General features: G+C 44.3%; 1 pseudogene; it reads left to right on the top strand.

Annotated features, from left to right (window-relative positions):
* The first annotated feature begins 60987 nt into the window (after positions 1–60987).
* On the top strand, positions 60988–140048 carry LOC142912365 (uncharacterized; annotated as a pseudogene).
* Positions 140049–144179: the final 4131 nt, after the last annotated feature.

The raw sequence follows: 144179 nt of genomic DNA, 5'->3' as shown, positions 1-144179 counted from the left end.
ACTCGCGCATCGGTGGCGATCGTGCGGACCGGCGGTAAACTCCCCTAGGTCGGCTCAGACTTAAACGAGCACCTGGGGTAGCGATCTGTGAACAACATCATCAGCAGCAGCATTCGTGGGAGAGACAAAAATGGCCGCTGAGGAAGCTGCCACCTCACCCATCCCCCTCGTGCGTCGTCACGACCTTGGTAGCACTTGCCCCAAGGGTCTGTGCGAGTTATACGGGAACCTTTGTCTTTGTGTGTGCTGCTACGTGAGATTAAAGTTATTATTATAATGAGATGTCTGTGTGTGTGTGTGACTATAACCTTTGTGTGTGCTGCTACGTGAGATGAAAGTATTATAATGAGATGTCTGTGTGTCTGTGACTATAACCTTTGTATTTGTGTGTGCTGCTACGTGAGATGAAAGTATTATTATTATAATGAGATGTCTGTGTGTGTGTGTGACTATAACCATTGTCTTTGTGTGTGCTGCTACGTGAGATGAAAGTATTATTATAATGAGATGTCTGTGTCTGTCTGTGACTATAACCTTTGTCTTTGTGTGTGCTGCTACGTGAGATGTATTATTATTATGAGATGTCTATGTCTGTGTGTCTGTGACTATAACCTTTGTCTTTGTGTGTGCTGCTACGTGAGATGTATTATTATAATGAGATGTCTGTGTGTGTGTGTGACTGTAACCTTTGTCTTTGTGTGTGCTGCTACGTGAGATGTATTATTATTATAATGAGATGTCTGTGTGTGTGTGACTGTAACGAACCAGGAGGCAGGTTCCATGATGAGATGCGTCTCACTGAAAAGGAGCCACTTGTGTCCACCAGGTTCGTAGCGCGGTGTGCTAACCACTGCGCCACCGCTCCCCACCAGCGGATGTTCGCTGTCGATTGCGTTCCGTGCATTGCCTCGTCCCCACCACGGCAGCAGCAGCAGCAACAACAAAGGAAAAGATCTCCCGGATAGCCGATACAGACACTTGGGGCAATATCAAAGCATTTTTGTTTCCAAGTGTGGTTAATGCAGAGTTGATGCCTTGTGATGGGGTGTCTGTTGTTTGAACAACGTAACACCGGTATTCTTGCCGGAAAGGGTAAAACCTCTCATTTTTTTGCATAGTGTCGTGCAGAGGGAAACCAGAAAACAAAAACCCACATCATGATGAACACGGATTCCCAATAGAAAGAAATGTGTCGCCATTTCCTGAAGGAGTGCATTATGGTTATCTTGTCTTCGATCACCACCGAAGACAAATGTGACATTCCGAAAGCAGAAGTGATGCAGCTGTTGTCAATTGGTCATTTTTATTTGCATGGCGTGCAATGGCCGTGTGCTGTTTACAACACATTTCTGCCTTTTCCAGCCTGCATTGTTATTCTTTTATGTTTTCATTGTTATTGTTAAAAAAAAAATATTGAAGCATTATTTTTGCCTGCACCTCTTGGCACATTCCTATTTCCCGTTACGGATCTTCTTGTTCTGTGCTCGTGCAACACGAATCTCAACTGCATACTAGCTGGGTAACTGGCTAAACAGGACTTTCTGTGTAACAAACATTGATATTTCCAATTATTAACAGGTTTGTATGTATGTATGTTGAACTTCTTTGGTACCGTACGTAGCCAACCATGCTAATGGTCGGTGCAGGGGATGGACAACAAACTAAACACAACAAGTAGTTTTATTAAAGGTTTTAATGAGTGGAAAGACACGATATAGAATGCTGACATTTTAGCCAATCCCCAGCCATCATTAGAACAGAGATATTTGATTACTTACAGTTGCAAGTCGTCATCTGGACGTGCATTGAGCATCCCCGACGTCATCTCGGCATTAAATAAGCACCTGATAGAATTTCGATTTGAAGCTTTCGTGACTGCAAGGATTCATCTTCTTTGGTTCTTTCGGTAAAGTCACCACGTAGAATGAGAATAAAATAATAAATTGATAAAATAAAATAACACAATAATATTCTCACGACGTTTCGGGCCACAACACAAGCGGCCTTCATCAGGTGAAGGGACGAGACTGTCTGGAGGACAGCGCTGGAGTGAAAAAGCCACGCTCAGACAGCGACCTTTAAGCTGTGTGAGAAGAAACAAAGCGCCTTGACAAAGGAATTAGCATAGAATTTAGCATTGAAATGGCTGAGTGATTAGCTTGCGACTGGTCACAGAAATGGCTATGTTAAAGTTAAAGCATACACATCCGCAGAGGTACCCCTTGACAAAGGAATTAGCATAGAATAGAATTTAGCATTGAAATAGCTGAGTGATTAGCTTGTAACTGGTCACAGAAATAGCTATGTTAAAATCAGAGCATACACATTCACAGAGGCATCTAGTACAAATCAAACAGGAGAATTTAGCATTGAAATAACTAGGAGAATTTAGCATTGAAATAACTGAGTGATTAGCTTGTGACTGGTCACAGAAATGGCTATGTTGAAGTCAAGGCCTACACATCTGAGCTATCCACAGCAACTGGGTATACACTACAATATATAATGAATACTATATAGTGAATTTTGATTTAAAGCTTTCGTGACTGCAGTAATTCATATCCTTAGTTATTTCGGTAAAGTCACGTTGAAGGGAAACAATAAAATAATAAAATATATATAAAACAATAAAAATTATTACGACGTTTCGACCATAACACAAACGATCGTCATCAGGTGTGTCGGTTTGCATAAATTTATGTATTTTTAAACGGTTTATTTATTTATAAAAAACGTTAGCGCCACGCGCAGCGATTTGGCAGTTTATTTAGAAGGACGAGTCCATCTATGTTCTGAAAAGAGGAGGGGGGAGACGAAAAATTTAATGTATGCTGTCTAAAAGCCACTGTAAGCGTGAACAATCAATTAAGACCTGAAATGGTTTATCAAATCTTTCCAATGATTGCTAAGCCAGAATCCATCTTCTCGGTTGAAATTGTCTCTGTGCTTGTATATGTGTATAGCCTCATGAACGAATCTCTCATGGTAGCCAGATGGCTTACAAAGAACCTCTGTCTTGGAAAAGTCAATGGCATGTGAGCCTACTGAATTATAATGATCTGTCACGGCCGAGGTGTTGGTCCTACCGTGTTTAAGGTCTGCTTTGTGTTCACGAATGCGGTCCGAGACATGGCGTTTGGTTTCTCCAATGTAACTACTACCACAGAGGCAACTTAGTTTGTAGACACCAGGGGTATTGTATGTCCGGAATCACATATTTTACAGACGGAACCAGATCAGGGATTTTATGTAATGTGTTGAAACGGACCTGGATCTTGTGTTTATTTATTATGCATATCCGACCAGGAACACATAGGCAGTGAACTCAAGCACGTACACCAAGCTCTTAAGGCTAATGGTTACTCCGACTACAATCCGCAAAGCTATCACTCAAACCATGAAGAAGGACCCTCTTGAGGAGCCTTTCAAAACCATCACTTTACCCTACATTGTGGGGATCACAAAAAAGATCTCCAAAATCTTGAATAAACACAAGATCCAGGTCCGTTTCAACACATTACATAAAATACGTGATCTGATTCCGTCTGTAAAAGATGTGATTCCAGACATACAGTACCCTGGTGTGCGGGGCATACAATACATGATATGATACATAACAGAATAGTACATGGGGGAATAGTGCACCACATTAGTACATCACGTATAGGATTCTTGGTATTCAGCATTTATTTCCAAAGCTCATCGAGGCAGACACACGCGGGAATTGCGAATCATGAGGTTCAGTGTTAGCATCAGAGAAATGGTTTCAAGGGTAGCGTAGCAGTGGGTGATCACGTGTGATAAATTATATTGTCCATTATTTAGGGACGCAGCTCATGTCCCTCATGCTCATTTAACAGCAGACGCTGGGCATGTGCACGCCTAATATAAGCACAGTTCTAACGTAAGCACATTTCGCTTATAAGCAACGCGTGCCGTATATTACACAGGTGGGCGGAGGCAAAGGGTAACGTCTGATACAGACACACTCTGTTGGATATAAGCAGAACTGGCCGTGCTCCCAAGTGCTGTGCCTGTATCCAGATTCTACGGTGTAAAGGCCACCTTCGTTTTTCAGCAAGAAATACACGTTGCACGCAGTTCTCTTGTTCATTTGGAATTGCAGCTTAACAGTTCAGTTTAGAGCCGCTGTCTTAATGTTAAACTTAACAACGCGGTGAAACTCATCGACGTCAGCGGCTCTAAACCGACGGCTTTAATTGCATATTCCCATGATGGAGCCATTCTCTTCAGAGGACAAACAATGATTTAAAGCCTTCGTGACTGCAGGGATTCATATTCTTGGTTCTTTCGGTAAAGTCACCACCACGTAGAAGGGAAACAATAAAATAATAAAAATATAAAACAAGTGGTACCTGTTTAACCTGAGTTGATCCGAATCTAAGATTTGACATCTTTCTGATTGTAAGCCGTGCGCCTGAACCAGTAATATCCGTTGATATCATCAGCGGTCATGAACAGTTCATTGCTGAATGAAGACCTTCGAAATCTGTCCTTTAGCTGCCAATCCGTCACTAGCCTTGACCACCAGCCATCGTCAATTCTCACATCAAGCCCACTCACTTTTTTTTTACCAGTCATTTTGACATCTCTAACGTCTGGGTGTTCTCTTATCCATAAGAGGTGTCCAATTGTGATATATTCCACTGCACTTTTTCAGTCTCCTAGCACTGAAAGACGATCTTCACATACACACGAACTCGCCCATTACTGTACAAAATAACATACATATCACATTTAAATCACCTGCCTTGTATTCCGTGCAGTCAATATCAAAGGCCAAGTCACACAATTTATCATATTTTAAGTAGATTGGTATTATTTATAAGCTAATCTATGACCTTTCTTTTAATGAAAGTAAGTCTTTATTGATTATCACCATTTTGATAGTAACCCATGCCAGAGGAATACATCACTGTTACGATTATTGATCGTAACACGGAATATGCCCATTCAGCTGTATGACTTAGTGATCTGCTCTTTTGGTAGAATTATACATGCATTGGGTCTGGAATGCTCAGCAGCGCATGAATCTCTGGGCCATATCTTGTTAGCAGGAGACATTTAGAGCTGTCTACCTGCCCCAGCAAAATGGAACCCTTGCGTTTGAATTGCATATTCAGGGGCAACGCTCTGGATAACAACCTTCACCTGGTCAGAAGCCACTACCTACAGCAGACGAAGGCATGAGTTAAACCCCTGGCCGGGGGTCGACTCAAAGCCCATCATCCCTGCAGGGTCGATCACATTACTCGTGCCGCTGTAGTGGGAAGTCACGTGTTGTTGATGAGCCAATGGAAATGCGGCGTTATCACCGGTTGCGCAGGGCCTTCAGCAGAGACGAGCGCTCATTTGAGCGAGGGAGACGCGGTGCGTTGGCATAGCGGTGGTGTGCTCTCTCGAGCGGTGGTCAAGAGCTCGCTCTCGTCGTACGGCCCCTACAGGCCATACCCCTGACCGCCATATGGCATTGAGATTTTAACAGCGCGGCTTTTAAATTTCGATTTAAAGCTTTCGTGACTGCAGAGATTCGTACACCTACCCGCGGAGATCATTGATAGAGCATCAGGTTTTTCAAAATCTACATAAATATTCTCCACACGCAGACGGAAGAATGTGCATTTACACATTAATATTCCCCACATGCGGGGGCTGCGTTTCAGCAACTGTGCATACAAAGTGTTGTGCTGTACTATGCTCCTGCGTCTATGCGCCCTGCCTTCACCAACATTCACTGAACAGCGTTGAAGTCAAGTGAAATAAGGCCCCACGACCTGAATGCCGTGAGGAGACCCTCATCCATCATTGGATTGAAACAAGGCGGAACATGCGCATGCTGAGCCTGCCCACGTACGTAATCGGCGTTTCAGGTCCGTGGACAACTAGATGACAATATTGTTTTAGGCTGGGAACTTCGTATACTGTATATTATATTTTATAAGTGATTTTAAGTTCATTCCAATCAGGCCGAGAGATTCTAAAAGAAATATCAGCTTCAATATTATTCATAATAAAGGTTGTTTTTGGGTTAGATCAACGTTTATTTATAAATGTGTCGTAACCCTCCACCACCCGACACGGCCAATCAGCAAAAAAAGTGTCACGTTGACAAAAGACAAATAATTCACTACTTTAGCCCACCGGTGTGTTGAAGAGTGAATCCACATTTACAGTTTGAGTACGGCGTTTCGCTGGTAAATACATCCAGCATCATCGGGCAATTCGCCAGAATGGTAAAGCCCTCGCGAAACGTCGTACTCAAACTGTAAATGTGGATTCACTCTTCAACACACCGGTGGGCTAAAGTAGTGAATTATTTGTCTTTTGTCAACGTGACACTTTTTTTTGCTGATTGGCCGTGTCGGGTGGTGGAGGGTTACGACACATTTATAAATAAACGCGATCTAACCCAAAAACCTTTATTATGAATAATATTGGTCGCGAAAGCCTACGTGTTAAACTGACTAACCTCTATGGGGAGGATACTTTTCTTAAAACCAGAAAATAGGAGAAGCTTCGCATTAAGCGGATGAGAATTGATATCTTCACTGGCGTTCCTCAAAAGGTGCAGAGATTCAATGGTAATACCAAACGCAGTTAAAATAACACATCACATAAAGTCTTCTAAAGCTAACCAAATACTGCACAAAGCTAGCGAATTATTATTAATAGAGAGAATACAGCACAATAGGAGTGAATTATCTTACATTTCGGAATCGCTAAAGCAGTTACACTTAGATATAAGCAATAGTGTATCTATGCATTATTGGAATATAATCGATAACATAACACAACAACCGGCTGATAATGTGTTTAAACTAACAAAAACTAACCAAATTAATAAATTTTCTAGACTACATAATAAACAAATCCCTACTGAAAACCAAAAATTTAAAAACAAAACTGTACTGAACTTGACTAACACTGTATTAACCGGTGACATGGTCTCTATCCTTTCTAAAGGCCTTAACTTTGCCGTTACCCCACGCACAATTCCATTGGATGAGATCATTGCTGAGGTAGAATCAGCAGTTAGACTCCTTCCACATAATGAGGCAGAGATGACTAGACATGAGGTTGCTAAAATAATTGAGAATAGCAAAGTTCCAAAAGTAAATATTAGCTCTAACGAGGCAAAAGCCTTAAGAGAGCTGCGTGTAAATAAGGATATCCAAATCCTAGCAGCTGATAAAGGCCGCACTACTGTAGTGATGTCACGAGCCGATTATGATAATAAAATTAGAAATTTACTAGAGGAAAGTACCTACATTAAAATTAAACGAGATCCAACTAATACTTTAGAACGTAAGACCACTGCAATAATTGCAAATTCATTAATCCCTAAAAATGAGCAATACCTAATTAAGCCAAGGGCCTCAAAACCACCTAGACTCTATGGGCTACCAAAGATTCATAAAATCGGCATCCCATTACGACCCATAGTCAGTACAATTGGCTCTGCCACATATCAATTAGCAAAATATATAACCAAACAAATACAGCCCTACATCGGTAAGACATCTTCATTCATAAAAAAATTCAGAACATCTTGTGAATGTGATTAAAGATATTAAACTTACTCCTGATGATATTATGGTAAGTTTTGATGTGATTTCTCTATTCACTAAGGTTCCAGTGGACGAATCGCTTAAATTACTTGATACACTAGTAAAGAATACCGGTTTACCAAAAGATATTCCAAAACTTGCTGGCCATTGTTTAAATAACACTTACTTCTTATGGAGAGGGGATTTCTTTAAACAAAAGGAAGGAGCAGCAATGGGTTCTCCTTTATCCCCTGCTATAGCAAATTTGTACATGGAAAACTTTGAAATAAGAGCACTTGCCTCGAGCACATTAAACCCATCCTTTTGGTTTAGGTATGTGGATGACACTTTGGTTGTCTGGCCACATGGTAAAGATACACTTAATGATTTTCTAAATCATCTCAATGCACAAAACCCGGCCATCCAGTTCACCATGGAAATGGAGGTGAATAACACACTCCCATTCCTAGATATTTTGCTTGGACATGGCCTAAACGGTAAAATAACACACAGCGTTTACAGAAAGCAAACGCACACTGATGCCTATCTGAATGCAGAATCACATCATCATCCAGCTCAGAAATCCTCTCTTATCAAGACGCTCATACATCGGGCTAAAACAGTGTCAGATGGTGAGAGTCTAGTGAGAGAGATTAAACACGTTAAAGACGCACTACGACAGAATGGCTACAATAATGCTCAAATTAACAGAGCACTGAATGCCAAATCACGATCGCAAAGCAATACTGCTGAAAGCAACCAGATTGTTAAAACAATCAAAATTCCATATATCTCAGGAGTAACTGACAAATTAGCCCGTGTTTTGCAAAAGCAAAACATTACAGTAAGATTTGGTACAGTACACAATTCAAAAACTAGTATCTTGCACTAAAGACGCATTACCTAAACTATCAACAGAAGGTGTATATCGGATTAATTGTTCATGTGGCAGCTGCTACAATTGGGCAGACAGGACGTAACATCAGCGTAAGACTAAAAAAACATCAGAGAAATATTAAATGATCTCAAACACAACTGTCGGCAGTGGCAGAACATGCTTGTCAACAAGGACACTCAATTGATTTTGACAATGTTGCAGTGGTGTGTAAAACTAATTATTACTGGCAAAGACTAATTAGAGAATCCATTGAAATTGAGAGGAACAAGAATAACTTTAATCGCTCTGACAGCTACCGGCTTAGTGCGGCCTGGAAGCGTATTATTAAATAATACACATTACATTTTGATTTAAAAAATTACTAACCTACAACTCATTACTAATCATAACCAATGACTAATCGATTATATAATTACAATACCCCCCCCTCCGCCTCTAATCACTGCACCTGATATGAGTTAAGTGATGACGTCACCCTGCTGCTCTATATAAAACCGGGAGCAAGCGAGGGCTTTACCATTCTGGCGAATTGCCCGATGATGCTGGATGTATTTACCAGCGAAACGCCGTACTCAAACTGTAAATGTGGATTCACTCTTCAACACACCGGTGGGCTAAAGTAGTGAATTATTTGTCTTTTGTCAATGTGACACTTTTTTTGCTGATTGGCCGTGTCGGGTGGTGGAGGGTTACGACACATTTATAAATAAACGCGATCTAACCCAAAAACCTTTATTATGAATAATATTGGTCGCGAAAGCCTACGTGTTAAAATAATATTAATAATAACGTGTTAACCTTACACGACATTCCATTATAGAACCTTACAGAACCAAGGGATATGGATTCCAACAATCAAGAAACGGACCTCTTAAACTCAGGATGATAATCATTTTTCTTTTTAATAAATCCATTATAACAATTCGAACCTCGGTAAAACCGAGAGGTGTCGGGAGGACGTAGTTACAAACACAAGTCTTGGCGAACATGGGACCAAATGGTATTTGAGAAATATATGTCGAAAGTATAAAGAGGTGCTCCCGACCACCTTTGTCTCTCCTGAAGAGCGCGAGAGAGGAATTTCACGCCAGGGCAAACAGATCGTTATTGCGGGGACCATCTGCCACACACGAAACTTAGTAGTGGCTCCCACCCCACCCTGCACACGGGCAGCAAAAGAGCGAGCGAGCTTTAAGTTAAACTGTCACACATTTACAAACACACAAAGTGACGAAAATTAATAAACTAAGTAAAAGCCAAGGTAACGGGGTGGATTAGGCTGGTAGAATGTGGAGTCGAAATGATATTTGCAAAGAATAGAGAGATGGGAAGATCCCGGCCACCTTTGTATTTCCCTGCAGCACGTGATAAAATGCATACGCTCGGAAGAGCATCTTCACTTGGAAATAGATCAAATACTATGAATCACAAGCAGGATCATAACTGTGTATGATAAGATACCAACTGTGATGTGAAATGTTAAACTTAAAAAAATCTTAACCATTTCTTTGTGCGTCGAAAACGTGTACGAAAAGGGGGGGGGGGGGGGGGGAACCCGCCCCTCTCTCTGGGTGGATGGAGTAGACAACCAGACGCCACCAAGATGAATCGAGGTGTCTGTTGTCTTGATGTTCATGGCTTGAGGAAAGACCCGAACAGAACCGTGTCATAAATGACACACACACAAACATACACACTGACACACAAACCCCCCCCACCGACATACGATCAGATCAAAGATAGCTCCGCCTCGTGAGGGGGAGCCGAGAAGGAGAGAGATTTTTGGCATAAAAAGGAGCCATTTCAGCATTGAAATCAACTCATCAGCCCTCGGGGGCAGCTCAACAGAAGAAGACTCATCTCAACTCAGCTCAACAGAAGAAGACTCATCTCTACTCATCTCAGCAGAAGACCCACTCAACTCATCTCAGCAGAAGACCAGCCATCACCGACGCCGGAGACGCCTCTACAACTCGCCGAATTGGCGAGTGTCGCCGATTGGCGACCCGCTGCCGCTGTTAGCGGCCAGCGCCACCACGAGCGAATCGTGAGCCTGCAATCTACAACCGCCGACGACGGAGCACCAGCGTGCCAGCTGCTCGCAGACGCACTGCGCGCATTACCTACCGTCCGCGTACAACCGCGCCGCTGCAGGCGTGCTTCTATCGCCATCTACCAGACGGTCATCTCAGCTACAACAACGTATCTACTCGTTCACCAACGTCCGTCGAGTCCGAACCAACTACTGAAAGAAGAATCAACTGATATGTATGATACACTGCCTCCCACTACACGACAAACCAGACGTCTGCTTGACGCAAAGAATCGATTCCGAACATTGGCCTACTCTTTTCACCACTCATACCATTCAACACACACACACGGGTCATTAACAAAGCCTAAAACCTCAAGCCATTGAACCATCCGTGATTGTGGAAACATCGCAACGACCGAGTGAATAATCCATCGTTTTTAAGAGTGTTCATAATTTTCCTCTGTAATATTGTGCTGGGGCTGTACTTCTAACCGCATAAATTACCAACTGACCCATTAACAAGGATTAATTCTTGGCACCTCACCACGGAGCGCCGCTCGCGGGGGTGAAGAGCGGGTTCAACCGGTTCCCTGTCAAGGGTCTGGCCACAATTAATTAAAATATTTGCCCGAGATAAGGATCTCAAAAGGAAACATCGCCACCCATTGAGTTGTGTTGAGAAGTCGATTAGAAATACTTGAGTCGTTCGTTAATATTTTTCTTTCTACATAATCTTGCTGGTATCCACGAATGAAATAACGAATTCAAACGCATATTTGTGCCTCCAAGAATAATTCTGGTTGGAGTGCCCTTTCAACGAGTAGCGTTGCATAATAATCAGTCATCCTATTGTTAACAACGTGACAATAATTGCATTAAGGGCCGCGCATGATCAATGACCGAATGCTGTGTTGTGTGACAATTCAAGTAACGAAGCATTGAGTGGTGTTGATAAGGCAATTAGAAGTATTTCAGTCGAACGCTTTAAATTCATAATCGTTATGAATCAATGAACGAACATCAACGTGGTACTGTGCTGACGATTTCAAGCATAATAACTTTGCATATCAGAATGTATTAAGGATTGGATACGAATCAAAGACCAAGTGCCGTGTTGTGTAACAATTCAAGCATACGAGTTTGCATATTATAAAGTTAAGGTTTGATAGAATAGTTCGCATGTTTTTAATCTCTCTCTCAACAACCGATCGATTGCGTTACGCGTCGGGAATTAACCACAGGTGCCGCTATCGAGGTGAAACAACGCAATTGTGATGGTATCATGTTAACGCTGTGTTGAAATTCCAAAATCCCGAGATTGAGTTTTCATATTATCCAAAAATTAAAGTTAGCTAGAAATAAAATTGATTAAAGCAGAAGGTTTGTGTGTGATTCTTCCTGAAATTCTGCATATTGTTCTGCGTATGAGATCTGAATCCTGGGGACCTATCATAAGCACACTATCACCACACATAATCCATAACACACATAATTCATAATGTTCAATCGAGAGCAATCATATCCTTATCGATAATATGGAATTAAAGAGCAGAGTCGAATAGACTCTCTCTCATTCACGATCACAACGCCTGCGTCACTGCATACGATTAATTGCGTCATTCCAATTCATAACACAATCCTAGTCACCGAGGCTCGACCTGATAATCCATAACGACCTGCATTATCCTAACCACGCCCATTCGCATAAATTAATACGATTATCTCTGGAATCAGCATAATTTATGCACATAATTACACTAATTAACATAATTCCGGATAAATTATGCAAATCCCAAATTTCATTTAATTTTCATTATTTTCATCAATTTTCATAACACCTATATATACAACACCCCCCCCCCCCACCCCCACCAACGCATGGATCGGGCGAATCGACCAGGACACCGGAACTAGCGGCAGCCACAGCGTTTGGACGTATTGGCGGCACGCCGCTGCAGCGTGCCACACCGGTCCTCACAAAGCAGTCCGATGATGTCGCTATTGCCCCTTGAGGGAGCCGCAGGGCTCTCGGTCAGAAGCTGCACTCAGATTCAGCAGCCGCTTTCCCCGATCGAACGTGACACCACAATTTCAAGCTTTCGCGACTGCGGTGATTCATATTGTTGGTTCTTTTGGTAAAGTCACGTTGAAGGGAAAACAATAAAATAATAAAATATATAAAACAGTAAAATTCTCACGACGTTTCGACTGCAGAAGAAGCAGTCATCGTCAGGTGTGAAAACCAACGGCAAGAACACCTGACGATGACTGCTTGTGTTGCAGTCGAAACGTCGTGAGAATTTTATTGTTCAATATATATTTTATTATGTTATTGTTTTCCCCTCAACGTGACTTTACCGAAAGAACCAAGAATATGTGACACCACGAGTGGCAATCTTTTTGATTCCGTAAACGAGTCGAGGAACCGTCCGACCAAGTCTCGGGCACAAGGAGTCAAAATCTGCCATTTGGAACGTGAAGCAGTCAATCATCATCATCATCATCAGGCCGGGTGCTGTACGGCAACAGACTGTGAAGCTTCGTGTTCAGCTGCTCACGTAAACATTCGTCTTCCGACCGCTTCGACATCACGAGAACTGATTTTGAGGCACCCGCAATACTTTACGACCGGGTGTTTAATGAATAATTATTGCAAAACTTTAGCTTTTTCTTATACCGCACACGACCGATGTACCGCCAATGCTTTCATTTGCTGCTATTCCGGCCGTTGTAGTGGACGCTCTCCTCACCAACCCGTTGAGACAGGTAAGGGTACCAGTCCGTTTACTCCGCCTCCATCACACACAGCTCCCTCCTTCATCCACAGCTCTCTCCTCTCGTCCCTCCTCTGACGTGCCCTCTTATCCCCGCGCTCCCTCTCCCATATCCCTCTCCTTCCCTGTCACATCATTCCCAGCCACCAATCACATCTCGTCACACTTCATCTCCAGCCACCAATCCGCTTGCTCCACACCGCGGGGTTCCTCCGCCGTCAACTCGGCGCAGGGATTGACGTCGGCGTGTCGGGGCTAGGGACTTCCGATGCTGTGGGGACCGCCTTTGTCTCCCCAGTGACGATGTTTACACACCACACCAGGTACGCATTTGAGGCTGAGTCAACCTAGGGGAGGCCCAGGACCGGTTAAGATCACCCTCACTGGTGTTGGCCGCGGACTTAATACCTTGCAATAAGTGTCCATTAGGTGTTTGAACGGTTTAACGCCTGCATTTGTGCCATTCTATACCTTATTCACCTTCGATTAGCATGTTTGGCTACGTACGGTTTGAAAGAAATGTTAGTCAAACAGAATGTGTATTTGCGTGCGCGTGTTTAAACGTATCTTTGTATGAGCGATAGGGCAGCGGTTAGCGCTACGCTGCGCTACGAACCCGGAGACCCGGGTTCGTTTCCCGCTCACGGCCAACACCGCCAGTGACGATTATCTGAACCGGTCCTGGGCTTTCCTAGGTCGACTCAGCCTAAAAATGAGTACCCAGTGTGATGTGAGCATCGCCACTCAGGATACAAAGGCGGCCGGGCGCGGTGCTGGCTACCCACCCCCTCGTGTGCCGTGCCAGCCTTCATAGGTGCTCGCTAACAGCACTTGCCCCTAGCGTCTGTTAATGCTCTACCAGGGATCTTTGTCTTTGTGTGAGTGCAATAAGATCAGGCAACATGACTGGCAGAGAAAATTGCTTGAGATGATTTTAAAAGCATGGGTTTAGAAAAGTGAACAAAGCATGTCTCTATTATGTGCATTACCATTGAAGGGTGCATTGGGTTCAAAGCCATCCGCATAGCCTCAAATCTGCATTAATGCCAATTTGTCTCCGTATCTGGTAAGATAATAGTATTACAGGAGGTCCTCTCACGCGCTAACCCAGAGTGATGTGAGTGCACGATCTCTGTATTACAATTGTTTTTTATTGTCCTTAACTCCAATCAAACAATATGCAGTTCAGGTCAAATAAGACATTCCTTTTTAACGCTTTCCAACCAAGGTTGAGATGTTAATGCATTAGCTCTGTTCGTTCATATCTGCCCATCTGTCTGTAGCATGGCATTTCGACAACCCTCTTAAAGATGTATGGACTGATGCTGTACAGAAGGATGTGGAGCTGAGTGGACTTGCCGATGACCGGTACCAGCGGTTTCAAGATTGGCCTCTGTGGAGGAGGCTCGTGAAGCATGCTGCTGGGCAGTTGGAGGCAGTCGCCCTCCAGTAACAACGGAGGGCGGATGAGCGACGCTCACGACAACGAGCGGAGAGTCAGCCACACCAAGTCGGTGCAGTGGTGCCTCTGTCAGTCATCTTATTGAGCACATGGCAACTTGGGTCTGTCCTGTGAGCTGGCAGAGAGCCGTCGACACATCACGTGGCCTCAACACGTAAGACAAAACTACAATTCGTGTTGTAGAGAATGTACCTCCTCCTATACGTGTAACTTTTAAGTGGTATGCCTTGTAACTGATGAATGATCCGAGTGTGCTTCCTATTTCAAAGACAATGAGTTGCTCCAGATGCTTCGTGGAAAACAAAAATACCATTTGACCTGTATCACAAGAACAACGGGTCTCACCCGAGTTCTCTGTACAGGTTACATTCAAACACACACACACACTTTGTCCTAACATCACTTATTCAATGTTTGACCCTTATAGATCATATGTTACAAGTATGCACAAAACCAGACAAGTATACATTCTAAATTATTGACAGGCATATTAACAAAATTGGATTACTGCAGTGAAATATAATGCATCACGTTACATCGTATTAATAAGAAGCTTTTAAAAAAAGTTGCAGTCTGCTTCACAGTGTATGTAAAACATACTATTGTGTCATTCAAAACGAGTAGGCCATTCTCTTTGGTTCTATTCGGTAAAGTCACGTAGGTAAAAAATAAAACAAAAATCAAGACGTTTCTGCCACAACACAAGTGGCCTTCATCAGGTGAAGGGACCAGACTGTCTCGAGGACAGCGCTGGAGTGAACACAGCCAAGCTCAGACCGCGACCTTAAGGTGTCTTGACAAAGTAATTAGCATAAAAAATTAGCATTTAATTGGCGGACTTAGCATGATGAACGGTGTAGAGGGGGTGAACATGTGCAGGCCGGCGAGGGGGGGAGGGGGAGTTTACATATTGATGGTGTGAAAAGGGAATTTTAAGAAGCTGCGAAAGTTTAGGGTACCACTTGAAAAAATATACTGTACCATTGAAAATTAGTTTAATGTTTAGTTCGATTTAGAACATCTTTCCAATGGTTGCTTAATTTGAAACCATCTTCTCGGTTGAAATTGTTTGTGTTTGTAAATCTGAATTGCCTCGTGAACAAATCTCTGATAAACACCCGTGGGTTTGCAAAGAACCTTGGTATCGGAGAAAATTATATCGTGATCACCCACAGCGTTGTAACAGTGATCAGCTACGGCAGAAGAATTCGCTTTGCCGTGTTTCAAATCTAATTTGTGCTCATGAATTCGGTCAGAGACATGTCGCTTCGTCTCCCCGATATAGCAATCACCGCAGATACAACTCAATTTGTAGTAGGCCATTGCATGTTGGCGTCTGAGTGAAAATGTAGCAAATTCTAAACATTACCTACAAACTACACAACTGAGATGACGCATCAATCATCGCCCCCTACTGACAGGCTCCGGTCCACATGCAGGCCGGTGCAGGGCCACCACCTTGTGCCACACAGGGGCAGCTGCTACTTGGGGATGCTCTTCGAGTGTTTCAGACGAGATACGACACAAAACTCCGAGTTGCTGAGGCGATTAACCAAGCACCATGTAAAAGCAATTATTATGATAACATAGTGAATGCTTGGGAGCTTATTGTCTCTCGCTCCTGGTTAGAGATCGACCCAACCCACGGGCCCACAAAGTGTTCAACTTCACATTCTTGTCATTAAAGGCCTGTGACAAAGGTGCATCTATTGTAGCGACATCGTCTCTGGCTTACACATCTACCGGGTCTCCACTTAGGAGCAAGTCCACCCACACCTCCACTTCCACAAACTGCTGGGAGTTGCCTCGCTCTGCCTCAGTCAGAATTCTCCTCCTGCTTCACGATGTGAAGGTCCCATTTTGGAGTTGAATCATCTTCACTTTTTACTTTCACTTCATCGCTCATCACTTCTTCACATTTCACCTTCACCTCTTCATATTTCACCTCGATACCTCTAAAAGTGTCCAAGCTGGGATTTTTGTCCGGTTCTTGTTTCATGAGGGATGGGCACATGGCGGCACTTTGACTTTCACAAGCTGATTTCAGACTCCGACTCAGCTCCTTGTGGATCTTCTGATGCTTTTGTGTTCTCTGGTGTTTTCGAAGATTTGATGAATCTGCAAACGGCTTCCCGCACAGAGTACACTTGAAGGGTTTCTCTCCTGTGTGTGTTCTCTGGTGTTTTACAAGATCAGATGAATGTGCAAACGCCTTCACGCACACACTGCACTTGAAGGGTTTCTCTCCTGTGTGTGTTCTATGGTGTTTTACCAGATCAGATGAATGTGCAAACGCCTTCACGCACACACTGCACTTGAAGGGTTTCTCTCCTGTGTGTGTTCTCTGGTGTTTTACAAGAGCAGATGACTGTGCAAACGCCTGCATGCACACACTGCACTTGAAGGGTTTCTCTCTGTGTGTTCTCTGGTGTAATACGAGATGATATGACTGTCTAAACACCATCCCGCACATCGTGCACCTGAAGGGTTTTTCTCCCGTGTGTGTTCTCTGGTGTGTTACAAGATTACATGAATCTGAAAATGTCTTCCCACACACACTGCACTTGAAGGGTTTCTCTCCCGTGTGTGTTCTCTGGTGTACTTTAAGATGTGGTGACTGTGCAAACGCGATCCCGCACAGAATGCACCTGAAGGGTTTCTCTCCCGTGTGTGTTCTCTGGTGTGTTACAAGATGCCATGAATCTGAAAACGCCTTCCCGCACAGAGTACACTTGAAGGGTTTCTCTCCTGTGTGTGTTCTCTGGTGGGTCTCAAGAACTGATGGCCATGCAAATGCCTTGTCACACACAGTGCACTTGAAGGGTTTCTCTCCTGTGTGAGTTCTCTGGTGCTGTGTCAAGTTTCCAGTCCGGTCCGTGCTGTATGCACGCTGGTCGCATTGTTGACTTGTCGTACCGAGCTGCTGCCTTTGCTCCATGAAACCAATTCTGCAGAGGAAGCGTCAAAGGAAGCGTCAGCTGCAGACAGAAAATAAGAATATCCACGCCATTTACAAGTCAGTTTCGAGGCACAGAGGAATGCATATATACACAGTAACACGTGACTTACACGTCTATACTTATTACTATATTCATGATGTAGTGAAAACGTTTCCCAAATTCATCACGAGAGGGCAAATGTCATAAATATGCCTGGAAGCCCTCATATCTTCAAAATGAATGTTAACCCCAAATTCCGAGCACACAATTTCTGCTGTCTGACTACAAAAATAATATTTATGAAAGCTAAATTCGACTGACATAGCAAAGGGTGTTGAAAACAATACTATTTGTGTTATGCAGAAATGCATGAATTAATGTTCAATCGCAACTTAGAGGTGTGAATCCAGGCTCAGATGTCCTTGAATGCTGGGGATGAACAGATCCCACTTCAGCTGCATGTGTGTGCTGTGTTCACCTCCTGTTTCCATTCTTATAAAAAGTTCCAGAGGAAAACAAAAATAAACTATTGTTTTGATATAACCTCCGTGTTCAACAGAGTTAATAGACTTTACTTCAAACACAAACTTGACACTGTCACACACTGCCATGAGTAAACAGGTGGTGGTGTGACCAGAACCATGCCTGGCCACCTTCATCTTCTCAGCATTAATTCTTCCTCACTCCACCAAGTAATGAATCGAGGATCAATCAACATAGCCGAGGCTATCCGTGTCTCTGTCTCTCTCTCCCCGTGGTGAAGGTGTTCCCCTCCACACATTCAGAGTCAACAGCGGCACGCGCTTAACGTCTTTGACCGATAGATGCATTGACGCACGTATTGTTGGTTCTTTCAGTAAAGTCACGTAGATAGAAAATAAAAATAACAGATTAAATTTAATAAGATAAAGACCACTTGTGTTGCGATCGAAACGTCGTGGGTTTTTTGCTTTATTTTCAATTTTTTTTATTTTTCATTTAATTTATAATCTGTTATTTTCATTTAATTTTCTATCTATGTGACTTTACCGAAAGAACCAAGAATATTAATTCCTGCAGTCACCAAAGTTTTAAGTCAAAACATTCACACACGTTGACAAAGCCTCACCTTGTGTTGTTGTGGGCAGGTCACTTCTGATAACAAGAGCGGTATAGCAGCTCAAGCGGGCTTGGCCTGGTGAAAAAAATAACGAAAATAAAAACTGCGTGAATATTTACAATAAAACAAAGTTACAAAGTGGCGAGCCGGGTGAAGACAAATTAAACTTAAGCGAGATAATTAAAGTGAATGCAATCAGGCGAGGGCAGGAGGCTAGGCCCCGCGTTGTAAAGTTCCAACCTGGACATCGATTCCCATGCTCGCTGCTACTCAACTGACATCCCTACGAGAGAGAGGCTCTACCTTGGTAAACAACAACAACAACCACCACCACCACAACCACCACCACCATGAGAATTTCTCACCTCGGATTTCAGTGCAAGCGCGGATCGGCAGCCTCCTGTTACCTCGCGACATCACGCGGGTAAGCAGGTAACATGACGTCACTTCCGTGGTAATAGACACGACCCTCCCACAAAGAGCGGCGCTGTAACTGAATAAATTATATTTTGGATTCCCACCACCATCCATCACAGAAGAATTCTCTCATCAAGACTCTGTATCATAGAGCCCAATGCATATCCGACCAGGAACACATAAGCAGTGAACTCAAGCACGTACACCAAGCTCTTAGGGCTAATGGTTACTCCGACTATACAATCCGCAAAGCTATCACTCAAACCATGAAGAAGAACCCTCTTGAGGAGCCTTTCAAAACCATCACTTTACCCTACATTGCTGGGATCACAAAAAAGATCTCCAAAATCTTGAATAAACACAAGATCCAGGTCCGTTTCAACACATTACATAAAATCCGTGATCTGGTTCCGTCTGTAAAAGATGTGATTCCGGACATACAATACCCTGGTGTCTACAAACTAAGTTGCCTCTGTGGTAGTAGTTACATTGGAGAAACCAAACGCCATATCTCGGACCGCATTCGTGAACATAAAGCAGACCTTAAACACGGTAGGACCAACACCTCGGCCGTAGCAGATCATTGTTCTAATTCAGTAGGCTCACATGCCATTGACTTTTCCAAGACGGAGGTTCTTTGTAAGCCATCTGGCTTCCATGAGAGATTCGTTCATGAGGCTATCCACATATACAAGCACAGAGACAATTTCAACCGAGAAGATGGATTCTATCTTAGCAATCATTGGAAAGATTTGATAAATCATTTCAGTTCTTGATTGATTGTTCACGCTTACAGTGGCTTTCAGACAGCATACATAAAAACAAATTTCGTCTCCCCCCTCCTCTTTTCAAAAAATAGATGGACTAGTCCTGGGCAAACTGCCAATCGTTGCGCGTGACGTAAACGTTATTTTTTTATATATAAATAAATAAATATGCCGTTTTCAAAATAAATTTATGCAAACCGACACACCTGATGATGACCGTTTGAGTTATGGTCGAAACGTCGTGAGAATTTTTTATTGTTTTATATATATTTTGTTATTTTGTTGTTTCTCTTCAACGTGACTTTACCGAAAAAACTAAGAATATGAATTACTGCAGTCACGAAAGCTTTAAATCAAAATTTAATCGCCTCTACGGGGAGGGTTTTCACATAACTTTAAGATCCTTCAACAAACTCCGGGATAAGAAAGCTCAGCTGATCGAGTCTCTCACCTTCCTGAAGAGATGCCGCGACTCTGGGGTAATACCAATCGCATTTACACTCACCTCTGCTACTGTAACTTCTTCTAATGCGAAACGAATTCTTTTCAAAACTAGCTTAGCTCTTATCTCAGAAAAAATCAGACTTATACGCACAGAACTAGATCAGTTAGACAAGACACTCTACAAATCACACTTATCATTGACGGCAATAATGTCCACATCGGATTGGGAACATGTAGACAATATGACTGCCTCTTCAGCTGCTACTATGTCGACCAAATGTAAGGAAAACCTGATTTCCAAATTTAACCTCCTCTTCAACAAAAGACCGGACCCACACACCAAAAAGTTAGACGTTAATAAAGTCGTAATTAATCGCAGTAACAGTTCTATTTCCGATGGTCTGAAATCCGTTTTAGCTAAAGGTCTAAACTTTGCAGTCACACCTAAACACATACCAGTTAATGAAATAATTGCCCAAGTAGACGTTGCTCTCAGGGGCCTGGGTCACATCGCTGCAGACGTAGCAAGATCTGAAATCGCTGCAACCCTCAAAAACGCTAAGATGCCAGCTAGCAACCTCAGCAAAGATGAGCGTTTTGAATTATATAAATTAAAAAAGAGGAATGATATTGTAGTTCTCTCAGCTGACAAAGGCAATGCTACTGTCATCATGGATAAAATAGAATACAACAACAAAATTAAAGAATTACTCGACGATGGTAGTTATACAAAAATAAAAAGAGATCCCACCAACAGCCTCGTCACACAAACCAACAAAATAATTTCTGATTCAACCGCATTAATTGATCAATCTAAACAGTTTTCGTTGAAACCTTCTGCTGCCAGGCCACCAAGATTATACGGCTTACCAAAAATACATAAAGTTGATACACCTCTTCGTCCCATAGTCTCTACTATCAGCTCCCCCACCTACAAACTAGCTCGTTTTTTGTCTGAAATCCTGCGTCCTTTCACTGGAAAGACCACCTCTGCGGTACAAAATTCTACTCACCTGGTATCAACAATCAAGGGTATTTCCCTGTCCCCAGACGACCTGCTTGTCAGTTTTGATGTAGTTTCCTTATTCACCAAGGTTCCTGTACCTGACACCATTGCAATCATTGAAGACTTGGTTCATCAAGGACTAAACACTGAGGTACCCCCCCTGGTGAGACACTGTTTAACCAATACATACTTCACTTGGAATGGAACTTTCTACAAACAAACTGAGGGCACCCCAATGGGCTCCCCCCTTTCTCCAGTTATAGCTAACATTTTCATGGAGAAATTTGAGACTGACGCCATCCAGACTGCCACTCTGCGCCCAACCTTATGGAAGAGGTACGTGGATGACACTTTTGTCATCTGGCCACATGGCCGGCCTGCTCTAGACCAATTCTTCGACCACATCAATTCCATACACCCAGCCATCAGATTTACCATGGAAGTCGAAATAGATGGCAAGATACCTTTTTTGGATGTCCTAATTAAAAAGAGACCTGATGGTTCAATGATCCACTCTGTCTACAGGAAAGCTACCCATACGGATGCTTATCTGAAACCGGATTCCCACCACCATCCATCACAGAAGAATTCTCTCATCAAGACTCTGTATCATAGAGCCCAATGCATATCCGACCAGGAACACATAAGCAGTGAACTCAAGCACGTACACCAAGCTCTTAGGGCTAATGGTTACTCCGACTATACAATCCGCAAAGCTATCACTCAAACCATGAAGAAGAACCCTCTTGAGGAGCCTTTCAAAACCATCACTTTACCCTACATTGCTGGGATCACAAAAAAGATCTCCAAAATCTTGAATAAACACAAGATCCAGGTCCGTTTCAACACATTACATAAAATCCGTGATCTGGTTCCATCTGTAAAAGATGTGATTTCGGACATACAATACCCTGGTGTCTACAAACTAAGTTGCCTCTGTGGTAGTAGTTACATTGGAGAAACCAAACGCCATATCTCGGACCGCATTCGTGAACATAAAGCAGACCTTAAACACGGTAGGACCAACACCTCGGCCGTAGCAGATCATTGTTCTAATTCAGTAGGCTCACATGCCATTGACTTTTCCAAGACGGAGGTTCTTTGTAAGCCATCTGGCTTCCATGAGAGATTCGTTCATGAGGCTATCCACATATACAAGCACAGAGACAATTTCAACCGAGAAGATGGATTCTATCTTAGCAATCATTGGAAAGATTTGATAAATCATTTCAGTTCTTGATTGATTGTTCACACTTACAGTGGCTTTCAGACAGCATACATAAAAACAAATTTCGTCTCCCCCCTCCTCTTTTCAAAAAATAGATGGACTAGTCCTGGGCAAACTGCCAATCGTTGCGCGTGACGCAAACGTTATTTTTTTAATATATATAAATAAATATGCCGTTTTCAAAATAAATTTATGCAAACCGACACACCTGATGATGACCGTTTGAGTTATGGTCGAAACGTCGTGAGAATGTTTTATTGTTTTATATATATTTTGTTATTTTGTTGTTTCTCTTCAACGTGACTTTACCGAAAAAACTAAGAATATGAATAAATTATGTTAATGAGGCCGGCCCATATGTCGAGGGATGGAGCGTGGCTGCTGAACCCATCGCAATAAACTCGCGACGGCTTTAACGGACACATTATGTTAATGAGCCACCAGTCACTGGGCGTACCTTTGCCCAAATAAGGATTGGCACTGGACATCGGCAGTGACCCAAGCGGAGGTGACGTCACGCTCAAGAGCGCCGTGGACGGGGATGGGGGAGTGTGAATACCTTGGTGACATGATGTCACTAGCGAGTTACACCTCCCGCTGGCACTTCATGCCGATGAGGTCATGCTGAGTGGTGACGTCACAGAGCGGGGATGGAGTTTAAGTTGATTTAGATTCATTTTCCATTGCCCCCTCCCTTGGGTGCGTGAACTCAGCAAAAACAACGTGGACATTATTGTGTATACACTGTGTGTGTGTACACACTGTGTGTGTGTACGTACACACTGTGTACGTGTACGTACACACACACAGTGTGTACACACACTGTGTGTAAATACTTTGTGTGTGTACACGTACACAGTGTGTACGTGTGTACACAGTGTGTGTGTAGTGGGGGGCAAAGGCGGTGCATTGGCCAGTCATCTGAGTCAGTCGACCCATGGCATCTTATCATCAATTTATTTTTTTAAATGTATTATTTTTATTTGTTATTTGTATTAATATTTTTTATTTTTTAATCTTTTATTATGTTTATTTTTTGTTTTCTATCTACGTGACTTTACCGAAAGAACCAGGAATATGGTAGCGCATTCTCTATTTGTTGCAGAGGTTCAAAGTTCAAATCCGACAGGCACACCTGGCTACCCCAGTAACATTCACCACAATATGCGCTGTTCTGCTTCACGGCGGATGTAAAACAGAGTATTGTGTCACTCACAACGCACAGGTCACTGCATGTTGGTGTCACGGTCAAAATTCTGGTAATTCCAAACATTATCCAGAAACTCCACAAGGGAGATGACGCGTCAATGATCGCCCCCTACCGACAGACTCATGCCCCGTGCAGGCCGGTGCAGGGCCACCTTGTGCCACACAGGGTCAGCTGCCACTAGGGGGCGCCCTTCGATTGTTTGAGATGAGATTCGATACGAAACACCGAGTTGCTGAAGCAATTAGGCAAGCGACTTATGAGTGCAAATATGTTGTTTATAACGTAGTGAATGCTTGGGAGCTTAATTGTCTCTCGTTCCTGCTCACAGATTTACCCAGCACACAGATCTTACATATGAAAAGCTAATGGTCAGTGAGGTCAGCAGCACTGTAGGTTCTGGTGTCAAGGACATGGGCCTGCATTCGCTGGTCCACTGCTCTATAGTCCAGCGGATGTTCTTGCTTGGACCCGGCGTGAATCCATGATGTTGTCTGGATGCACAGATGCCAGAACAGCGTGTTGGCAATGACAAGCCCACAGGCTGCGCAGAAGTCTAACAGCCTCCTACCGTTGTTATTGAGTTGATCTGGCCCATGCCTTCCAATCGCTCCAGACCAGGTGCCAGCATCATCACCAACTCGGGCATTAAAGTTACCCAACAGTATGACTCTATCCCGAGGGGCTACTTTTAGCTAACACCTGTGACAGGATGTCATAGAAGGAATCTGAATCCACGGGCTTGCCTGCATCCCTCCACTGATGTTCATCTTCGGTGGGGGCGTAAGCAGCCACCACCACCACCACCACCAGTTTCTGCCTCCTGTTGATGGGGAGGCGAGACCAAAGTAGCCTGGGGCTTACAGCTTCTCACACCTCGCCGCCATCTTCCCACGCCGCCTTCATTCTTTTTTTCAGAATAAGAGCCACTCATTGTTGTTTGGCAGTCTCCTGCCCCGAGTGGAGGACTCTGCACCCCTCATGATGATTGGAGTCAGAGCCGGTCCACTGGATCTCCTGAATGCCACAGAGATCCAGGTGGTACCAGTCCAGCTCTGTACAGAGTAGCAGCCTCTCCTCCACGTGGCCATTCTCAGTGGCTTTTTGCCATTTCTAGAGGAACCCCAAGGGTAAGGATTCAGGCATTGCTCCTCACAATGTTATCGTCTGGCATCACAACCACCAACAACACACCTGTATTTGAATTGCAAGTAACTTTAATGAACACAACGCAACCCAAACAACCGTTCGTTTGAAAAACATATCCTAAAGAATCGTCACTGGGTGTTGGCTGTGAGCGGGAATCAAACTCGGGTCGTCATGTTTGTAGAGCAGCGCACTAACCGCTAGACTACCACCACACACGTTACACACACACACGGTACACACACACACAGTGTACACACACACGGTACACACACACACAATACACACACACGCACAGTACACACACACGCACAGTACACACACTCGCACAGTACACACACACTCACGGTACACACACACACAGTACACACACGTACGCACGGCACGCCCACACTCCTTCAGTCACGTGACTAAGGTTGACGCGCCGCCCCGTCTCCCGAGGTGACCTCTTGGCTCTCTCGTCTCTCCTCGACACGTAGATTCATTTCTTACTCTTACCTAGAAACCTCATTGTCTGTCTGTCTCTGTGGACGCAACTTGCGAGGAATTGTGCTCACAAACTGTGGGGTTTACGTTTCAAATAAAGTGCCCAGATACCACGCGATAAGCCCCGTGGTGAGACAGTGCTATTCCTATTTCCAATCCGTCAACTTGAAAGTAGTTAAATTAACAATTTATTACTAATCTCCATATATACCAAAGCCAAAGTTGTGAATGTGTGCGTCTGTTCAAAATGTTTAGCGTACTTCCCGACACGCACCAAGCTTGAAATTTGCCATGTGGGTAATTTCCAGACTGTACACCGTGCAAACATTATAAAAATAGACTTTTGTATATTTTTTGGGGGGGGCGCGCAATAATGTATAAGCTTGAAAACACCACGATACATAGGACTTACTTTGATTAGAATCTTGGAATTGATTGTGTACATGTTGAAATTGTTAAATGAACATTTTGAGTACACTGCTGTTTTAATAAATGTTCATGATTCTGAGAATATAAGTGTAATTCTGAGCATCATAATGACCATATTGGAATTGTCATCATGAATGGGGGTAAAATGATTTTTTATAACAATAGGAATGCATTTCGATTTAAAGCTTTCGTGACTGCAATGATTCATCTTCTTTGGTTCTTTCGGTAAAGTCACGTAGAATGAGAATAAAATAATAAATTGATAAAATAAAATAACACAATAATATTCTCACGACGTTTCGGCCACAACACAAGCGGCCTTCATCAGGTGAAGGGACGAGACTGTCTGGTAGGACAGCGCTGGAGTGAAAGAGCCACGTTCAGATCACGGCCTTTAAGCTGTGTGAGAGGAACAAAGCGCCTTGACAAAGGAATTAGCATATAATTTAGCATTGAAATGGCTGAATGATTAGCTTGTGACTGGTCACAGAAATAGTTATGTTAAAAGTTAAAGCATACACATCCGCAGAGGCACCCCTTGACAATGGAATTAGCATAGAATTTAGCATTGAAATAGCTAAGTTAAAGCATACACATCCGCAGAGGCACCCCTTGACAATGGAATTAGCATAGAATTTAGCATTGAAATAGATGAGTGATTAGCTTGTAACTGCTCACAGAAATAGCTACGTTAAAGTCAGACCATACACATTCACCGAGGCACTTAGTACAAATCAAACAGGAGAATTTAGCATTGAAATAACTAGGCGAATTTAGCATTGAAATAACTGAGTGATTAGCTAGTGACTGGTCACAGAAATGACTATGTTGAAGTCAAGGCCTACACATCTGAGCTATTCACAGTACTATATAGTGAACCAATAAAAACTAAAATATAAATTACCTTAATGTTATCAATAAACTCTATATTCTCCAATCAGCTAAGCTACCAACAATAAGTCGTTATATATCACAATCCTATATGGCGAAAAAATGGGTGGATTCTTACCCTCAACTTTAGCACCACGGATAGCTACGGGCCCCGTTCAGACGGACGAGTTCGTCCATGGTCGGAACAGAGGAGGGGGAGAGAGACAGCTGCGAGGCCCTAGTATACTCCATGTTGTAAAACCATACCATTAACCGTGGTGTGAGAGGTATTAAGAGGCAATGCTGGCGAAAGAGCTGCGGTCTGAAGGTCATCGTAAAAATACAATTAATTAAGAACAGAAATGATTTAAAACATCTTTCCAGTGGTTACTAAGCCAGAATCCATCTTCTCGGTTGAAATTGTCTCTGTGCTTGTATATGTGAATGGCCTCATGAACGAATCTCTCATGGTAGCCGGTTGGTTTGCAAAGAACCTCCGTCTTGGAGAAGTCAATGTCATGTGAGCCCACTGAATTATAACAGTGATCTGCCACAGCAGAGGAGTTCGTCCTACCGTGTTTCAAGTCTGCTTTATGTTCGCGGATGCGGTCCGAGATATGTCTTTTGGTTTCTCCAATGTAGCTACTACCACAGAGGCACTTTAGTTTGTAAATGCCCGGGCACTGTATGTCTGGAACAGCATCTTTTACAGATGGAACTAAATCACGGATTTTATGTACTGTGTTGAATCGGACCTGGATCTTGTGTTTATTCAGGATTTTGGAGATCTTTTTAGTGACCCCTGCAATGTAGGGTAAGGTGATGGTTTTGAGTGGCTCCACAAGAGGATCCTTCTTCATGACTGGAGTGATGGCTTTGCGGATTGTGTAGTCGGAGTAGCCATTAGCCCTGAGAGCCTGGTGTACGTGCTTGAGTTCACTGGTAATGTGTTCCTGGTCGGAAATGCATTGGGCTCTATGGTATAGAGTCTTGATGAGGGAGTTCTTCTGGGATGGATGGTGGTGGGAATCCAGTTTCAAGTAAGCATCTGTATGGGTAGCTTTCCTGTAGACAGAGTGGCTCATTGAACCATCATGTCTCCTTTTAATTAAGACATCCAAAAAGGGTAGTTTGCCATCTTTTTCGACCTCCATGGTAAATCTGATGGCTGGGTGTATGGAATTGATGTGGTCGCGGAATTGGTCTAGAGCAGGCTGGCCATGTGGCCAGATGACAAAGGTGTCATCAACGTACCTCTTCCATAAGGTCGGGCGTAGAGTGGCAGTCTGAATGGTGTCAGTTTCAAATTTTTCCATGAATACGTTGGCTACAACCGGAGATAGGGGGGAGCCCATTGGGGTGCCCTCAGTTTGTTTGTAGAAAGTTCTATTCCAGGTGAAGTATGTGTTCGTTAAGCAATGTCTCATCAGGGGGGGTACATCAGTATGCAGTCCTTGATGAACCAGGTCTTCAATGATAGCGATGGTGTCAGGTACCGGGACTTTGGTGAACAAGGACACCACATCAAAACTGACAAGCAGGTCGTTTGGGGACAGGGAAATGCCTTTGATTGTCGATACAAGGTGAGAAGAATTTAGTACCGCAGAGGTGGTTTTTCCAGTGAAAGGTCGCAGTATATCAGCAAGAAAACGTGCCAGTTTGTAGGTGGGGGAGCTGATAGTAGAGACGATGGGACGAAGGGGTGTATCTTGTTTGTGTATCTTTGGAAGGCCATATAATCTTGGTGGTCTGGCAGCAGAGGGTTTCAACGAGAACTGTTTGATCTCATCAATTAATGCTGTTGAATCAGAGATGATTTTGTTCGTTTTGGTGACCAGGCTGTTGGTGGGATCTTTTTTTATTTTTGTATAGCTGCCATCGTTGAGTAGTTCTTGAATTTTGTTGTTATATTCTGTTTTGTCCATGATGACAGTGGCATTGCCTTTGTCGGCTGAGAGGACGACAATATCATCCCTCTTTTTTAATTGAGATAATTCAAAACGTTTGTCTTTGCTGATGTTGCTGGGTGGCAACTTAGCGTTTTTGAGGGTTGCTCTAGACCAATTCCGCGACCACATCAATTCCATACACCCAGCCATCAGATTTACCATGGAGGTCGAAAAAGATGGCAAACTACCCTTTTTGGATGTCTTAATTAAAAGGAGACATGATGGTTCAATGAGCCACTCTGTCTACAGGAAAGCTACCCATACAGATGCTTACTTGAAACCGTATTCCCACCACCATCCATCCCAGAAGAACTCCCTCATCAAGACTCTATACCATAGAGCCCAATGCATTTCCGACCAGGAACACATTACCAGTGAACTCAAGCACGTACACCAGGCTCTCAGGGCTAATGGCTACTCCGACTACACAATCCGCAAAGCCATCACTCCAGTCATGAAGAAGGATCCTCTTGTGGAGCCACTCAAAACCATCACCTTACCCTACATTGCAGGGGTCACTAAAAAGATCTCCAAAATCCTGAATAAACACAAGATCCAGGTCCGATTCAACACAGTACATAAAATCCGTGATTTAGTTCCATCTGTAAAAGATGATGTTCCAGACATACAGTACCCGGGCATTTACAAACTAAAGTGCCTCTGTGGTAGTAGCTACATTGGAGAAACCAAAAGACATATCTCGGACCGCATCCGCGAACATAAAGCAGACTTGAAACACGGTAGGACGAACTCCTCTGCCGTGGCAGATCACTGTTATAATTCAGTGGGCTCACATGACATTGACTTCTCCAAGACGGAGGTTCTTTGCAAACCAACCGGCTACCATGAGAGATTCGTTCATGAGGCCATTCACATATACAAGCACAGAGACAATTTCAACCGAGAAGATGGATTCTGGCTTAGTAACCACTGGAAAGATGTTTTAAATCATTTCTGTTCTTAATTAATTGTATTTTTACGATGACCTTCAGACCGCAGCTCTTTCGCCAGCATTGCCTCTTAATACCTCTCACACCACGGTTAATGGTATGGTTTTACAACATGGAGTATACTAGGGCCTCGCAGCTGTCTCTCTCCCCCTCCTCTGTTCCGACCATGGACGAACTCGTCCGTCTGAACGGGGCCCGTAGCAATCCGTGGTGCTAAAGTTGAGGGTAAGAATCCACCCATTTTTTCGCCATATAGGATTGTGATATATAACGACTTATTGTTGGTAGCTTAGCTGATTGGAGAATATAGAGTTTATTGATAACATTAAGGTAATTTATATTTTAGTTTTTATTGGTTCACTATATAGTACTGTGAATAGCTCAGATGTGTAGGCCTTGACTTCAACATAGTCATTTCTGTGACCAGTCACTAGCTAATCACTCAGTTATTTCAATGCTAAATTCGCCTAGTTATTTCAATGCTAAATTCTCCTGTTTGATTTGTACTAAGTGCCTCGGTGAATGTGTATGGTCTGACTTTAACGTAGCTATTTCTGTGAGCAGTTACAAGCTAATCACTCATCTATTTCAATGCTAAATTCTATGCTAATTCCATTGTCAAGGGGTGCCTCTGCGGATGTGTATGCTTTAACTTAGCTATTTCAATGCTAAATTCTATGCTAATTCCATTGTCAAGGGGTGCCTCTGCGGATGTGTATGCTTTAACTTTTAACATAACTATTTCTGTGACCAGTCACAAGCTAATCATTCAGCCATTTCAATGCTAAATTATATGCTAATTCCTTTGTCAAGGCGCTTTGTTCCTCTCACACAGCTTAAAGGCCGTGATCTGAACGTGGCTCTTTCACTCCAGCGCTGTCCTACCAGACAGTCTCGTCCCTTCACCTGATGAAGGCCGCTTGTGTTGTGGCCGAAACGTCATGAGAATATTATTGTGTTATTTTATTTTATCAATTTATTATTTTATTCTCATTCTACGTGACTTTACCGAAAGAACCAAAGAAGATGAATAGGAATGCAGTTTTGAGCATGACTATTCATATTTCAGACTCATTTATGACAATAGATTCACGATTAAATTGCGATTTTGTTTTGCTCATCAATCAAGATACTGTTAATGATGCGCATGCCCATAAATTGTTGAAATTACTAGAAATGCAAGTTGTGTATACTCTCAGAAAGGGTTTTATTATTCGCCATGTAAGTTCACACCGACACGGAATTTACTTTGGCAGGATGGTGCATACATTCAACATATAGGAATCTAAAATCTTAAATAAGTTTTAAACAAGTCTTACTATAATAAGGGTTAAAAGTCTAACACTAAGGGGCTGAAGTATATAAAATTAAATAAATATCGAATATAAAATAGCTTTAAGATATAATTTAAAAATACAAATAGGGAAACATAGTTAATATCAGCAACGTGTCGTTATGTAGATCAAATGTTAAAAACAGTGTTAGCCCTTGGCCTTGTTTAACAGGCCAGCAGCAGATGGGAAGAAACTGTTTTTATGGCGTGAGGTTTTGGTCCTGATGGACCGAAGCCTTCTGCCGGAGGGGAGTAGCTGAAACAGAGAGTGTCCAGGGTGGGAGAAATCGGCCATAATCTTCCTCGCTCGCCTCATAGACCTTGTCGTGTGCAGGTCCTCGAGGGTCGGTAGATTGCAGGCAATTACCTTCTCAGCAGTGTGGATGATACGCTGCAGTCTGCTCTTGTCCTTGGCAGTGGCAGCAGCGTACCAGACGGTTATGGAGGAGGTGAGGATGGATTCAATGATCGCTGTATAGAATTGCACCATCATTGTCTTTGGCAGGTTGAATTTCTTCAGCTGCCGTAGAAAGTACATCCTCTGTTGAGCTTTCTTGGTGAGGGAGCTGATGTTCAATTCCCACTTGAGGTCCCGGGAGAGAATAGTGCCCAGGAAGCGGAAGGACTCTACAATTTTTACTGGGGAGTCTAACAGGGTGATGGGGGTGAGTGGTGCTGTATTCTTCCTGAAGTCCACAACCATCTCAACTGTCTTTAGAGCATTTAGCTCTAAGTTGTTCTGGCTACACCAGGTCACCAGATTGTCAGCTTCCCACCTATAGTCAGACTCATCCCCACCAGAGATCAGCCCAATGAGGGTGGTGTCATCCGCAAACTTCAATAGTTTGACGGACAGATGATTGGAGGTGCAGCTGTTGGTATACAGGGAGAAGAGCAGAGGGGAAAGGACGCAGCCCTGAGGAGTTCCGGTGCTGATGGACCTGGAGCCAGAGACTTGTGTTCCCAGCTTAACGCACTGCTTCCTGTCAGACAGGAAGTCTGTGATCCATTTACAGGTGGTGTATGGCACGTTCAGCTGGAAGAGCTTGTCCTGAAGCAGGGCAGGGATGATGGTGTTGAAGGCAGAGCTGAAGTCCACAAACATTCCTTGACGGGCTCCGTGCCCACTTAAACCCATGACGATGGCGGTGATGATTCCACCTCTCGCTGTAACAATCAAAGCACCTCCAACTTCTGAATGCAAAGGTGCTGGGTTGGTGCAACGCCAAAACACATCGTCAACGCCGCTCCCAAGCCCGCCCTACGTTAGTTACATCGTGAGAATCAACAAAATAAAAAGTTCCACAGAGGAAACTAAAATGACATTACGCAATCCCCAAAGTCGCACGCGGTAGGCTACACGACTCGGAGAACAACGTCAGACTTCAAGACTTGCATCGCCATCATCATCATCATCATTTTTCGATTTAAAGCTTTCGTGACTGCAATGATTCATCTTCTTTGGTCTTTCGGTAAAGTCACGTAGAATGAGAATAAAATAATAAATTGATAAAATAAAATAACAATTTATTATTTTATTCTCATTCTACCTGACTTTACCGAAAGAACCAAAGAAGATCATCATCATTCTTCCTCTCCACAAGTCATCGCACGTCAATATTCAACAAGCTGCACACACGTGCAAGTCACCTCTCGACCCGCCAACTGCACAGTTAACGCGATCAGACCCGGGGGTCAAATTAAAATTGTGTCGTCTTTGGTGACGTATTACAATCGGTGTAATTTGATGTACGTACAGCAACTGCTGTACGTACATCAAATTATATCATTGACAACGGGGTTCACTTTTGCGATATCTGCATGCGGTCTTTAATTGTATAGATACGTAGTCAGTTCATTAGTATGGGGTTCCTCTATAAGGAATTGTAAAATGTATTACTTAATAATACGCTTCCAGGCCGCACTTAGCTTGTAGCAGTCAGAGCAGTTAAAATGACTGTACATGTGTAGGTATGAAATAAAAGAAATAGTTATTAAAACATTTAATTTAACGTAGGTATAAAATATATTTAAATAAAATATATTTAATTTACTAAAAAATGTTATTTAGTTTAACGTAGATATAAAATAAAATAAATTTAATTTAAATAAATTAAATGTATTAAAAAATTAAATTAAATTTAACGTATGTATGAAATAAAATTTTATTTATTATAAATTTAAATTAAATTTAACGTAGGTATAAAATAAAATGTAATTAAATAAAAAAAATTGTTTTCTACCTCCGTGACTTTACCGAAAGACGCAAAGAGTGTGGACCCACGTGACATCAAGGCTGTCCTAGTCTAGGCAAGGCCTCAGGGTGTACCGGGCCTTTCACAACAACAGCCGCAGCAGCAACAACGGTTCTCTTGAGAAAATGCTTTAAAAAATAAAGTCAACGTAGCTTACCTTGACACTCGCGAACTTTAAAGATTAAAATAATTAAAACAAAACTAAACACTCACACGCACATGGGCGCGCGGTGGTCAGCGTGTAGGGCATTAAAAATGGTAGCGTCCTCCCGCGATCTGATTGGTCGCCGCGTGCCAAAGTGGGGAGGGGGGGGAGGGCCAGCGATCCGATTGGTCGAGAGACAAACCTGGGAGCGTCTCCGGTGCGCAGCGATTGGTCAACGGTTGTCCTATGCTAATTTTGGTATGCTAATTAATTTTAATCTGTATGCTAATGCAGTATATTTGCTCGTTTAGTTAACATTCTATGATAGTATCGTTACATTTTTTTATGCTATGATTACAGCAGGCATACTGGCTGTGGTGGTACCTGATATGATTACAGCAGGCATACTGACTAGTGGTACCTGCTATAATTACAGCAGTACATACTGACTGTGGTGGGACCTGCTAAGGTGACAGCAGTGCATACTGCTTATATGCTTTATCACATGTCGTAAATGTGATAGTTTCATCCCATAAATGGTGTCCTTGACCGGCCCAGAGCAGACATTTCACCTTGCCTTAGAACCTGAGGTTGGGATAGCATTAGCAATTCCAAGTTCTTTAGGTGACCAATAGCAACGAATTATGTGGCAAAACATTTGAAATGAGTGGGTTATGACGTACTGTACTTCACTCTTATCGACCATTAACATAAGTCTGTGTTACTGGCGTTGTGCTGCCTTGGCTGGTACCAACTTCCTCTTTGACCACGTGGACCACGCGGATGAATGGTCTACGCGAGTCAAGCGACCGATGGAGACTCTCAGGCGAAATCGTGGAAGTCGTGTGACAGAAGCCACGCGTGGAGGATAGATGCATGCTGGCGAGACGTCGTCTTCAGTTTAATTTAAGTTTCATGTGTCAGGTGTAGAGCCCTGTGAGCCGTGCGGCCCTTGACTCGGGTGCAACCGCAACAAAACAAAAACGTGAACATATTCATGTTGTGGGTCACTGTTGACGATGTGGGTCCCTACTGACGAGGTGAGTGTCCATATTCATGTTGTGGGTCACTGTTGACGATGTGGGTCCCTACTGACGAGGTGAGTGTCCATATTCATGTTGTGGGTCACTTTTGACGATGTGGGTCCCTACTGACGAGGTGAGTGTCCATATTCATGTTGTGGGTCACTGTTGATGATATGGGTCCCGATTGAAGATATGGGTCCGGATTAAAGAGGTGAGCGTCCCTTTTGATGTGGGTCTCTATTGACGAGGCGAGCATCCCTGTTGACGATGTTGGTCCCTGATGACGATTTGGGTCCGTGTTAACGATGTTAGCACTCAATTGGTCCTCGTCTAATAGCCTATATGTTCTACCATATGTAAACCCATACGACAATAAATGTTACAATACATAGCATGTATGAGAATTCAAATTCATGTCAACCACCACTCACCCTCCCCTCGACTCACTCCCACGCTCAGCCCTCCACTAGGGTACCCCCCCCCCCCGCCCACACCGGTGGCAGAGGGCCTTGTTGGACCCAAGACACCTCTCCTTCTTTCCACAGAGCTACAAGACAATCAGAGTCTAGTCGTCCTACACATCGTCAGCAAGACGGATGAGGTGAGCTACGTCTGGCTGTGTGTGGCGCCGAGCGTAAAGATTTTCTTCTCTTCTGCAGCGTGCGTCCACGTCAACTTTCACCACCAAGCGCGCCCAGACTCCTCCACGGCTCCGCTGCCTCTCCTGCCCTCGTCCTCCTGCTTCCGCTCCGTCCGATCGCCCCCCTCTCCTCCCGCCCCTTGCCGTCTCTCTTCACACGCGCACTCCGACCTCCCTCGCTTTCCACGTCAGGAGGTACGCCCGAGATCATTCGTCCTGCCCACACCAACGGCTCACCCATTGTCTGACTGTGTCTCCGTTCATGCAGGTAAGGGCACCATCACGGCGTAGCGGTTAGCGGCGCTGCGCCATTCTCGCTCACGGCCAATACCAGCGACAATTAGGGGCCGTCCGTGAATGACGTCACGCACCTAGAGGGGGGCGGGGTCAGACGTTTGTGACGATGTGTGACAAGGTGGGGGGTTTGAGAAATGTGACGTCACATCAAATTGCGCAACATTAAATAGACAACACGTTCTACTTAAATTTTGATTGAAAGCTTTCGTGACTCCAGTAATTCATATTCTTAGCTCTTTCGGTAAGGTCACATTGAAGGGAAACAATAAAATCATATATATTATTTGTTTCCCTTCAACGTGACTTTACTGAAAGAACTAATACGTTCTACTTAATTAAAGACTTTTTAATGTTTTCTCCTACATCAGAGTGCAGCGCCACATTAACAACGCACTACAATGACAATAGTTTAAAGCGATTTGAAGCATGTTTTATTTTTTTTTGGGGGGGGGGGGCAGAGCTTTGTGACGTCATATTTGAGGGGGAGGGGTCTGACTTTGTGACGTCGTGTGACAATGGGGGCGGGGGGGGGGGTCAAAAATCCTCTAAAATCACGTGACGTCATTTAAGGTCGGCCCCTTACCTGAAGCAGTCCTGAGCGTCACTTAGGTGGACTCAGCCATAATTAAGGAGGTGGTGAGGTGGGTGGGGGTGCTAACATCAGAATTTGAGAGCGGCCAGCCGTGGTTCTGTCCACACCAGCCCCTGGTGTTGTTCCATTGCGACCCTCACCGGTGCTCGCTAACAGCGCACGCCCAGTGGGAGTCGATGAGTCCGTGGGTTTCTGTGCGAGTCCGTGGGTCCATGTGTGGGTCTGTGGATGCGTCAGTCTACATTGGGGAGCCTTTGTCTTTGCAGTTTGGGGACTAGTGCAGCACTAGTGTGCAGTAGTGTATAGTGTAGTGTAGTGTGTAGTGTATAGTAGTACATATTGTAGTGTATAGTAGTGTATAGTGTAGTGTATAGTAGTGTATAGTGTAGTGTATAGTAGTGTATTGTGTAGTGTATAGTAGTGTATAGTGTAGTGTATAGTGTAGTGTATAGAAGTGTGTATAGTAGTGTACAGTGTAGTGTATAGTGTAGTGTATAATAGTGTTTAATGTATATTGTAGTGTATAGTGTAGTGTATATTGTAGTTTATAGTAGTGTCTAGTGTAGTGTATAGTAGTGTATAATGTAGTGTATAGTAGTGTATAGAAGTGTGTATAGTAGTGTATAGTGTAGTGTATAATAGTGTTTAATGTATATTGTAGTGTATAGTGTAGTGTATATTGTAGTGTATAGTAGTGTAGTGTATAGAGTGTATAGTGTAGTGTATAGTAGTGTATAGTGTAGTGTATAGTAGTGTGTAGTGCATATTGTAGTGTATATTGTAGTGTATAAGTGTAGAGTGTAGAGTATAGTAGTGTAGTGTATTGTATAGTAGTGTATAGTGTAGTGTATAGTAGTGTATATTGTAGTGTATAAGTGTATAGTGTAGTGTATAGTGTATTGTATAGTAGTGTATAGTGTAGTGTATAATAGAGTAGTGTATAGTGTAGTGTATAATAGTGTATTGTATAGTAGTGTATAGTGTAGTGTATAGTAGTGTATAAGTGTATAGTGTATAGTACTGTAGTGTATAGTGTAGTGTATAATAGTGTTTATTGTAGTGTATAGTGTAGTGTATAGTGTAGTGTATAGTGTGTAGTGTATAGTGTAGTGTATATAGTAGTGTATAGTGTAGTGTATAGTGTAGTGTATAGTAGTGTATAGCAGTGTAGTGTATAGTAGTGTATAGTGTAGTGTATAGTTTAGTATACTAGTTATCACGTGACTAGTGTAGCTAGCCAGGTGGTGACCACACCCGTGCGTGCATCTCCACTCGTCCGTGTTTGCAAGTAAGCGCTCGTGTGTGTATGTGCACCCGCGTGTTTGTTCGTGTCTGTATGTACGCACACTGTTGCACGTGGTTCGCTCGTGTGGGTGTGTAGTGGAACGCACTGCTCATGAAAACATTGCCTCGTTACGCGGTAAAAGATGCGGCACAACGCGAGGGAACTGCAGGGATGAGGCTCTCCGCTCTTGGTGCTGTGAATTAAAACAGCGTCAGAGTGGAGAGTCCCGTCCCTACAGCTGGTAGCTGTGACGGAGTGAGACAGCCACCATGGTTGCCAGGTAAGGGGAGACTTCACCCGGAACTCTCCTCCACACGTGTTCCCCGTGAACATTGTCGCATTAAACGTACGATCAGGAATCTTTAAAATATCAGACCTTTGTTGTTCCGCAAGAATATTAACGCTCAAACTGGTATCGAACTCTTCATGAATTCACTTGGTCAAACAGTTCAGGTACTCGGCAAAGCATTTCACCACCCGGTATGCAACAGTTAAACAATCTACTCCAAATCAATACCGAAATGTCAAATTATCATCCAACATTGACTTCCACATCGATGGAAGCCATTTGCCATGACGTCCAAGCCATTAAACACCGGAACAACGAATGTGCCATTCAAGTACATCTTGAAACCCATTATCTGAAGTAGTTTGTATTAAACAATAACGAAATAATAGAAACACGTTTACAATATTGAGCGAAGTTATAGTCACAGACTTTTTCCAACTTTAGCTCAACAGGACCACAAAAGCTCAGATATGTGGTGCATAATAAATGAATCAATCTGATTGAAATCATCAACTGGCCAAACACTTTTCGATTTCAACATCACCTTATAAAAGAATAACATTTTAAATATAAGCGCACAACTATATCTGTGATGAGCGCTGCACTTTCCGTTGTTTTCATGCAGGGGGCGCTGCAAACCTACGCACCCCTGCATGGACGACGGAGGCGCAGGGACAGACGTTCGATTACGTTGGAATCGATCTGCGGACGGCGGTCTTCTCGCACGGCCAGCAGCTCGATGTCGCCTTATCTCGATCCCGCAATCCCAAACAGGTGAAAGTCCGCATCGAACCGAACCCCCGGCAAGGCCGTCTACTTAACGACGAGAGAAAATTCACACGAAATGTCCTTTTCAATGAAGTCTTCCAGATGTAAATTGATACAAGCTTTTAATGAAGAAATAAAATCATCTAATTCAAAACACAACACAATTCAAAGACGCTTCATTTTAAAACTTCAAAACGGAGCATGGGCTACTTGCGTGAATGCGTCCTTCGTGTGCACATGTTGTGACTTTCCTGGCCTGAAGGCCGTCAATGTGTTGGACCATTAAATGGTGCACAGCGTCTCAACAACAGCAGTGGGGTTTGCTTCAACCGATAGGTAACGAACATCCAGACGTGAATCAGCAAGGAGCATTTCTAGTCCCAGTTAGACAAAATCTACGTCAACACGTAAGACAAAACTACAATTCGTGTTGTAGAGAATGTACCTCCTCCTATACGTGTAACCTTTAAGTGGTATGCCTTGTAACTGATGAATGATCCGAGCGTACTACCTATTTCAAAGACAATGAGTTGCTCCAGATGCTTCGTGGAACACAAAAACACCGTTTGACCTGTATCACAAGAACAACGGGTCTCACCTGAGTTCTCTGTACAGGTTACTTTCAAACACACACACACACTTTGTCCTAACATCACTTGTTCAATGTTTGACCCTTATAGATCAAATGTTACAAGTATGCACAAAACCAGACAAGTATACATTCTAAATTATTGACAGGCATATTAACAAAATTGGATTACTGCAGTGAAATATACTGCATCACGTTACATCGTATTAACAAGCTTTTTAAAAAAGTGGCACAGTCTGCTTCACAGTGTATGTAAAACATACTATTGTGTCATTCAAAACGAGTAGGCCATTGCATGCTGGCGTCTGAGTGAAAATGTAGCAAATTCTAAACATTACCTACAAACTACACAACTGAGATGACACAACAATCATCGCCCCCTACTGACAGGCTCTTTTTTTCGATTTAACGCTTTCGTGACTGCAAGGATTCATCTTCTTTGGTTCTTTCGGTAAAGTCACGTAGAATCTTAGCAGCGTTCATTGTAGCTCTGTCGTCCCGACAGGTTTGTTCCTTTCACCTGAAGGCCACTTGTGTTGTGGCCGAAACGTCGTGAGAATTTTATTGTTTTATTTTATTATTTTATTCTCATTCTACGTGACTTTACCGAAAGAACCAAAGAAGATGACAGGCTCTTGTCGACATGCAGGCCGGTGCAGGGCCACCACCTTGTGCCACACAGGGGCAGCTGCTACTTGGGGATGCTCTTCGAGCGTTTGAGATGAGATACAAAACTCCGAGTTGCTGATGCGATTAAGCAAGCACCATGTAAAAGCAATAATTATGATAACATAGTGAATGCTTGGGAGCTTATTGGCTCTTGTTCCTGGTTAGAGATCTACCCAACAAACGGGCCCACAAAGACTGGCCGCTCTTACTCTGCAGGATGAACCTAGAAACTGAAGTTCAACTTCACGTTCTTGTCATTAAAGGCCTGTGACAAAGGTGTATCTATTGTAGCGACATCGTCTCTGGCTTACACATCTACCGGGTCTCCACTTTGTATTGTCTAGGAGCAAGTCCACCCACACCTCCACTTCCACAAACTGCTGGGAGTTGCCTCACTCTGCCTCAGTCAGAATTCTCCTCCTGCTTTACGATGTGAAGCTCCCATTTTGGAGTTGAATCTTCATCTTCACATTTTACCTTCCCTTCTTCGCTCATCACTTCTTCACATTTCACCATCACCTCTTCATATTTCATCTCGATACCTTTAAAAGTGTCCAAGCTGGGATTTTCGTCCGGTTCTTGTTTCATGAGGGATGCGCTCATTGCGGCACTTTGACTTTCACAAGCTGATTTCAGACTCCGACTCCGCTCCTTGTGGATATTCCGATGCTTTTGTGTTCTCTGGTGTCTTCGAAGAGTTGATGAATCTGCAAACGGCTTCCCGCACAGAGTACACTTGAAGGGTTTCTCTCCCGTGTGTGTTCTCTGGTGTACTTTAAGATGTGATGACTGTGCAAACGCCATCCCGCACATAGTGCACTTGAAGGGTTTCTCTCCCGTGTGTTTTCTCTGGTGTGTTACAAGATGCCATGAATCTGAAAACGCCTTGCCGCAGAGTACACTTGAAGGGTTTCTCTCCTGTGTGTGTTCTCTGGTGTTTTTTAAGAGCAGATAACCATGAAAATGCCTTCCCACAAACACTGCACTTGAAGGGTTCCTCTCCCGTGTGTGTTCTCTGGTGTTTTACAAGATTACATGACTGTGTAAACGCCATCCCGCACATCGTGCACCTGAAGGGTTTCTCTCCCGTGTGTGTTCTCTGGTGTTTTACAAGATCAGATGACTGTGCAAATGCCTTCACGCACACACTGCACTTGAAGGGTTTCTCTCCTGTGTGTGTTCTGTGGTGTTTTTTAAGAGTAGATAAATCTGAAAATGGCTTCCCACACACACTGCACCTGAAGGGTTTCTCTCCCGTGTGTGTTCTCTGGTGGTTCTGAAAAACTGATGGCCATGCAAAAGCCTTGTTACACACAGTACATTTGAAGGGTTTCTCTCCTGTGTGACTTCTCTGGTGCCGTGTCAGATTTCCAGTCCGATCCGTGCTGTATGCACGCTGGTCGCATTGTTGACTTGTCGTACCAAGCTGCGCTGAGTGCCTTTGCTCCATCAGAACAATTCTGCAGAGGAAGCATCAGCTGCAGACAGAAAAAAAGAATATCCACACCATCTACACGTCAGGCACAGAGGAATGCACATCTGACTTACACATCTATACTTATTAATATATTCATGATGTAATGAAAAGTTTCTCAAATTCATCAGATTTGATGAACGTGCAAACGCCTTCCCACACAGAGTGCACCTGAGGGGTTTCTCTCCACGGGCTGTTATGGCACACAATGAGAGGGAAAATGTCATTAATATGCCTGGAAGCCTTCATATCTTCCAGATGAATGTTAACTCAAAACTCTAAGCACACAATTTCGGCTGTCTGACTACAAAAGGAATATTTATGAAAGCTAAATTCAGCTGACATAGCAAAGGGTGTTGAAAACAATACTATTTGTGTTTTGCAGAAATGCATGAATTAATGTTCAATCGCAACTTAGAGGTGTGAATCCAGGCTCAGATGTCCTTGAATGCTGGGGATGAACAGTTCCGACTTCAGCTGAATGTGTGTGCTGTGTTCACCTGTTTCCATTCTTATAAAGAGTTCCAGAGTAAAACAAAAATAAACTATTGTTTTGATATAACCTCCGTGTTCAACAGAGTTAAGACTTTACTTCAAACACAAACTTGACACTGTCACACACTGCCATGAGTAAACAGGTGGCAGTGTGACCAGAACCATGCCTGGCAACCTTCATCTGCTCAGCATTAATTCTTCCTCACTCCACCAATGAATCGAGGATCATCAACATAGCCGAGGCTATCCGTGTCTCTGTCTCTCTCTCCCCGTGGTGAAGGTGTTCCCCTCCACACATTCAGAGTCAAAAGCGGCACGCGCTTAGCGTCTTTGACCGATAGACATTGACACACGTATTGTTGGTTCTTTCAGTAAAGTCACGTAGATAGAAAATAAAAATAACAGATTAAATTTAATAAGATAAAGACCACTTGTGTTGCGATCGAAACGTCGTGGGTTTATTACTTTATTTAAAAAAAAATATTTTTCATTTATTTTTATTATTTTATTTTCTATCTACGTGACTTTATCGAATAAACCATGAATATGAATTCCTGCAGTCACGACAGTTTTAAGTCAAAACATTCACACACGTTGACAAAGCCTCACCTTGTGCTGTTGTGGGCAGGTCGCTTCTGATAACAAGAGCGGTATAGCAGCTCAAGCGGGCTTGGCCTGGTAACAAAAGAACGAAAATAAAAACTGCGTGAATATTTACAATAAAACAAAGTTACAAAGTGGCGAGCCGGGTGAAGACAAATTAAACTTAAGCGAGATAATTAAAGTGAATGCAATCAGGCGAGGGCAGGAGGCAAGGCCCCGCGTGGCTAGGCCCCGCGTTGTAAAGTTCCAACCTGGACATCGATTCCCATGCTCGCTGCTACTCAACTGACATCCCTACGAGAGAGAGAGGCTCTACCTTGGTAAACACCAACAACCACCACCACCACAACAACGACCACCACCACCACCATGAGAATTTCTCACCTCGGATTTCAGTGCAAGCGTGGAACGGCAGCCTCCTGTTACCTTGCGACATCACGCGGGTAAGCAGGTAACATGACGTCACTTCCGGGGTAAGAGACGCCCCTCCCATAAGGAGCGGCTCTGTAACTGAATAAATTATGTTAATGTTAACTGGCCAATGTCGAGGGATGGGGCGTGGCTGCTGAACCCAACGGCTTCAACGAATTAATTATGTTAATGAACCTCAGTCACTGGGCGTAGCATTGCCCAAACAAGGATTGCCACTGGATATCGGCAGTGACCCAAGCGGAGGTGACGTCACGCTCAAGAGCGCTGTGGACGGGGTTGGGGGAGTGTTAATACCTTGGTGACATGACGTCACTAGCGAGGTACACCTCCCGCTGGCACTTCATGCCGATGAGGTCATGCTGAGTGGTGACGTCACAGAGCGGGGATAGAGTTTTAAGTTGATTTAGCTTCATTTTCCATTGCCCCCTCCCTTGGGTGTGTGAACTCAGCAACTACAACGTGGACATTATTGTGTGTACGTACATACTGTGTGTGTATACACTGTGTGTGTGTGTACGCACACACACACAGTGTGTACGTATACACTGTGTATGTACGTACACACTGTGTACGTACAGCCACTGTGTGTGTGTGTGTACGTACACACTGTGTGTGTGTGTAGTGGGGGGCAAAGGCGGTGCATTGGCCAGTCATCTGAGTCAGTCGACCCATGGCATCTTATCATCAATTATTTTTTTTAAATGTATTATTTTTATTTGTTATTTGTATTACATTTTTTTCATTTTTTATCTTTTATTTTGTTTATTTTTTGTTTTCTATCTACGTTAATCTTTACCGAAAGAACCAGGAATATGGTAGCGCATTCTCTATTTGTTGCAGAGGTTCAAAGTTCAAATCCGACAGGCACACCTGGCTACTCCAGTAACAGTCACCACATTATGTGCTGTTCTGCTTCACGGCGGATGTCAAACAGAGTATTGTGTCACTAACAACGCACAGGTCATTGCATGTTGGTGTCACGGTCAAAATTGTGGTAATTCCGAACATTATCCGGAAACTCCACAACGTAGATGACGCGTCAATGATCGCCCCCTACCGACAGACTCATGCCAGGTGCAGGCCGGTGGAGGGCCACCTTGTGCCACACAGGGGCAGCTGCCACTTAGGGGCACCCTTCGATTGTTTGAGATGAGATTCGATACGAAACACCGAGTTGCTGAGGCAATTAGGCAAGCGACTTATGAGTGCAAATATGTTGTTTATAATGTAGTGAATGCTTGGGAGCATAATTATCTCTCGCTCCTGCTCACAGATTTACCCAGCCCACAGATCTTACATATGAAAAGCTAATGGTCAGTGAGGTCAGCAGCACTGTAGGTTCTGGTGTCAAGCACATGGGCCTGCATTCGCTGGTCCACTGCTATATAGTCCAGCGGATGTTCTTGCTTGGACCCGGCGTGAATCCATGATGTTGTCTGGATGCACAGATGCCAGAACAGCGCATTGGCAATGACAAGCCCACAGGCTGCACAGAAGTCTAACAGCCTCCTACCGTTGTTATTGAGTTGATCTGGCCCATGCCTTCCAATCGCTCCAGACCAGGTGCCAGCATCATGACCAACTCGGGCATTGAAGTCACCCAACAGGATGACTCTATCCCGAGGGGCCACTTTTAGCTAACACCTGTCACAGGAGGTTATAGAAGGAATCTGAATCCACGGGCTTGCCTGCATCCCTCCACTGATGTACATCTTCGGTGGGGGAGTAAGCAGCCACCACCACCACCACCATTCTCTGCCTCCTGTTGATGGGGAGGCGAGCCCAAAGTAGCCTGGAGCTTACAGCTTCCCACACCTCACCTCATGCCAGGTGCAGGCCGGTGGAGGGCCACCTTGTGCCACACAGGGGCAGCTGCCACTTAGGGGCGCCCTTCGATTGTTTGAGATGAGATTCGATACGAAACACCGAGTTGCTGAGGCAATTAGGCAAGCGACTTATGAGTGCAAATATGTTGTTTATAATGTAGTGAATGCTTGGGAGCATAATTATCTCTCGCTCCTGCTCACAGATTTACCCAGCCCACAGATCTTACATATGAAAAGCTAATGGTCAGTGAGGTCAGCAGCACTGTAGGTTCTGGTGTCAAGCACATGGGCCTGCATTCGCTGGTCCACTGCTATATAGTCCAGCGGATGTTCTTGCTTGGACCCGGCATGAATCCATGATGTTGTCTGGATGCACAGATGCCAGAACAGCGCGTTGGCAATGACAAGCCCACAGGCTGCACAGAAGTCTAACAGCCTCCTACCGTTGTTATTGAGTTGATCTGGCCCATGCCTTCCAATCGCTCCAGACCAGGTGCCAGCATCATGACCAACTCGGGCATTGAAGTCACCCAACAGGATGACTCTATCCCGAGGGGCCACTTTTAGCTAACACCTGTCACAGGAGGTTATAGAAGGAATCTGAATCCACGGGCTTGCCTGCATCCCTCCACTGATGTACATCTTCGGTGGGGGAGTAAGCAGCCACCACCAACACCACCATTCTCTGCCTCCTGTTGATGGGGAGGCGAGCCCAAAGTAGCCTGGAGCTTACAGCTTCCCACACCTCGCCGCCACCTTCCCACGCCGCCTTCATTCTTTTATTCAGAATAAGAGCCACTCCTTGTTGTTTGGCAGTCTCCTGCCCCGAGTGGAGGACTCTGCACCCCTCATGATGATTGGAGCCAGAGCCAGTCCACTGGATCTCCTGAATGCCACAGAGATCCAGGCGGTACCGGTCCAGCTCTGTACAGAGTAGCAGCCTCTCCTCCACGTGGCCGCTCTCAGTGACTTTTTGCCATTACTAGAGGAACCCCAAGGGTAAGGATTCAGGCATTGCTCCTCACAATGTTATCGTCTGGCATCATAACCACCAACAACACACCTGTATTTGAATTGCAAGTAACTTTAATGAACACAACGCAACCCAAACAACCGTTCGTTTGAAAAACATATCCTAAAGAATCGTCACTGGGTGTTGGCTGTGAGCGGGAATCAAACTCGGGTCGTCATGTTTGTAGAGCAGCGCACTAACCGATAGACTACTGCCACACACGTTACACACACACACGGTACACACACACAGTACACACACACACAGTGTACACACACATGGTACACACACACACAATACACACACGCACAGTACACACACACACAGTACACACGCACGCACAGTACACACACACACACAGTACACACACACACACACGGTACACACACACACGCACGGTACACACACACATACACATGGTACACACACACGCACAGTACACACGCACAGTACACACACACGGTACACACACACACGCACAGTACACACACACACGCACAGTACACACACCAACACGGTACACACACACACGCACGGCACGCCCTCACTCCTTCAGTCACGTGACTAAGGTTGTCGTGCCGCCCCGTCTCCCGAGGTGACCTCTTGGCTCTCTCGTCTCTCCTCGACACGTAGATTCATTTCTTACTCTTACCTAGAAACGTCATTGTCTGTCTGTGTCTGTGGACGCAACTTGCGAGGAATTGTACTCACACACTGTGGGGTTTACGTTTCAAATAAAGTGCCCAGATACCACACGATAAGCCCCGTGGTGAGCCAGTGCTATTCGTAGTTCCAATCCGTCAACATGAAAGTAGTTAAATTAACAATTTATTACTAATCTCCATATGTATCAAAGGCAAAGTTGTGAATGTGTGTGTCTGTTCAAAATGTTTAGCGTACTTCCCGACACGCACCAAGCTTGAAATTTGCCATGTGGGTAATTTCCAGACTGTACACCGTGCAAACATTATAAAAATACACTTTTGTATATTTTTTGGGGGGGCGTGCAATAATGGATAAGCATTAAAACACCAAGATTCATAGGACTTACTTTGATTAGAATCTTGTAATTGATTGCGTACATGTTGAAATTGTGAAATGAGCATTTTGAGCACACTGCTGTTTTAATAAATGTTCATGATTCTGAGAATATAAGTGTAATTCTGAGCATCATAATGACCACATTGGAATTGTCATCATGAATGGGGGGTGCAATGATTTTTATAATAGGAATGCGGTTTTGAGCATGACTTGATATTTCGGACTCATTTATGACAATAGATTGATTATTAAATTGCGATTTTGTTTTGCTCATCAATCAGGACACTGTTAATGATGCGCATGCCCATAAATTGTTGAAATGACTAGAAATGCAAGTTGTGTATACTCTCCAACCCCATTCCTCTACCTACCCATTCCCTTGACGGGCTCCGTGCCCACTTAAACCCATGACGATGGTGGTGATGATTCCACCTCTCGCTACAATCAAAGCACCTCCAACTTTTCAATGCAAAGGTGCTGGTTGGTATAACTCCAAAACACATCGTCAACGCCACTCCCAAGCCCGCCCTACGTTATTGAAATCTTTAGAATCGACAAAATAAAAAGTTCCACAGAGGAAACTAAAATGACATTACGCAATCCCCAAAGTGGCACGCGGTAGGCTACACGACTCGGAGAACAACGTCAGACTTCAAGACTTGCATCGCCATCATCATCATTCTTCCTCTCCACAAGTCATCGCACGTCAATATTCAACAAGCTGCACACACGTGCAAGTAACCTCTCGACCCGCCACCTGCACAGTTAATGCGATCAGACCCGGGGGTCAAATTAAAATTGTGTCGTCTTTGGTGACGTATTGCAATCGGTGTAATTTTAATGATGTACGTACAGCAACTGCTGTACGTACATCGAATTATATCATTGACAACGGGGTCTGCTTTTGAGATATCTGCGTGCGGTCTTTTAATTATATAGATACTTAGTCAGTTCATTAGTAGGGGGTTCCTCTATAAGGAATTGTAATTGTAAAATGTATTACTTAATAATACGCTTCCAGGCCTCACTTAGCTTGTAGCAGTCAGAGCAGTTAAAATGACTGTACATGTGTAGGTATGAAATAAAATAAATTTAAATAAATTTAATTTAACGTAGGTATAAAATAAAATTAATTTAAATAAATGTAATTAATTTAAAAAATGTAATTAATTTTAAAAATTAAATTGAACGTAGGCATTAAATAAATTAAATGTAATTTGAATTAAATACATTTATTAAAAAATTCAATTTAATTTAACGTAGGTATGAAATAAAATTTAATTAAATTTAACGTAGGTATACAATAAAATAACTTTAATTTAAAGTAAATTTAAATTATTAAAAAATACTCATTCATTTAGAAAAAAAATACGTAAGTATAAAATACATTTCAATTAAATTAATTATAAATGTTAATTAAATGTAGGTATAAAATTAAATTAAATAAAATCATAAATTAAATTAATTTTATTTTCTACCGAAAGCAAAGAGTGTGGACCCACGTGACATCAAGGCTGCCCTAGTCTAGGCAAGGCCTCAGGGTGTACCGGGCCTTTCACAACAACAGCAGCAGCAACAACAACGGTTCTCTTGAGAAAATGCTTTAAAAAAAAAGTCAACGTAGCTTACCTTGACACACGCGAACTTTAATGATTAAAATAATTAAAACAAAACTAAACACTCACACGCACATGGGCGCGCGGCGTTCAGCGTGTCGGGCATTAAAAATGGTAGCGTCCTCCCGCGATCTGATTGGTCGCCGCGTGCCAAAGTGGGGAAGGGGGGAGGGCCAGCGATCCGATTGGTCGAGAGGCAAACCTGGGCGCGTTTCCGGCGATGGTGCACAGCGATTGGTCAACGGTTGTCCTATGCTAATTTTGGTATGCTAATTAATTTTAATCTGTATGCTAATGCAGAATATTTATCCATACTCATTAAGTTGAATGTTTATCCTAAATTAGTTAAAAATGTATGCTCGTTTAGTTAACATTCTATGATAGTATCGTTATATTTTTGTTATGCTATGATAACAGCAGTGCATAGTGGCTGTGGTGGTACCTGCTATGATTACAGCAGTACATACTGACCGTAATGGTATGTTGCACACTCGAAATGAAGGACATGGGTAAGTGCTCCAAATCGAGGGGAAGCACATTTATTGTGGTTAATCTGTAATCTTGTGAAGAACAGCACCGTCACTCTGTAAAATGCACCAACACGTATGTCACACACAGCATTTCTTCCGAGTCGCCATTAACCATGTGACGGGTTTACAAGCGTGGTTAATCATTAACAGTTTTCTCTTACACCCATTTCTACTACTGATAAACCATCTTTGTCTTTGACAATCACATTTGCACATCTTTGTTGTCGCTGCAAGTTTACTCATGCATGGGGTGACTTGGCTTCGCAGTCTCTTGGCGCCATGTGTTGGTGAGCCGTTGAACAGCTGAAAAGTGTAAAACTATTCCTCGTTACTTGTTGTTATGGCATTCATTTGAGTTGTTTAGGCTGCTGCTGCTGCTGCTATTATGGCACAGAGAATCTAAACCAAACAGAAGATCCAGCATCACGCTGTCACGGTTACGGTTGAAGTGCGTCCGTTGACATCATGGATGCATGTGGCAGACGTGAACTCTGAAACCACAATAATCACAGGACGTAATTATTTCACGAAAATATTTTAGACATCTTTAAAATAAATATACACGGTGAGTTTTCTTTTCCCCTCGGAGATCCGAAGTGTAATACTATTGCAGTTGGCTTCTTGATAAAAAAAAACCCAGCCAGAGGAGTCCCACGTATGCAAAAACGGGTCACAGTTTTAGTTTTGTCACGCTTCTAACCCCACGTGTCCAGGAACAGTGTTGATGATGTGGGGGGGGGGGGCCCGCTCGCGTTGGGCTTGTGTGCCCCCCACACTGCCGATTATCAACTCCAGTGAGGCGACTGGTGGTGTCAGTGCCGGATTAAGCTAGTGCGGGGACTGTAGCATATGTTTATAAAGGGGCACTAAACATTTTTTCAAACATTTTTTTACTTGCATAGTAAAGTAATTGTATTTTTTTCATTCGCTATACGACAAATCGCTAACCTTAAACACTCAGTCGTCGTTCATAAAAGTTGAAAGCGGTATAGTACTATAGTAATAGAGCAAGTGCAGAATCAATGAACCGGAATTGATAGCTTGAAAGGATTTAGCACGGGGTCCTTGAAAGTGCGGGGCCCGTAGCTACTACACGTGTGTGGCTACTACACACGTGTGTAGTAGCTACTACACACGTGTGTAGCTACTTGTGCTACAAGGAGAATCGGGCACTGGGTGGTGTTCACCCAATCTGACATTGCCCACCATTCTCTGCGAACGATTAATGATTATTGGTGCTGCATCAACAGCATGAACCCTACCCCACCAACTAAACTCCAAATATCGATACTGTGTGTTTTTAGCCCATCAGTCGATTGTCTCGCCAGACCAATATTATTTGGCAGCATTAGTTTAAGCGAGCACACCGCTTGTTTGCGTTATCCTCCAGTGTATTTAAGGCTCTGGTGACATCACGTGGGCCAATTTGGCCAAAATTTCCACGTCTTTCGGGAACGGTAAAACATTTTCAAAGTAACTGCTTTTATTGCACGTGCTGACAGAGGTGTGAAATATGAGACTCGTCAGGTGATTATTCCCGCATCATGTAATGTAACATTGAATTAACGAAACGCCCCACTTGAAGTTATTTGTTACAGAAATGCGAACCTTGAAAACAAACATTCTTAGTCTGAAAAGTGGTGAAGCAACATTACAAAACGGGGGAAAAAAACAGGAACCAGACGTTGCCAAACAATAACCACAGAATGTGACTTTAACGTTTTTTGTTTCCATGAAATGTTACGCCCTAAAATGGTTTATCCAGCAAATACAGCACTTTTGTATAAAAACCTATCCAGTAAAACGGAAGTCTCAAACACGAGTCGGCATGGTTGTATATTCAGTCGTGATTTTTACTACCAAAATGAGGCAAATATGTCCAACGAATCATTGATTACAACTCGCATTGTCCCTCTCCTCTGTCACCTTGGCCCTACATTCAACACGCATTGTTACTACTACTACATGGAGTCTCGTCTTTTAGTATTATACCGATAATCGACTGCTGTTATGCAATAACACAATCTTAAGGCGTCATTTCAAACATTAACAACGTTTATCACGTGCGCACAAACCAAACGCTAGTGGGGTGGGAACGTCAAGAGCATACAAATGCTGATAAAGCTTGGACAATCAACAATTTTTCTTGTGGAGGTGGGTGGATGGGTGGGCCCAACACACGGGCTTTAATAATGTTGATAGCGTTCACATGTCCTTTCGGTGAATTGCGGTTAAATCGACATTTTAGAACATGGCTCGCTTAGAAATTTGACTCTGTTCTAATAATATAATTTTTGCCATCTGTTACCATTTGCAACAATTTTTTTTGGCCATGCAGCGAATGAAACTTGGCCGTTCTCGATGGGTTTTGCTCACGTCGTGCTGCGTGCTTGGATGGGATATCTTACGCGATTGATCTCACTGGAGCAGCCAGGAGCATATGTCGCAACATATAGAAATACAATTAATCATAACTTCCCGTGATCATCAACTTACAATCTGGCCTTCCGGGCTTACGTTATCAAGCACTAAAATGCTGCTGAAACGCTTTTTTTGTAACATGGAAAAACAAACGGAAATGCATTGAAATGCTATTACCCTTATTGCTTCAATAAAGTGAATGCATTTTTTTAATAGCCAATACAACATTAATTTTGCTTGGGAGGACGTTGCGAACTCATTAGCACCGCGTTTGCTTCGTTCTGTCGTACACGCACAGTAGAAAAGCGACCGGGCTTACTCATTTAGAGTCAGCTGATCTTTTGCGCAGCTGCTTCGTCGTTCCGTGATGAGAGGTGCCATTGTAAACTCGTGCAGAAGCCGCCAGCCGTCCGTCGGGAGAGAGTGTGCACATGGTGCCACTTTCAACATGTTGCTTGTTGTATGTCTGAAACAGTTTAAAGACATGCCTTATGTAAAATGTATGAGAGAAAAGACGCTTTTTGCGAGCTTGCACAGCTTTACATTTTTATGCTAATTCCTTTGTCAAGGCGTTTTTTCTGTTTACCCACTCACAGCTTAAAGGAGGCGACCTGCGCTGGACTTGTTTAATGGTACAGTATGTTCATTCAATTAGTGGAATCCCAAACTCTCACGGTGGTGCTAATGTATCTTTGATTCTATTTGCGAGCTTGCACAGCTTTACATTTTATGCTAATTCCTTTGTCAAGGCGTCTTTTCTGTTTACCCACTCACAGCTTAAAGGAGGCGACCTGCGCTTGACTTTTTTTCACTCCCAACGCTGTCCTTCGGACAGGTTGGTCCCTTCACCTGATGAAGGCCACTTGTGTTGTGGTCGAAACGTCGTGATTTTTGTTATTTTATTTTTTACCTACATGACGTTACCCAATAGAACCAAAGAGTATGGATCCTGGCAGTCACCAAAGCTTCAAATCTAGAAGAGTATAGGAGTGTTAATATGAAATTATTGCAATTATATATTTTTTAAGTCTGTGAGAAAATATGGCGATGGTGTACATTTTCTGTAAAGAGAGAAGATCGTCGTCTATCCCAAAAATATCGCCCGTAAATGTAAGTCTGTAAAGGTGAAACGCAAGTAAAACTTTCCCACTGACACACGTGCTTGGAATCGCCTGCGTGGAACAAACACCGAGACAGATGTTGACATCGAGAGACAAGTAAGGTCACGCCCGAGACAATGTCAGCCGAAGAGATGGAGTAACAAGATCAGCTGGTGTGCAGGCGCTACATACGGATTGTTACATCGCAAGGCCGTGAATGATTGTGGATGTTTGTGGATGACCTTCATCCCAGCAGTGGATGATGGATTGACAAACTATGTGCGGAGTTTAATTAGCCTGGGTCTGCAAGAGCGGATCAATCCCACTCTTGATTCTAATTGCTATGGCTTCCGCTACGTTCTGCCCCAGTTTTGGTGTTTTTGCAACTTCGTAGCGCCAACAAAATCATCGCCCTTGTTGCTGGAACGTGGTTGTGCACACTACAGTAGTAAGACAAATAACACATTCATCAATAACTCTGCTTTTACAACGATGAAAACACGTGACTTTTCGACCGATGGTTTTTCATCTCGCGCACACTTTAAAATAAATATTGAAAGAAAAATTATTTACGGATGAAAATGTACCGCAGTATAACGATTGTCAGCCCCGTCTCAATTCCAGGGCTGTATTAGTCATGGGAGTTGTTTAGACATACTTCGGTGAAAGGATGTGGCCCAGGACCAGCTAAGATATCACTTCTGATTGATGTCAGCCGTGCCTGGGAATCGAACTGATGTTTCAAGATTCAGTGCAATATACCCATCATTAGCTCGGTTAATAGAGTGGCGTGTTTGTAAGTATACCAACACTAACCACTGCACTACCGTTGGCTATGGAAATAGCCGTTCCCAAAACATAAAGAACCGACATTGGCATGCGGTGTAAACCATTTCAGTGAATGCTGGGTTCGGTAAGACCTCGACAGCCATGAAACACATTCTGTTTTTAGATCTTAGAGGGATAAAATATAACGTAGAATAGAGCTGTGGAGATCAATAACAAAGTCGACATTTCTGCACGCTTTGGGAAGATGTTTTGTTCTGCTTTGATAGAGGGAAAAATACAAAGTACTCATTTCAGTTTCATTTATTTGGTATAGCCCTGTGAGCTCTAACCTCTACACTACGCGAGTGTTGTGTAGTGTAGAGGTTAGTGCAGCGTAGCGCTGACCTCTACACTACGCACACTCGCGTAGTGTAGAGGTCAGCGTAGCGCTGACCTCTACACTACGCACACTCGCGTAGCGTAGAGGGGACGCGTCGAGGCCGGCGGGCCACTCGCTACCACCGCCGTCTGCCCACCCGGTGCTAACCGCTTGGCCGCGTGGCCGGGGCCGACAGCGGCGCTCCAGCCGGGCCTCGAGGCAGCGCTGTGCGCAGGCTCGGCACGCTCCACGCTGACGATCCACCGCGGGGGGGTTTAAATCGCGGCGCTCGCGACGTTTGCTCCGTAGACGACCGCCATCGTAACCCCCCCCTACCCCCACCCCCCCATCCCTCCCCGCCCCCCCCCCCGTGCCTCCTTGGTTGACCCGACTCTGTCTGGAGAGAGCTTCACCTCGCACGGACTGCCAGCTGCCGATGTTGCTGCATGCGGCGAGGAGCCGGACGTGTCGGGTGGTGGCGGGTTTAAGGACACACGTTCTAACCCGAACAAACCTGCACCGCGGATGATGTTGGTTGCGAAAGTCTACTGGATTTCGATTTAAAGCTTTCGTGACTGCAAGGATTCATCTTCTTTGGTTCTTTCGGTAAAGTCACCACCACGTAGAATTAGAATAAAATAATAAATTGATAAAATAAAATAACACAATAAAATTTTCACGACGTTTCGGCCACAACACAAGCGGCCTTCATCAGGTGAAGGGACGAGACTGTCTGGAAGACAGTCTGGAGGACAGTCTCGTCCCTTCACCTGATGAAGGCCGCTTGTGTTGTGGCCGAAACGTCGTGAGAATTTTATTGTGTTATTTTATTAATTTATTATTTTATTCTCATTCTATGTGGTGACTTTACCGAAAGAATCAAAGAAGATGAGTCTACCGGATGTTAAACTGAATTGTCACTGTTGCGCGTTGCTATTAAAGTGGCTTTTGGGTGTGGCCGTGCCTTTCTGGATGCTTTTTTTTTAAATGCGCTACAGTTCAAAAACATTTTAAAACAAATTTCAATATTGACGTGAGCTTTTACACACTTAAAACCAAAGTGTGTTCGTCACGATTTCAAGCTTTCGTGACTGCAAGGATTCATCTTCTTTGGTTCTTTCGGTAAAGTCACCACGTAGAAGACAGCGCTGTCTTCTGGACAGTCCTGTTTCTTCACCTGAGGATGGCTACTTGTGTTGTGGCCGAAACGTCGTGAGAATTTTATTTTATTATTTTATTATTTTATTCTCATTCTACGTGACTTTACCGAATGAACCAAAGAATATGTTCGTCACGTAAAAATAATCAAAGTGTCGGCCTACGGGCTGCACTTTTTGTTTTCTTTCAATCCCTTTGTCCCAATTCATTGGTCTTAGCCTGACGCAACTTTATACAAAATGTATAATGGTGCAGCGACTGGAGATGTCACTGTGTGTGGTGCCGGGCCTGCGAGGCCACGGCGGGATGGACACTGTCGTGGGTACACCCCGGACACACGTGGTGTAGCACCAGCCCTAGTGGGGGGCTCGGGTGAGCGCTGGTTAAGCGCCGTGGCTCCCGTTGAGAGAGCGAGAGAGCGTCAGCCCAGCCAGGGTTACGTTGGGGGCGCGATACTCTGGCTGACTTAGGGACGCGTGACCGGATGATACTGGAGGGGGGCCACCGGCGGAGGGGGGCCAATGGGTGGTCACGTGGTCCGGGAAGAACTCTCGAGAACCTTCGGGCAAGGGCGAGAGAGTTCTAGAAGGTGGGTGGGGCGAGAGGCGGAGCCGGCCCCATGTAAGGGGGGGGGGGCCTGGGAGGGGCTGGGGGTTCTTACTGTTGGAGAGGCGGGAGATCCACGTGAAGCTTGAAGAAGCCTCCAGCCACGTGGTCCGGGACCCAGCTTGTGGTCCGGACCGGGATAGTGGAGCCGTGTCTAGTTCTGCCGTAGCGTGGTTAGTTAGGTGGTCACCACCCCAGAGTTTGTTGTGTTAATAGACTGGAGTGTGCTGTGTTAATAGCCTGGAGTGTGTTGTGTTACTAGCCTGGAGTGTGTTGTGTTACTAGCCTGGAGTGTGTTGTGTTACTAGCCTGGAGTGTGTTGTGTTAATAGCCTGGAATGTGTTGTGTTAATAGCCTGTAGTGTGTTGTGTTAATAGCCTGTAGTGTGTTGTGTTAATACCCTGGAGTATGTTGTGTTAATAGCCTGGAGTATGTTGTGTTAATAGCCTGGAGTGTGTTGTGTTAATAGCCTGGAGTGTGTTGTGTTACTAGCCTGGAGTGTGTTGTGTCAATAGCCTGGAGTGTGTTGTGTAAATAGCCTGGAGTATGTTGTGTTAATAGCCTGGAGTGTGTTGTGTTAATAGCCTGGAGTATGTTGCGTTAATAGCCTGGTGTTGTGTTAATAGCCTGGAGTGTGTTGTGTCAATAGCCTGGTGTTGTGTTAATAGCCTGGAGTGTGTTGTGTTAATAGCCTGGAGTGTGTTGTGTTAATAGCCTGGAGTATGTTGTGTTAATAGCCTGGAGTATGTTGTGTTAATAGCCCTGGAGTATGTTGTGTTAATAGCCTGGAGTATGTTGTGTTAATAACCTGGAGTGTGTTGTGTTAATAGCCTGGAGTATGTTGTGTTAATAGCCTGGAGTATGTTGTGTTAATAGCCCTGGAGTGTGTTGTGTTAATAACCTGGAGTGTGTTGTGTTAATAGCCTGGAGTGTGTTGTGTTAATAACCTGGAGTGTGTTGTGTTAATAGCCTGGAGTATGTTGTGTTAACAGCCTGGAGTGTGTTGTGTTAATAGCCTGGAGTGTGTTGTTAATAGCCTGGAGTGTGTTGTGTTAATAGCCTGGAGTGTGTTGTGTTAATAGCTTGGAGTGTGTTGTGTTAATAGCCTGGAGTGTGTTGTGTTAATAGCCTGGAGTGTGTTGTGTTAATAACCTGGAGTGTGTTGTGTTAATAGCCTGGAGTATGTTGTGTTAACAGCCTGGAGTGTGTTGTGTTAATAGCCTGGAGTGTGTTGTTAATAGCCTGGAGTGTGTTGTGTTAATAGCCTGGAGTGTGTTGTGTTAATAGCTTGGAGTGTGTTGTGTTAATAGCCTGGAGTGTGTTGTTTTAATAGCCTGGAGTGTTTTGTGTTAATAGCCTGGAGTGTTTTGTGTTAATAGCCTAGAGTATGTTGTGTTAATAGCCTGGAGTATGTTGTGTTAATAGCCTGGAGTGTGTTGTGTTAATAACCTGGAGTATGTTGTGGTAATAGCCTGGAGTATGTTGTGTTAATAGCCTGGAGTGTGTTGTGTTAATAGCCCTGGAGTGTGTTGTGTTAATAGCCTGGAGTGTGTCGTGTTAATAGCCCTGGAGTGTGTTGTGTTAATAGCCTGGCGTGTGTTGTGTTAATAGCCCTGGAGTGTGTTGTGTTAATAGCCTGGAGTATGTTGTGTTAATAGCCTGGAGTATGTTGTGTTAATAGCCCTGGAGTATGTTGTGTTAATAGCCTGTAGTGTGTTGTGTTAATAGCCTGTAGTGTGTTGTGTTAATACCCTGGAGTATGTTGTGTTAATAGCCTGGAGTATGTTGTGTTAATAGCCTGGAGTGTGTTGTGTTAATAGCCTGGAGTGTGTTGTGTTACTAGCCTGGAGTGTGTTGTGTCAATAGCCTGGAGTGTGTTGTGTAAATAGCCTGGAGTATGTTGTGTTAATAGCCTGGAGTGTGTTGTGTTAATAGCCTGGAGTATGTTGCGTTAATAGCCTGGTGTTGTGTTAATAGCCTGGAGTGTGTTGTGTCAATAGCCTGGTGTTGTGTTAATAGCCTGGAGTGTGTTGTGTTAATAGCCTGGAGTGTGTTGTGTTAATAGCCTGGAGTATGTTGTGTTAATAGCCTGGAGTATGTTGTGTTAATAGCCCTGGAGTATGTTGTGTTAATAGCCTGGAGTATGTTGTGTTAATAACCTGGAGTGTGTTGTGTTAATAGCCTGGAGTATGTTGTGTTAATAGCCTGGAGTATGTTGTGTTAATAGCCCTGGAGTGTGTTGTGTTAATAACCTGGAGTGTGTTGTGTTAATAGCCTGGAGTGTGTTGTGTTAATAACCTGGAGTGTGTTGTGTTAATAGCCTGGAGTATGTTGTGTTAACAGCCTGGAGTGTGTTGTGTTAATAGCCTGGAGTGTGTTGTTAATAGCCTGGAGTGTGTTGTGTTAATAGCCTGGAGTGTGTTGTGTTAATAGCTTGGAGTGTGTTGTGTTAATAGCCTGGAGTGTGTTGTGTTAATAGCCTGGAGTGTGTTGTGTTAATAACCTGGAGTGTGTTGTGTTAATAGCCTGGAGTATGTTGTGTTAACAGCCTGGAGTGTGTTGTGTTAATAGCCTGGAGTGTGTTGTTAATAGCCTGGAGTGTGTTGTGTTAATAGCCTGGAGTGTGTTGTGTTAATAGCTTGGAGTGTGTTGTGTTAATAGCCTGGAGTGTGTTGTTTTAATAGCCTGGAGTGTTTTGTGTTAATAGCCTGGAGTGTTTTGTGTTAATAGCCTAGAGTATGTTGTGTTAATAGCCTGGAGTATGTTGTGTTAATAGCCTGGAGTGTGTTGTGTTAATAACCTGGAGTATGTTGTGGTAATAGCCTGGAGTATGTTGTGTTAATAGCCTGGAGTGTGTTGTGTTAATAGCCCTGGAGTGTGTTGTGTTAATAGCCTGGAGTGTGTCGTGTTAATAGCCCTGGAGTGTGTTGTGTTAATAGCCTGGCGTGTGTTGTGTTAATAGCCCTGGAGTGTGTTGTGTTAATAGCCTGGAGTGTGTTGTGTTAATAACCTGGATTGTGTTGTGTTAATAGCCTGGTGTTGTGTTAATAGCCTGGAGTGTGTTGTGTTAATAGCCTGGAGTATGTTGTATTAATAGCCTGGAGTGTGTTGTGTTAATAGCCTGGAGTATGTTGTGTTAATAGCCCTGGAGTATGTTGTGTTAATAGCCTGGAGTGTGTTGTGTTAATAGCCTGGAGTGTGTTGTGTTAATAGCCTGGAGTGTGTTGTGTTAATAGCCCTGGAGTGTGTTGTGTTAATAGCCTGGAGTATGTTGTGTTAATAGCCTGGAGTATGTTGTGTTAATTGTCTGGAGTGTGTTGTGTTAATAGCCTGGAGTGTGTTGTGTTAATAGTCTGGAGTGTGTTGTGTTAATAGCCTCCAGTGTGTTGTGTTAATAGTTAATAATCGTGTTGCTCCTAAGATGTCTGCGACTCAGTTACACCCCACCTGCTGGTCATACACAACAACAACCGCCATTCGCCACAAATGTCGGTGACGTCACCACGGCGCTTGTGCCAGGCTAAGTGCACGTTAACGCAACATGAAGTATCGAACGCCCGTCATTATGTTCGGGCACAGGTATCAGCAGCATTTGCAGCGACTGCGGTCCCTGTTTGCCAAAGTGCAGACAGCCAATCTCAAATTTAAACTTGCAAAAGTGCCACCTCTTGCAAACATCGGTGCAGTATTTGGGCCACATCGTTCGCGAGACCGGGTTAGCCATGGCTCCCGACAAAACGGCGCGCGTGCACACATGGCCAACCCCCAAGTCGGTGGGTGAAGTTCCCAATTTTGTCAGGGTTTCACGTCATATTATCGCCGCTTTGTTCCCCAAGTTCGCGACGATCCCAAAACCGCTCCACACGCTCGCTGCCAAGGGCCAGAGATTTCGGTGGACGGGGGGGGAGGAGGCCGCGATTGTCGTGTCGGGCGATGGCCTCGTCAGCGCGCCGACCCCTCGGCGGCCCCGATTTCTCTCCGCTCCTCTGCGTTGGACACGGACAGCGGCGACGCCGGAATTGATGCTGCGCTGTCCCAGGTCGCGAACGGCACGGATAACGTAGTGGCCCGCGGGAGCCATGCGCTGTCCCGCGCAGAGCGGCGCTGCTGTGCGACGCGCAGAGATTCGCTGGCCACAGTTCGTCTTGTGCAGCGATATAGGCCGTATCTTTACGGACGAGACTCTGTCGTGCGCACGGACCACGTGGCCCTCCGATATTCCCTGCGTATTGACCAGCCTTCCGGCCAACTGTCCCGCCGGTTGGAAAGTTTGCGGGACAACTCCTTCGCGGTAATCTACGGGAAGGGCGCGCGGCACTGCGATGCAGACGTCGCTGTCCCGTTTACCACCGAGTGACCAGCGTGCGTGCTTAATGGGTGCCGGTTGACGTAAGCCATCGTGCGCGAGGTTGCCACGTGCTGTAGTGGCATCTGTCGACGCGCCGCCACCCGCGGCGGATGCATGTAGGTGACGGCACGTTGGGTCTCACGCGCGCTGAATGGGGACGCCTCCAGATGGAGGACGCCTCGCTTTGAAATTGCGGCACCACGTTGGTACGAGAGGCAGTAAAAGCAAGCCATCAGGGATGCATGTCCCTCACAGTCCTCCACGAATGACTTTTGATAAGACGGGTTGAAGAGCTGCAGTGTTATTGCACGGTGGTGCCGAATGCTCTGCGGGGTAAACTCACACGGCGGGTGGTCCCATGAGAAATTCATGCACCTCGGAATCCGTGAAACCTTGCTGACGCTGAAGCGTTGACTTCTATTGGCCTGGGATGACGGACAAAGTATACCACATAGTAAAAGGTTGCACTGATTGCACACCCCGCAAGCCATCATCCAGGCAGGCCCAGCCTCCGTTGCAATCGATCACGGTGTCTCGTATCAATGAGCTCGTCGCTCTGGACATTCTCGGGCCGTTCCCTGCCACTCAGAGGGGAAATCAATGTATCCTGGTCAGGGTAGAATAACTGTTCCGGGGGCCGGCGGCATCGCCTCTGCCAGACCAGCCAGCCGCATCCATTGCGGACACGTTCTTGCACGGCTACGTCATGGACAAGGGGGCTCCTGAAAAACTTCTTGCAGACCAGGGGCGGAATTGTTCTTCTCGATTGTCACGGGAGGTGTGCAACTCCCTGGGTGCAAAAACAAATCAGGACCCTGCCCCACCATCCTCAGACGGACGGGGTGGCGGAGCGCTTCCACAGGACCCTTAGGTCCACGTTGTGCCAACGGGTCAATGAGGTGAAGTCGAACTGGGATTTGCACATTCCCGGTGTCCCGCCCACTATATAGCATGGCCCATTAATGCCTCAACAGGATTCTCCCCGTTTGACCTCGTGTATTGGAGGGAGAATGATCCACCCGTGGAAGCTCAACCGGGCATGGATTTGGGAGGGAACAGAGCCGTCATGCCCATGCAGGCCACACTCGGGCGTTTGACGGAGACGTGGGAGGCGTCTCGGGGGAATTCGGCCAAACGGCAGGCCGCAAAAGAGAAGCCGGTGGGACCACGGGAGGTCCAGGACCCCGTGGACCGCTGGGGCTAAGGCGTGGCCGCAGTTTCCACCGTGTGCCCTTGGGTACGTCGCCTAAATTACACCGAGCGTGGCAGGGCCCTGTCGAGGTGATCGAGGCCAAGGGGCCGCAGCGCGTCCGTACGCAGGTCGCTCGCCGCCGCTGGTTTGTGCACCCGTCATGGTTAAAGCCCCCCCCCCTACGTCCCGCCACATGTAGACGGTGCGTCTCCGGCTCCAGAGCGGCGGGTGTCTGATGCGTCCGACGAGCCGGGGCGGGCGAGCCCGGTAGTTGTGCTTCAGGAAGGATTCTGTTGCGTCGCCCGCAGGATCCCAGCGCCCGAAGCCCGGAGATCCATCGCCTCCCTGTGATGGACCACGTGTGGAGGCCGGGTTGCCATCTTCTCCTCCTAGGCAGGGGCTGCGCCCATTAGGCCATCCGCGTAATGTCCCGGTGGTCCCCAGCGCGCAAGTTCCTGCTCGAGATGGGGGGACTGGCGGCGATGGCTCGTTCAAAGAGCGCTTCGGTCCGCTGAACCGCTCCCTTCTGTCGTTCAATTGTGTTCCCACGCCGTCTGGCGGGTGGTCGCAGCCGCGAGCCGGGCCGTGGCTTCTGGTTGATCCGTCGGAAATTGTTACGCTTCCCTCGCGGCTCGGGGGTTGATCGTTAAAAGGTTTTTGTTTCGAAGGTTCGGTAGCCCTCCCTGTTAGGTAAATTGCGTTAGCGCACATTCCCTCCTTACGGTGAGGGAAAAAAAGTATTTGATCCCCCTGCTGATTGTGTACGTTTGCCCACTGACAAAGAAATGATCAGTCTATAATTTGAATGGTAGGTTTATTTGAACGGTGAGAGACAGAATAACAACAAAATCCAGAAAAACGCATGCCAAAAATGTATTTGCATTTTAATAAGGGAAATAAGTATTTGACCCCTCTGCAAAACATGACTTAGTACTTGGTGGCAAAACCCTTGTTGGCAATCACAGAGGTCAGACGTTTCTTGTAGTTGGCCACCAGTTTTGCATGTTCGGTCGACCTTTTGAAGACAGAATATTTGAAACTCAAAATAGTTTTTAGCAACCACCAAATAATTTCCTCTGAACCTTAACCTGAACATCAAGTCGAGCGTTGGGGTTATGCTCCCTAGGTTTTACGCCAAACTCCATATCGGCAAATCTAGTTCTACCCTCCACACATTTTGCACCGCTTTTAATCAACGCGCGCCCAGCGACAATCGGCGCGTTCAGCAAAGGCAACTTTAAACGTGACGTTAAAATAATCGCCGTCAACAAATGATAACCGTCTAACGACGATGAAGGGTGCCAGTTCAATCCCCGGTCGGGGGACGACTCGGCCCGCCATTGTCACCGTCGTCGACACCTCCCGGCCGTCGCGAAGCGAGCACCACTTTCTGCGAGTGAAGTCAACCAGCCACACCGTAAGAACGAGGCGGCCTTCGTGTCCACAACGAACACGGCCGCACGTGTGCACGTCGTTCACCCCTCTCCCGCTCCGGCCCCCTCGCCGGCTCGCAACGGCGGCGACCGCCGACGGCGGCCATGCGACGTTCGAGGCGACCGAACGCAAAGAGGCGGAAACCTCCTCAGGGTTCCACGCGGAGACCTGGGGACACTTGGAGGCATTCAATCAAGATTCTAGGTTTTCGTGACTGCAAGGGAGCCACATCCTTTGGTTCTTTCGGTAAAAGTTATCACGTAGGTATAAAGTCAGGTAGGTATAAAATAAAGTGAATTAAATCACGTGACGTTTCGGGTGCAACACGACAAGCGTCCGTCATCAGGTGGGACAGCCACAGCAAGAGACAATTGCTGAAGTGGGCAAAAGGGTTGCCGTGACAAGAGGCTACGTAGGTAAGAGAGGGGGGAGGAGCCAGGGAGGAGAGATAGAGAGGGGGGTGTGGGGGGTAGGGGGAGTGGAGTGCTGCTAGAGGGATTAGGAAACTAGCAAGGAAATGCCGGGGGGGGGGGGGGTGGGGGGGGGAGTGAGCGGGTCAGGGAGTGGGAGGCTGAAGAAACTGGAGATGCGGATATGAAGGCAACACCATAAAGCAGTTAAGGGTTTACCTGGTTAATAACATCCTTCCAATGATTGCTCAATTTGTATCCATCTTCTCGGTTGAAGTTATGTCTATGTTTAGATATCTGGATGGCTTCATGAACAAACCTTTGATAGTGGTTTGCAGAGTACCTTGGTCTTGGAAAAAAACTAAATCATGAGAGCCCACAGCGTTATAGCAATGGTCAGCCACGGCGGAGGTATTGGTTCTGCCGTGTTTCAGATCTGACTTGTGCTCGCGAACACGGTCCGAGATATGTCGTTTCGTTTCCCCAATGTAACAGCCACCACAGGTGCAACTTAGTTTGAAGAATCCAGGATATTGCATGTCAGGAATGACATCCTTCACCGATGGGATTAGATCACAGATTTTGTGTACTGTACTGAATCGGACCTGGATCTTGTGTTTGTTTAAGATTTTGGAAATATTTTTGGTAACGCCTGCTATGTATGGTAACGTCATGGTGTTGATCGGCGTCTCAGGGGGTTGTTTCTCCATGGTTGGAGAAACAGCTTTGCGAATAATGCGGTCCGAGTACCCATTCCCTCATCAAAACACTACACCATAGGGCCCACTGTATTTCTGACCAACACCACCTAGCCAGTGAACTGGAACACGTACACCAGGCCCTCAAGATGAATGGGTACTCGCAAAGCTGTTTCTCCAACCGTGTTTCTCCAATCATGTTTCTCCAACCATGGAGCAACAACCCCCTGAGACGCCGATCAAAACCATCACGTTACCATACATAGCAGGCGTTACCAAAAAGTTTTCCAAAATCTTAAACAAACACAAGATCCAGGTCCAATTCAGTACAGCACACAAAATCCGTGATCTAATCCCATCGGTAAAGGATGTCATTCCTGACATGCAATATCCTGGAGTCTACAAACGAAGTTGCACCTGTGGTGGCTGTTACATTGGGGAAACGAAACGACATATCTCGGACCGTGTTCGCGAGCACAAGTCAGATCTGAAACACGGCCGTGGCTGACCATTGCTATAACGCTGTGGGCTCTCATGATTTCGTTTAATCCGAGACCAAGGTACTCTGCAAACCTTCAGGCTACTATCAAAGGTTTGTTCATGAAGCCGTCCAGATATATAAACTTAGACGTAACTTCAACCGAGAAGATGGATACAAATTGAGCAATCATTGGAAGGATGTTGCCTTCATATCCGCATCTCCAGTTTCTTCAGCCTCCCACTCCCAGCCCCGCCCACTCCCCCCCCCCCCCGGCATTTCATTGCTAGTTTCTTAATCCCTCTAGCAGCACTCCACTCCCCCTACCCCATGCCCCCCTCTCTCTATCTCTCCTCCCTGGCTCCTCCCCCCCTCTCTTACCTACATAGCCTCTTGTCACGGAAACCCTTTTGCCCACTTCAGCAATTGTCTCTTGCTGTGGTTGTCCCACCTGATGACGGACGCTTGTTGTGTTGCGCCCAAAACGTCACGTGATTTAATTTATTTTATACCTACCTACGTGATGACTTTACCGAAAGAACTTGGAGACATCACGACACCAAACAGCACGGTGCGAAGCCGAGACGCTTGAAGCGAGCCGCACACCTACACCCCCTCCCTCCCTCCCCCCCATGGTGAACTGGCCTCACCAATGTCAGAGTGAACCCCCTCCCTCCCCCCCATGGTGAACTGGCCTCTCCCATGTCAGAGTGAACCCCCTCCCTCACCCAGTGCCCGCCCCTCCTGACCCCCCCCTCCCGGAATGACGATTCCATCTCGGCGTCACGACCTGTCTCAGTCGGCCCATCCACTCACCCACCCTCCCACCCCTCTCCCTGCCCCCTCCTCCCTCGGCCCTCCCTCCTCCCCCCGCTCCCCCCCCCGCCTCCCCCCACGATCTTCTCTGCGCCTCCCCCCTCGCCCGTCCCCCCACCCCTCCCTCCGCTCCCCCCGCCCCTCCTCTCGCCGCCTCCTCTCTCACCCCCCCTCCCCCCGCTCTGCTCCTCCCCCCCCCTCTCCCCCCCCGCCCCGCCATGCCCCCCCCGGCGGCCGTCCACGCCTCCTCCGCTGGATTGAAGTAAACGTTGACCCCCCGGCTCACGAGCTCCCGTCGCCTCTCGGCGAACCTCTGGTTCATCGCATGCTGCTCCCTCAGGAAGGCGTCGTGCTCCCTCGCCTCCCTCGCCCGCTCCGCCGCGTCCCTCTGCCTCGCTCGTTCGCTCCTCTCCCGCCTCGATTCCCCGCGGCCCGTCGCTCCGCCGGCGCCCTCCGGGTGCCGGCCCTCCCTGGCCAGCGGCCGCCCCCTGTCAGGGACAATCAGCTGCCTCAGCCTGGCCGAGATGTCGGTGATCCTTCTCGGGTCTCCTCCTCCTCCGCCTCCTCCGCCTCCTCCGCCTCCGCCGCCGCCTCGGCCCCTGTCCATGGCCGGCGGTTGTCACCGCTCGGATTCTCGCTCGGCCCTCCTGTGTCACAAGCAGTGGGTCTCTGTGAGTGTGGGTCTCTGTGGGTCTCTGTGAGTGTGGGTCTCTGTGGGTCTCTGTGGGTCTCTGTGAGTGTGGGTCTCTGTGGGTCTCTGTGAGTGTGGGTCTCTGTGGGTCTTTGTGCGTGTGGGTCTCTGTGGGTCTCTGTGGGTCTCTGTGAGTGTGGGTCTCTGTGGGTCTCTGTGAGTAGGGGTCTTTGTGAGTGTGGTTCTCTGTGAGTATGGGTCTCTGTGGGTCTCTGTGAGTGTGGGTCTCTGTGGGTCTCTGTGAGTATGGGTCTCTGTGCGTGTGGGTTTCTGTGGGTCTCTGTGAGTATGGGTCTCTGTGAGTGTGGGTCTCTGTGAGTATGGGTCTCTGTGGGTCTCTGTGAGTGTGGGTCTCTGTGAGTATGGGTCTCTGTGAGTATGGGTCTCTGTGACTATGGGTCTCTGTGGGTCTCTATGAGTATGGGTCTCTGTGAGTATGGGTCTCTGTGAGTGTGGTTCTCTGTGAGTATGGGTCTCTGTGGGTCTCTATGAGTATGGGTCTCTATGAGTGTGGTTCTCTGTGAGTATGGGTTTCTGTGAGTATGGGTCTCTATGAGTATGGGTCTCTGTGAGTATGGGTCTCTATGAGTATGGGTCTCTATAAGTGTGGGTCTCTGTGAGTATGGGTCTCTGTGAGTGTGGTTTTCTCTGAGTCTCTATGAGCATGGGTCTCTATGAGTATGGGTCTCTGTGAGTATGGGTCTCTGTGAGTATGGGTCTCTGTGGGTCTCTATGAGTATGAGTCTCTGTGAGTATGGGTCTCTGTGAGTATGGGTCTCTGTGGGTCTCTGTGAGTATAGGTCTCTGTGGGTGTGGTTCTCTGTGAGTATGGGTCTCTGTGAGTATGGGTCTCTGTGGGTCTCTATGAGTATGAGTCTCTGTGAGTATAGGTCTCTGTGGGTCTCTATGAGTATGGGTCTCTGTGAGTATGGGTCTCTGTGAGTGTGGTTCTCTGTGAGTATGGGTCTCTGTGGGTCTCTATGAGTATGGGTCTCTATGAGTGTGGTTCTCTGTGAGTATGGGTCTCTGTGAGTATGGGTCTCTATGAGTATGGGTCTCTATAAGTGTGGGTCTCTGTGAGTATGGGTCTCTGTGAGTGTGGTTCTCTGTGAGTCTCTATGAGTATGGGTCTCTATGAGTATGGGTCTCTGTGAGTATGGGTCTCTGTGAGTATGGGTCTCTGTGGGTCTCTATGAGTATGGGTCTCTGTGAGTGTGGTTCTCTGTGAGTATGGGTCTCTGTGAGTGTGGTTCTCAGTGAGTCTCTATGAGTATGGGTCTCTATGAGTATGGGTCTCTGTGAGTATGGGTCCCTGTGAGTATGGGTCTCTGTGGGTATCTATGAGTATGGGTCTCTGTGAGTGTGGTTCTCTGTGAGTATGGGTCTCTGTGAGTATGGGTCTCTTTGAGTATGGGTCTCTGTGGGTCTCTGTGAGTATGGGTCTCTGTGGGTGTGGTTCTCTGTGAGTATGGGTCTCTATGGGGCTCACTCAGTGTGGGACCTTACCTGGTCAAATAAAAATGCTTGTGAGGTGATGTGTGATGATGATGGTTGGCTTGGATTACACGGGCTACGCGGAGGGTGGGGGGATGCGTGACGTCATCAGGTGACATCACAGATGTGACGTCACCGCTCACTTGCCGTGACTAATATTAATATATACAAAAGTCTATTTTTCTACTTGTTGCATTGTGTACAGTCTGGAAGCTACCCAGGTGCCAAATTTAAAGTTTGTTGCATGTTGGAAAGTAAGCTAAACATTTCGAACAGACACACATATTCACAAATTTCCCTTTTATACATCATAAACTGTATATTATGTGTGTATATATAAACTGTATATTACGTGTGTATAAACTGTATATTATGTGTGTATATAAACTGTATATTATGTGTATATATAAACTGTATATTATGTGTATGTATAAACTGTATATTATGTGTGTATATATAAACTGTATATTACGGGTGTATAAACTGTATATTATGTGTGTATATAAACTGTATATTATGTGTATATATAAACTGTATATTATGTGTATGTATAAACTGTATATTACGTGTGTATATAAACTGTATATTAAGTGTATATAAACTGTATATTATGTGTGTATATAAACTGTATATTATGTGTATATAAACTGTATATTACGTGTGTAAATAAACTATATTAAGTGTGTATATAAACTGTATATTATGTGTGTATATAAACTGTATATTAAGTGTATATAAACTGTATATTGTGTGTATATAAACTGCATATTACGTGTGTATATAAACTGTATATTACGTGTGTATATAAACTGTAAATTACGTGTGTATATAAACTGTATATTATGTGTGTATATAAACTGTATATTACGTGTATATAAACTGCATATTACGTGTGTATATAAACTGTATATTATGTGTGTATATAAACTGCATATTACGTGTGTAAATAAACTGTATATTATGTGTATGTATAAACTGTATATTATGTGTATATATAAACTGTATATTATGTGTGTGTATATAAACTGTATATTATGTGTATATAAACTGTATATTACGTGTGTATATAAACTGTATATTATGTGTGTATATAAACTGTATATTATGTGTGTATATAAACTGTATATTATGTGTATATAAACTGTATATTACGTGTGTATATGAACTGTATATTATGTGTGTATATAAACTGTATATTATGTGTATATATAAACTGTATATTACGTGTGTATATAAACTGTATATTACGTGTGTGTATGAACTCTATATTATGTGTATATGAACTGTATATTACGTGTGTATATAAACTGTATATTATGTGTATATATAAACTGTATATTATGTGTATACAAACTGTATATTATGTGTATATAAACTGTATATTATGTGTATATAAACTGTATATTATGTGTATATAAACTGTATATTACGTGTATATAAACTGTATATTACGTGTATGTATAAACTGTATATTATGTGTATATATAAACTGTATATTATGTGTGTATATAAACTATATTACGTGTGTATAAAAAACTGTATATTATGTGTATATAAACTGTATATTATGTGTATATAAACTGAATATGTGTATAGAAACTGTATATTACGTGTATATAAACTGTATATTACGTGTATGTATAAACTGTATATTATGTGTATATATAAACTGTATATTACGTGTGTATATAAACTATATTACGTGTGTATATGAACTGTATATTATGTGTATATATAAATTGTATATTATGTGTATGTATAAACTGTATATTATGTGTGTATATATAAACTGTATATTACGTGTGTATAAACTGTATATTATGTGTGTGTATATAAACTGTATATTACGTGTGTATATAAACTGTATATTATGTGTGTATAAAAACTGTATATTATGTGTGTATATAAACTGTATATTATGTGTGTATATAAACTGCATATTACGTGTGTATATAAACTGTATATTATGTGTATGTATAAACTGTATATTATGTGTATATATAAACCGTATATTATGTGTACGTATAAACTGTATATTACGTGTGTATATAAACTGTATATTATGTGTGTATATAAACTGTATATTATGTGTATATAAACTGTATATTACGTGTGTATATAAACTATATTATGTGTGTATATAAACTGTATATTATGTGTATGTATAAACTGTATATTAAGTGTATATAAACTGTATATTGTGTATATATAAACTGCATATTACGTGTGTATATAAACTGTATATTACGTGTGTGTATATAAACTGTAAATTATGTGTGTATATAAACTGTATATTACGTGAGTATATAAACTGCATATTATGTGTGTATATAAACTGTATATTATGTGTATGTATAAACTGTATATTATGTGTGTATATATATAAACTGTATATTATGTGTGTATATAAACTGTATATTATGTGTGTATATAAACTGCATATTACGTGTGTATATAAACTGTATATTATGTGTATGTATAAACTGTATATTATGTGTATATATAAACTGTATATTATGTGTGTGTATATAAACTGTATATTATGTGTATATAAACTGTATATTACATGTGTATATAAACTGTATATTATGTGTGTATATAAACTGTATATTACGTGTATATAAACTGTATATTATGTGTATATAAACTGTATATTACGTGTGTATATAAACTGTATATTATGTGTGTATCTAAACTGTATATTATGTGTATATAAACTGTATATTAAGTGTATATAAACTGTATATTATGTGTATATATAAACTGTATATTACGTGTGTATATAAACTGTATATTACGTGTGTGTATGAACTCTATATTATGTGTATATGAACTGTATATTACGTGTGTATATAAACTGTATATTATGTGTGTATATAAACTGTATATTATGTGTGTATATAAACTGCATATTACGTGTGTATATAAACTGTATATTATGTGTATGTATAAACTGTATATTATGTGTATATATAAACTGTATATTATGTGTGTGTATATAAACTGTATATTATGTGTATATAAACTGTATATTACGTGTGTATATAAACTGTACATTATGTGTGTATATAAACTGTATATTACGTGTATATAAACTGTATATTATGTGTATATAAACTGTATATTACGTGTGTATATAAACTGTATATTATGTGTGTATCTAAACTGTATATTATGTGTATATAAACTGTATATTAAGTGTATATAAACTGTATATTATGTGTATATATAAACTGTATATTACGTGTGTATATAAACTGTATATTACGTGTGTGTATGAACTCTATATTATGTGTATATGAACTGTATATTACGTGTGTATATAAACTGTATATTATGTGTATATATAAACTGTATATTACGTGTATATAAACTGTATATTATGTGTATATAAATTGTACATTATGTGTATATAAACTGTATATGTGTATATAAACTGTATATTATGTGTATATAAACTGTATATTACATGTATGTATAAACTGTATATTATGTGTATATATAAACTGTATATTACGTGTGTATATAAACTATATTACGTGTGTATATATAAACTGTATATTATGTGTATATATAAACTGTATATTACGTGTGTATATAAACTGTATATTACGTGTATATAAACTGTATATTATGTGTGTATATAAACTGTATAGTATGTGTGTATATAAACTGTATATTACGTGTGTATATAAACTGTATATTACGTGTGTATATAAACTGTATATTATGTGTATATAAACTGTATATTATGTGTGTATATAAACTGCATATTACGTGTGTATATAAACTGTATATTATGTGTATATATAAACTGTATATTATGTGTATATAAACTGTATATTATGTGTATATAAACTGTATATTATGTGTATATAAACTGTATATTATGTGTATGTATAAACTGTATATTATGTTTGTATATAAGCTGTATATTATGTGTGTATATAAACTATATTACGTGTGTATATAAACTGTATATTATGTGTATATAAACTGTATATTATGTGTGTATATAAACTGTATATTACGTGTATATAAACTGTATATTATGTGTGTATATAAACTGTATATTATGTGTATATAAACTGTATATTATGTGTATATAAACTGTATATTATGTGTATATAAACTGTATATTATGTGTATGTATAAACTGTATATTATGTTTGTATATAAACTGTATATTACGTGTGCATATAAACTATATTACGTGTGTATATAAACTGTATATTATGTGTATATAAACTGTATATTATGTGTGTATATAAACTGTATATTACGTGTATATAAACTGTATATTATGTGTATATAAACTGTATATTACGTGTATATAAACTGTATATTACGTGTGTATATAAACTGTATATTATGTGTGTATATAAACTGTATATTATGTGTGTATATAAACTGTATATTACGTGTATATAAACTGTATATAATGTGTGTATATAAACTGTATATTATGTGTGTATATAAACTGTATATTATGTATGTATATAAACTGTATATTATGTCTGTATATAAACTATATTACGTGTGTATCTAAACTGTATATAATGTGTGTATATAAACTGTATATTATGTGTGTATATAAACTGTATATTACGTGTATATAAACTGTATATTATGTGTATATAAACTGTATATTATGTGTATATAAACTGTATATTATGTGTGTGTATATAAACTGTATATTATGTGTGTATATACACTGTATATTATGTGTGTATATAAACTGTATATTACGTGTATATAAACTGTATATTATGTGTGTATATAAACTGTATATTATGTGTGTATATAAACTGTATGTTACGTGTGTATATAAACTGTATATTATGTGTGTATATAAACTGTATATTATGTGTGTATATAAACTGTATATTATGTGTGTATATAAACTGCATATTACGTGTGTATATAAACTGTATATTATGTGTATGTATAAACTGTATATTGTGTATATATAAACTGTATATTATGTGTGTATATAAACTGTATATTATGTGTGTATATAAACTGCATATTACGTGTATATAAACTGTATATTATGTGTATGTATGAACTGTATATTATGTGTATATATAAACTGTATATTATGTGTATATAAACTGTATACTATGTGTATATAAACTGTATATTACGTGTGTATATAAACTGTATATTACGTGTGTATATAAACTGTATATTATGTGTGTATATAAACTGTATATTATGTGTGTATATAAACTGTATATTATGTGTGTATATAAACTGCATATTACGTGTGTATATAAACTGTATATTATGTGTATGTATAAACTGTATATTGTGTATATATAAACTGTATATTATGTGTGTATATAAACTGTATATTATGTGTGTATATAAACTGCATATTACGTGTATATAAACTGTATATTATGTGTATGTATGAACTGTATATTATGTGTATATATAAACTGTATATTACGTGTATATAAACTGTATATTATGTGTATATAAACTGTATATTACGTGTGTATATAAACTGTATATTACGTGTGTATATAAAATGTATATTATGTGTGTATATAAACTGTATATTATGTTTATATAAACTGTATATTACGTGTATATAAACTGTATATTATGTGTGTATATAAACTGTATATTATGTGTGTATATAAACTGTATATTAAGTGTATATAAACTGTATATTATGTGTATATATAAACTGTATATTACGTGTGTATATAAACTGTATATTACGTGTGTGTATGAACTCTATATTATGTGTATATGAACTGTATATTACGTGTGTATATAAACTGTATATTACGTGTATATATATAAACTGTATATTATGTGTATATAAACTGTATATTATGTGTATATAAACTGTATATTATGTGCATATAAACTGTATATTACGTGTATATAAACTGTATATTACGTGTATATAAACTGTATATTACGTGTATGTATAAACTGTATATTATGTGTGTATATAAACTGTATATTACGTGTGTATATAAACTATATTACGTGTGTATATAAACTGTATATTACGTGTATATATAAACTGTATATTATGTGTGTATATAAACTGTATATTACGTGTATATGAACTGTATATTATGTGTGTATATAAACTGTATATTACGTGTGTATATAAACTGTATATTATGTGTATATAAACTGTACATTATGTGTATATAAACTGTATATGTGTATATAAACTGTATATTATGTGTATATAAACTGTATATTACATGTATGTATAAACTGTATATTATGTGTATATATAAACTGTATATTACGTGTGTATATAAACTATATTACGTGTGTATATAAACTGTATATTATGTGTATATATAAACTGTATATTACGTGTGTATATAAACTGTATATTACGTGTATATAAACTGTATATTATGTGTGTATATAAACTGTATAGTATGTGTGTATATAAACTGTATATTACGTGTGTATATAAACTGTATATTACGTGTGTATATAAACTGTATATTATGTGTATATAAACTGTATATTATGTGTGTATATAAACTGCATATTACGTGTGTATATAAACTGTATATTACGTGTATGTATAAACTGTATATTATGTGTATATATAAACTGTATATTATGTGTATATAAACTGTATATTATGTGTATATAAACTGTATATTATGTGTATATAAACTGTATATTATGTGTATGTATAAACTGTATATTATGTTTGTATATAAGCTGTATATTATGTGTGTATATAAACTATATTACGTGTGTATATAAACTGTATATTATGTGTATATAAACTGTATATTATGTGTGTATATAAACTGTATATTACGTGTATATAAACTGTATATTATGTGTGTATATAAACTGTATATTATGTGTATATAAACTGTATATTATGTGTATATAAACTGTATATTATGTGTATATAAACTGTATATTATGTGTATGTATAAACTGTATATTATGTTTGTATATAAACTGTATATTATGTGTGCATATAAACTATATTACGTGTGTATATAAACTGTATATTATGTGTATATAAACTGTATATTATGTGTGTATATAAACTGTATATTACGTGTATATAAACTGTATATTATGTGTATATAAACTGTATATTACGTGTATATAAACTGTATATTACGTGTGTATATAAACTGTATATTATGTGTGTATATAAACTGTATATTATGTGTGTATATAAACTGTATATTACGTGTATATAAACTGTATATAATGTGTGTATATAAACTGTATATTATGTGTGTATATAAACTGTATATTATGTATGTATATAAACTGTATATTATGTCTGTATATAAACTATATTACGTGTGTATCTAAACTGTATATAATGTGTGTATATAAACTGTATATTATGTGTGTATATAAACTGTATATTACGTGTATATAAACTGTATATTATGTGTATATAAACTGTATATTATGTGTATATAAACTGTATATTATGTGTGTGTGTATATAAACTGTATATTATGTGTGTATATACACTGTATATTATGTGTGTATATAAACTGTATATTATGTGTATATAAACTGTATATTATGTGTGTATATAAACTGTATATTATGTGTGTATATAAACTGTATGTTACGTGTGTATATAAACTGTATATTATGTGTGTATATAAACTGTATATTATGTGTGTATATAAACTGTATATTATGTGTGTATATAAACTGCATATTACGTGTGTATATAAACTGTATATTATGTGTATGTATAAACTGTATATTGTGTATATATAAACTGTATATTATGTGTGTATATAAACTGTATATTATGTGTGTATATAAACTGCATATTACGTGTATATAAACTGTATATTATGTGTATGTATGAACTGTATATTATGTGTATATATAAACTGTATATTATGTGTATATAAACTGTATACTATGTGTATATAAACTGTATATTACGTGTGTATATAAACTGTATATTACGTGTGTATATAAACTGTATATTATGTGTGTATATAAACTGTATATTATGTGTGTATATAAACTGTATATTATGTGTGTATATAAACTGCATATTACGTGTGTATATAAACTGTATATTATGTGTATGTATAAACTGTATATTGTGTATATATATAAACTGTATATTATGTGTGCATATAAACTGTATATTATGTGTGTATATAAACTGCATATTACGTGTATATAAACTGTATATTATGTGTATGTATGAACTGTATATTATGTGTATATATAAACTGTATATTACGTGTATATAAACTGTATATTATGTGTATATAAACTGTATATTACGTGTGTATATAAACTGTATATTACGTGTGTATATAAAATGTATATTATGTGTGTATATAAACTGTATATTATGTTTATATAAACTGTATATTACGTGTATATAAACTGTATATTATGTGTGTATATAAACTGTATATTATGTGTGTATATAAACTGTATATTAAGTGTATATAAACTGTATATTATGTGTATATATAAACTGTATATTACGTGTGTATATAAACTGTATATTACGTGTGTGTATGAACTCTATATTATGTGTATATGAACTGTATATTACGTGTGAATATAAACTGTATATTACGTGTATATATATAAACTGTATATTATGTGTATATAAACTGTATATTATGTGTATATAAACTGTATATGTGTATATAAACTGTATATTACGTGTATATAAACTGTATATTACGTGTATATAAACTGTATATTACGTGTATGTATAAACTGTATATTATGTGTGTATATAAACTGTATATTACGTGTGTATATAAACTATATTACGTGTGTATATAAACTGTATATTACGTGTATATATAAACTGTATATTAAGTGTGTATATAAACTGTATATTACGTGTATATGAACTGTATATTATATGTGTATATAAACTGTATATTACGTGTGTATATAAACTGTATATTACGTGTGTATATAAACTGTATATTATGTGTGTGTGTATATAAACTGTATATTATGTGTGTATATAAACTGTATATTAAGTGTATATAAACTGTATATTATGTGTATATAAACTGTATATTATGTGTATATAAACTGTATATGTGTATATAAACTGTATATTACGTGTATATAAACTGTATATTACGTGTATGTATAAACTGTATATTATGTGTATATATAAACTGTATATTACGTGTGTACATAAACTATATTACGTGTGTATATAAACTGTATATTACGTGTATATATAAACTGTATATTAAGTGTGTATATAAACTGTATATTACGTGTATATGAACTGTATATTATGTGTGTATATAAACTGTATATTACGTGTGTATATAAACTGTATATTACGTGTGTATATAAACTGTATATTATGTGTGTATATAAACTGTATATTACGTGTGTATATAAACTGTATATTATGTTTGTATATAAACTGCATATTACGTGTGTATATAAACTGTATATTATGTGTATATAAACTGTATATTAAGTGTATATAAACTGTATATTATGAGTATGTATAAACTGTATATTATGTGTATATATAAACTGTATATTATGTGTGTGTATATAAACTGTATATTATGTGTATATAAACTGTATATTACGTGTATACAAACTGTATATTATGTGTATATAAACTGTACATTATGTGTGTATATAAACTGTATATTATGTGTGTATATAAACTGCATATTACGTGTGTATATAAACTGTATATTACGTGTATATATAAACTGCATATTACGTGTGTATATAAACTGTATATTACGTGTGTGTATGAACTCTATATTATGTGTATATGAACTGTATATTACGTGTGTATATAACTTGTATATTATGTGTATATATAAACTGTACAGTATGTGTATATAAACTGTATATTATGTGTACATAAACTGTATATTATGTGTATATAAACTGTATATGTGTATATAAACTGTATATTACGTGTATATAAACTGTATATTACGTGTATGTATAAACTGTATATTATGTGTATATATAAACTGTATATTACGTGTGTATATAAACTATATTACGTGTGTATATAAACTGTATATTATGTGTATATATAAACTGTATATTATGTATGTATATAAACTGTATATTACATGTATATAAACTGTATATTATGTGTGTATATAAACTGTATATTATGTGTGTATATAAACTGTATATTACGTGTGTATATAAACTGTATATTATGTGTGTATATAAACTGTATATTATGTGTGTATATAAACTGTATATTATGTGTGTATATAAACTGCATATTACGTGTGTATATAAACTGTATATTATGTGTATGTATAAACTGTATATTATGTGTATATATAAACTGTATATTATGTGAATATAAACTGTATATTATGTGTATATAAACTGTATATTATGTGTATATAAACTGTATATTATGTGTATATAAACTGTATATTATGTGTATATAAACTGTATATTACGTGTGTATATAAACTGTATATTATGTGTGTATATAAACTGTATATTATGTGTATATAAACTGTATATTACGTGTGTAAATAAACTATATTATGTGTGTATATAAACTGTATATTATGTGTGTATATAAACTGTATATTAAGTGTGTATATAAACTGTATATTATGTGTGTATATAAACTGTATATTATGTGTGTATATAAACTGTATATTACGTGTATATAAACTGTATATTATGTGTGTATATAAACTGTATATTATGTGTGTATATAAACTGTATATTACGTGTATATAAACTGTATATTATGTGTGTATATAAACTGTATATTATGTGTGTATATAAACTGTATATTACGTGTGTATATAAACTGTATATTATGTGTGTATATAAACTGTATATTATGTGTGTATATAAACTGTATATTATGTGTGTATATAAACTGCATATTACGTGTGTATATAAACTGTATATTATGTGTATGTATAAACTGTATATTGTGTATATATAAAAACTGTATATTACGTGTGTATATAAACTGTATATTACGTGTGTATATAAACTGCATATTACGTGTATATAAACTGTATATTATGTGTATGTATAAACTGTATATTATGTGTATATATGAACTGTATATTACGTGTGTATATAAACTGTATATTACGTGTGTATATAAACTGCATATTACGTGTATATAAACTGTATATTATGTGTATGTATAAACTGTATATTATGTGTATATATAAACTGTATATTATGTGTATATAAACTGTATATTATGTGTATATAAACTGTATATTACGTGTATATATAAACTGTATATTACGTGTGTATATAAACTGTATATTATGTGTATATAAACTGTATATTACGTGTGTATATATAAACTGTATATTATGTGTGCATATAAACTGTATATATGTGTATATAAACTGTATATTACGTGTGTATATAAACTGTATATTACGTGTGTATAAAAACTGTATATTATGTGTGTATATAAACTGTATATTATGTGTGTATATAAACTGCATATTACGTGTGTATATAAACTGTATATTATGTGTATGTATAAACTGTATATTATGTGTGTATATAAACTGCATATTACGTGTGTATATAAACTGTATATTATGTGTATGTATAAACTGTATATTATGTGTATATAAACTGTATATGTGTGTATATAAACTGTATATTACGTGTGTATATAAACTGTATATTATGTGTGTATATAAACTGTATATTACGTGTGTATATAAACTGTATATTACGTGTATATAAACTGTATATTACGTGTGTATATAAACTGTATATTGACGATGACAATGACGACGATGCCACGTGTCTACTGATGACGATGCCACGTGTCTACTGATGACGACAATGATGACAATGATGACGATGATGACGATGCCACGTGTCTACTGATGACGATGATGACGATGCCACGTGTCTACTGGTGACGATGATGATGATGACGATGCCACATGTCTACTGATGATGACGATGCCACGTGTCTACTGATGACGACAATGATGACGATGATGACGATGCCACGTGTCTACTGATGACGACGATGATGATGCCACGTGTCTACTGATGACGACGATGATGACGATGCCACGTGTCTACTGATGACGACGATGATGACGATGCCACGAGTCTACTGATGATGACGATGCCACGTGTCTACTGACGATGATGATGACGATGCCACGTGTCTACTGATGACGACGATGATGACGATGCCACGTGTCTACTGAAGATGACGACGATGCCACGTGTCTACTGATGACGATGATGACGATGCAACGTGTCTACTGATGATGACGATGATGACGATGCCATGTGTCAACTGATGACGATGATGACGATGCCACGTGTCTACTGATGACGACGATGATGGCGATGCCACGTGTCTACTGATGATGACGACGATGCCACGTGTCTACTGATGACGATGATGACGATGCAACGTGTCTACTGATGATGACGATGATGACGATGCCATGTGTCAACTGATGACGATGATGACGATGCCACGTGTCTACTGACGATGATGAAGATGCCATGTGTCAACTGATGACGATGATGACGATGCCACATGTCTACTGATGACGACGATGATGACGATGATGACGATGCCACGTGTCTACTGACGATGATGATGACGATGCCATGTGTCTACTGATGATGATGATGACAATGCCACGTGTCTACTGATGACGACGATGACGATGCCACGTGTCTACCTGATGACGACGATGATGACGATACCACGTGTCTACTGATGACGACGATGATGACGATGATGACGATGCCACGTGTCTACCTGATGACGACGATGATGACGATACCACGTGTCTACTGATGACGACGATGATGACGATGCCACGTGTCTACTGATGACGACGATGATGACGATGCCACGTGTCTACTGATGATGACGATGCCACGTGTCTACTGACGACGATGATGACGATGCCACGTGTCTACTGATGACGAAATGATGACGATGCCACGTTTCTACTGATGATGACGATGACGATACCACGTGTCTACTGATGACGACGATGATGACGATGATGACGATGCCACGTGTCTACTGATGACGACGATGATGACGATGCCACGTGTCTACTGATGACGACGATGTCACGTGTCTACTGATGACGACGATGATGACGATGCCACGTGTCTACTGATGACGACGATGATGACGAACTCCGACGAATGGCGGCAGTCGCCCGACTCGGCACAGGGACTCATCAAACATGGCGGCAGTCTTAGCGACGCTTTGCACGCGGCAACTTCTTCACGCAAACAGCCACCCCGTCTACAACACGCGGCAGGGGCAGCGATCAAGCGGGCAGCAGCAGTCAGTCAGTCTCTCTCTGTGTGTCTCTCTCTCTGTCTATCCCTGTGTGTCTCTCTGTGTCTCTCTCTCTGTCTATCCCTCTCTCTGTCTCTGTTTCTATCCCTGTCTCTCTCTCTGTCTATCCCCGTCTCTCTCTCTGTGTGTGTCTCTCTCTGTGTCTATCCCTGTGTGTCTCTCTGTGTCTCTCTCTCTGTCTATCCCTCTTTCTGTCTGTGTCTCTCTCTGTCTATCCCTGTCTCTCTCTCTCTGTCTATCCCCGTCTCTCTCTCTCTCTCTGTGTTTCTCTCTCTGTCTATCCCTGTGTGTCTCTCTGTGTCTCTCTCTCTGTCTATCCCTCTCTCTGTCTGTGTCTCTCTCTGTCTCTGTGTCTATCCCTGTCTGTCTGTCTCTCTGTCTATCCCTGTGTGTCTCGGTGTCTCTGTCTCTCTCTGTGTCTCTGTCTGTGTCTTTTGTGTTTTTCTCTGTGTCTCTCTCTCTGTGTCTCTCTCTGTCTATCTCTCTCTCCGTCTCTGTCTGTCTCTCTGTGTGTCTCTCTGTCTATCTCTGTGTTTCTCTCTCTGTCTATCTCTCTGTTTCTCTCTGTCTATCTCTCTGTGTCTCTCTCTGTCTATCTCTGTCTCTCTCCGTCTCTCTGTTTCTCTGTGTCTGTCTCCCTGTGTCTCTGTCTCTCTCTGTTTCTCTCTGTCTGTCTCCCTGTGTCTCTGTCTCTCGCTGTTTCTCTCTGTCTCTCTGTGTCTCTCTCTTTGTGTCTATCTCTGTGTCTCTGTCTCTCTGTGTCTCTCTGTGTCTCTCTCTCTCTGTCTCTCTCTGTGTGTCTCTCTCTGTGTCTGTGTGTCTCTGTCTCTCTCTGTGTGTCTCTCTCTGTGTGTCTCTCTCTCTCTGTGTGTCTCTCTCTCTGTGTGTCTCTCTGTGTCTCTCTGTGTGTCTCTCTGTGTCTGTCTGTGTGTCTCTCTGTGTGTCTCTGTCTGTGTGTCTCTCTCTGTGTCTCTGTCTGTGTGTGTCTCTCTCTGTCTCTGTCTGTGTCTCTCTCTGTCTCTCTGTGTGTCTCTCTGTGTCTCTCTGTGTGTCTCTGTGTCTCTCTGTGTGTCTCTCTCTGTCTCTCTCTGTGTCTCTCTCTGTGTCTCTCTCTGTCTCTCTCTCTGTGTCTCTCTCTGTGTCTCTCTCTCTGTGTGTGTCTCTCTGTCTCTCTGTGTGTCTCTCTCTGTGTCTCTCTCTCTGTGTGTCTCTCTCTGTGTCTCTCTGTGTGTCTCTGTGTCTCTCTCTCTGTCTCTCTCTCTCTGTGTGTCTCTCTCTGTGTCTCTCTGTCTCTCTGTGTCTCTCTCTGTGTGTCTCTCTCTGTGTGTCTCTCTCTGTGTCTCTCTGTGTCTGTCTGTGTGTCTCTCTGTGTCTCTCTGTGTCTCTCTCTCTCTCTGTGTTGAACTTCGCACTCAGATCGTCAGCGAGGCGACTGCGACCCGAGCGGTTAGCTCGGGTCGCATTGGGGCGGGGGGAGGGGCCAACCAGCGAGGCAACGCCGCGATTGGACAGAGGGAGGAGGAGGGGGAGGGGCCTCTATCACTTCCCCAACGAGGCAAAGATTGTGAATATTAATTCACGTTTTGGGGAAATGGCAATTCTTCGTACAGCTGAGAGATCTCTCCGGAATTATTTAAGACAATATTTGGGCATTGAGGCTTTATTCATGGCAGAGAGCAATATCCCTTCTTTATTAGAGATGTCTTTGCGGTTAAAGTAAACAATTAAACGAAACTATATATACTTTTTATTTTACCAGGAAAAGCTGTAGTAGTGTACAGGCCCTTTTCACAAGCGACCTGGCCAGAAATGATAGCTCAGCTAAATGTCTTCTTACGCGAAAATTGACAGAAGCCGAATATCTTCTTTGGTTCTTTCGGTAAAGTCACCACGTAGAATGAGAATAAAATTATAAATTGATAAAATAAAATAACACAATACATTTCTCATGACGTTTCGGCCACAACACAAGCGACCTTCAGGTGAAGGGACGAGACTGTCTGGCCGAAACGTCGTGATAATTTTATTGCGTTATTTTATTTGATCAATTTATTATTTTATTCTCATTCTACGTGGTGGTGACTTTACCGAAAGAACCAAAGAAGATAAATCCTTGCAGTCACGAAAGCTTTAAATCGACAATTTAACCTTTAAAAACCTTCGGCGCAAGCCCTTGAAACTTACCTACAAGCAAGGGGTCCACTGAGCTGTTAGCTTCTCTTCTTTTAGGAGCGACCTGTCCACAAATGATCGCCCCCCCCAAGCAAGCGGCGTGTTGTCGCGTGGACAATGTCGGCAGCCAAACGCCGTGAATGCGCCGTGGTGATGTTGACTTTAAATGTGGGGCGAAAAAACCGGAGGGCCCGGAGCGAAATCCACGCGACCATGGGGAGAGACGCAAACTCTAAATATACAGCAGCAGCAGCAGGCGTCAGGGTCGGGATCGAACCCACAACCTCCTGTAGACCAGGCGACGTAGTTAACATCTCGTGTGTGACACGTGTCTCAACACACACGCAAGTGAGGACACACACACGGAATACACACACACACACACTGGGGAACAAACACACACATAAAACACACACACACGGAACACACACACGGGACACACACGGAACACACACACAGAACACACACACGGGACACACACACGGGACACACACGTAACACACACACACGGAACACACACATGGAACACACACACGGGACACACACACGACACACACACACAGAACACACACACGGAACACACACACGGGACACACACACGTAACACACACACACGGAACACACACACACGGAACACACACACACGGAACACACACACGGAACACACACACGGAACACACACACGTAACACACACACCGAACACACACACGTAACACACACACCGAACACACACACGTAACACACACACACGTAACACACACACACGGAACACACACACGGAACACACACACGGAACACACACACCGAACACACACACGTAACACACACACACGGAACACACACATGGAACACACACACGGAACACACACACACACGGAACACACACACGGAACACACACACGGAACACACACACGGAACACGACTGGGTGAGTGGGTGAGTGTGTGGGTGGGTGAGTGTGTAGGTGAGTATGTGAGCGACTGGGCGAGTGATTGGGTGAGTGAGTGTATGAGTGGTTGGGTGAGTGGGTGGGTGAGTGTGTTCCTGGGTGAGTGTGTGGGTGGGTGAGTGGGTGGGTGAGCATGTGAGTGAGTGAGCGACTGGGTGAGTGGGTAGTGAGTGTGTGGGTGAGTGTGTGAGCAACTGGGTGAGTATGTGAGCGACTGGGTGAGTGAGTGTGTGTGTGAGTGAGCTACTGGGTGAGTGGGTGGGTGTGTGATGTGTGAGGTGAGTGTGTGAGCGACTGGGTGAGTGTGTGAGTGAGTGAGCGACTGGGTGAGTATATGGGTGGGTGAGTGTGTGGGTGGGTGAGTGTGTAGGTGAGTATGTGAGAGACTGGGCGAGGGATTGGGTGAGTGAGTGTATGAGTGGTTGGGTGAGTGGGTGGGTAGGTTAGTGTGTGAGTTTCTGGGTGAGTGTGTGGGTGGGTGAGTGGCTGAGTGAGTGGGCGAGTAAGTGAGCGAGTGGGTGGGTGAGTGGGTGAGAGTGTGGGTGGGTGAGTGTGTGAGGAACTGGGTAAGTCAATGTGTGTGTGTGAGTGGGTGGGTGAGCGTGTGAGTGAGTGAGCGACTGGGTGAGTGTGTGAGCGAGTGTGTGAGCAACCGGGTGAGTATGTGAGCGATTGGGTGAGTGAGCGACTGGGTGAGTGGGTGGGTGTGTGAGTAAGTGTATGAGGTGAGTTTGTGAGCGACTGGGTAAGTGAGTGTGTGTGTGTGAGTGGGTAGATGAGCGTGTGAGTGAGTGAGCGACTGGGTGAGTGGGTAGTGAGTGTGAGTGCCGGACGGGTAACTCTGTCGTGGACAGTGCTGTGGGGGGAGGTCCAATTTCGATTGGCTCCTCCCCTCATGGCATCTGTGTCCACCACAGGGGCTAAACGGGGGCTCTGGACGGGTGCGAGGGGCTGGTAACCCCTCCACCTTCAATTAATTACCACTAAACCACGAGTTAAACTGAAATATGTAACTAACAAGCTTGTGCCGGAGGCCCCGGGGGCCAGGCGTCTATGACGTCTCCTGGCCAAACCCCAATTGGCGGAGCCAGGAGATTGAATATCTACCCTCGGGGCTCCTCCATAAACAACGAAAAACCACTACGGGTGGCCACGTGGAATGTTCGAACACTCACTGCGGAGGAGAGGCTGCCACTCCTCTGTCGGGAGCTGGACCGGTACCGCCTGGATCTATGTGACATTCAGGAGGTCCGGTGGACCGGTTCTGGCTCCTGCCACCATGAGGGGTGGACAGTCCTCTACTCGGGGCAGCAGACTGCCAAACAACAGGGTGTGGCTCTTTTGAACAAAAGAATGAAGGGGGCGTGGGAGCATGGCGGTGAGGTGTGGGAAGCTGTAAGCCCCAGGCTACTTTGGGCTCGCCTTCCCATCAACCGGAGGCGAGGAATGGTGGTCGTGGTTACTTATGCCCCCACCGAAGATGAACATCCGTGGAGGGATGCAGGCAAAGCCGATGAGTCAGATGCCTTCTATGACCTCCTGTCACAGGTGCTGGCTAAAGTGGCCCCTCAGGATAGAGTCATCATGTTGGGTGACTTCAATGCCCGAGTTGGTCATGATGCTGGCACCTGGTCTGGAGTGATTGGAGGGCATGGACCAGATCAGCTCAATAACAACGGTAGGAGGCTGCTAGATTTTTGTGCAGCCCATGGGCTTGTAATTACCAACACGCTGTTCCGGCATCGGCGCATTCACACAACATCATGGATGCATGCCGGGTCTAAGCAAGAACATCTGCTGGACTACATAGTGACGGACCAGCGGATGCGAGCCCATGTCCTTGACACCAGGACCTACCGTGGAGCTGATCTGCCCTCTGACCATCGACTAGTCATCTGTAAGATGCGCCTGCCATTCTTCTACTCCGGTGGTGGGTGTACACCCAGGACCCCATTCCAACCTAAATTGGCCTGATCTCAGTTATCTGATGAAAGTTGCAAGCGAGAATTTAATCATCGCTTGTGGCTGGGATTGGCATCGTCCCCGACTCCTCCTGATGTCGAGGGTAAATGGGCGAGGTTTAGGACTGTGACTCATGCAGCTGCAATGGCTGCTTTGGGCACGCGGTCCAGACCTCCCCAGAGACCCTGGCTGACAGAGGAGGTGTTCAGGATGGTTGAGAAAAAGCGACAGGCCCACTGTCATCGGCTACAGAATCCCACATCAGAGAATGAGGAAGCTTACCGCAGCCTTCGCTCGGAGGTTCGGAGAGCCGTGAGGCGCTGCAAGGATGGGTGGTGGTCGCGGGTTGCTGAGGAGATGGAGTCTGCCTCAGTGGCCCGTGATCACAAATCTCTATTTAACTCCATCAAAAAAGTAACCTGCAGCGCCACACCTATTACCATAATTAGGGTAAAAAACGGTGTTCCAATCTCCACCCCCAGGAACAGGTTTGCAGATTTGCTGAACATTTCTGTGAGGTCCTGGGGGAGGGGAAACCCCTCAGCCAAGAAAACATCGTGGCACAAAGTGGGGATGATCCTGCTGAGGCTGCGGTACCTCAAATATTGGAAGCAGTCACCCCCTGTGAGTGGCTGGCTGAGGTGCCATCTGTTGAGGAAGTACTGAAGGCGATCCAGAGTCTGAGACCAGGAAAGGCACCGGGCAGAGATGATCTCCCAAGCGAAATACTGAGGGAGGGTGGCGTTTGTGCACAGACTGCCCTATATGACATCATAACAACAGTCTGGACCACTGGACGGGTTCCGCAGGATTGGAAGGATGCCCTGGTGGTCCTCCTTTTTAAGAAGGGGGACCACCGGCGGGCAAGGCTGCAATGGCTGGGTTATGTAGCCCGCATGCCCAGCCACTGCATGCCGAAACAGCTTTTGTTCGGCCGGATCGAGGGGCTAAACGGGCGCGGCACGGGCTAGAGAAGAGATGGAGTGATGTGGTACGGGAGGACGTGGAGCTGAGTGGACTTGCCGATGACTGGTACCAGCGGTGTCAAGATCGGCCTCTGTGGAGGAGGCTCGTGAAGGACGCTACTGGGCAGTTGGAGGTAGTCGCCCTCCAACAACAACTGAGGGTGGAGGAACGACGCTCACAACAACGAGCGGAGCGCCGGGTGGCTAAAGCACAGCAGGTTGGCACAGTAGGGGGCACAGGTGGTGCATCAGCCAGTCATCTCAGTCAGTCGACCCATGGCACCTGGGTCTGCCCCGTGACCTGTCAGCGGGCGTTCGACACTTCACGTAGCCTCAGGGTGCACATAGCCTGGCACAAGCGTCGTGGTGACGTCACCGCCACTTAGTGGTGAATGGCGGTTGTTGTTGTTGAGGTGAGTGTGTGAGCGACTGGGTGAGTGTGTAAGTGAGTGAGCGACTGGGTGAGTGTGTGGGTGGGTGAGTGTGTGGGTGAGTGGTTGGGTGAGTGGGTGGGTGAGTGTGTGAGTTTCTGGGTGAGTGTGTGGGTGGGTGAGTGTGTGAGCGACTGGGTGAGTGATTGGGTGAGTCAGTGGGTGGGTGAGAGAGAGTGAGTGGCTGAGTGAGTGGGCATGTGGGTGAGTGAATGGGTGAGTGGGTGAGTGAGTGGGTGGGTGAGTGTGTGAGCGACTCGGTGAGTGAGTGCGTGGGTGGATCAGTGAGTGGATGAGTGAGGAGGGGCACTGCGGGGTGGGGGAGTGTACAGGGGGTGAGGGGTAATGATTATTATACAGGGCGGTACTAAAGTCAGGACACAGTTTCTTGGGTTTATCTTTAAGTTTATTGTGATTTTGCGAGTTTATATAGGTAGCTCTGCTTAAACGCGTCTCTCTCTCCATCCGTCTCCACTCTCTCTCTTCCTCTCTTCACTGCTGGCCTGTAGGTTTGGGCCGAGCGAGTTCCTGCCGGGGATTTGGCTCTTCAGGAGTTGATTCACCCCGTGGCTTTGTCGGCACGAGGCGACTGCGCGGAGTGTTAAGGGCTCCACCGGGCCCCAAGCCGCTGCCCCAGCACCATCGTAGTAGCCAAACCACCGGTGCTCGGCATGGCCTCTATGAAGGTCTTGCTGGACCTCATGTTGAGCACGGGGTACAACATCGTCCAGGAGAGCAGACAGAGGAAGTTCGGACCGCCACCCGACTGGCAGGGGCCCCCTCCCACCCGTGGCTGCGAGGTGTTTCTGGGGAGGATCTCGCGCGACCTCTACGAGGACGAGCTGGTGCCCGTGCTGGAGACGGTGGGGAAGCTCTACCAGCTCCGCCTCATGATGGAGCATAGCGGACAGACCCGCGGCTATGCGTTCACTACCTACGCGACGCTCGCCCAAGCCACGGATGCCGTCAAGAAACTCGACAAATTCGAGATCCGTCCCGGACGCCGCATTGGAGTCTGCTTCAGCGTGGACAATCGCCGCCTCTTCATTGGGGGGCTGCCAGAGGACAAGAAGCGAGCGGAGGTGATGATGGCGATGAGCGGTGCCACAGAGGGCGTGGCGGATGTCAAGATGAGCGTCTGTCGCTGGGACAAAACCCTCAACCGAGGCTACGCGTTCATCGAGTACGGGAGCCATCGCGCGGCCGCCATGGCCAGGAAGAAGCTCCTTCGAATCAACTTCCGGCCATGGGGCCGGACCATCAAGGTGGGCTGGGCCATCCCGGAGTGGGACACGGCGGCTGCGGCTGCGGCAACGGAAGACGAGGAGGAGGAGGCGGCGGTGCCAGACCTGCCAGAGCCGGAGTGCACGGCCACCGGCAAAGCCGCACACAGCCTGTTTGAGGGCTGGGGGGCACGTACGTGGCTGTGGTGGGTACCTCTCCACCTGCGGCCTATGCCCATTGCTCTCGAGGCGCTGCCGGAGGCGGCCATGCTGTCGTGGGAGGTGCGACTGTGGATGCTGTGCCGGACCGCCGGCGTCAGCTACCCAATCTTCGAGCTGCACGCTCACTCGGAGCCCGGGATACCCGTGGGCCTCCTCTATAAGGTGTCGATTCCCGGGATGGGAGAAGGCACCGGCATCTTCCCCGCATTTCTGAGCTCCAGCGAGGAGGGAGCACGGGAGGTGGCGTGTCAGCACGCCTACAACATCCTCACCAAGGCGAATCCTCTGAGAATGTGCCCAGCCCCTGCCGCGACACCGCCTCCCAGCCGCCTCTTCCAGGATCCTTGAAGAAAAAACTAATTCATGCGTTTGACATGTCAACGCCATTTCGTTTTGAAAATGTAGCGGAGAAAAATATATTTTGTTCACATCGCATTCTGTTTTGTCAATAATCTCTGTAACGTGCGCCTGCTCTGCAAGGCATGCATTAACCCCTTTCTGTCTCAATTTAATTCCCAGCATGCAATTCTCCAAGCCTCAGATTTTATAACATATTTCGCACAACTTTAATCCTGGTAAATATATTATTTTCTTTAAAAACACGAGCATTATATTTAGTCTATTGCATGGCTAAAGTATTCTAAGTAAAAATATAAATTGTATTAAACCAATATTTGATCATCGCTATGATAAATATATTTCTACCCTACAATATACAAATCTACATTGTGCTAATGTTTCAATTCTACTTTTATTAACTTACAAATATAGTGTCTAGGACACATTTTCAAAGAAATATTTTCATGTACCCAGACAATATTTTCAAGTGCCCACATAAAAAAAACTTGCAGACTGCATACGTAGCTACGACAACAGAATCCTTGAAGAAAAAACGAATTCAGGTGTTTGACATTTCGTTTTGTACAGGAGAAAAATATATATTGTGCACATCGCATTCTGATGTCAAAACATTTGATTCTTTATAAAATTGAAAAACCCTTGAACAACTTTGCTGCACACGGAGATGTACGTGCACCGCCTCGTTTCCACAGCTTCTATCCCGGTGCCATTTGTATTTCATGCACATACCGCTGTTAAGAGTTTGATGTTTTATTGATTTTCAATTTAGGTGTTTTTTTCCGGTAATGTTTTTTTGTTATTTTTTTAGTGGAAATAAAGTCCTGAAAAGTCTCTTCCTCTCTCTCTCTCCACTCTCTCGGCCGAGTCTCTGCCACTTCTGGTTCTGAGTGTCGCATGCTTGGGATCCTTCTTTCCCTCCTTTGTGGATTTAATTTGATATGCTGATTTACACGCCAACATATTTCAGACTTCCCTGTTTTGTTAGGGTATTATCCTGATCATTACCAACGTTCCCACGGCCAGGCACTTTCGAGTAACTTATTACCTTTTACCACAGCATCATAATATCATTGTCCTGGATCATCGCCTTCATAGCTTTGATCAATCACCAATGGTTTACTGGTTCGTTTTTGTATTTATTTATGCCACCCTAAACTTGGTTCGAAGCTTTCGTGACTGCAGGAATTAATCTTTGTTTTTTTAGGTAAAGTCACGTATAAATAAGAAATAACAAAACAACATAATCATGTTTTGTTATTTCTTATTTATATGTGACTTTATCGAAAAAACCAAAGATTAATTTATGTCACCCTCTTTCCCCGTGGGACCATGTGGAGTGAAGTTGTGTCGCACATAAACAGAATCTGTTCACATCACGATTTTCCGTACTCGACTGTCAGTTGCCATCCCCGGGGCAATATGCACATTTGTCGACTCGGCGAATCGACATGATTTCGGGTCCCGATGCGTCGCCCCTTTTGTGCTTTTGCGTGAGCCAGATTTCAACGCAATTCCCGATCCGTTGTGGTGCCACGGTCTCGGAGCAACTCTGCCGGCACCTCGACTCCCCCTTGGCCCCCCACACCGAGCACGCACCTGCAGCGCGCGCACGTAGCGTCCTGGCGGGGGATTGCCCGTCACGATGGGTTTTCATCCGAAGGGTCTCTAGGATGAAAGTCCCTCGGTTTCCCGGTGCCAGGAGAATGGCCGACCCTCGCGGAGCGAGTCACATTGCGGCGCCCCTGAGTTGGCTTCAAATTGTTTGGGTGCGCGAAGGTTCGCCGGGTCGGCGGCGACGAGTCGCACGCGACGCTCCCCGCCTTCTCGAGCCGCTCGCGGCATCCGTGCGACGCCGGCGAGCGCCGCTACGAGGCGGCGATAAGCAAAGTTCCCTTACGTCTTCGTCCCTCCGACTCTCACGGCATCCGCGCGACGCCGTGAGCACGGCCGTGAGGTGCGTGACGGGGCGTGCGAGCATTTGCGGACTTGGGTAGCGGTAGGCCTAGGCTCCGCTCGTAGAATATTCCCTCCGGGCAGTGCGGGGTTTGCGCCACAAATAAAATTTAGCAGAGAGCATCGGTGTGGTGCGCGTGTGATTCCCGTGCGGAGCGGCTCCGTGGGCGGATGCGCGGCGAGAGCGAGGGCGGAGCCGCGGCCGGAGCTCGCGCGTTGAGATCATCGCTCGTCGGCGTGGACGCGAGTGGGCTGCCGCGTGCTGCGTCAGCATCAGCCGTAGTGGGCGCGCGGCGTGCACGGACGCGCGTTGAGATAATCGCCCGCAGGTGCGAGACCGTTCGGGCCCCGTGTTAACGACAACTGCGGTGCGCGCGGATGCTCGTGGAGGTAATCGCTCGCCGGTGTAGGCGCTAGCGTGCCGCTGTCCGCTGCGTTAGCGATAGCCGCGGTGCGCGCGGGGGTGCGTTGGTTTACTCCGTGCGGCCGTGAGCCAGCAGCACGAGTCTGTCCCTCGGAGAGGGCGCTAGCGCGGGGGGCCCCGATCGCTCGGTCGGCGGGGGCCCGGCGGGAGCCGACCGACGCGGTGGAGGAGGCGGCGGAAGGGGCGGACGTCGCGCCCCACCTGCCCAGCGAGGGCGGTGGGGTGGACGTCGGCCCCCACACCGCCATGGCCCTGTACACGTTAAAGTATTGAGCACAAACTCAAGGAGCAGGGAAAATGGTAATGTTGCTTGGATTTAATTTTAATATCATTGCAACTGTATAGTTTTGATATGTTTTATTGAAAAACATTCACGTGCATTGGCATGTCCCTCTGTCTCAAACATTAATAATGTATCATCTGCAAATGTCCTTTAGCAATGTAAATGTTTGTTCAACATTGCTATGCAGCTTGAAGAATGACGGAGTCTTATAACTGAAGACACTTTGGATTTTCAATCAAAATTTACAAATAATCCACTCTACCATAAACATGCTACATTCCAGCTAAAGTATAGTAGTATATTACTGTAAAGTAGTATGGTGTATAGCACAGATATTTTGTACAAACCCAGTGAGATGGGAGTGCTGCTTTGATGCATTACGCTTGGATCCGATCTCATGGGTTCAATTCAGGCTAACCCCTAAGGGTACAATTTTATTTTTACAGTTTCAATCGGACCAAGTACCTGGGGAGGTTTATTCCAAGTCAACATGGCTTAAAATCTGCCATGCTGAAATAAAATAGCTGGACGTTATTGCTTCTGACGTGAGTGCAGGACTCGCTATCCATGCCAAGGTGCGGAGGCTCATTTGGGCGACCAAAGGAATTCCGGATGCATGTTACAATAACGTTAATTTCAGATGACTGGATTCATTGGTAGAGTGCTCCAACTTGGACAGATTTCTGGCTGGAAAGTGATGTGGTTAAAACGTTTGTCTCGCAGTTTTAAAGGTTGCAATTTCAAAATACAGTTTGGGCATCAGAGCTCAATAAATTGAGTACTACTCTGTGTGAGGTTAACAGGAGTCATCCAATGGAGAGACTGGGCTACGCCATATAAATGTGGAATTTATATCAGTTGACAGGTCAAACGTACTCTTTGTCCTTTTTGGTCACTTTATTATTATAGGCTAGTGGTGTTTGTGTGTTTTAATCACAGAGATGGGGGGGGCCTTGCACCTCGCTACACCCATCCACTGCTGACGGTAGAGGTTGTGTCTGTGTGTGTACACACACACACATTGTACACACACAGTGTAAACACACACAGTGTGCACACACACACATTGTACACACACAGTGTAAACACACAGATTGTACACACACAGAGTGTACACAGAGTGTACACACACACAGTGTACACACACAGTGTACACACAATAATGTCCACGTTGTTGTTGTAGCTGAGCCCATGCACCCAAGGGAGGAAGCAATGAAAATGAATCTAAATCAACTTAAACTCCAATCCCGCCCTGTGACGTCACCACTCAGCATTACTTCATCGGCGTGAAACGCCAGGGGGAGGTGTACCTCGCTAGTGACGTCATGTCACCAAGGTATTACACCGCGCTCTTGAGCTTGACGTCACCTCCGCCTGTGTCACTGCCGATTGCGTTCCAGTGCCAATCCTTATTTGGGCAAAGCTACGCCCAGTGACGGCAACTCATTAACATAATTTATTCGTTAAAGCCGACGAGTTCATTGCCCACGACACATGGGACGAGTTACATTAACATTATTCTCTAGTTACGGAGCCGCTCATTGTGGGAGGAGCGTGTATCGTTCCCCGGATGTGACGTCATGTCACCTGCTGTCGCGTGATGTCACGAGGTAACACTGCACTGAAATCCGAGGTGAGAACTTCTCATTGCGATTGTGGTTGTTGTTGTGGTGGTGGTTGTTGTTGTTGTTGTTTACCAAGGTAGAGCCTCGCTCTCTCGTAGGGATGTCAGTTGAGTAGCAGCGAGCATGGGAATCGATGTCCAGGTTGGAACTTTACAGCGCGGGGCCTAGCCACGCGGGGCCTTGCCTCCTGCCCTCGCCTGATTGCGTTTACTTTAATAATCTCGCTTAAGTTTAATTTGTCTTCACCCGGCTCCCCACTTTGTAACTTTGTTTTATTGTAAATATTCACGCAGTTTTTATTTTTTTCACCAGGCCAAGCCCGCTTGAGCTGCTATACCGCTCTTGTTATCAGAAGCGACCTGCCCACAACAACAATAACAACAAGGTGGGACTTGATAATTGTTTTTTTTATCTGGAAACAAAACTGACACCTTTTTTACATGGAGTCATGTTTACATTGACCACAATGCCTGCGGTTGGAACGCAAACACAAAACAACAACTCTGATAATGTATGTGGCACTGTGGTGCATTGTCTATGGTCCAACACCAACGTGAGACGAGGCTCTAAAGAAAGCTGTCTCGGGTGTGGACCAATCAATTTCAAGGACAGTGCCACATACATTATCAGAGTTGTTGTTTTGTGTTTGCGTTCCGACCGCAGGTATTGTGGTCAATGTAAACATGACTCCTTGTAAAAAAGGTGTCAGTTTTGTTGCCAGATAAAAGGGTAAAAAAACCAATTATCATATTTTGTTACTGGCAAATGAGGTTTCCAATGGTGTAAGGTGGGGCTTGTCAACAGCGTGGTGGTGTTCACTCTAGACACGTGGTGGTGTTCACTCTAGACACGTGGTGGTGTTCACTCTAGACACGTGGTGGTGTTCACTCTAGACACGTGGTGGTGTTCACTCTAGACGTGTGGTGGTGTTCACTCTAGACGCGTGGTGGTGTTCACTCTAGACACGTGGTGGTGTTCACTCTAGACACGTGGTGGTGTTCACTCTAGACACGTGGTGGTGTTCACTCTAGATGCGTGGTGGTGTTCACTCTAGATGCTTGGTGGTGTTCACTCTAGACGCGTGGTGGTGTTCACTCTAGATGCTTGGTGGTGTTCACTCTAGACACGTGGTGGTGTTCACTCTAGACACGTGGTGGTGTTCACTCTAGACACGTGGTGGTGTTCACTCTATACACGTGGTGGTGTTCACTCTAGACGCTTAGTGGTGTTCACTCTAGACACGTGGTGGTGTTCACTCTAGACGCTTGGTGGTGTTCACTCTATACACGTGGTGGTGTTCACTCTAGATGTGTGGTGGTGTTTATTCTAGACGCTTGGCGGTGTTCACTCTAGAGTCTAGACACATAGTGGTATTCACTCTAGACACGTGGTGGTATTCACTCTAGACCCGTGGTGGTGTTCACTCTACATGTGTAGTGGTGTTCACTCTAGACACGTGGTGGTGTTCACTCTAGACGTGTGGTGGTGTTCACTCTAGACACGTGGTGGTATTCACTCTAGACACGTGGTGGTGTTCACTCTAGACACGTGGTGGTGTTCACTCTAGACACGTGGTGGTGTTCACTCTAAACGCGTGGCAGTGTTCACTCTAGACACGTGGTGGTGTTCACTCTAAACGCGTGGCAGTGTTCACTCTAGACACGTGGTGGTGTTCATTCTAGACGCTTGGCGGTGTTCACTCTAGAGTCTAGACACATAGTGGTATTCACTCTAGACACGTGGTGGTATTCACTCTAGACACGTGGTGGTGTTCACTCTACATGTGTAGTGGTGTTCACTCTAGACACGTGGTGGTGTTCACTCTAGACGCTTGGTGGTGTTCATTCTAGACTCGGGGTGGTGTTCACTCTAGACATGTGGTGGTGTTCACTCTAGACGCGTGGCGGTGTTCACTCTAGACGCTTGGTGGTGTTCATTCTCTACATGTAGAGGGGAGACCGGGGGGTCGGGAAGGGAATCCACACGACCACGGGGAGAGAGAGAGAAACGCAGCCTCGGCTGTGTTGATTGATCCTCAATTAACTACTTGGTGGAGTGAGGAAGCATTAATACTGAGCAGGTGAAGGTGGCCAGGCGTGGGTCTGGACACACCACCAATTATGAACCATGCCAGTGTGTGACAGTGGTGGAGCCAGTGGGGGTGGAGTGGCACGTGCCCCCCCAACAATCCAATCGAAATCCCTCATTTTGATAGGATCATTGGGGTTTATTAGTAACGAGCTTCACTACCCAGCTTCGCCCGGGACTTGGATTCTTGTCTTTGGTTAACTTCGCATTCCCTTCTATTTCACTGAAAAACCCTGGAAAAAATTGATGCTTGCAAGAAAGAAAAAATCCAAAACAAATCAATTTCATATTTAAAGCTTTCGTGACTGCTAGGATCCATACTCTTTGGTTCTATTGGGTAAAGTCACGTAGGTGAAAATAAAATAACAAAAAATCACGACGTTTCGGCCACAACACAAGCGGCCTTCATCAGGTGAAGGGACGAGACTGTCTGGAGGACAGCGCTGGAGTGGGAGAAGCCACGCTTAGATCACAACCTTTAAGCTGTGTGAGAAGAAAAACACAAAGCGCCTTGACAAAGGAATTAGCATTGAAATGGCTCATTGAAATAGCTAAGTTAAAGTATACACATCCGCAGAGGTACCCCTTGACAAAGGAATTAGCATAGAATTTAGCTTTGAAATAGCTGAGTGATTAGCTTGTAACTGGTCACAGAAATAGCTATGTTAAAGTCAGAGCATATACATTCACCGAGGCACCTAGTACTCATCAAACAGGAGAATTTAGCGAAACACAACCACGCTCAGACAGCGGACCTTTAAACTGTGTGCGAGCAAACAAGGTGTTCTGACAAAGAAATTAGCATAAAAATTAGCATTTGATTGGCGGATTTTAGGAAAGAGGTGGTGTACGTGCCGTTTGGCGCGGGGGGAAGGGGGGGAAGGGGAGTTTACCTATTGATGGTGTGAAAAGGGAATTTATAAGAGCTGCGAAAGTTTGGGGTACCAATACTTGAAAAATATACTGTACCATTGAAATTAGTTTAATGTTTAGTTCGATTTAGAACATCTTTCCAATGGTTGCTTAATTTGAAACCATCCTCGGTTGAAATTGTGTCTGTGTTTGTAGATCTGAATTGCTTCATGAACAAATCTCTGATCAAAGCCCGTGGGTTTGCAAAGAACCTTGGTATCGGAGAAAATTATATCGTGATCCCCCACAGCGTTGTAACAGTGATCATCCACGGCAGAAGAATTCGTTTTGCCGTGTTTCAAATCTGATTTGTGCTCGCGAATTCGGTCAGAGACATGTCGCTTTGTCTCACCGCTATAGCAATCACCGCAGGTACAACTCAATTTGTAAACCCCGGGGTACTGTAAATCAGGAATGACATCCTTCACGGATGGGATCAGATCACGAATTTTGTGTACTGTATTGAACCGGACCTGGATCTTGTGTTTGTTTAGAATTTTGGAAATCTTTTTAGTAACGCCTGCTATATATGGAAGTGTGATGGTTTTGACCGGAGTATCAAGTGGTTGTTTCTGTATGGAGGGAGAGACAGCTTGGCGGATGGTACGGTCAGAGTAGCCATTCCTTTTGAGGGCCAGGTGTACATGTTTTAATTCACTGGTCAGGTGGTGTTGGTCTGAAATGTAATGAGCCCTATGGTATAAAGTTTTGATGAGAGAATTCTTTTGGGCTGGGTGGTGGTGGGAATCAGGTTTCAAGTAGGAATCTGTGTGGGTGGGTTTCCTGTAGACAGAATGCCCCAATGAGCCATCAGGTCTCCTCTCAAACAGAACATCTAAGAATGGTAGCTTGCCATCTTTCTCCACTTCCATGGTGAATTTGATGGCGGGATGTCTGGAATTGATGTGGTGTAGGAAAAGGTTCAGAGCTGGGAGGCCATGTGGCCAAATGACGAAAGTGTCATCCACATATCTCTTCCACAGGAAAGGTCTGAGGGTGGAAGTCTGGATGGCGTCTGATTCAAATTTATCCATGAAAATATTGGCTATCACTGGTGATAAGGGGGATGCCATGGGGGTACCCTCATTTTGTTTGTAGAAGGAGCCATTCCAAGTAAAGTAGGTATTGTTGAGGCAGTGCCTAACCAGTGCAGGTGTGTCGGGGTCTAGTCCATGTTGGACCAAATTTTCAATTATTTCAATGGTATCAGGTACTGGGACCTTGGTGAACAAAGAGACCACATCGAAGCTGACAAGGATATCGTCAGGGGACAGTACAACGTCTTTGACCATAGAGACCAATTGGGCTGAGTTAAGTACTGCTGAGGCGGTCTTGCCAGTGAAAGGCAGCAAGGTATCTGACAGAAAACGGGCTAGTCTATAGGTAGGGGAGTTGATCCTGGATACGATGGGTCGAAGTGGGGTGCCTTCTTTATGAATCTTGGGAAGACCATAGAATCTAGGGGGTCTTGCAGCAGAAGGTTTTAGGGAGGGACGTTTAGTTGGGTCGATTAGGGAGGTTGAACTTGTGATGATCTTGTTGGTTTTTATCGCTAGGCTATTAGTAGGGTCATTTTTTATTTTTTAGTAACTTCCATTGTTGAGCAGATTCTGGATTTTGTTGTATGAATCTTTATCCATAATAACAGTAGCGTTGCCTTTATCGGCTGAGAGGATGACTATATCACTTCTGTTTTTTAAATTCGCGAGCTCAGAGCGTTCATTTTTGCTGATGTTACTAATGGGTTTCTTAGCATTCTTAAGAATTGTGGCTATTTCAGCTCTCGCAACGTCTGCTTGGATGTGTCCTACACTTTTGAGGGCTACATCGACCTGAGAGATGATATCATCTATTGGTATGTGTTTTGGGGTGACAGCAAAATTTAGTCCCCTAGCCAGTACTGTTTTCAGATTGTCCGAAATCGGGGTGCTACTCTGATTAATGACGATTTTGTTAACATCTAGTTTTGTTATCTGTGTAACTGGGTTGTTCTTTGATAGGTGGTTGAATTTAGAAATCAGGTTAGCTTTACATTTGACTGACAGTGACTCAGCAGAAGAAGCAGTCATGTTGTCTACGTGATTCCAATCAGAAGGTGACATTTTTTGTGTTAACATTAAATGGGCTTGTAGGAGAGTCCTGTCTAAAGTATCGAGTTCAAATCGGAGTAGCCTTATCCTCTCTGAGATTAAAGATAGGCTGGCCTTAAGCAGAAACTGTTTAGAATTCGGAGAAGATACAGCAGCAGAAGTGAGTGTGAAAGCGATGGGTATTACTTTGTGATCGCGGCATCTTTTGAGGAAGGTCAGCGTCTCGATGAGTTGCGACTTTTTGTCCCGTTGTCTGTTAAAAGCTCTAACAGATAGGTGAAAGCCCTCCCCATAGAGGTTATCAATTCTAGATTTAAAGCTTTCGTGACTGCTAGGATCCATACTCTTTGGTTCTATTGGGTAAAGTCACGTAGGTGAAAATAAAATAACAAAAAATCACGACGTTTCGGCCACAACACAAGCGGCCTTCATCAGGTGAAGGGACGAGACTGGCTGGAGGACAGCGCTGGAGTGGGAGAAGCCACGCTAAGATCACGACCTTTAAGCTGTGTGAGAAGAAAAACACAAAGCGCCTTGTCAAAGGAATTAGCATATAATTTAGCATTGAAAGGGCTGATTGAAATAGCTAAGTTAAAGTATACACATCCGCAGAGGTACCCCTTGACAAAGGAATTAGCATAGAATTTAGCATTGAAATAGCTGAGTGATTAGCTTGTAACTGGTCACAGAAATAGCTATGTTAAAGTCAGAGCATATACATTCACCGAGGCACCTAGTACTCATCAAACAGGAGAATTTAGCGAAACACAACCATGCTCAGACAGCGGAGCTTTAAACTGTGTGCGAGCAAACAAGGTGTTCTGACGAAAAAATTAGCATAAAAATTAGCATTTGATTGGCGGATTTTAGGAAAGAGGTGGTGTACGTGCCGTTTGGCGTGGGGGGGAAGGGGGGGAGGGGGAGTTTACCTATTGATGGTGTGAAAAGGGAATTTATAAGAGCTGCAAAAGTTTGGGGTACCACTACTTGAAAAATATACTGTACTATTGAAATTAGTTTAATGTTTAGTTCGGTTTAGAACATCTTTCCAATGGTTGCTTAATTTGAAACCATCCTCTCGGTTGAAATTGTGTCTGTGTTTGTAGATCTGAATTGCTTCATGAACAAATCTCTGATAAAAGCCCGTGGGTTTGCAAAGAACCTTGGTATCGGAGAAAATTATATCGTGATCCCCCACAGCGTTGTAACAGTGATCAGCCACGGCAGAAGAATTCGTTTTGCCGTGTTTCAAATCTGATTTGTGCTCGCGAATTCGGTCAGAGACATGTCGCTTTGTTTCACCGATATAGCAATTACCGCAGGTACAACTCAATTTGTAAACCCCGGGGTACTGTAAATAAGGAATGACATCCTTCACTGATGGGATCAGATCACGAATTTTGTGTACTGTATTTAACCGGACCTGGATCTTGTGTTTGTTTAGAATTTTGGAAATCTTTTTAGTAACGCCTGCTATATATGGAAGTGTGATGGTTTTGACCGGAGTCTCAAGTGGTTGTTTCTGTATGGAGGGAGAGACAGAGATATGTGGATGACATTTTCGTCATTTGGCCACATGGCCTCCCAGCTCTGAACCTTTTCCTACACCACATCAATTCCAGACATCCCGCCATCAAATTCACCATGGAAGTGGAGAAAGATGGCAAGCTACCATTCTTAGATGTTCTGTTTGAGAGGAGACCTGATGGCTCATTGGGGCATTCTGTCTACAGGAAACCCACCCACACAGATTCCTACTTGAAACCTGATTCCCACCACCACCCAGCCCAAAAGAATTCTCTCATCAAAACTTTATACCATAGTGCTCATTGCATTTCGGACCAACACCACCTGACCAGTGAATTAAAACATGTACACCTGGCCCTCAAAAGGAATGGTTACTCTGACCGTACCATCCGCCAGCGAGCGCAATGCCTATCACACGCGTCGAATAAAAAGCAAGGGACAAGTCATTACGTACTAACAACTCCTTACTTACTAACAACTCCTTACTAACAACTATCATTTCATTGCTGAAAATCCAGGCTCCGCCTCTGAGTGTGTGACAGTGTCAAGTTTGTGTTTGCAGTAAAGTCTATTAACTCTATTGAGCACGGAGGTTATATCAAAACAGTAGTTTAGTTTTGTTTTCCTCTGCAACTCTTTATAAGAATGGAGTCAGGAAGTTAACACAGCACACACGTGCAGCTGAAGTCAGATCTGTTCATCCCAGCATTCAAGGACATCTGTGCCTGGCTTCACACCTTGAACATTAATTTATGCATTTCTGCCAAACACAAATAGTATTATTTGAAACACCCTTTGCTATGTCAGCTGAATTTAGCATTCATAAATATTCCTTTTGAAGCCAGACAGCTGAAATTGTGTGCTCGGAGTTTTTGGTGAACATTCATTTTGAAGATACGAAGGCTTCCAGGCATGTTTATAACCATTTGCCCTCTCATTGTGTGCCATGATGAATTTGGGACACTTCCACTACATCCTGAATATATGAATAAGTATAGACGTGTAAGTCACATTTGACTATATATGCATTCCTCTGTGCCTCGATACTGTCGTGTAGATGGTGTGGATATTATTTTTTTCTGTCTGCAGCTGAAGCTTCCTCCGCAGAATTGGTCTGATGGAGCAAATGCACTCAGCGCAGCTCGGTATGACAAGTCAACAATGCGACCAGCGTGCATACAGCACGGATCGGAATGGAAATTTGACACAGCACCAGAGAACTCACACAGGAGAGAAACCCTTCAAGTGCACTGTGTGTGGGAAGGCATTTTCACAGGCATCAAATCTGCAAAGACACCAGAGAACACACACGGGAGAGAAACCCTTCAAGTGTAGTGTGTGTGGGAAGGCATTTTCACGGTCATCTGTTGTTAAAACACACCAGAGAACACACACAGGAGAGAAACCCTTCAAGTGCAGTGTGTGTGGGATGGCGTTCGCACAGTCCCCACATCTTAAAGAACACCAGAGAACACACACGGGAGAGAAACCCTTCAAGTGCAGTGTGTGTGGGAAGGCATTTTCACAGTCATCAAATCTGCAAAGACACCAGAGAACACACACAGGAGAGAAACCCTTCAAGTGCACTGTGTCTGGGAAGGCATTTGCATGGCCATCAGTTCTTCAGACCCACCAGATAACTCACAGAGGAGGGAAACCCTTCAAGTGCACTGTGTGTGGGAAGGCATTTTCACAGTCATCAAATCTGCAAAAACACCAGAGAACACACACGGGAGAGAAACCCTTCAGGTGCACTGTGTGTGGGAAGGCATTTGTATATTCATCAAATCTGCAAAGACACCAGAGAACACACACAGGAGTGAAACCCTTCAGGTGCACTGTGTGTGGGAAGGCGTTTGCACATTCATCAAGTCTGCAAAGACACCAGAGTACACACACGGGAGAGAAACCATTCAAGTGCAGTGTGTGTGAGAAGGCATTTTCACAGTCAACTGTTCTTAAAAAACACCAGAGAACACACACAGGAGAGAAACCCTTCAAGTGCAGTGTGTGTGAGAAGGCATTTTCACTGTCATCTGTTCTTAAAAAACACCGGAGAATACACACAGGAGAGAAACCCTTCAGGTGCATTTTGTGCGGGATGATGTTTGCACATTCTGTTATAGCATAAAAAATATAACGATACTATCATAGAATGTTAACTAAACGAGCATACATTTTTAACTAATTTAGGATAAACATTAAACTTAATGAGTATTGATAAATGTACCGCATTAGCATACAGATTAAAACTAATTAGCATACCAAAATTAGCATAGGACAACCGTTGACCAATCGCTGCGCACCATCGCCGGAGACGCGCCCAGGTTTGCCTCTCGACCAATCGGATCGCTGGCCCTCTCCCCCTCCCCACTTTGGCACGCGGCGACCAATCAGATCGCGGGAGGACGCTACCATTTTTAATGCCCTACACGCTGAACACCGCACGCCCATGTGCGTGTGAGTGTTAAGTTTTGTTTTAATTATTTTAATCATTAAAGTTCGCGAGTGTCAAGGTAAGCAACGTTGACTTTATTTTTAAAGCATTTTCTCAAGAGAACCGTTGTTGTTGCTGCTGCTGCTGTTGTTGTGAAAGGCCCGGTACACCCTGAGGCCTTGCCTAGACTAGGACAGCCTTGATGTCACGTGGGTCCACACTCTTTGCGTTATTCGGTAGAAAATAAAATTTATTTAATTTATGATTTAATTAAAATTTATTTTATACCTACGTATATTTTTTTCTAAATGAGTATTTTTTTATAATTTAAATGTATTTTATTTCATACCTACGTTAAATGAAATTGAATTTTTTAATACATTTATTTAAATTACATTTATTTTATTTAATACCTACGTTTAATTAATTTTTTTAAATAAATTACATTATTTGATTTAAATTAATTTTATTTTATACCTACGTTAAATTAAATGTTTTAATAAATAAAATGTATTTAAATTAAATATATCTTATTTCATACCTACATATGTGCAGTCATTTTAACTGCTCTGACTGCTACAAGCTAAGTGCGGCCTGGAAGCGTATTATTAAGTAATACATTTTACAATTACAATTCCTTATAGAGGAACCCCATACTAATGAACTGACTACGTATCTATATAATTAAAAGACCGCACGCAGATGTCGCAAAAGCGGACCCCGTTGTCAATGATATAATGTGATGCACGTACCGCAGTTGCTGTATGTACATCATTAAAATTACACCGATTGTAATACGTCACCAAAGACGACACAATTTTAATTTGACCCCCGGGTCTGATCGCGTTAACTGTGCAGGTGGCGGGGGTCGAGAGGTGACTTGCACGTGTGTGCAGCTTATTGAATATTGACGTGCGATGACTTGTGGAGAGGAAGAATGATGATGCCGATGCAAGTCTTGAAGTCTGACGCTGTTCTCCGAGTCGTGTAGCCTACCGCGTGCAACTTTGGGGATTGCGTAATGTCATTTTAGTTTCCTCTGTGGAACTTTTTATTTTGTTGATTCTAACGCTGTAACTAACATAGGGCGGGCTTGGGAGCGACGTTGTCGATGTGTTTTGGCGTTGCACCAACCAGCACCTTTGAATTCAGAAGTTGGAGGTGCTTTGATTGTTACAGCGAGAGGTGGAATCGTCACCGCCATCCCCATGGGTTTAAGTGGGCACGGAGCCCGTCAAGGGAATGGGTAGGTAGAGGAATGGGGTTGGAGAGTATACACAACTTGCATTTCTAGTCATTTCAACAATTTATGGGCATGCGCATCATTAACAGTATCCTGATTGATGAGCAAAACAAAATCGTACTTTAATCATCAATCTATTGTCATAAATGAGTCCGAAATATCAATAGTCATGCTCAAAACCGCATTCCTATTGTTATAAAAATCATTGTACCCCCATTCATGATGACAATTCCAATATGGTCATTATGATGCTCAGAATTACACTTATATTCTCAGAATCATGAACATTTATTAAAACAGCAGTGTGCTCAAAATGCTAATTTAACAATTTCAACATGTACACAATCAATTCCAAGATTCTAATCAAAGTAAGTCCTATGTATCGTGGTGTTTTCATGCTTATCCATTATTTCGCCCCCCCAAAAAAAATATATATACAAAAGTCTATTTTTATGTTTGCATGGTGTACAGTCTGGAAATTACCCACATGGCAAATTTCAAGCTTGGTGCGTGTCGGGAAGTACGCTAAACATTTTGAACAGACGCACACATTCACAACTTTGCCTTTGATATATATGGAGATTAGTAATAAATTGTTAATTTAGCTACTTTCATGTTGACGGATCGGAAATAGGAATAGCACTGGCTCACCACGGGGCTTATCGCGTGGTATCTGGGCACTTTATTTGAAACGTAAACCCCACAGTGTGTGAGTACAATTCCTCGCAAGTTACGTCCACAGACACAGACAGACAATGACGTTTCTAGGTAAGAGTACGAAATGAATCTACGTGTCGAGGAGAGACGAGAGAGCCAAGAGGTCACCTCGGGAGACGGGACGGCGCGTCAACCTTAGTCACGTGACTGAAGGAGTGTGGGCGTGCCGTGCGTACGTGTGTGTACTGTGTGTGTACCGTGAGTGTGTGTGTACTGTGCGTGTGTGTGTGTACTGTGCGTGTGTGTACCGTGTGTGTGTACCGTGTGTGTGTACTGTGTGTGTGTACTGTGCGTGTGTGTGTGTACCGTGCGTGTGTGTACCGTGCATGTGCGTGTACTGTGTGTGTGTGTACCGTGTGTGTGTGAGTACCGTGCGTGTGTATCGTGCGTGTGTGTGCACCGTGTGTGTGTACTGCGTGTGTGTGTACTGTGCATGTGTATCGTGCGTGTGTGTGCACTGTCTGTGCCGTGCGTGTGTGTGTGTGTACTGTGTGGGTGTAGTGTGTGTGCGTGTGTATCGTGCGTGTGTGTGTGTACTGTGCGTGTGTGTGTGCACCGTTTGTGTGTGTGTGTACTGTGTGTGTGTGTACTGTGCGTGTGTGTGTGTGTAACGTGTGTGTACTGTGTGTGTGTGTACTGTGCTTGTGTGTGTGTACTGTGCGTGTGTGTGCACCGCGTGTGTGTACTGTGCGTGTGTGTGTACTGTGTGTGTACTGTGTGTGTGTACTGTGTGTGTGTACTGTGCGTGTGTGTACCATGCGTGTGTGTGTACCGTGCGTGTGTGTGTACCGTTTGTGTGTGTACTGTGCGTGTGTGTGTACTGTGTGTGTGTGTACTGTGCGTGTGTGTGTGTACCATGTGTGTGTACTGTGCGTGTACTGTGTGTACTGTGTGTGTGTACTGTGTGTGTACTGTGTGTGTGTACTGTGTGTGTACTGTGTGTGTGTACCGTGTGTGTGTAACGTGTGTGTGTGTGTACTGTGTGTGTGTGTACTGTGCGTGTGTGTGTGTGTGTAACGTGTGTGGCGGTAGTCTAGCCGTTAGTGCGCTGCTCTACGAACATAACGACCCGAGTTTGATTCCCGCTCACAGCCAACACCCAGTGACGATTATTTGAACCGGTTCTGGGCCTCCCCTATGTCGACTCAGCCTCAAATGAGTACCCAGTGCGGTGTGTAAACATCATTACTGGGGAGACAAAGGCGGTCGGGCACGGTGCTGGCCACCCACCCCCTCGTGTACCGTTCCGGCCTTCATAGGTGGTGCTGCTACTTGCTAACAGCACTTGCCCCAACAGTCTGTTAAGGCTACACGGGGGATCTTTGTATCACCACCCAGGAGTCACGGAGCTTTTGAGGCTCCGAGCCACGTGGGGATCCACAACAGCGCGAGGCGGTGCCACTCACAGGTGAGACTCGGGGATATGTGATTTCTAATCGATAGCCATCCTTCGGTTAACCCATCGCAACTGCTGAGTTTGTCACGCGACTTCCTCCTTCCAGCGAGCCTTTGACGCTTCACGTGGCCTCAAAGTGTACCTGGCCTGGCACGGGTGCCACGGCGATGTCACTGCCACTTACTGGCGAACGGCGGTTGTTGATGTCGGTGTTGACGGCGGCCATTTTCGCGGTACAGGTGCGCGTGGTGCATCGCTACCCCCGGCAAGATGCTGCGGGAGGGGCCAGGAGGAAGAACGCAATCGGAGTACCACGATGGAGAGAGAGGGGAGAGGCGGGGATGGGGGAGGACAGAGAGGACCAGGGGATGAGGGGAATCGACCAGGGGGAGATAGATGGGGTGAGATGAGAGAGCTCCTGAGGCAGAGGGCACAGAGGGAGATGGCCAGAATTGAGAGGGGCGGAGGAGAGGGTGGAGAGAGGCCACGGAGAGTGAGGGAGAATGTGGAGCGGGGGCGGGCGGGAAGAGAGCGTGAGATGCGGGCGAGGGAGGGGGCAGGAGGAGGTGGACGGTTGGAAGAGGGGGTCATGGGGCTAGAGGAGGAGCAGTGGGCTCGGAGAGAGCTTGCTCGACGGAGGGGAGGGAGAGACGTGCGCGGGGAACGGGAGGATGCGGGCAGGGCTTTGGGAGCGAGGGAGAACGTGGACCGGGGGGGACAAGAGAGGGAGATGCGGGCGAGGGAGGGCGAGAGGGGTGGATGGGGGGGAGAGAGGCGGGGGGAGAGGGACCCGGTCAGGCAGAGGGGAGTGGGAGAAGTGGTTCAGGTGGCAGAGCGGCGTGTGTGGGATATGGAGGGGGACAGATTGAGGGCAATTAGAGAGGTAGATAATAGAGTGGAGAGGATGTTAGTAAACAGGCCTCGATTGGAGAGAGAGGCGGCCAGATCGAGGGCAGAGGGAGAGGTGCGTAGGCCAATGGACAGGGGAAGAGCGGAGGTGGACATTGTCAGAGGGGCCGGTGGCCCGGGTGGAGAGCAGCATATAAGAGAGAGAGCGGGAGAGATGCTAAGGTGGGAGAGAGAGGGAGCACGAAGGAGAGATAACAGAGGGGTAGATCGGGGAGCAGAGAGGGGAAGAGCGGAGGCAGACATTGTCAGAGAGGCCGGTGGCCAGGGTAGAGAGCAGCAGATAAGAGAGAGAGCGGGAGAGATGCTAAGGTGGGAGAGAGCGGGGCTTGGAAGGAGGGGAGGGAGAGAGGTAGAAAGAAGAAATGAGAGAGAGGTGGCACACAGGGGCATGGAGGGGGCTGGAAGGATCAGAGGTGGCAGAGAGGTAGAAGTGTCGATCGAGAGGGTTAGGTGATACTTGGACAGAGCGTGGAGAGTCGTGGAGGCCGAGAGGGGTCGAGACCGGGGGGCGGGGGGGGGAGGCGGTCGCGAGAGACAGAGGAGTCGCGGAGAGAGATAGACGGCAAAGGGAGAGGGGGGAGGGGGGGATGAGAGAAGGGGGAGAGGGGGGAGGGAGGGGACAGTTAATGCACATGATGCGGCATATCGCGAAAGAGAACCGCTTGGTGGGAGTGGCAGATAGGGTGCTGGGTATTGGGAACAGGGGGCGAAGGTGGGTGGACAGAGAGGGAGGGAGAAAGAGAGACAAGAGCCCGGCTTATCGTCGTTGCATCAACGACCGCTGATAGATGATGTTTGCAGGGAGGGGGGACGAGGAGGGGGGTGAGGAGAAAGCAGCGGCGCAGAGATTCAGGCTACACTGCACTACCAACACGGCAGAAACCCCAGTTCGATTCCCGCTCCTGGCCAACAACAACGGTGACGATTATCTCAACCGGTCCTGGGCTACCCTCTTCTAAGCGCCGACTCGGTTTCAAATGACTGACGGTGTGTTTATGAACATGATTTGGAATTTAAATGCAGCGGGTGTGTGTGGCGTGGGACTCACACGGAGAAGAATGGAAATATTAAGATATGTTTTTCAAACGAACGGTTGTTTGGGTTGCGTTGTGTTCATTAAAGTTGCTTGCAATTCAAATACAGGTGTGTTGTTGGTGGTTGTGATGCCAGACGATAACATTGTGAGGAGCAATGCCTGAATCCTTACCCTTGGGGCTCCTCTAGAAATGGCAAAAAGTCACTGAGAATGGCCACGTGGAGGAGAGGCTGCTACTCTGTACAGAGCTGGACCGGTACCGCCTGGATCTCTGTGGCATTCAGGAGATCCAGTGGACCGGCTCTGACTCCAATCATCATGAGGGGTGCAGAGTCCTCCACTCGGGGCAGGAGAATGCCAAACAACAAGGAGTGGCTCTTATTCTGAAAAAAAGAATGAAGGCGGCGTGGGAAGGTGGCGGCGAGGTGTGGAAAGCTGTAAGCCCCAGGCTACTTTGGGCTCGCCTCCCCATCAACAGGAGGCAGAGAATGGTGGTGGTGGCTGCTTACGCCCCCACCGAAGACGAACATCAGTGGAGGGATGCAGGCATTTCCGTGGATTCAGATTCCTTCTATAACCTCCTGTCACAGGTGTTAGCTAAAAGTGGCCCCTCGGGATAGAGTCATCCTGTTGGGTGACTTTAATGCCCGAGTTGGTGATGATGCTGGCACCTGGTCTGGAGCGATTGGAAGGCATGGGCCAGATCAACTCAATAACAACGGTAGGAGGCTGTTAGACTTATGTGCAGCCTGTGGGCTTGTCATTGCCAACACGCTGTTCTGGCATCTGTGCATCCAGACAACATCATGGATTCACGCCGGGTTCAAGCAAGAACATCCGCTGGACTATATAGAAGTGGACCAGCGAATGCAGGCCCATGTCCTTGACACCAGAACCTACAGTGCTGCTGACCTCACTGACCATTAGCTTTTCATATGTAAGATCTGTGGGCTGGGTAAATCTGTGAGCAGGAGCGAGGGACAATTAAGCTCCCAAGCATTCCCTACGTCATAAACAACATATTTTCACTCATAAGTCGCTTGCCTATTTGCCTCAGCAACTCGGTGTTTCGTATCGAATCTCATCTCAAACAATCGAAGGGCGCCCCCTAGTGGCAGCTGCCCCTGTGTGGCACAAGGTGGCCCTCCACCGGCCTGCACATGGACGTGAGTCTGTCGGTAGGGGGCGATCATTGACGCGTCATCTCCCTTGTGGAGTTTCTGGATAGTGTTACTGGAATTAACCACAATTTTGACCGTGACACCAACATGCAATGACCTGTGCGTTGTGAGTGACACAATACTCTGTTTGACATCCGCCGTGAAGCAGAACAGCGCATAATGTGGTGAATATTACTGGGGAGCCAGGTGTGCCTGTCGGATTTGAACTTTGAATCTCTGCAACAAAATAAAAGTTTAAAAATGAAAAAATGTAATACAAATAACAAATAAAAATAATACATTTTAAAAAATTAATTGATAAGATGCCATGTATTTACGTACACACTGTGTGTGTACGTACATACACAGTGTGTACACACGTACACACACAGTGTGTACACTGTGTGTGTACGTACACACACAGTGTGTACACACACACACTGTACACACAATAATGTCCACGTTGTTGCTGAGTTCACGCACCCAAGGGAGGGGGCAATGGAAAATGAATCTAAATCAACTTAAACTCCATCTCCGCTCTGTGACGTCACCACTCAGCATGACCTCAACGGCATGAAGTGCCAGCGGGAGGTGTACCTCGCTAGTGACGTCATGTCACCAAGGTATTCACACTCCCCCAACCCTGTCCACGGCGCTCTTGAGCGTGACGTCACCTCCGCTTGGGTCACTGCCGATATCAATCCAGTGCCAATCCTTATTTGGGCAAAGCTACGCCCAGTGACTGGTGGTTCATTAACATAATGTATTTGTTGAAGCAGTCGAGTGTTTATTGCGACGGGTTCAGCAGCCACGCCCCATTCTTCGACATATGGCCCGGACTCATTAACATAATATATTCAGTTACAGAGCCGCTCATTGTGGGAGGGGCATGTCTCTTACCACGGAAGTGACGTCATGTTACCTGCTTACCCGCGTGACGTTGCGAGGTAACAGGAGGCTGCCGATCCGCGCTTGCACTGAAATCCGAGGTGAGAAATTCTCATGGTAGTGGTGGTTGTTGTTGTTTACCAAGGTAGAGCCTCGCTCTCTCGTAGGGATGTCAGTTGAGTAGCAGCGAGCATGGGAATCGATGTCCAGGTTGGAACTTTACAACGCGGGGCCTAGCCACGCAGGGCCTTGCCTCCTGCCCTCGCCAGATTGCGTTTACTTTAATTATCTCGCTTAAGTTTAATTTGTCTTCACCCGGCTGGCCACTTTGTAACTTTGTTTTATTGTAAATATTCACGCAGTTTTTATTTTCGTTCTTTTGTTACCAGGCCAAGCCCGCTTGAGCTGCTATACCGCTCTTGTTATCAGAAGCGACCTGCCCACAGCAACACAAGGTGAGGCTTTGTCAACGTGTGAATGTTTTGACATTAAACTTTGGTGACTGCAGGAATTAATATTCTTGGTTCTTTCGGTAAAGTCACGTAGATAGAAAATAAAATAAAAATAACAGATAATAATTTTTCTTTTTTACAATGAAGCAAAACACCCCACAACGTTTCTATGGCAACATTAATGTTGAAGATGCGAGGGCTTACAGGAATATTTATGACATTTGCCCTCTCATTGCGTGCCATGACAGTGCTGTTTGCACAGTCATACATAGTCACTGTAAGATGTTTCTCTTGGTCGTGTTTTTGTTTTTTTGCTTGTTATGGTTGCACCCGATTCAAGAGCCGAATGGCTCATGGGACTATAACCAAAATAAATCAAACTGAAAATAAAAAAACTGAAACCACGTGATGAATTTTGGGAAGTTTTTCACTGCATCTCCAAATATATATAAAAGGCAAAGTTGTGATTGTGTGTGTTGTCTGTTCAAAATGTTTAGCGTACTTCCCGACATGCAACAAACTGGAAATTTGGCATGTGGGTACTTTCCAGACTGTACACCGTACAAACATTATACAAATACACTTTTGTGTTTTATTGGGGGGGGGAGGGGAGCTCAATAATGTATAGATTTTTTGCACGGCTAGTGAGCTGTGACGTCAAATCTGTCACGTGACCCTCGCATGTGGAAGCGTCACGCATTGTAGTGTAGCGATTAGCATTGTCTGTGTATGTGTGTGTGTGTCTGTGTGTGTGTGTCTGTGTGTGTGTTTGTGTGTGTGTCTGTGTGTGTGTATCTGTGTGTGTCTGTGTGTGTGTCTGTGTGTGTGGAAGCGTAACGCATTGTAGTGTAGCGGTTAGCGCTACGCTACGCTACAAACCCGGCGACCCGAGTTCGATTCACGCACACGGCCACCACCGGCGACGATTATTTGAACCGCTTCTGGGCCTCCCCTAGGTCGACTCAGCCTCAAACGAGTAACTGTTGCGATGTAAACATCGCCACTGGGGAGACAAAGGCGGCCGGATGTGGTGGATCCAAGTCCCGGGCGAAGCCGGGTAGTACAGCTAGTCGTGAATATATGAATGAATATAGACGTGTAAGTCACGTGTGACTGTATATATTCATTCCTCCATGGCTCGATACTGACGTGTAGATGGTGTGGATATTCTTATTTTCTGTCTGCAGCTGACGCTGGTCTGATGGAGCAAAGGCCCTCAGCGCAGCAGCTCGGTAGGACAAGTCAACAATGCGACCAGCGTGCATACAGCACGGATCGGACTGGAAATTTGACACAGCACCAGAGAACTTGCACAGGAGGGAAACCCTTCAAATGTACTGTGTGTGACAAGGCATTTTCAGATTCATTTGCTCAGAAAACACACCAGAGAACACACACGGGAGAGAAACCCTTCAGGTGCAGTGTGTGTGGGAAGACATTTTCAGATTCATCTACTCTTAAAAAACACCAGAGAACACATACAAGAGAGAAACCCTTCAGGTGCAGTGTGTGTGGGAAGACATTTTCACAGTCATCTCCTCTTGTAACACACCAGAGAACACACACGGGAGAGAAACCCTTCAGGTGCAGTGTGTGTGTGAAGGCATTTTCATGGTCATGTGCTCTTAAAACACACCAGAGAATACACACGGGAGAGAAACCCTTCAGGTGCAGTGTGTGTGGGAAGACATTTTCATGGTCATCTGCTCTTCAAACACACCAGAGAACACACACGGGTGAGAAACCCTTCAAGTGCAGTGTGTGTGGGAAGACATTTTCAGATTTATCTACTCTTAAAACACACCAGAGAACACACACGGGAGAGAAACCCTTCAAGTGCAGTGTGTGTGGGAAGGCATTTCCATATTCATTTAATCTTAAAAGACACCAGAGAACACACATGGGAGAGAAACCCTTCAAGTGCAGTGTGTGTGGGAATGCATTTTCACGGTCATCTCGTCTTAAAACACACCAGAGAACACACACGGGAGAGAAACCCTTCAAGTGCACTGTGTGTTGGAAGGCATTTCCAGATTCATATAATCTTCAAAGACACCAGAAAACACACACGGGAGAGAAACCCTTTAAGTGCAGTGTTTGTAGGAAGGCATTTTCACGGTCATCTGCTCTTAAAAAACACCAGAGAACACACACGGGAGAGAAACCCTTCAAGTGCAGTGTGTGTGGGAAGCCATTTTCACAGTCATCTGCTCTTAAAACACACCAGAGAACACACACGGGAGAGAAACCCTTCAAGTGCACTGTGTGTGGGAAGGCATTTTCACAGTCATCTGCTCTTAAAAAACACCAGAGGACACACACGGGAGAGAAACCCTTCAAGTGCAGTGTTTGCGGGAAGACATTTGCACATTCATCAAATCTTCAAGTACACCAGAGAACACAGAAGCATCAGAAGTTCCACAATGAGTGCCGTCTGAAATCAGCTTGTGAAAGTCAAAGTGCCGCAATGAGCCCATCCCTCATGAAACACGAACCGGAAGAAAATCCCAGCTTGGACACTTATGAAGGTATCGAGGTGAAATATGAAGAAGTGAAGGTGAAATATGAAGAGGTGATGGTGAAATGTGAAGAGGTGATGGTGAAGAGCGAAGACGTGAAGGTAAAATGTGAAGGTGAAGATTCAACTCCAAAATGGGACCTTCACATCGTGAAGCAGGAGGAGAATTCTGACTGTGAGGCAGAGTGAGGCAACTCCCAGCAGTTTATGGAAGTGGAGGTGTGGGTGGACTTGCTCCTAGACAATACAAAGTCAAGTGGAGACCCGGTAGATGTGTAAGCCAGAGACGATGTCGCTCCAATAGATGCACCTTTGTCACAGGCCTTTAATGACAAGAACGTGAAGTTGAACACTTTGTGGGCCCATGGGTTGGGTAGATCTGTAACCAGGAGCGAGAGACAATAAGCTCCCTAGCATTCACTATGTTATAATATTTGCATTTACACGGTGCTTGCTTAATCGCCTCAGCAACTCGGAGTTTTGTGTCGTACCTCGTCTGAAACACTCGAAGAGCATCCCCAAGAAGCAGCTGCCCCTGTGTGGCACAAGGTGGTGGCCCTGCACCGGCCTGCATGTGGACAAGAGCATGTCAGTAGGGGGCGATGATTGATGCGTCATCTCAGTTGTGTAGTTTGTAGGCAATCTTGATTCGAAGCTGTCGTGACTGCAGGAATCCACACTCTTGAGTTATTACGGTAAAGTCACCACGTGGGTAGAAACATAACAGATCACGGCGTTTAGATCACAACACAAGCAATCGTCATCAGGTGGGACAACCACAGCAAGAAAAACTGCTGAAGTAGTAGGCGCCTACTCCAGCAGTTTCTTATTGCTGCTGTGCTTGTCCCACCTGATGACGATTGCTTGTGTTGCCATCGACACGCCGTGATCTATTATTTGTAGCGTAATGTTTTAAATTTGCTACATTTTGACCCAGACGCCAGCATGCAACGGCCCCCTCGTTTTGAATGACGCAACAATAGTACGTTGTACATTCACTGTTAAGCAGACGGTGCGTATTTGTTAAATAACTTCTTGTTAATACGATGTAACGTGATGCAGTCAATTTCGCTGCAGTAATCAATGTTAATATGCCCGTCAATAATTTAGAATTAATACTTGTCTGATTGTGCGCGTACATGTAACACTTTGTCTGAGGGTCAAACATTGAATAAGTGATGTTAGGACAAAGTGTGTGTGTGTTTTGGAAGTAACCTGTACAGAGAACTCGGGTGAGACCATTGTTCTTGTGATACAGGTCAAAGGGTACTTTTGTGTTTCACGAAGCGTCTGCCTCTGGAGCAACTCATTGTCTTTGAAATAGGGAGCACGCTCGGATCATTCATCAGTTACAAGGCATACCACTTGAAAGTTACACGTATAGGAGGAGGTACATTCTCTACAACACGAATTGTAGTTTTGTCTTACGTGTTGACGTAGATTTTGTCTAACTGGGACTAGAAATGCTCCTTGCTGATTCACGTCTGGATGTTCGTTACCTATCGGTTGAAGCAAACCCCACTGCTGTTGTTGAGACGCTGTGCACCAATAAGGGTCCAACACATTGACGGCATTCAGGCCAGGAAAGTCACAACATTTGCACACGAAGGACGCATTCACGCAAGTACCCATGCTCCGTTTTGAAGTTTTAAAATGAAACATCTTTGAATTGTGTTGTGTTTTGAATAAGATGATTTTATTTCTTCATTAAAAGCTTGTATCAATTTACATCTGGAAGACTTCATTGAAAAGGACATTTCGTGTGAATTTTCTCTCGTCATTAAGTAGATGGCCTTGGCGGGGGTTCGGTTCAATGTGGACACACAGTGTACACACACAGTGTACACACACACAGTGTACACACACAGTGTATACACAATAATGTCCACGTTGTTGTAGCTGAGCCCACGCACCCAAGGGAGGGACAAATGAAAATGAATCTAAATCAATTTAAACTCCAATTCCGCTCTGTGACGTCACCACTCAGCATTACTTCATCGGCGTGAAACGCAAAGGGGGGTGTACCTCGCTAGTGACGTCATGTCACCAAGGTATTACACTGCGCTCTTGAACAAGACGTCACCTCCGCTTGGGTCACTGCCGATTGCGTTCCAGTGCCAATCCTTATTTGGGCAAAGCTACGCCCAGTGACTGGCGGCTCATTAACATAATGTGTTCGTTAAAGCCGTCCCGAGTTTATTGCGACGAGTTCATTGCCCACGACATGGGACGAGTAACATTAACATAATTTATTATTTCTCTATTTTATTTATTTACGGAGCCGCTCATTGTAGGAGGAGCGTGTCTCGTACTCCGGAAGTGACGTCTCGTTACCTGCTCCTGCGTGACGTCACGAGGTAACAGGAAGCTATCGCTTCCTGCACTGAAATCCGAGGTGAGAAATTCTCATCGTTGTGGTGGTGGTGGTGGTTGTGGTGGTGGTGGTTGTGGTGGTTGTTGTTGTTGTTGTTTACCAAGGTAGAGCCTCTCTCTCGTAGGGATGTCAGTTGAGTAGCAGCGAGCATGGGAATCGATGTCCAGGTTGGAACTTTACAACGCGGGGCCTAGCCACGTGGGGCCTTGCCTCCTGCCCTCGCCTGATTGCATTCACTTTAATTATCTCGCTTAAGTTTAATTTGTCTTCACCCGGCTCGCCACATTGTAACTTTGTTTTATTGTCAATATTCACGCAGTTTTTATTTTCTTTTGTTAGCAGGCCAAGCCCGCTTGAGCTGCTATACCGCTCTTGTTATCAGAAGCGACCTGCCCACAACAACACAAGGTGAGGCTTTGTCAACGTGTGTGAATGTTTTGACTTAAAACTTTGGTGACTGCAGGAATTCATATTCTTGGTTCTTTCGGTAAAGTCACGTAGATAGAAAATAAAATAAAATAAAAGATAATAAATTTAATGAAAAATAAAAAAAATGAAGCAAAAAACCCACGACGTTTCGATTGCAACACAAGTGGTCTTTATTTATTAAATTTAATCTGTTATTTTTATTTTCTATCTACGTGACTTTACTGAAAGAACCAACAATACGTGCGTCAATGTCTATCGGTCAAAGACGCTAAGCGCGTGCCGCTGTTGACTCTGAATGTGTGGAGGGGAACACCTTCACCACGGGGAGAGAGAGACAGAGACACGGATAGCCTCGGCTATGTTGATTGATCCTCGATTCATTACTTGGTGGCGTGAGGAAGAATTAATGCTGAGCAGATGAAGGTGGCCAGGCATGGTTGTGGTCACACCACCACCTGTTTACTCATGGCAGTGTGTGACAGTGTCAAGTTTGTGTTTGCAGTAAAGTCTATTAACTCTGTTGAACACGGAGGTTATAGCAAAACAATAGTTTATTTTTGTTTTCCTCTGGAACTCTTTGTAAGAATGGAAACAGGAGGTGAACACAGCACACACATGCAGCTGAAGTCGGAACTGTTCATCCCCAGCATTCAAGGACATCTGAGCCTGGATTCACACCTGAGTTGCGATTGAACTTTAATGCATTTCTGCATAACAGAAATAGTATTTTCAACACCCTTTGCTATGTCAGTCGAATTTAGCTTTCATAAATATTCTTTTTGTAGTCAGACAGCCGAAATTGTGTGCTCGGAGTTTTGGGTTAACATTCATTTTGAAGATATGAGGGCTTCCAGGCATATTTATGACATTTGCCCTCTCATTGTGATGAATTTGGGAAACGGTTTCACTACATCATGAATATAGTAATAAGTATAGACGTGTAAGTCACGTGTTACTGTGTATATATGCATTCCTCTGTGCCTCGAAACTGACTTGTAAATGGCGTGGATATTCTTATTTTCTGTCTGCAGCTGACGCTTCCTCTGACGCTTCCTCTGCAGAATTGGTTTCATGGAGCAAAGGCAGCAGCTCGGTACGACAAGTCAGCAATGCGACCAGCGTGCATACAGCACGGACCGGACTGGAAACTTGACACAGCACCAGAGAACTCACACAGGAGAGAAACCCTTCAAATGCAGTGTGTGTGACAAGGCATTTGCATGGCCATCAGTTCTTGAGACCCACCAGAGAACACACACGGGAGAGAAACCCTTCAAGTGTACTCTGCGGCAAGGCGTTTTCAGATTCATGTTATCTTGTAATACACCAGAGAACACACACGGGAGAGAAACCCTTCAAGTGCAGTGTTTGTGGGAAGGCATTTTCACGGTCATCTGTTCTTAAAAAACACCAGAGAACACACACGGGAGAGAAACCCTTCAAGTGTACTCTGTGCGGCAAGGCGTTTTCAGATTCATGTCAACTTGTAATACACCAAAGAACACACACGGGAGAGAAACCCTTCACGTGCACGATGTGCGGGATGGCGTTTAAACAGTCATATAATCTCGTAACACACCAGAGATCACACACAGGAGAGAAACCCTTCAAGTGCAGTGTTTGTTGGAAGGCATTTTCACGGTCATCTACTCTTAAACAACACCAGAGTACACACACAGGAGAGAAACCCTTCAAGTGTACTCTGTGCGGGAAGGCGTTTTCAGATTCATGTCATCTTGTAACACACCAGAGAACACACACGGGAGAGAAACCCTTCAGGTGCACTCTGTGCGGGAAGGCGTTTGCACATTCATCAAATCTTAATGTACACCAAAGAACACACACGGGAGAGAAACCCTTCAGGTGCACTCTGTGCGGGATCGCGTTTGCACAGTCACCACATCTTAAAGTACACCAGAGAACACACACGGGAGAGAAACCCTTCAAGTGCAGTGTGTGCGTGAAGGCGTTTGCACATTCATCTGATCTTGTAAAACACCAGAGAACACACACAGGAGAGAAACCCTTCAAGTGTACTCTGTGCGAGAAGCCGTTTGCAGATTCATCAAATCTTCAAGTACACCAGAGAACACAAAAGCATCACAAGGAGCGGAGTCTGAAGTCAGCTTGTGAAAGTCAAAGTGCCTCAATGAGCCCATCCCTCATGAAACAAGAACCGGACGAAAATCCCAGCTTGGACACTTTTAAAGGTATAAAGGTGAAATATGAAGAGGTGAAATATGAAGAGGTGATGGTGAAATGTGAAGAAGTGATGAGCGAAGAAGTGAAGGTAAAATGTGAAGATGAAGATTCAACTCCAAAATGGGACCTTCACAACGTGAAGCAGGAGGAGAATTCTGACTGTGAGGCAGAGTGAGGCAACTCCCAGCAGTTTGTGGAAGTGGAGGTGTGGGTGGACTTGCTCCTAGACAATACAAAGTCAAGTGGAGACCCGGTAGATGTGTAAGCCAGAGACGATGTCGCTACAATAGATGCATCTTTGTCACAGGCCTTTAATGACAAGAATGTGAAGTTGACGACTTTGTGGGCCCGTGGGTTTGGTAGATCTCTAACCAGGAGCAAGAGCCAATAAGCTCCCAAGCATTCACTATGTTATAATAATTGCTTTTACACGGTGCTTGTTTAATCGCCTCAGCAACTCGGAGTTTTGTGTCGTACCTCGTCTGAAACGCTCGAAGAGCATCCCCAAGTAGCAGCTGCCCCTGTGTGGCACAAGGTGGTGGCCCTGCACCAGCCTGCATGTGGACAAGAGCCTTTCAGTAGGGGGCGATGATTGATGCGTCATCTCAGTTGTGTAGTTCGTAGGTAATCTTGATTCGAAGCTTTCGTGACTGCAGGAATCCACACTCTTGAGTTCTTTCGGTAAAGTCACCACGTGGGTAGAAACATAACAGATCACGGCGTTTAGATCACAACACGCACAATCGTCATCAGGTGGGACAACCACAGCAAGAGAAACTGCTGAAGTAGTAGGCGCCTACTCCAGCAGTTTCTTATTGCTGCTGTGCTTGTCCCACCTGATGACGATTGCTTGTGTTGCCATCGAAGCGCCCTCATCTATTTTTTGTAGCGTAATGTTTAGAATTTGATACATTTTGACCCAGACGCCAGCATGCAACGGCCTACTCGTTTTGAATGACGCAACAATAGTATGGTGTACATACACGGTTAAGCAGACGGTGCGTATTTGTAAAATAACTTCTTGTTAATACGATGTAACGTGATGCAGTCAATTTCGCTGCAGTAATTCAATTTTGTTAATATGCCCGTCAATGATTTATAATTAATACTTGTCTGATTGTGCGCGTGCATGTAACATTTTATCTGAGGGTCAAACATTGAATAAGTGATGTTAGGACAAAGTGTGTGTGTTTTGGAAGTAACCTGTACAGAGAACTCGGGTGAGATCCGTTTTTCTTGTGATACAGGTCAAAGGGTACTTTTGTGTTTCACGAGCGTCTGCCTCTGGAGCAACTCATTGTCTTTGAAATAGGGAGCACGCTCGGATCATTCATCAGTTACAAGGCATACCACTTGAAAGTTACACGTATAGGAGGAGGTACATTCTCTACAACACGAATTGTACTTTTGTCTTACGTGTTGACGTAGATTTTGTCTAACTGGGACTAGAAATACTCCTTGCTGATTCACGTCTGGATGTTCGTTACCTATCGGTTGAAGCAAACCCCACTGCTGTTGTTGAGAAGCTGTGCACCATTTAATGGTCCAACACATTGACGGCCTTCAGGCCAGGAAAGTCACAACATTTGCACACGAAGGACGCATTCACGCAAGTACCCCATGCTCCGTTTTGAAGTTTTAAAATGAAACATCTTTGAATTGTGTTGTGTTTTGAATTAGATGATTTTATTTCCTCATTAAAAGCTTGTATCAACTTACATCTGGAAGACTTCATTGAAAAGGACATTTCGTGTGAATTTTCTCTCGTCATTAAGTAGATGGCCTTGCCGGGAGTTCGGTTCGATGCGGACACAAACAGTGAACACACAATGTACACACACAGTGTATACACAGTGTACACACAGTGTACACACACACAGTGTACACACACACAGTGTACACACACACAGTGTACACACACAGTGTACACACACAGGGTACACACAGTGTATATATACACACAGTGTACAACAACAACCGCCATTCGCCACTAAGTGGCGGTGACGTCACCACGACGCTTGTGCCAGGCTATGTGCACCCTGAGGCCACGTGAAGTGTCGAACGCCCGCTGGCAGGAGGTCACGGGGCAGACCCAGGTGCCACGGGTCGACTGACTGAGATGACTGGCTGATGCACCACCTGTGCCCCCTACTGTGCCAACCTGCTGTGCTTTAGCCACCCGGCGCTCCGCTCGCTGTTGTGAGCGTCGCTCCTCCGCCCTCCGTTGTTGTTGGAGGGCGACTGCCTCCAACTGCCCAGTAGCATCCTTCACGAGCCTCCTCCACAGAGGCCGATCTTGACACCGCTGGTACCAGTCATCGGCAAGTCTACTCAGCTCCACGTCCTCCTGTACCACATCACTCCATCTCTTCTCTAGCCCGTGCCGCGCCCGCTTAGCCCCCTCAATCCGGCCAAACAAAAGATGTTTCGGCATGCGGTGGCTGGGCATGCGGGCTACATGACCCAGCCATCGCAGCCTTGCCTGCCGGAGGAGCTCACCGATGGGACCCTGCCCAGATCTTTCAAGGATTTGTGAGCTCCTCACACAATCCAGTCTGGTTAAACCCAGGATGGATCGTAGGCAGGTCAGCCTAAATGTTTCTAACCGGCGAAGATGTTCCATTAGGGGGGTCCACGTTTCGCAAGCGTAGAGAAGGGAGGGAATGACCGTGGCCGAGAAGACCTGAAGCTTAGTGCGGAGCGACAGACCAGGTAGCTTCCACACAGCGTTACGCAACCGATGAAAAGATATTGCCGCTCGACTGATTCGGAGTGAGACCTCTGCTGTTAAACTGGAGCCAGTCATAAGCACACTGCCCAGGTATGGGAAACTCTCCACTCTCTCCACAACTGCCCCATCACCGATTGGGAGTTGTGGGGGTGGAGTGTCTGATGGTACAAAATACCCAGGCAGGTGCTTAGTTTTGGTGGGGCTGATGGTAAGGCCCCACCTCTTAGTGGCACGCTCCAGTCTCAGCAGCAGCGTCTCCAACTCCTCCTCTGACTGAGCAGCTATTACCAAGTCATCAGCATACATAACGTGGTTGAGCAATAGGGAGCCATCCCTTGACCGCACCCGGGCATCGATTAGCCTCCCATTATATCTGTACCATAAGGAGATTCCCCCGGTACAGCTATTGAAGGCTTCACGAACTACGTGGTCAAAATAGATGTTAAATAATGTGGGAGCCAGAGGACATCCCTGTCGCACCCCAAGGTGTACAGGGAATGGCTCTGACTCCCGGCCACGTAGTTTTACCCGGGCCCGCTCACCATCATGAAGGTCCTTAATGATCGTGAGCAGAGGGTCAGGTACTCCAAAAGCACGAAGAACGACCCAGAGCCCAGGCCTACTGATGGTATCATAGGCCTTGACCAGGTCAATAAAGCAGAGATGTAGGTCTTGTTGGAATTCCCTACACCTCTGCTGTAGCAGACGGACAGAAAATATGGCATCTGTGCAGGACCGCCCTTTCCTGAAACCGCATTGGGGCTCCGCAAGCCTCTCCTCAGCGTGCCTGGCAAGGCGATGCTGAATAATCCTTGCCAGGACCTTTCCCGGCACACTGAGGAGTGAGATGCCCCTGTAGTTGTTACAGTCTGTGCGGTCCCCCTTCTTAAAAAGGGGGACCACCAGGGCATCCTTCCAATCCTGCGGAACCCGTCCAGTGGTCCAGACTGTTGTTATGATGTCATATAGGGCAGTCTGTGCACAAACGCCACCCTCCCTCAGCATTTCGCTTGGGAGATCATCTCTGCCCGCTGCCTTTCCTGGTCTCAGACTCCGGATCGCCTTCAATACTTCCTCAGCAGATGGCACCTCAGCCAGCCACTCACAGGGGGTGACTTCATCCAATATTTGAGGCACCGCAGCCTCAGCAGGGTCATCCTCACTTTGTGCCACGATGTTTTCCTGGCTGAGGGATTTTCCCTCCCCCAGGACCTCACAGAAATGCTCAGCAAATCTGCGAACCTGTTCCTGGGGGTCGGAAATTGGATCACCGTTTTTTCCCCTAATGATGGTAATAGGTGTGGCGCTGCAGGTTACTTTTTTGATGGAGTTAAATAGAGATTTGTGATCACGGGCCACTGAGGCAGACTCCATCTCCTCAGCAACCCGCGACCACCACCCATCCTTGCAGCGCCTCACGGCTCTCCGAACCTCCGAGCGAAGGCTGCGGTAAGCCTCCTCATTCTCTGACGTGGGATTCTGTAGCCGATGACAGTGGGCCTGTCGCTTTTTCTCAACCATCGTGAACAACTCCTCTGTCATCCAGGGTGTCTGGGGAGGTCTGGACCGCGTACCCAAAGCAGCCATTGCAGCTGCATGAGTCACAGTCCTAAACCTCGCCCATTTACCCTCGACATCAGGAGGAGTCGGGGACGATGCCAATCCCAGCCGCAAGCGATGATGAAATTCTCGCTTGCAACTTTCATCAGATAACTCAGACCAGGCCACTTTAGGTTGGAATGGGGTCCTGGGTGTACACCCACCACCGGAGTGGAAGAATGGCAGGCGCATCTTACAGATGACTAGTCGATGGTCAGAGGGCAGATCAGCTCCACGGTAGGTCCTGGTGTCAAGGACATGGGCTCGCATTCGCTGGTCCGTCACTATGTAGTCCAGCAGATGTTCTTGCTTGGACCCGACATGCATCCATGATGTTGTGTGGATGCGCCGATGCCGGAACAGCGTGTTGGTAATTACAAGCCCATGGGCTGCACAAAAATCTAGCAGCCTCCTACCGTTGTTATTGAGCTGATCTGGCCCATGCCCTCCAATCACTCCAGACCAGGTGCCAGTATCATGACCAACTCGGGCATTGAAGTCACCCAACATGATGACTCTATCCCGAGGGGCCACTTTAGCCAGCACCTGTGACAGGAGGTCATAGAAGGCATCTGACTCATCGGCTTTGCCTGCATCCCTCCACGGATGTTCATCTTCGGTGGGGGCATAAGTAACCACGACCACCATTCCTCGCCTCCGGTTGATGGGAAGGCGAGCCCAAAGTAGCCTGGGGCTTACAGCTTCCCACACCTCACCGCCACGCTCCCACGCCCCCTTCATTCTTTTGTTCAAAAGAAGACCCACACCCTGTTGTTTGGCAGTCTGCTGCCCCGAGTAGAGGACTGTCCACCCCTCATGGTGGCAGGAGCCAGAGCCGGTCCACCGGACCTCCTGAATGCCGCATAGATCCAGGCGGTACCGGTCCAGCTCCCGACAGAGGAGTGGCAGCCTCTCCTCTGCAGTGAGCGTTCGAACATTCCACGTGGCCACCCGTAGTGGCTTTTCATTGTTTCTGGAGTAGCCCCGAGGGTAGGTATTCAATCTCCTGGCTCCGCCAATTGGGGTTTGGCCAGGAGACGTCATAGATGCCTGGCCCCCCGGGGCCTCCGGCACAAGCTTAGTTGTTACATATTTCAGTTTAATTCGTGGTTTTGTGGTAATTAATTGAAGGTGGAGGGGTTACCATCCCCTCGCACCCGTCCAGAGCCCCCGTTTAGCCCCTGTGGTGGACACATATGCCATGAGGGGAGGAGCCAATCAAAATTGGAACTCCCCCCACAGCGCTGTCCACGACAGAGTTGCCCGTCCGGCACCGCGAGGAGGTAGGTGTGTGTGTGTGTACACACTGTGTGTGTACACACACACACAGTGACACACAGTGTATACACATAGTGTACACACACAGTGTACACACACAATGTATACACACAGTGTACACACAGTATACACACAGTGTACACACATAGCATACACACAGTGTATACACAATAATGTCCACGTTGTTGTTGCTGAGCTCACACACCCAAGGGAGGGAGCAATGGAAAATGAATCTAAATCAACTTAAACTCCAACTCTGTGACGTCACCACTCTTAATTACCTCTGGCGTGAAACGCCAGGGTGAGGTGTACCTCGCTAGGGACGTCATGTCACCAAGGTATTCATCCTTCCCCCGTCCACCGTGCTTTTGTGCGTGACGTCACCTCCGCTTGGGTCACTGCCGATATCGTTCCAGTGGCAATCCTTATTTGGGCAAAGCTACGCCCAGTGACCGGTTGCTCATTAACATAATGTGTCCTTTAAATCCGTCGCGAGTTTATTGCGACGGGTTCAGCGCCCACGCCCCCATCACTCGACATATGGGCCGGCGTCATTAACATAATTTATTCATATTCTTAGTTTTTTCGGTAAAGTCACGTTGAAGAGAAACAACAAAATAACAAAATATATATATGGTCGAAACGTCGTGAGAATTTTTTATTGTTTTATATATATTTTGTTATTTTTTGTTTCTCTTCAACGTGACTTTACCGAAAAAACTAAGAATATGAATTACTGCAGTCACGAAAGCTTTAAATCAAAATATAATTTATTCAGTTACATAGCCGCTCGTGGGAGGGAAGTGACGTCATACTACTTCCTGCTGTCGCGAGGTAACAGGAAGCTGCCGTGTGCGCGCTTGCACTGAAATCCGAGGTGAGAAATTCTCATCGTTGTGGTGGTGGTGGTTGTGGTGGTGGTTGTTGTTGTTTACCAAGGTAGAGCCTCTCTCTCGTAGGGATGTCAGTTGAGTAGCAGCGAGCATGGGAATCGATGTCCAGGTTGGAACTTTACAACGCGGGGCCTAGCCACGCGGGGCCTTGCCTCCTGCCCTCGCCTGATTGCGTTCACTTTAATTATCTCGCTTAAGTTTAATTTGTCTTCACCCGGCTCGCCACATTGTAACTTTGTTTTATTGTAAATATTCACGCAGTTTTTATTTTCTTTTGTTAGCAGGCCAAGCCCGCTTGAGCTGCTATACCGCTCTTGTTATCAGAAGCGACCTGCCCACAACAACACAAGGTGAGGCTTTGTCAACGTGTGTGAATGTTTTGACTTAAAACTTTGGTGACTGCAGGAATGAATATTCTTGGTTCTTTCGGTAAAGTCACGTAGATAGAAAATAAAATGAAAATAACAGATAATAATTCATCTTTTTTTAAATGAAGCAAAACACCCCACAACGTTTCTATGGCAACATTAATGTTGAAGATGCGAGGGCTTAGAGGAATATTTGTGACATTTGCCCTCTCATTGCGTGCCATGACAGTGCTGTTTGCACAGTCACACACAGTCACTGTAAGATGTTTTTCTCGGTCGTGTTTTTGTTTTGTTGCTTGTTGTGGTTGCACCCGATTCAAGAGCCGAATGGCTCACGGGACTATAACCAAAATAAATCAAACTGAAAATCAAAAAACTGAAACCGCGTGATGAATTTTGGGAAAGTTTTTCACTGCATCTCCAAATATATATAAAAGGCAAAGTTGTGATTGTGTGTGTTTTCTGTTCAAAATGTTTAGCGTACTTGCCGACACGCAACAAACTGGAAATTTGCCATGTGGGTACTTTGCAGACTGTACACCATGCAAACATTATACAAATACACTTTAGTGTTGTTTTAGGGGTGGGGAGGGGAGCTCAATAATGTATAGATTTTTTGCACGGCAAGTGAGCTGTGACGTCAAATCTGTCACGTGACCCGCGCACGTGGAAGCGTAACGCGTTGTAGTGAGGCGGTTAGCGTTGTCTGTGTGTGTGTGTGTCTGTGTGTGTGTGTCTGTGTGTGTGTCTGTGTGTGTCTGTGTGTGTGCGTCTGTGTGTGTATCTCTGTCTGTGTGTGTGTGTCTGTGTGTGTGTGTCTGTGTGTGTCTGTGTGTGTAAGCGTAACGCATTGTAGTGTATCGGTTAACGCTACGCCGTGCTACGAACCCGGTGACCCGAGTTCGATTCCCGCTCACGGCCACCACCGGTGACGATTATTTGAACCGCTTCTGGGCCTCCCCTAGGTAGACTCAGCCTCAAACGAGTAACTGTCGTGGTGTGAACATCGCCACTGGGGAGACAAAGGCTGCCGGACGTGGTGGATCCAAGTCCCGGGCGACGCCGGGTAGTACAGCTAGTCATGAATATATGAATGAATACAGACGCGTAAGTCACGTGTGACTGTATATATTAATTCCTCCATGGCTCGTTACTGACGTGTAGATGGTGTGGATATTCTTATTTTCTGTCCGCAGCTGACGCTGGTCTGATGGAGCAAAGGCAGTCAGCGCAGCAGCTCGGTACGACAAGTCAACAATGTGACCAGCGTGTATACAGCACGGATCGGACTGGAAATTTGACACAGCACCAGAGAACTCGCACAGAAGATAAACCCTTCAAGTGCACTGTGTGTGACAAGGCATTTGCATGGTCATCAGTTCTTGAGACCCACCAGAGAACACACACAGGAGAGAAACCCTTTAAGTGCAGTGTGTTTGGGAAGACATTTTCACAGTCATCTGCTCTTAAAACACACCAGAGAACACACACGGGAGAGAAACCCTTCAGGTGCAGTGTGTGTGGGAAGACATTTTCACAGTCATCTGCTCTTAAAACACACCAGAGAACACACATGGGAGAGAAACCCTTCAGGTGCAGTGTGTGTGGGAAGACATTTTCAGATTCATCTACTCTTAAAAAACACCAGAGAACACACACAGGAGAGAAACCCTTCAGGTGCAGTGTGTGTGGGAAGACATTTTCACAGTCATCTACTCTTAAAACACACCAGAGAACACACACGGGAGAGAAACCCTTCAAGTGCACTGTGTGTGGGAAGACATTTTCACAGTCATCTACTCTTAAAACACACCAGAGAGCACACACGGGAGAGAAACCCTTCAAGTGCACTGTGTGTGGGAAGACATTTTCAGATTCATCTACTCTTAAAAAACACCAGAGAACGCACACGGAAGAGAAACCCTTCAAGTGCACTGTGTGTGGGAAGACATTTTCACAGTCATCTACTCTTAAAACACACCAGAGAACACACACGGGAGAGAAACCCTTCAAGTGCACTGTGTGTGGGAAGACATTTTCAGATTCATCTACTCTTAAAAAACACCAGAGAACGCACACGGAAGAGAAACCCTTCAAGTGCACTGTGTGTGGGAAGACATTTTCACAGTCATCTACTCTTAAAACACATCAGAGAACACACACGGGAGAGAAACCCTTCAGGTGCACTCTATGCGGGAAGGCGTTTGCAGTTTCATCAAATCTTCAAGTACACCAGAGAACACAGAAGCATCAGAAGATCCACATGAGTGCAGTCTGAAATCAGCTTGTGAAAGTCAAAGTGCCGCAATGAGCCCATCCCTCATTAAACACGAACCGGAAGAAAATCCCAGTGGACACTTTTAAAGGTATCGAGGTGAAATGTGAAGAGGTGAAGGTGAAATGTGAAGAGGTGATGGTGAAGAGCGAAGAAGTGAAGGTAAAATGTGAAGATGAAGATTCAACTCCAAAAAGGGACCTTCACATCGTGAAGCAGGAGGAGAATTCTGACTGTGAGGCAGAGCGAGGCAACTCCCAGCAGTTTGTGGAAGTGGAGGTGTGGGTGGACTTACTAGACAATACAAAGTCAAGTGGAGACCCGGTAGATGTGTAAGCCAGAGACGATGTCGCTCCAATAGATGCACCTTTGTCACAGGCCTTTAATGACAAGATTGTGAAGTTGGACACTCAGCTCCTAGGTTCATCCTGCAGAGTAAGGGCGGCCAGTCTTTGTGGACCTGTGGGTTGGGGAGATCTCTAACCAGGAACGAGAGACAATAAGCTCCCAAGTATTCACTATGTTATAATAATTGCATTTACACGGAGCTTGCTTTATCGCCTCAGCAACTCGGAGTTTTGTGTCGTACCTCGTCTGAAACACTCAAAGAGCATCCCCAAGTAGCAGCTGCCCCTGTGTGGCACAAGGTGGTGGCCCTGCACCAGCCTGCATGTGGACAAGAGCCTGTCAGTAGGGGGCGATGATTGATGCGTCATCTCAGTTGTGTAGTTTGTAGGCAATCTTGATTCGAAGCTTTCGTGACTGCAGGAATCCACACTCTTGAGTTCTTTCGGTAAAGTCACCACGTGGTTAGAAACATAACAGACCACGGCGTTTAGATCACAACACAAGCAATCGTCATCAGATGGGACAACCACAGCAAGAGAAACTGCTGAAGTAGTAGGTGCCTACTCCAGCAGTTTCGTCTTATTGCTGCTGTGCTTGTCCCACCTGATGACGATTGCTTGTGTTGCCATCGAAACGCCGTGATCTATTATTTGTAGCGTAATGTTTTGAATTTGCTACATTTTGACCCAGACGCCAGCATGCAACGGCCTACTCGTTTTGAATGACGCAATAGTACGGTGTACGTACACTTTTGATTTAAAGCTTTCGTGACTGCAGGGATTCATATTCTTCGTTCTTTTGGTAAAGCCACGTAGAAGGGAAACAATAAAATAATAAAAATATAAAACAATAGAATTCTCACGACGTTTCGACTGCAGTGAGAATTTTATTGTTTTATATTTTTATTATTTTATTGTTTCCCTTCTACGTGACTTTACCGAAAGAACCAAGAATATGTACATACACTGTTAAGCAGACGGTGCGTATTTTTTCTTCAGACGATGCAACCTGATGCAGGATATTTCACTGCAGTAATTCAATTTTGTTAATATGCCTGTCAATAATTAAGAATGAATACTTGTCTGATTGTGCGTGTACATGTAACATTTTGTCTGAGGGTCAAACATTGATTAGGTGTTCAAATCTAGATTAAGTGATGTTAGGACAAAGTGTGTGTGTTTTGGAAGTAACCTGTACAGAAAACTCAGGTGAGACCCGTTGTTCTTGTGATACAGGTCAAAGGGTACTTTTGTGTTTCACGAAGCGTCTGCCTCTGGAGCAACTCATTGTCTTTGAAATAGGGAGCACGCTCGGATCATTCATCAGTTACAAGGCATACCACTTGAAAGTTAAACGTATAGGAGGAGGTACATTCTCTACAACACGAATTGTAGTTTTGTCTTACGTGTTGACGTAGATTTTGTCTAACTGGGACTAGAAATGCTCCTTGCTGATTCACGTCTGGATGTTCGCAACCATCGGTTGAAGCAAACCCCACTGCTATTGTTGAGACGCTGTGCACCAATAATGGTCCAACACATTGACGGCCTTCAGGCCAGGAAAGTCACAACATTTGCACACGAAGGACGCATTCACGCAAGTACCCCATGCTCCGTTTTGAAGTTTTAAAATGAAACATCTTTGAATTGTGTTGTGTTTTGAGTTAGATGATTTTATTTATTCATTAAAAGCTTATATCAATTTACATCTGGAAGACTTCATTGAAAAGGACATTTCGTGTGAATTTTCTCTCGTCATTAAGTAGATGGCCTTGCCGGGGGTTCGGTTCAATGCGGACACAAACAGTGTACACACACACAATGTACACACACAGTGTACACACACACAGTGTACACACACAGTGTACACACACAATGTACACACACAGTGTACACACACAATGTATACACACAGTGTACACACAGTATACACACAGTGTACACACATAGCATACACACAGTGTATACACAATAATGTCCACGTTGTTGCTGAGCTCACACACCCAAGGGAGGGAGCAATGGAAAATGAATCTAAATCAACTTAAACTCCAACTCTGTGACGTCACCACTCTTAATTACCTCTGGCGTGAAACGCCAGGGTGAGGTGTACCTCGCTAGGGACGTCATGTCACCAAGGTATTCATCCTTCCCCCGTCCACCGTGCTTTTGTGCGTGACATCACCTCCGCTTGGGTCACTGCCGATATCGTTCCAGTGGCAATCCTTATTTGGGCAAAGCTACGCCCAGTGACCGGTTGCTCATTAACATAATGTGTCCTTTAAATCCGTCGCGAGTTTATTGCGACGGGTTCAGCGCCCACGCCCCCATCACTCGACATATGGGCCGGCGTCATTAACATAATTTATTCATATTCTTAGTTTTTTCGGTAAAGTCACGTTGAAGAGAAACAACAAAATAACAAAATATATATGGTCGAAACGTCGTGAGAATTTTTTATTGTTTTATATATATTTTGTTATTTTGTTGTTTCTCTTCAACGTGACTTTACCGAAAAAACTAAGAATATGAATTACTGCAGTCACGAAAGCTTTAAATCAAAATATAATTTATTCAGTTACATAGCCGCTCGTGGGAGGGAAGTGACGTCATACTACTTACTGCTGTCGCGAGGTAACAGGAAGCTGCCGTGTGCGCGCTTGCACTGAAATCCGAGGTGAGAAATTCTCATTGTTGTGGTGGTCGTTGTGGTGGTGGTGGTTGTGGTGGTGGTTGTTGTTGTTTACCAAGGTAGAGCCTCTCTCTCGTAGGGATGTCAGTTGAGTAGCAGCGAGCATGGGAATCGATGTCCAGGTTGGAACTTTACAACGCGGGGCCTAGCCACGCGGGGCCTTGCCTCCTGCCCTCGCCTGATTGCGTTCACTTTAATTATCTCGCTTAAGTTTAATTTGTCTTCACCCGGCTCGCCACATTGTAACTTTGTTTTATTGTAAATATTCACGCAGTTTTAATTTTCTTTTGTTAGGCCAAGCCCGCTTGAGCTGCTATACCGCTCTTGTTATCAGAAGCGACCTGCCCACAACAACACAAGGTGAGGCTTTGTCAACGTGTGTGAATGTTTTGACTTAAAACTTTGGTGACTGCAGGAATGAATATTCTTGGTTCTTTCGGTAAAGTCACGTAGATAGAAAATAAAATGAAAATAACAGATAATAATTCATCTTTTTTTAAATGAAGCAAAACACCCCACAACGTTTCTATGGCAACATTAATGTTGAAGATGCGAGGGCTTAGAGGAATATTTGTGACATTTGCCCTCTCATTGCGTGCCATGACAGTGCTGTTTGCACAGTCACACACAGTCACTGTAAGATGTTTTTCTCGGTCGTGTTTTTGTTTTGTTGCTTGTTGTGGTTGCACCTCGATTCAAGAGCCGAATGGCTCACGGGACTATAACCAAAATAAATCAAACTGAAAATCAAAAAACTGAAACCGCGTGATGAATTTTGGGAAAGTTTTTCACTGCATCTCCAAATATATATAAAAGGCAAAGTTGTGATTGTGTGTGTTTTCTGTTCAAAATGTTTAGCGTACTTCCCGACACGCAACAAACTGGAAATTTGCCATGTGGGTACTTTGCAGACTGTACACCATGCAAACATTATACAAATACACTTTAGTGTTGTTTTAGGGGTGGGGAGGGGAGCTCAATAATGTATAGATTTTTTGCACGGCAAGTGAGCTGTGACGTCAAATCTGTCACGTGACCCGCGCACGTGGAAGCGTAACGCGTTGTAGTGAGGCGGTTAGCGTTGTCTGTGTGTGTGTGTCTGTGTGTGTGTGTCTGTGTGTGTGTCTGTGTGTGTCTGTGTGTGTGCGTCTGTGTGTGTATCTCTGTCTGTGTGTGTGTGTCTGTGTGTGTGTGTCTGTGTGTGTCTGTGTGTGTAAGCGTAACGCATTGTAGTGTATCGGTTAACGCTACGCCGTGCTACGAACCCGGTGACCCGAGTTCGATTCCCGCTCACGGCCACCACCGGTGACGATTATTTGAACCGCTTCTGGGCCTCCCCTAGGTAGACTCAGCCTCAAACGAGTAACTGTCGTGGTGTGAACATCGCCACTGGGGAGACAAAGGCTGCCGGACGTGGTGGATCCAAGTCCCGGGCGACGCCGGGTAGTACAGCTAGTCATGAATATATGAATGAATACAGACGCGTAAGTCACGTGTGACTGTATATATTAATTCCTCCATGGCTCGTTACTGACGTGTAGATGGTGTGGATATTCTTATTTTCTGTCCGCAGCTGACGCTGGTCTGATGGAGCAAAGGCAGTCAGCGCAGCAGCTCGGTACGACAAGTCAACAATGTGACCAGCGTGTATACAGCACGGATCGGACTGGAAATTTGACACAGCACCAGAGAACTCGCACAGAAGATAAACCCTTCAAGTGCACTGTGTGTGACAAGGCATTTGCATGGTCATCAGTTCTTGAGACCCACCAGAGAACACACACAGGAGAGAAACCCTTTAAGTGCAGTGTGTTTGGGAAGACATTTTCACAGTCATCTGCTCTTAAAACACACCAGAGAACACACACGGGAGAGAAACCCTTCAGGTGCAGTGTGTGTGGGAAGACATTTTCACAGTCATCTGCTCTTAAAACACACCAGAGAACACACATGGGAGAGAAACCCTTCAGGTGCAGTGTGTGTGGGAAGACATTTTCAGATTCATCTACTCTTAAAAAACACCAGAGAACACACACAGGAGAGAAACCCTTCAGGTGCAGTGTGTGTGGGAAGACATTTTCACAGTCATCTACTCTTAAAACACACCAGAGAACACACACGGGAGAGAAACCCTTCAAGTGCACTGTGTGTGGGAAGACATTTTCACAGTCATCTACTCTTAAAACACACCAGAGAGCACACACGGGAGAGAAACCCTTCAAGTGCACTGTGTGTGGGAAGACATTTTCAGATTCATCTACTCTTAAAAAACACCAGAGAACGCACACGGAAGAGAAACCCTTCAAGTGCACTGTGTGTGGGAAGACATTTTCACAGTCATCTACTCTTAAAACACACCAGAGAACACACACGGGAGAGAAACCCTTCAAGTGCACTGTGTGTGGGAAGACATTTTCAGATTCATCTACTCTTAAAAAACACCAGAGAATGCACACGGAAGAGAAACCCTTCAAGTGCACTGTGTGTGGGAAGACATTTTCACAGTCATCTACTCTTAAAACACACCAGAGAACACACACGGGAGAGAAACCCTTCAGGTGCACTCTATGCGGGAAGGCGTTTGCAGTTTCATCAAATCTTCAAGTACACCAGAGAACACAGAAGCATCAGAAGATCCACAAGGAGTGCAGTCTGAAATCAGCTTGTGAAAGTCAAAGTGCCGCAATGAGCCCATCCCTCATTAAACACGAACCGGAAGAAAATCCCAGTGGACACTTTTAAAGGTATCGAGGTGAAATGTGAAGAGGTGAAGGTGAAATGTGAAGAGGTGATGGTGAAGAGCGAAGAAGTGAAGGTAAAATGTGAAGATGAAGATTCAACTCCAAAAAGGGACCTTCACATCGTGAAGCAGGAGGAGAATTCTGACTGTGAGGCAGAGCGAGGCAACTCCCAGCAGTTTGTGGAAGTGGAGGTGTGGGTGGACTTACTAGACAATACAAAGTCAAGTGGAGACCCGGTAGATGTGTAAGCCAGAGACGATGTCGCTCCAATAGATGCACCTTTGTCACAGGCCTTTAATGACAAGATTGTGAAGTTGGACACTCAGCTCCTAGGTTCATCCTGCAGAGTAAGGGCGGCCAGTCTTTGTGGACCTGTGGGTTGGGGAGATCTCTAACCAGGAACGAGAGACAATAAGCTCCCAAGTATTCACTATGTTATAATAATTGCATTTACACGGAGCTTGCTTTATCGCCTCAGCAACTCGGAGTTTTGTGTCGTACCTCGTCTGAAACACTCAAAGAGCATCCCCAAGTAGCAGCTGCCCCTGTGTGGCACAAGGTGGTGGCCCTGCACCAGCCTGCATGTGGACAAGAGCCTGTCAGTAGGGGGCGATTATTGATGCGTCATCTCAGTTGTGTAGTTTGTAGGCAATCTTGATTCGAAGCTTTCGTGACTGCAGGAATCCACACTCTTGAGTTCTTTCGGTAAAGTCACCACGTGGTTAGAAACATAACAGACCACGGCGTCATCAGATGGGACAACCACAGCAAGAGAAACTGCTGAAGTAGTAGGTGCCTACTCCAGCAGTTTCGTCTTATTGCTGCTGTGCTTGTCCCACCTGATGACGATTGCTTGTGTTGCCATCGAAACGCCGTGATCTATTATTTGTAGCGTAATGTTTTGAATTTGCTACATTTTGACCCAGACGCCAGCATGCAACGGCCTACTCGTTTTGAATGACGCAATAGTACGGTGTACGTACACTTTTGATTTAAAGCTTTCGTGACTGCAGGGATTCATATTCTTCGTTCTTTTGGTAAAGCCACGTAGAAGGGAAACAATAAAATAATAAAAATATAAAACAATAGAATTCTCACGACGTTTCGACTGCAGTGAGAATTTTATTGTTTTATATTTTTATTATTTTATTGTGTCCCTTCTACGTGACTTTACCGAAAGAACCAAGAATATGTACATACACTGTTAAGCAGACGGTGCGTATTTTTTCTTCAGACGATGCAACCTGATGCAGGATATTTCACTGCAGTAATTCAATTTTGTTAATATGCCTGTCAATAATTAAGAATGAATACTTGTCTGATTGTGCGTGTACATGTAACATTTTGTCTGAGGGTCAAACATTGATTAGGTGTTCAAATCTAGATTAAGTGATGTTAGGACAAAGTGTGTGTGTTTTGGAAGTAACCTGTACAGAGAACTCAGGTGAGACCCGTTGTTCTTGTGATACAGGTCAAAGGGTACTTTTGTGTTTCACGAAGCGTCTGCCTCTGGAGCAACTCATTGTCTTTGAAATAGGGAGCACGCTCGGATCATTCATCAGTTACAAGGCATACCACTTGAAAGTTAAACGTATAGGAGGAGGTACATTCTCTACAACACGAATTGTAGTTTTGTCTTACGTGTTGACGTAGATTTTGTCTAACTGGGACTAGAAATGCTCCTTGCTGATTCACGTCTGGATGTTCGCAACCATCGGTTGAAGCAAACCCCACTGCTATTGTTGAGACGCTGTGCACCATTAATGGTCCAACACATTGACGGCCTTCAGGCCAGGAAAGTCACAACATTTGCACACGAAGGACGCATTCACGCAAGTACCCCATGCTCCGTTTTGAAGTTTTAAAATGAAACATCTTTGAATTGTGTTGTGTTTTGAGTTAGATGATTTTATTTATTCATTAAAAGCTTATATCAATTTACATCTGGAAGACTTCATTGAAAAGGACATTTCGTGTGAATTTTCTCTCGTCATTAAGTAGATGGCCTTGCCGGGGGTTCGGTTCAATGCGGACACAAACAGTGTACACACACACAATGTACACACACAGTGTACACACACACAGTGTACACACACAGTGTACACACACAATGTACACACACAGTGTACACACACAGTATACACACACAATGTACACACACACACTGTACACACACACAGTGTACACACACACAGTGTACACACACTGTACACACAGTGTACACACTGTGCATAGTGTACACACACTGTACACAGTGTACACACACAGTGTACACACACAGTATACACACATTGTGTACACACAGTGTACACACACACAGTGTACACACACAGCATACACAGTGTATATACACACAGTGTATATACACAGTGTACACACAATGTACACACACATTGTAGTACACACAGTGTATACACACAGTGTACACACATAGTGTACACACACACAGTGTATACACAGTGTACACACACACAGTGTATACACAGTGTATACACATAGTGTACATACATACACAGTGTATACACAATAATGTCCACGTTGTTGTTGCTGAGCTCACACACCCAAAGGAGGGAGCAATGGAAAATTAATCTAAATCAACTTAAACTCCAACTCTGTTACGTCACCACTCTTAATTACCTCATCGGCCTGAAACGCCAGGGTGAGGTGTACCTCGCTAGTGACGTCATGTTACCAAGGTATTCGCCCCTCGCCCGTCCACCGCGCTCTTGAGCGTGACGTCACCTCCGCATGGGTCACTGCCGATATCGTTCCAGTGGCAATCCTTATTTGGGCAAAGTTACGCCCAGTGACTGGAGGCTCATTAACATAATGTATTCGTTAAAGCCGTCGCGAGTTTATTGCGACGGGTTCAGCGCCCACGCCCCCATCCCTCGACATATGGGCCGGCATCATTAACATAATTTATTCAGTTAGAGAGCCGCTTGTGGGAAGGAAGTGACGTCATACTACTTCCTGCTGTCGCGAGGCAACAGGAAGCTGCCGTGTGCGCGCTTGCACTGAAATCCGAGGTGAGAAATTCTCATCGTTGTGGTGGTTGTGGTGGTGGTCGTTGTGGTGGTGGTTGTTGTTGTTTACCAAGGTAGAGCCTCTCTCTCTCGTAGGGATGTCAGTTGAGTAGCAGCGAGCATGGGAATCGATGTCCAGGTTGGAACTTTACAACGCGGGGCCTAGCCACGTGGGGCCTTGCCTCTTGCCCTCGCCTGATTGCATTCACTTTAATTATCTCTCTTAAGTTTAATTTGTCTTCACCCGGCTCGCCACTTTGTAACTTTGTTTTATTGTAAATATTCACGCAGTTTTTTTTTCGTTCTTTTGTTAGCAGGCCAAGCCCGCTTGAGCTGCTATACCGCTCTTGTCATCAGAAGCGACCTGCCCACAACAACACAAGGTGAGGCTTTGTCAACGTGTGTGAATGTTTTGACTTAAAACTTTGGTGACTGCAGGAATTAATATTCTTGGTTCTTTCGGTAAAGTCACGTAAATAGAAAATAAAATAAAAATAACAGATAATATTTTTTTCTTTTTTTACAATGAAGCAAAAAACCCCACGACGTTTCTATGGCAACATTAATGTTGAAGATGCGAGGGCTTACAGGAATATTTATGACATTTGCCCTCTCATTGCGTGCCATGACAGTGCTGTTTGCACAGTCACACATACTCACTGTAAGATGTTTTTCTTGGTCGTGTTTTGTTTTGTTGCTTGTTGTGGTTGCACCCGATTCAAGAGCCGAATGGCTCACGGGACTATAACCAAAATAAATCAAACTGAAAATAAAAAAAACTGAAACCGCGTGATGAATTTTGGGAAAGTTTTTCACTGCATCTCCAAATATATATAAAAGGCAAAGTTGTGATTGTGTGTTGTCTGTTCAAAATGTTTAGCGTACTTCCCGACATGCAACAAACTGGAAATTTGCCATGTGGGTACTTTCCAGACTGTACACCGTGCAAACATTATACAAATACATTTTTGTGTTTTTTAGGGGGGGAGGGGAGCTCAATAATGTATAGTGAGCTGTGACGTCAAATCTGTCACGTGACCCTCGCATGTGGAAGCGTCACTCATTGTAGTGTAGCGGTTAGCGTTGTCTGTGTGTCTGTGTGTGTCTGTGTGTGTGTGTCTGTGTGTGTGTCTGTGTGTGTAAGCGTAACGCATTGTAGTGTAGCGGTTAGCGCTACGCCGCGCTACGAACCCGGCGACCCGAGTTCGATTCCCGCTCACGGCCACCACCGGCGACTATTATTTGAACCGCTTCTGGGCCTCCCCTAGGTCGACTCAGCCTCAAACGAGTAACTGCTGTGGTGTGAACATCGCCACTGGGGAGACAAAGGCGGCCGAACGTGGTGGATCCAAGTCCCGGGCGAAGCCGGGTAGTACAGCTAGTCATGAATACATGAATGAATATAGACGTGTAAGTCACGTGTGACTGTATATATTCATTCCTCCATGGCTCGATACTGACGTGTAGATGGTGTGGATATTCTTATTTTCTGTCTGCAGCTGACGCTGGTCTGATGGAGCAAATGCACTCAGCGCAGCAGCTCGGTACGACAAGTCAACAATGTGACCAGCGTGCATACAGCACGGATCGGACTGGAAATTTGACACAGCACCAGAGAACTCGCACAGAAGAGAAACCCTTCAAGTGCACTGTGTGTGACAAGGCATTTGCATGGCCATCAGTTCTTGAAACCCACCAGAGAACACACACGGAAGAGAAACCCTTCAAGTGCAGTGTGTGTGGGAAGGCATTTTCACGGTCATCTACTCTTAAAATACACCAGAGAACACACACGTGAGAGAAACCCTTCAAGTGCACTGTGTGTGGGAAGACATTTTCAGATTCATCTACTCTTAAAAAACACCAGAGAACACACACGGGAGAGAAACCCTTCAGGTGCAGTGTGTGTGGGAAGACATTTTCATGGTCATCTGCTCTTAAAACACACCAGAGAACACACACGGGAGAGAAACCCTTCAAGTGCAGTGTGTGTAGGAAGACGTTTTCAGATTCATCTACTCTTAAAAAACACCAGAGAACACACACGGGAGAGAAACCCTTCAGGTGCAGTGTGTGTCGGAAGACATTTTCAGGTTCATTTGCTCTTAAAACACACCAGAGAACACACACAGGAGAGAAACCCTTCAAGTGCAGTGTGTGTGGGAAGGCATTTTCAGATTCATCTGATCTTCAAAGACACCAGAGAACACACACGGGAGAGAAACCCTTCAAGTGCAGTGTGTGTGACAAGGCATTTGCATGGCCATCAGTTCTTAAGACCCACCAGAGAACTCACACAGGAGAGAAACCCTTCAGGTGCAGTGTGTGTGGGAAGGTATTTTCACGGTCATCTGCTCTTAAAATACACCAGAGAACACACACAGGAGAGAAACCCTTCAGGTGCATTTTGTGTGGGATGATGTTTGCAAAGTCATCAAATCTTCAAGTACATGAGAGAACACACACGGGAGAGAAACCCTTCAAGTGCACTCTGTGCGGGAAGGCGTTTTCACAGTCACCACATCTTAAAGTACACCAGAGAACACACACGGGAGAGAACCCCTTCAAGTGCAGTGTCTGTGTGAAGGCATTTTCACGGTCATCTGCTCTTAAAACACACCAGAGAACACACACAGGAGAGAAACCCTTCAGGTGCAGTGTGTGTGGGAAGACATTTTCAGATTCATCTACTCTTAAAATACACCAGAGAACACACACGGGAGAGAAGCCCTTCAGGTGCAGTGTGTGTGGGAAGGCATTTTCAGATTCATCTAATCTTCAAAGACACCAGAAAACACACACGGGAGAGAAACCCTTCAAGTGCAGTGTGTGTGGGAAGACATTTTCAGGTTCATTTGCTCTTAAAAAACACCAGAGAATGCACACGGGAGAGAAACCCTTCAAGTGCAGTGTTTGTGGGAAGGCATTTGCAAATTCATCAAATCTTCAAGTACACCAGAGAACACAGAAGCATCAGACGATCCACAAAGAGTGCAGTCTGAAATCAGCTTGTGAAAGTCAAAGTGCCGCAATGAGCCCATCCCTCATGAAACACGAACCGGAGGAAAATCCCAGCTTGGACACTTTTAAAGGTATCGAGGTGAAATATGAAGAGGTGATGGTGAAATGTGAAGAAGTGAAGGTGAAATGTGAAGAAGTGATGGTGAAGAGTGAAGAAGTGAAGGTGAAATGTGAAGATGAAGATTCAAATCCAAAATGGGACCTTCACATCGATGGAGGCAACGTGAAGCAGGAGGAGAATTCTGACTGTGAGGCAGAGCGAGGCAACTCCCAGCAGTTTGTGGAAGTGGAGGTGTGGGTGGACTTCCTCCGAGACAATACAAAGTCAAGTGGAGACCCGGTAGTTGTGTAAGCTTGAGACAATGTCGCTCCAATAGATGCACCTTTGTCACAGGCCTTTAATGACAAGAACGTGAAGTTGGACACTCAGTTCCTTGGTTCAACCTGCAGGGTAAAAGCGGCCAGTCTTTGTGGACCTGTGGGTTGGGTAGATCTTTAACCAGGAGCGAGAGATAATAAGCCCCCAAGCATTCACTATGTTATAATTGCATTTACACGGTGCTTTCTTAACCGCCTCAGCAACTCAGAGTTTTGTGTCGTACCTCGTCTGAAACATCCCCAAGTAGCAGCTTCCCCTGTGTGGCACAAGGTGGTGGCCCTGCACTGGCCTGCATGTGGACAAGAGCCTGTCAGTAGGGGGCGATGATTGATGCGTCATCTCAGTTGTGTAGTTTGTAGGCAATCTTGATTCGAAGCTTTCGTGACTGCAGGAATCCACACTCTTGAATTCTTTCAGTAAAGTCACCACGTAGTAGAAACATAACAGATCACGGCGTTTAGATCGCAACACAAGCAATCGTAATCAGGTGGGACAACCACAGCAAGAGAAACTGCTGAAGTAGTAGGCGCCTACTCCAGCAGTTTCTTCTTCTTCCTGCTGTGCTTGTCCCACCTGATGACGATTGCTTGTGTTGCCATCGAAGTGCCGTGATCTATTTGTAGCGTAATGGTTTGAATTTGCTACATTTTGACCCAGGCGCCAGCATGCAACGGCCTACTCGTTTTGAATGACGCAACAATAGTACGGTGTACATACACTGTTAAGCAGACGGTGCGTATTTTTCAAAAACAGCTTCTTGTTAATACGATGTAACGTGATGCAGTATATTCCGCTGCAGTAATTCAATGTTGTTAATATGCCCGTCAATAATTTAGAATTAATACTTGTCTGACTGTGCGCGTACATGTAACATTTTGTCTGTGAGGGTCAAACAATGAATAAGTGCTGTTAGGACAAAGTGTGTGTTTGTTTTGGAAGTAACCTGTACAGAGAACTCAGGTGAGACCCGTTGTTCTTGTGATACAGGTCAAAGGGTACTTTTGTGTTTCACGAAGCGTCTGCTTCTGGAGCAACTCATCGTCTTTGAAATAGGGAGCACGCTCGGATCATTCATCAGTTACAAGGCATACCACTTGAAAGTTACACGTATAGGAGGAGGTACATTCTCTACAACACGAATTGTAGTTTTGTCTTACGTGTTGACGTAGATTTTGTCTTAACTGGGACTAGAAATGCACCTTGCTGATTGACGTCTGGATGTTCGTTACCTATCGCTTGAAGCAAGCCCCACTGCTGTTGTTGAGACACTGTGCACCAATAAGGGTCCAAGCATTTTAGGGCCTTCAGGCCAGGAAAGTCACAACGTTTGCACACAAAGGACGCATTCACGCAAGCACCCCGTGCTCCGTTTTGAAGTTTTAAAATGAAACATCTTTGAATTGTGTTGTGTTTTGAATTTGATGATTGTTATTTCTTCATTAAAAGCTTGTATCAATTTACATCTGGAAGACTTCATTGAAAAGGACATTTCGTGTGAATTTTCTCTCGTCGTTAAGTAGATGGCCTTGCCGGGGGTTCGGTTCGATGCGGACTTTCACCTGTTTGGGATTGTGGGATCGAGATGAGGCGACACGGAGCTACCGGCCGTCTGTAGATCGATTCCAACGTATTTGAGCGTCTGTCCCTGCGCCTCCGGCATTGGTACAGGGGGTGCGTGTCTCCGTTGTGTAGTTTCTGGATAATTTTTGGAATTAACCCAATTTTGACCGTGACACCAACATGCAATGACCTGTGTGTTGTGAATGACGCAACGTTATGTTTTACATCTGCCGTTTAGCAGACTGCACATATTGTGGTGAATGTTACTGGGGTAGCCAGGTGTGCCTGTCGGATTTTAACCTTGAACCTCTGCAATAAATAGAGAATGTGCTACCATATTCCTGGTTCTTTTGGTAAAGTCACGTAAATAGAAAAAAACAAGAAAATTGGAAAATAATAAATTGATGAAAAGATGCCCATTGGTCGACTGAGATGACTGTGCCCCCCACAGTGTACACACACAGTGTACACACACACAGTGTACACACACACGGTGTACACACACACAGTGTACACACAGTACACACACACAGTGTACACACACAGTGTACACACACACACAGTGTACACACACGTGTGTACACACAGTGCAAACGTACACAGTGTACACACACACAGTGCACACACACACAGTGTGTACGTGTACACACTGTACACACACACAGTGTACACACACTGTGTACATGTACACACAGTACACACACACAGTGTACACACACACAGTGTACACACATAGTGTACACACACACAGTGTACACACACACAGTGTACGTACACACAGTGTGTACACAATAATTTCAGTTTATTTTGGTATACCCCTGTGAGCCATTCGCCTCTTGAATCAAGTGCAACCACAACAAACACAAACAAGAAACACATCTTAAAGTGACTACTTTGTGTGACTCTGCAAACAGAAAATCCATGAAAAAAACAGCAAAATATTCCTTAAAAAAGCACCGTACACCAACGCTGTGTGCTAAAAATCCCAGTGGGATGCAATGTCCACGTCGTTGTTGTTGCTGAGTTCAAGGGAGGGAGCAATGGAAAATGAATCTAAATCAACCTAAACTCCAATCCCGCTCTGTGACGTCACTACTCAGCATCACCTCATCTGCGTGAAACGCCAGGGGGAGGTGTCCCTCGCTAGTGACGTCATGTCACCAAGGTATTCACCCCACCCCGTCTACCACGCCCTTGAGCGTGACGTCACCTCTGTCTGGGTCACTTCCGTTATCTGTTCAACTACACTCCTTATTTGGGCAAAGCTACGCCTGGTGACTGGTGGCTCATTAACATAATGTATTCGTGAAGGCCGTCGCGAGTTTATTGCGACGGGTTTCAGCACCCACGCCCCATCCCTCGACGTATGGGCGGGGCTCATTAACATAATTTATTTAAATTAAGAACCGTTCGTTGCGGGAGGGGCGTGTTCTTGTACCACGCCAGTGACGTCATCTACTGCTGCCACGTGACGTCACGAGGTAACAAATCTGCCGCTCCGCGCATGAACTGAAATCCGAGGTGAGAAATTCTCATCGCGGTTGTGGTTGTTGTTGTGGTGGTTGTTGTTTACCGAGGTAGAGCCTCGCTCTCTCTCGTAGGGATGTCAGTTGAGTAGCAGCGAGCATGGGAATCGATGTCCAGGTTGGAACTTTACAACGCGGGGCCTAGCCTTGCCTCCTGCCCTCGCCTGATTGCGTTTACTTTAATTATCTCGCTTAAGTTTAATTTGTCTTCACCCGGCTCGCCACTTTGTAACTTTGTTTTATTGTCAATATTCACGCAGTTTTTATTTTCGTTCTTTTGTTAGCAGGCCAAGCCCGCTTGAGCTGCTATACCGCTCTTGTTATCAGAAGCGACCTGCCCACAACAACACAAGGTGAGGCTTTGTCAACGTGTGTGAATGTTTTGACTTAAAACTTTGGTGACTGCAGGAATTAATATTCTTGGTTCTTTCGGTAAAGTCACGTAGATAGAAAATAAAATAAATGAAAAAAATTGTAAATAAAGCAAAAAACTCACGTCGTTTTGATTGCAACACAAGTGGTCTTTATTTAATGTAATTGTATTAACTGTTATTGTTATTTTCTATCTACGTAACTTTACCGAAAGAAACAAGAATACGTGTGTCAATGTCTATCGGTCTAAGACACTCAGCGGAGAGATGCGCAAACTCCAAATATACAGCAGGCGTCAGGGTCGGGATCGAACCCAGGACTTCCTGTATACCAGGTGAGGTAGTTAACATCTCACCACGGAGAGAGACACGCAAACTCCAGTTAGCCTCAGCTATGTTCGTTGATCCTCAATTAATTACTTGGTGGAGTGAGGAAGCATTCATGCCAAGCAGATGAAGGTGGCCAGGCGTGATTCTAGACACGCCACCGCCTGTTTACCCAGTGACAGTGTACAGTTTGTGTTTGCAGTTAAGTCTATTAACTCTGTTGAACACGGAGGTTATATCAAAACAATAGGTTATTTTTTGTTTTCCTCTGGAACTCTTTGTAAGAATGGAGACAGGAGGTGAACACAGCACACACATTCAGCTGAAGTCGGAACTGTTCATCCCCAGCATTCAAGGACATCTGAGCCTGGACTCACACCTGAGTTGCGATTGAACGTTAATTTATGCATTTCTGCATAACACAAATAGTATTGTTTTCAACACCCTTTGCTATGTCAGCCGAATTGAGCTTTCATAAATATTCCTTTTGTAGTCAGACAGCCAAAATTGTGTGCTTAGAGTTTTGAGTTAACATTCATCTTGAAGATATGAAGGCTTCCAGGCATATTAATGACATTTTCCCTCTCACTGTGTGCCATAACAGCCCGTGGAGAGTGTTGTATACGGCCCTTTTTCCACAATTAATATCCATAAGAATATTTATGGATGCATACACATAGATTTCTTTTTCCTTTCTTTCGTGACAAACAATATTTTTTTTAATAATGAATAAAACCCGTAAGCCAGAAACACGAAAAACCAGATGTCGGTCATAAACAGGCCATATATATAAAGAAATAATAAAACTCTCAAGGCGAGGATGTAACAGCTATCGGCGAAAATCTCCAGATGAACAAGAGTTTGATGGGCCCCTTAGGAAAGGTCCCTCCGAGGTCAGAACACCAAGAGAGTAGACACGGAGACGCCAACAGGGTAAATCGTATACATATTCTTTTCCTTATTTTCCAGTAAAACAACAAAAAAAATTAAAAGGCAACAACAAGAATAAGATAAAATTAGCGATCCTAACGCTCACTCCAATTAAGAACACGCCACCAGACACATCAGTGAATTATTATCCAATGATTAATTCGCTATCAAATGATTTTCACCTTTAATACTTTTACTGTTAAAACAAAGCTTTGAGCAGGAATACCGAGTCACATCAAAGGTTATCGAGAAGGAATGAGACAACGGGCAAACTTGCGAAAGAGTTTAAACAATATCCCAAGCAACCCCGACCACCTTTGTCTCTCTCACAGCGCGGAGAAGCAGGAATTACACCTTATCACAAGGGGCCATCTGGAAAAGCCAGCCGGGTTTGATGAGGAGACACACCCCACCCCACACACGGCAACCAGGCAAAGAAAGTTTTAAAGAAAATTGCAATATGATATTAATAATAACAACGTGTTAACCTTACACGACATTCCATTATAGAACCTTACAGAACCAAGGGATATGGATTCCAACAATCAAGAAACGGACCTCTTAAACTCAGGATGATAATTATTTTTCATTTTAATAATTACATCATAACAATTCGAACCTCGGTAAAACCGAGAGGTGTCGGGAGGACGTAGTTACAAACATGAGTCTTGGCGAACATGGGACCAAATGGTATTTGAGAAATATAAGTCGAAAGTATAAAGAGGTGCTCCCGACCACCTTTGTCTCTCCTGAAGAGCGCGAGAGAGGAATTTCACGCCAGGGCAAAGAGATCGTTATCGCGGGCACCATCTGCCACAGACGGGACTTAGTAGTGGCCCCCACCCCACCCTGCACACGGGCAGCAAAAGAGCGAGCGAGCTTTAAGTTAAACTGTCACACATTTATAAACACACAAAGTGACGAAAATTAATAAACTAAGTAAGAGCCAAGGTAACTGGGTGGATTAGGCTGGTAGAATGTGGAGTCGAAATGATATTTGCAAAGTATAGAGAGATGGGAAGATCCCGGCCACCTTTGTCTTTCGCTGCAGCACGTGATAAAATGCATACGCTCGGAAGAGCATCTTCACTTGGAAATAAATCAAATACTATGAATCACAAGCAGGATCATAACTGTGTATGATAAGATACCAACTGTGATGTGAAATGTTAAACTTAAAAAAAAATCTTAACCATTTCTTTGTGCGTCGAAAACGTGTACGAAAACGGGGGGGGAACCCGCC

This window comes from Petromyzon marinus, unplaced genomic scaffold (genome assembly GCF_048934315.1).
Source record: "Petromyzon marinus isolate PM22_M1 ecotype Great Lakes invasive population unplaced genomic scaffold, UKy_Petmar_22M1.pri1.0 PM_G_Scaffold_2, whole genome shotgun sequence".
NCBI classification, from domain to species: Eukaryota; Metazoa; Chordata; class Hyperoartia; order Petromyzontiformes; family Petromyzontidae; genus Petromyzon; species Petromyzon marinus.
Note: the sequence above shows the minus strand (reverse complement) of the source record. Positions and strands in the feature narration are given on the sequence as shown.